Raw genomic sequence first — 121,829 nt, 5'->3', positions numbered from 1 at the left:
GGATTACACTTTATAGCCATGTTTATTATACATTATGAATTGTTAATATAATGCATTATAAATATTGTTAATAACATGTTTTACTGTCAGTGCCAAGGAAGTCAGTCCCAGCTTGGAGAGCGTAAAGACAAACACCAAGCTAACGTTGGTGAACATTACCTTTCCCACATTGGGTAAAACACTGATGGCAGCACTAGTTTAAACTCTGACATTTGAAGCCTGTAATGTGCTTTATTGTGTATGTTTTAGTGTTTCAGTAAATCCTTCAGTAAATACTTCAACTTGAATTCCTTGCACAATATTCTGCCTGCAGACTTGCTATTGTAATACTGACGCCAAGTGTGCTGTTTTTTTATATTTGATACTAAACGTTTTCCATAAGGGTGGAGTGTGTCTAGACGTCTAGACTTTTTTATGATCTAATCAAGCCACTTTCGGTATGTACTAATTCACCAGGGGTGTGACTAGAGGTTCCTGGCTGGGAGGCTAGGCCTGACCTGGGGAGGGGTCTGGGTGCATCATCCAAGAGAATTCTTTTAATGGCCCCAAAATGTCTGTTCAGCATGTTTATGTTAGAGGAACAACAGCCAGCAAATGGATTAAAAATGGCTGTTTGGTCAAATTAGCACACAGGAGATCTGTCTATATATCTAATATGTCTATGTGTCTAATATGACTTTAATACTGTATCCATCCACGTACTGCAGGCACAGATCAAGAGTGTTCAACACACCACTGGTTCTGTGTAAACAGATGTTTTGTGACGTTGTGTTGTGTCTGTTTAATCAAACAGATTAGACCAGGGTTTCTCAACCTGTGGGACATGGATCACCGGTGGGCCACAAAGCACCCTCTAGTGGTCCTCGGGCCTGTACTCAGGGGGAAGCAGTAATTCGTAGTGGGCCAGTAACGACACTTTAAGTCATTAAAACATAAGTGGAAAAAAGATTAACTTAGGCCTAATAATTAAAAATCGAAGAATCAAACATTTTCAAATTATAACCATTATATATATATATATATATATATATATATATATATATATATATAATGGTTATAATAGTCATGTAACTCAAGTCATATAAAAACTTCAAAAACCTCAATTGAAACAAAGCAAGCGAATAGTTCAGATGAACAAAAGCAATATTTTACACCAGTTCCAATCTCGCAAACACTTTGAATCAACATACGTCTTGTTCCTTTTTATATTGCATGTATCTTTCTGACATAGTAAAGATTTTATGTGTTTAAAATTTAATGTGTGTCATTTGTAAGGCCAGTATGCAACAAATAAATAAATATTTAGACCTTAGATATTTACAAGAATTATATGATCTAGTTAAACCCAAGGCATTCACTGAGATATTAATAAGCTATTTATACACAATTCATCATCTATAGGGTGGCTGTCTAATAGTTAAAGTGTTTTATGTAAAGATGTTTCGGTTGAAAGATTTACATTTATTATGAGTTTTAAATGCTGCTGTTTTCATATCACTACTGAACAGAGTTTTAGTTCATAGGTGGAGTACTTTTCTATCTCTCCATAGGAGTCACTGGTGTTACTGATCCTCATTGGTGTTACACATAATAAAGGAAACACCAAAGACATTTTTAATGAAAAATGCATTTTACAGAATGCTGCTACAGAGCATCAAACCACATGTTGTCAATCATGGAATATCCACTAAAATATGGAATTTAATCTATTTGTATTCTGTTTTTTTTCACAATTACCTCAGAATAAAGTCGGTCACACCAGTGACTTCAGCTAAAAGCTTCATATGAAATCATGAGCTAAATGAGAAAATCTCTGATAACTGAAAGACACGGTGGATTCACCATGTGCTTTTCTTCATAGATCCTCAGAAAACAGGTAAAAGTCAAGTGATGTCATCAGTGTGACTTTTATTTCAAAATAAGAGATTTTTTGTTACGCGGTAACACCAGTAACACGACTCCTGGGAACAACAACTTTATTATATATTTTATAATATTTATTTGGCATTTGTTTTCTTTATGCATTTAATTCACATAATCCATAGTCATGTATAGATTATTGTAGTTAAAACTGCAGAAAAATGTTTTTACTTCAAAATAACTTCAAAATATGAGTACAACAAAATAGTCACTACCGAAACAGTCACTACTGAAACAGTCACTACTGGAACATTTGGTAAAGTTTCTGTTGTGTCATGATTGTTTTGTTAGTGACAAAATGGAATGTTCAATCATTTGTTTTGATAAATAACATTATTAAGGTACAGAGTCACTCAAAGCCAAAGGAGTCATTTAAAAGTCTGAAACTCTGACTCTGAACTACTTTGGCCGAATGGTCTGTAAACAGTAAATTCCCTTTAAATACTGATGAAACTACTTCCAACTGTAACCTGTCAGCAAGGTTCAGATGCGGGCAGATAAAAGTGAAAGTACAGGCTTTATTAACACTAGGCAAAGTCGTAGTTGAAGTACAGGCGTGGGTCAAAACCAAAAGGCGATAGATGATCACGAAGGTGATCATCACCACAGGCAAACAAGTTCAGAGGGCGAGACAAAAGGCAGAGTCAAAAAGGCAGGCAAAAAGGTCAAAATCATGAATCCAATAAACAAGCAACGGTACAAAAGGAGCAGGCAAAAACATAGTCAAACAAAACGAGATCAGGGTCAAAACAGAGTATAGCAAACCAGAGAAAACGCTCAGTAAGTTCAAGAGAGAAACAATACCTCGCAAAGATCCTAAGCTAAAGCCCGGGCTAATATATTAAACTACACTAGTCATATGACTCAAAAACAGGTGAAAATATTCAGAATTCAGGTGATTGTTAACGCTGATAGGTGCGAGGCAGATCGTCACTGGTCACATCAGGGTAATGGAGTCCACGAGGGATTCCGACTCCATAGGGAAGTCTGCCGTCACGTGATCTCCCAGGTTATGCTGGGAAATGTAGTCTGTCACCCTAGACGAGTCTCTAGCAGGCATGACACCAACAAGAATGGGTCTGGGAGTGTGAGCTTAATGGTAGTAATGGCAGTGTCGTGGACAGATGTAGGTCATACACTCTTCTTCCACCTGACACCCCAGCACAGCATTTCCAGCCTGGACACACTCAGACAGGTTCCCCACTGAAACACATCATCATAAGACATAAACCACAACCATTATATGACATGATGCTGGTAGATGAGTCTCTGCACAACAGTTTGCTTAGAACTGTCGACACTTAATATAACAGGGATAATGACTAAAATACACCGATCAGGCATAACATTATGACCACCTCCTTGTTTCTACACTCATTGTCCATTTTATCAGCTCCACTTACTATATAGGTGCACTTTGTAGTTCTACAGTTACAGACTGTAGTCCATCTGTTTCTCTGCATACTTTGTTAGCCCCCTTTTACCCTGTTCTTCAGTGGTCAGGACCCCCATGGACCCTCACAGAGCAGGTACTATTTGGGTGGTGGATCATTCTAAGCACTGCAGTAACACTGACGTGGTGGTGGTGTGTTAGTGTGTGTTGTGCTGGTGTGAGTGGATCAGACATAAACACTGTGTCCACTTACTGACTACTCTATTAGACACTCCTACCTCGTCAGTCCACCTTGTAGATGTAAAGTCAGAGACGATAGCTCATCTGCTGCTGCACAGTTTGTGTTGGTCATCCTCTAGTCCTTCATCAGTGGTCACAGGACGCTGCCCACAGGATGCTGTTGGCTGGATATTTTTGGTTGGTGGACTATTCTCAGTCCAGCAGTGACACTGAGGTGTTTAAAAACTCCAGCAGCACTGCTGTGTCTGATCCACTCAGACCAGCGCAACACACACTAACACACCACCACCACTGAAGAACAGGGTAAAAGGGGGCTAACAAAGTATGCAGAGAAACAGATGGACTACAGTCTGTAACTGTAGAACTACAAAGTGCACCTATATAGTAAGTGGAGCTGATAAAATGGACAATGAGTGTAGAAACAAGGAGGTGGTCATAATGTTATGCCTGATCGGTGTATTCTATGCTGTGTTTATTGATGATGTTTTCTGACCTTTCTGAGAACGGATCCAGGATGTGGCCTTCATGGCAATAAACTTCCACTCTTCCTGTTCAGCCGTCCTGAAGCCGTAAAGCCAGATCAGAGCCAGAACTGTGGCCCACATTGCACTGTCCACCTGCACATCACCATCAAAAACACATATCTATCATTTCAATTCAACAGTCATGATCAATAGTCAAGGCTTTTACAAATGCTGATGAAACTCTTCTGTTGTTTTGGTGAAACTTTTTTTTTTTGTCATTTGACATTTTATTGCATTCAGTGAAGTGAAGGACTTTCGTTACAGTTGTTTGCAGTCACACTACAGTAACCTCATTTTATTGGCTCAACATATAACACAATGACAATGAAATAAAAAAAGTCAGTCCTTTTCCCCCATTTTTTCACCTTAGCTCCACCCCCCTTGTTATCCCTCACCTGCATTAAGTTCGTAACCCCTCCCATACTCTCAAAAACGATGCACTGAAACCTCAGAAATCTTTGTTTTCTATCCAAGTAGGTTCATCTTGTTCTTGTGAGCACAGAGCATATATATCGCTTTTGTTGGAAGAAAACCTTGTATCTCCAAATTGATGACTTTATAGGAGAAGGAAAAAACCTCCTTTACTTTTAATGTGAGTCAATGGAACCAGACTTCATTTTGAACTGTTTCTTTTGGTCCATTCACCACGAAATTTACATACAATGTAAAAGGAAACAGGTTTTTCAAATTATGTCAAAAACTGAAAAAAACAACAAAAAAAAAGAGATACAAGGTTTTCTTCCGACAGCAGCGATATACACAGTATGAATAACTTTTACATTATTACAAATCAATTATTACAAATCAAAGGCAGAAACAACTCATTGAGTTACAAAAAATAAGTAAGTCTCAGGTTAACACAAGTCTTAAGTCAAGCCCTGAGTCACCGGTGAAAATGGATGATTGGTTCCACATTGGCACAACCATCTAAATGTGTTGATCATCAGGACATCACAAGTTTGATCCACAGTGATACCACAGCCCTCCAGGGTGGGAGTCCTCGCTCCCTCTGGATGGGCAGGATGGTTATCATCTCCCCAATCGTTTAGCATGATGGTAGCTAATATGAACGTCTGTTAGTTAATGTAATACAATTGGCTGTTAATGTTCTCCTCCAAGTGTTTGAGCTGTTTAATGATGCATTACTGCCAATTCAAATGAGGAAACAGGTGCTAGCCTTCACCCTCCTAGCTGTGGTAGTATCATGAACCTGGGGGAGACTTAGCAAGCAGGTGGGGTTGGACATGACTAAACTGGGGGAAAGTGCCAAGAAATAAAATAATTATCAAAGGAAAGCTTTGATGTTTCATTTAAGGTGTAAAACTAAGCTCTTTATTCTTTACAGTTTTATTAAATACATCAATAAATCTGTTGTGTGCCTGGACTTCAGCAGCATCCATGGCTCCAAGAAATAAACTGTTCACATGCATCAGGTCACAACTGACAAAATCTGAGGTGCACATGATCAGGTATATCTATATAACAGATATAGGCCTGGTGTTCTGGCCTATTTCCACCACTGGTCATAGAACCCTTTATGACGTCACTATGTTGCCATGGTAATAAATAGAATAGAATCCCAGCAGCACCAAATGACCAAAATCTAAGCTGCAGAGTCGAAGTGAGGACAGTTTTGTAGTGCGTTAAAACAAACTAAATTAATAACGTTTAGTACGTTCTGCACTGAAAAATGATTCCAGTCGTTCACCTGCATCAGGTCGACTGTCCAGGTATGTATGTACGCACTAAAATGTTTGAACTGGGAGTGACTGACCATGGGGTTGAGCGTTGGTGACTTATGTAAGCAGGAATTGGGCCAATTATACAAACACTGTTAGATGTGTTAATGTGGTAAACTAGTTCATAACTGTTTGTTTATTAATATGAATGTTAAATGTTAATTCATTATCTTTCAGTTGCAAACATACTTGACATACTTTTGTGATATGTTAGTCAAGGAATGTGAACTGTTAATTCAATAAATGTGAATTCATAATGGTTAAACATGGTAGAAAATTCTAGTAAGCAAATGCTTACAAACCACCTGGAAATAACTTCCCAAAGATCTTTATTAATGAATTTGCAAGACCATAAATGAGTGAAACATTCATTCTTAGTATCCACCCAGTAAGTGCTAAAAAATAATATTTCCATGTTAGAAAGAATTGACTTTACAGCTAAATACAGCGAAATACCGTAATTTAAGAAAACTGCTTTTTAAGTTACTGTAAAATTAGTGTTCAAGCATAAATGTGACTACTTGCATTTACTACCATGTTTAGTCTCTGTAAATTCAGATAATTATTACTTGTTCACCTTTCACTAATATAGTTTCAGGTCTACTAATCTACTATTTGGGTCTACTAATAGTTTGTAACTAAGTTAGAGAAGCTCTTATTAAAGCATCACATAAATCCATTTATACCACATTTCAAAGCTTACAAACAAATGATATGTTTTTATTTACTATGGCATTGATAGATTTCTTGCTAAAAGTTCTTAAACTGTTAAGAAGGAGACCTTAAAGTGATGTTTTTTGAGATTCTGTTGAGCTCTTTGAGAGGGAGCTGTTACTTGTGCTGTACAAGTTATTTAAGCACATAGCAGTTAGTTGGGGTACTGGTTAATACCAAAAACCCACATACTGAAGACTGGGGTTCAATTCCACTTTGGATAAATATGCCTGCATGCTATGCTTTGGGAAAGTGTCCTATGTTTGCTTTCCTCAGAAACTCTTCTGATAAAGGTGTTTACAATGTGCTGTAAATTAAATTCAGTTCCATTCCTGTCCTCTGTTTTCTCTCGAGCCCCTTACTCCCAAAAATCTGTGCACAGGCCAGCTGACTGCATTGTTCGACAGTCAGTGCGATCCAGGAATACTTTAGTTTAAAACAATCCAACCTGTGGTGTTGCTGGTCAGTCTGAAGTTTTGATTAACACCTTAAAATCCCAGTCGTGTTACATTTTAAGGCATATTATTATCTAGTACTACAGAGACTTTAATGCAAACTGGTTGAGCTCTTCTTAGGTTATAGAAGGGTGTAATAAGTATGTGGGCCTGCTGGTGAGCCCTGGCTATTTAAGGGGTGAAAGAAGCCTATTTGAAAAGTTACAGTAACTCATGTATCCTGTGTAACGACCTAAATAGCCAATAATAAAAGCTGACCTAAACCGAAGGTGCCTGATCAGCAACGGCTTTCTTAGTGTGTTAAAAAACATAATTTCCTACATTCTGTACTAACAATGCTTACAGTCATTTGCCTGCACTGGGTTCACTGCCCAAGTATGTTAAAAACATAAACCTAAATCAGGAAGATGCGATTTGCTCAACAGACAACTTCCAAATTAACAGTATGTTCTGCTTGGAGAAATAACAGTAAAGACTGAATGATATGTGATGATGTTTCATCTCTCTCCAGTCTGTAGACCTGGTCTGCATGAGAGCCTCCAGTGAGGCCCCCTGGCCCCAGTGCCTGAAGTGCAACTGGAGGAGGAGGACGAAAACTGTAGACCTCTTCCGCCTCCTGTCTTCATCAACCCTGAGAGAGAGGATGACCATCCACCTCTTTTGATCCCAGAACATCCGGATGAAGCTATGATTGGCACTGATGTGAGGGAAGATCAGAGGCTTGAGGAGGAACATTTTGGAGTTCTGATTGAGTATTTCGGTGAGGAGGAACAGGTGCATGAAGAGGAACATGTCGGTGAAGCTATGATTGGCTTTGATCTGAGGGAAGAACATGAGCATGTGGAGGAACAATTTGGAGTTCTGATTGAGTATTTCGGTGAGGAGGAACAGGTGCATGAAGAGGAACATGTCCGTGAAGCTGTGTTTGGCTTTGATCTGAGGGATGAACAGGGGCTTGAGGAGGAACATTTTGGAGTTCTGATTGAGTATTTCGGTGAGGAGGAACAGGTGCGCGAAGAAAGAAATGTGCTGGAAGATGCTGAGGATGATGGTGGCAACGGGAATCCGGACTACAGAAACGAGCACAGGAGGGTTTCCGTGGAGTTACCACACTCTTCTTCTGAAGCTGGGAACAGCTTTGTCATGAGCCATCATCAGGAAAGCCTGGGAAACCTCACAGACCCCTCCCAAGAGGCCATGCGAAGGACTTGGGAGAATCCAACTGATGCAGAGTCTGCAAGTCCCAGATTTTGCTGAAGCAGATGACGAACTAAGGAGACAAATGGCTGATGACCCCAGTGATCTCACCATCAGGCAGAGATCACCCCAGGCCTTTGCTTACCTTAACACGGAGTTTGGCAGGGATCAACCTCTGTCTGATATGCTGGCCTGGAAAGCCAATGGAAGTGGGGCCATTAATGCTGCAGGGGATTCCAGCAGACTTGGATGGCAGGGATGAGCAATATGACGGTATGCTATTGATATCATAACATCACAATACACATTTCTGAGTGTTGTAGGTACTTTAAGAATACTGATCAAGTAAAAACTGTAGATGACTCATCCTGTTAACAACAGGAACAACAACAACCAGTGGATAAAAACTGTACAAACAGTATAGTAATAAGTAGCAGACTGGATTTTTAATTACACTGTAATAGACCATTTTCACACCTCTGTGTTTCCAAGCTGCTCCTTTAACAGCCCTAAGATGGACGACAGCCCCAGCAAGAGGAGAAGCTCAGACAGTGATGAGGAGAGTGACTAGACACACAGCTGCAGGATCACCATGATGCTTCATTTTAGCAGACACTGTATTGTAGATTTTGTATTATATGTTTTATTAACTTTAAATAAAAGTCTTTTCTGGTTAGTCTGTTCTAGTGTGTGTTTTAGTACTGTTTTCATGTGCACAGCTACAACTAGCAAATGTTTTCAGAATGTACAAATGAGTATATTTTCTTTAGCAGTTTCCAATAACGACACAGGTTTATTATTAGAAAATCAAGTTTGTGACAATATGTGTGGCAGCACTAGCCTGAGAATGTAAAGCTCATGAATTCTATTCCCTTTGGTGTAAAGTCAGTACTATTTAGGACTTTAACCTCCCTTTGGCCTCAATGATTTTCAACATGTGCTTTTAACAAGTTTGGAGAAGAAAACTGTTAAATCTTTATTCAGGCAACACCTGCTCTTCATAATAAGGAAGTTACTTTGATGAACATGAAGCTGAATGTTGCAAAATATACCCAAATGTTCATAAATAGCTGTTTTGAGTTAACAGTTTTTCCTCACAGGTATTTTTCACACTTAACTGCGAGTAACAGTGATAAAATCAAGCCAGGAGAGGCTGTGATTTACCATGATTCAAGCACGAAGAAGATTTGGCCCTGAAAATTCTATGAAATCCACAAGAGTGTTCTAGAATTATTGGGTCTGAAGGCTTAACTGCAGAAGCTGATCAAATAGTTCAATTTTCACTTCTGTATTTTAGTGCTGGAGCTACGAGGCTCACATTTCTAACAAACACATCAAAACCTTTTCAGTAAATACATCCTCAAAACTTCTCTCAACGCTGCAGCCAGGTCTTCATTAAAGTGGTGCAGACTTGTGGATGTGGTTTAGGACACAGTATGACTTAATGTGAACTATAAAAATGAATATAATTTATTTATTTTTAAAATGAACTGTTCATGACTTTTTTCAAACTGAATATATACACCAATCAGCCATAACATTTAATCCTTGTTTTTATACTAATCGTCCATTTAATCGGTGTGTTGCGCTGGTACGAGTGGATAAGACACAGCAGTGAGTTTTCAAACAGGTGGACTGACAAGGTAGGTGTGTCTATTAGAGTGGACAGTGAGTGGACACAATGTTTAAAAACTCCAGCAGCACTGCTGTGTCTGATCCATTCGTACCAACACAACACACACTAGCACACCACCACCACGTCAGTGTTACTGCAGTGCTGAGAATGATCCACCACCCAAATAGCACCTGCTTTGTGAGGGTCCATGGGGGTCCTGACCACTGAAGAACAGGGTAAAAGGGGGCTAACAAAGTACGCAAAGAAACAGATGGACTACAGTCTGTAACTGTAGAACTACAAAGTGTTCCTATGTGGTCAGTGGAGCAGATAAAAGAGGTGGTTTTGTCGTTATGGCTGATTTGTTTATACTATCAATGCAGTTCTGTCGTATTTATGCTAATAAACAAATGCATTTATATGAAAAGTTGCTGACAGTAGAGAGTCCCATCTGCAGCCAGACATACTTCCACGTTTTATTCACTTTGAGCTCCGAGACTGAAATCAATAATTCGTGACTTAAGTCTGACTCGAGTCCAAATCATGTGACTCGAGTCCACACCTCTGTAAAAGCTGTTATAACACAGTAACACTGTCTGTGACAAACCTGTGGAGGCTTCTGCTTGGCCAGTTCCTCTTCTGTCTTGCCAACCACATCGAAGAGTTTGGCCTCCAAATCCCAGTTCCCTGCAGCTTTCTGAAGAGAAACCAGATCCAAGTAGGGGTCCTTCTGGGCGGAACGGTCTGATGTAAATACAAATACACAAACACATTTTATATTTAAGAACATCGTTTTCCCATAGCAATGTCATCAGCGAATGTTCACAGCAGTCAGACAGATATATTTTCAAGATGAAGATTATGTCAAAGAATTCACACTAATCTTATTTTAATCACCCTCTTGGTGCCTGAAATACAGCACTCACGTGAAGCACATAAATAAGAGCGAGCCAGGCTGAAGGACACAGTAAGATAAGTCCATACATTCTACTATAAATTTGAAACATGCTATTTTCTGGGAGTTTGAATGCATAGATTCATCAAAACCCATTCATCTTGATTTTCTAATTGAACATAATTCAACACATCCTCTACAGAGAACAGACTTTTGGACATTTTAATGCACAATTACCTTCATTCACTGAATTTAACATATTGGGAGAACATAAAACATAAAATATGGCCTGTGCAAAACTTATGGCAAATTTTATGGCTTATGGTTTATGTTTTTTCCAGAATGTTAAGCTCAGATGCAAATAAATAGAAATTGTGCACTAAGATTTGCTGTTATTTTCATTTAGAAAACGTCATTTGTTGGCAGTCGTACACAAAAGTATTCAGACTTCAATCTGCAAAGTATTCAAACTCTAGTATATGACAAAAATGTTTGAGGTACTCCAGTTATCAAATCATGCCTTAGTTTGATGTTCAATATGGACACAGGAAGTATCTCTGATATGAATACATGGAGAGAAAACTATGAATCTAGGAGACAAAACATGGCAAATAGCAGTGGTCAAAAACCTTTGTTCCTAACGTCAGACAGTACACGCTTAGAAAATTTGTATCTATTTCTAGATGGGAGCTACCAAAATAGCAGATCCAGACAGAAATAAAAGCATGGAGCAGCACCTATAAACACTAAAATTCACCCCAGTACCTACTTAAATTTACTTCCGTCCAAAACTGGGCTGGATAGAAACAGCGTCACTCATTTGTTTTAGACATTAACATTTGTGGTCATTTCCTAGAAAACTTAAACAGAAGACCAACAGCTGTACAACTGTAACAAGTAAGTGGACTGCAAACATCTGCCAGGGGTTATTACAGCTGCAGGCCCAAAGTCTTATTACACACTTCTATAACCTTAAACCATCTCAACTAGTTTGCATTGAAGTCCCTGTCTTTACTGAATTATAATATCTGTATATAATAAGCCTTGGATTTTAAGGGTTAATCCATTCTGAAACTTAATAGACTCCAGATTCACTCCAGAGATTCCAGACGAGGAGACTATCACCAGTAGTAGCTTCTTTCTCCATGACTATTTCCAAAAAGGCAACAATGACAATGACTTTCTAATCAATTTATTATTATTATTATTATTATTATTATTATTATCTCATTTATCATATATTTCATTTAATAATGCACCAAATATTATCAGTGGTGACAGGTCTGGACTGCAGACAGGCCAGTTTAGCACCCAGACTCTTTTAATGCTGTTGTAATACATGCAGAATGTGGTTTGACATTGTCTTGCAGAAATAATCAAGGCCGTCCCTGAAAAAGACGTTGTCTGGATGGCAGCATATGTTGACAAAACATGTATATATCGTTCAGCATTAATGGTGCCTTTACAGATGTTCCCATCACCCATACCATGCGCATTAATGCCCCCCTATACCATCATGAATACTGGCTTTTGAACTGTGCACGGATAACAAGCTGAGTGGTCTATAGCTTGGAGGACACAGTGTCCATGATTTAAAAAAATAATTTCTAATGCTGATTTGTCAGACCACTTTTCCACTTCCCCTCAGTCCATTTTAAATGAGTTTGGGCCCAGAGAAGGTGGTAGCATTTCTGGATCCTGTTTATATATGATTTCCTCTTTGCATTTTAGAGTTTAAACTTGCATTCAGCGAAATGTTTTTGGCCTTGTGCCTTAAGTACAGAGATTTCTCCAGATTCTCTGAATCTTTTAATGACATTATGTACCGTAGATGATGAAAAGCAAAGGTTCTTTGTTATTTTACATTATTCTCAAATTGTTGCACTATTTACTCATGCAGTCTTTCACAGAGTGGTGAACCCCTCCTCATCTTTACTTCTGAAAGACTCAGCCTCTCTGGGATGCTCTTTTATACCCAATCATGTTACTGACGTGTTGTCAATTAACCACCAGGTGTTTTTTATAGCATTACACAACTTTATCAGCCTTTTGTAGCCCCCGTCCCAACTTTTTTGGAATGTGTTATAGGCGTCTAATTCAAAATAAGCATATATTTTTCAAAAAATAAGAAAATTTCAGTTGCAGTTTTAATATTTGTGTTGTCTTTGTTATATTTCCAAATATAAATATAGGGTTTAAATGATTCGTACATCACTGCATTTTGTTTTTGGTTATGTTTTGCACAGCGTCCCAACTTTTTTGGAAATGGGGTTATAATTAGAGGACAGTTGCTCTGAGCTCTGACTTGTTTAAAAGAGGATGCTGTGACTTACGTGGTGAAGCTGATGCCCTGATTGAATATTCACATTCAGGGGAATGGTATCTTGATGGTCTGTGGGAAGAGGAGGAGAAGGAGGCTCATGACCCCTGTCTGAAAAAAACTATGATCACAATAAAAAGATATTTTACAGAGATTTTCAGGAGGTGTCGCCCAAGTAAGCCTACAGCCCCCCTGTGCATTTCTTCAGAGAGGAAAGTGCTTCACTCTCTTTGAATGTGATTAAGTCCTATTAAGTCCTGTTTAAGTCTTTATGGGCCCTTTTCATAGGGAGTCACGATTACTTCTGGTTTAAGCATTAGCAGCGTAAAACTAACTTCTGCTCCATACAACTACGGCAGAAGTGATGACAAAATGTTATAGTAGTGTACAATAATGCTCAAACACTGAGCTACAACAGACATATTTTAGTTTTCCTGCACTGTCGTGACAAACAGCGAGAATAAGAAGTGGATGGAAGCACTGATTTAACTGTAAACAGAGCTAAAAGGTGTGGGACAGCCTTGTCTTGACTGCAGTCTGCTGCAGCTTCTTACATCAAGCAGTCTCTGTATCTTTGTACAAAATGCCAGCGATTTCTGTAATATTTCTGTTTTCAAAAAAAGAAGAACTTTTATATGTAGCATGACTTTGATGGACTCTGTTTAAATTAAGCTAGCTAAGCTGGCTAGAAGCTACTGCTAACAGTAGCTATTATCCCAAACTAGATTACCCGGCTCACATAAAGCAGCTTTCTTTTGTACCCATCTTTAAAAAGCTAATGAGGCAATAAACCGTCAACAAAATAATTCCTACATGATCAGCTCGGTACAAACAGCTAACGTTAGCTGGCCCATTATGTCAGAGACATATGTTAGTTTTTGTGCACTGTCATGACAAATTGTGAAAATAGAAAGTGAATGGAAGCACTGATTTAACTATAAACAGAGCTAAAATGTGTGCATCTGTATTTGGCGTAGCCCTGTTTACTGCTGCTGCAGCTGCTTACATCAAGCAGTCTCTCTGTCTTTGTACAACATGCCAGCGATTTCTGTAATATTTCTGTTTTTGAATGAAGTTTTATATGTAGTATGAATTTGAAAGACTTTATTTAGCTGTAGCTAGCTAGCTACGCTGGAGGCCATTGCTAACTGTATCTGTATTCCCAAACAAGGAAGCTAGTTTTCATTAGCTGCTGGCTGCAGCTGGCTAACGTGGAGCAGGTTCTGTGACACATTTACAGCATAGCAGCGATTTCTCTATTATAAACACAAACTAAAACTTTAAAATGTGAATTTCTATTTTACAGACCTCGTTTAAACTCTCCTTTAGCTTATGGTAGGCTAGCAGGCTACAGGTGCTAATTAGCTAGTCTACCATTAGCAGTTTAAGGAACTCCAGCTTCATATGAGTAGCAAACTTTAAATCTAGCTGGCTAGCTATGTTAGCGATCTGCCAAACAGCATCTTTATTTTAGTTTCATGGCGATTTTTGAAGCAGCACTACAGAAAACATCCACCTTTCACTGCTCAATCAAAAACACCACTCCTAGCTAACTCGTATCTTAGCATCGCGGTTATGCTGCGGCGTCTTGATTTCCATTTTCTGGCACTGCTAGATTAGCTAGTTGTTTGTGATCTGAGAAGAGCCATGTAAGATTTCTGACATAATGGGCCAGCTAACGTTAGCTGTTTGTACCGAGCTGATCATGTAGGAATTATTTCGTTGACGGTTTATTGCCTCATTACCTTTTTAAAGATGGGTACAAAAGAAAGCTGCTTTATGTGAGCCGGGTAATCTAGTTTGGGATAATAGCTACTGTTAGCAGTAGCTTCTAGCCAGCTTAGCTAGCTTAATTTAAACGGAGTCCATCAAATTCATGCTACATATAAAAGTTCTTCTTTCTTTTAAAAACAGAATTATTACAGAAATCGCTGGCATGTTGTACAAAGACACAGAGACTGCTTGATGTAAGAAGCTGCAGCAGACTGCAGTCAAGACAAGGCTGTCCCACACATTATAGCTCTGTTTACAGTTAAATCAGTGCTTCCATCCACTTCTTATTCTCGCTGTTTGTCATGGCAGTGCAGGAATATATGCATTATAGTACACTACTATAACATTTTGTCATCACTTCTGCAGTAGATATATTGAGCGGACGTGAGTTTTACCCTGCTAACGCTTAAAGAAGTAATCACGACTATCTGTGAAAAGGGCCCATTGAGGTTTATTCAGATGAGTCCTCATTTAGAACATGACCTCCCTTTCAAACTAAGGCCTGCTCGTTAAGGCAATTGTGTAGCCACCTTTATTACAAAGTTGGAAGCACAGAATTGTTTCAGCAGACCAATTACCTTGGTCTGCTGAAGCATTAAGATTTCCCTTCACTGGAACTAAGGGGCTTAAACCAACCACTGAAAAACACCCCTGTAGCCACTTTTGACAGATTTGTTTCTTAGGGTGCGTTCAGAACTGGCAGATTTGGTACAATTAAAACGAAGCCTGGTGCGATTGCTCTGTTACTGCGGTTCATTACAGCAAGTGAGAAAACTGCCATCCAAACGCTGGTGCTCACCAAACAAGCATGCCAAGACCCCCTGAGAAGGGGTGCCTTTGCCAAAACAACTACAAAGAATAAACGATAGAGGCACTATCATTCTGAACACTGTCTCTCCACGGTTACCACAGTGGTCTCTCATCGACGCTTTTGGGAAACGCAGTCCAGGTCAGTGTTGGTTCACTTCGACACGAACTCTGGAGCGATTCATTTGAAGTGTGAGCACAATACGGACCAAAGAACCATCGTATGTGTAAAAGACGAGTCTAATCTTGTTTTGACACTTACTTGTGTTTATCATCTCTTCATAAACTCTGACTCGGTAACAACTTGTATTATGTATTACGTATTAAGGCACCAACGTTTCTCAGTTTTGTAAAAGCAGTAAGACACTCGAGGCTGTTACAGGGATGTCACCCTGCCTGGCATCATGCAAAACAGCAGTAACACTGGGAGTCTCAGGGCTCATTGCTCTAATATCACAAGACAGACAAAACAAGACATAAATAAAACTTACAGGCCCAGATAGAACACAGAACAGCATGATTTATAAAGTCCAGTGGACATTATCACAGTTAATGTACATCATAAAATCCACCCAATCATTTACAACTTTTTACTTCCATGACTTTTGTTTAAATATTTTGGTTTGTAGTTAAATAAGTCAGTGTGAATGCTAAATGAATCAGAACTAAAATGATACAGTGAATCATTTTCTGCTTTGGTCCAGACCAGCGGGAACTGTACAAGTACTAACACACCCTTATTTCCATTTGGTAGAATATTCTTAGTGCTGAATTTAACTGCATTATTGAATGATGTGTAAACCGTGTGGCTTTTAAACTTACATGAAGAGTTCATGGGGCTTTCCTGAAGAGACAGAAAAAATAGTACTATATAAAATAATGAAGCAGTATAAATGTGCCAGTGTAAGCGCTGGTATCATTTCGTACGTGAGTTCAACAGCTGAGGGAATCTACCTTGGTGTCTGGGATGTGAATCATACTCTTCATCTAAAAGAAATGCATAGCACAGGAATTAATACTCATAATGGTGTGGAGACAGATGCCAATGTGTTAGCTGATAATCATAACAACAACAAAAATCAATAACAACAATTACAACACTGCCAAAATTTTACCAAATGTTTCGGTAGTGACAATTTAAGCTTATTTTCAGTAGAAATAAAAAACACTAGCCAGTACCTGACTAGCAAACACAGCGTTGAACAACTGAACACACAATAAATCAGAATATTTTTCATTTAAGCACAAAAAATTACTTAACTACAGAAAATGAGTGTGTATATATATATATAGGGGTCATGTGAGTTTAATTTAACAGTCACTTAGTTTTTGTGCACAGCTTGTTCTTGGCAGATTCAATGAATGAATATTTATCTGTACTCTGTGGAATACTGAGTGACTTGGAAAAGCTATCATATCCCCTGACTTGTGCTTTTCAGGCACCTTGTCATAGAGTGTTCTGTTCTCTTTCTAGTGTAGGGCAGGGGTCTTCAACTCTGGCCCTAGAGGACCAGTATCCAGCACAGTTGGTGATTTCCCTGCTGACAATTGCCACGTTTATTAGGTGTTTTTAAGTAGGACAATGCAGACACCAGGCTTCCAGGACCAGAGTTGAATACTACTGGTGAAGGTTATGCCACAACACTGACTCACAAGAACCTGGACTTTTCAGATACGTGTGTATTTATACTACAACCACTGGCAACCCCTTGACTGCATACAGGTGTTCTCCATTTAACTAATTAAGTGACACCAACCGGCTGCACCAGTGATGATTTAAGACAGCCATATTAAAGAATAAGACTAATACTACCACAGAACCATACGTACCATATTCTAGATATGATGCTGGTATTGCATCCCTCACCAGTGGTCCTTTCACTGGCTGTCCGCTGCCCTTGTGGACGGTGAGGAAAGCAGTGAAAGAGCTGCTCACTCCCGTCTGCACACTGAGCTCCACCACCTTTTCTCTTAAGCTCTCGTCCTTCATTTCCTTCACCTCCATTTCCAGAGATCGGATCAAGGAACGAGCAGCCAGCCTATGAAATCCCAGCCTTCACAGAATATCAACAGTGACAATGGCATTATATTATATTACATTTAAGCTACAGAACCATAAAGCTTGTATGTAATCACAAATAACATCACAGCTGTGAATCGGTTGCACGGACCCGAAAGACGAATAGTGATGTTGTGTCGTCACTTGTGAGGTTACCTGTGATAACACACAACCTCAAGTGTACTATTGCTTTAATACAACAGTTTGGCAAAACAAATAAAATGTAAAGCAAAGAAGCCCAGAATATTATATTAAATTTGCTGTTTTTATAGTGGGCATTCAGTGGACATTTGATTTTTTCTCCTCCATTTCTCATTAAATAAATGTCCAAAAATGACCAAACCTACTTTTTGTCACTGTTCAAAGACAAAGAACAAACACCATCCAAATATATACCAAAAATGTCTGTTGTAAATTTCGCTAAACATAATGTACAAAGTCTAACTCCAGGGCCAAATGTGGCCGCAGGCAGATTTTAACTGGCCTTTGACGTCTTTTTAAGTGTGTGTTATAAGTGGCTCGTCAGCTGATATGTAGCAGTTTTTCCTTTCACCTGATGGTGGCAGTAGTACCATAAAATTATAGTGCAAAGTGCCAGGTTGTGGTAATAAAGTTAGAGTTTAAGAGCCTTTCTTCTCTGACTAGACCTGCAGCTTGATTTACTGAATGGCATTTAGTCAAGACTAAAGCCATAAAGCACAAACTTAACATTGAGAACTGGTGATTTTGAATTGAATATTTTTTTCATTGAGAGCCAAAGCAAATGCACGTGCCTCATATGTCAAAAGACTATAATAAATTTAATATCAACCGACATGAAACAAAGCAAGGACATTACAATAAAGAGAAGCTAAAGCAACTACAAGCTAACCGAGTCTTACAGCACAAACTTCTTATCAGAGTAAATTCAGCAGCTCAGTAAACATCAACCCTTTAAAGCTAAACAAAAACCTGGCTATTAATGCTGTTTAATCTGCTCTTCTTGTTTAGTTGATTTCTGAATGTTGTTGCTGCAGTTGTTTGATATGTAAAGAACATCTAACAAAACCAAAAACGTATAGATTTTTGCTTAGTTTGTCTCACAAATTATATTTTTAACAAGTAAAAACTTCAATAGGAATATATGTTTTATTGTTACTCTTAAACAATTTAATTATTTGTTGTTTTACCCTGTTCTTCAGTGGTCAGGACCCCCATGTACCCTCACTCTTACAGAGCAGATACTATTTGGGTGGTGGATCATTCTCAGCACTGCAGTAACACTGACGCAGTGATGGTGCGTTAGTGTTTGTTGTGCTGGTCTGAGTGGATCAGACATAGAAGTGCTGCTGGAGTTTTTAAACACTGTGTCCACTCACTGTCGACTCAATTAGACACTCCTACCTCGTCAGTCCACCTTGTAGATGTAAAGTCAGAGACGATAGCTCATCTGCTGCTGCAGTTTGTGTTGGTTATCCTCTAGTCCTTCATCAGTGCTCGCAGGACGCTGCCCACAGGACGCTGTTGGCTGGATGTTTTTGGTTGGTGGACTATTCTCAGTCCAGCAGTGACACTGAGGTGTTTAAAAACTCCAGCAGCACTGCTGTGTCTGATCCACTCATACCAGCGCAACACACACTAACACACCACCACCACGTCAGTGTTACTGCAGTGCTGAGAATGACCCACCACCCAAATAGTATCTGCTCTGTGAGGGTCCATGGGGGTCCTGGCCACTGAAGAACAGGGTAAAAGGGGGCTAACAAAGTATGCAGAGAAACAGATGGACTACAGTCTGTAAGTGTAGAACTACAAAGTGCACCTATATAGTAAGTGGAGCTGATAAAATGGACAATGAGCGTAGAAACAAGAGATGGTCATAATGTTATGCCTGATCAGTGTATATTCACACAATCACACCTAGGGGCAATTTAGCATCTCCAGTTAGCCTGACGGCACTTGTGCAAATTTTGTGAGGGAGGCTGGAAACCGGTGACCCTCCATTGCAGGCAGAAGAGCAGGCAGAAGTAAATACTAGGTCATCGCTACTATTTATGGCCAGATGTGACGATGCAGTGACTGTAAGAAAGGTCTATTGCAGTTTTAAACAGTTTTCGTAATGTTCCACTGATTATCCAGTGTGTGTGTGTATCTGTGTGTGTGCGCATATGTGTGTTACCCTGAGTCCTCAGCAGCTTTAAGGCAGAAAGTAAACTGGTTTGTCACTGGTTGTCCTTCCAGACTGTAGTGCACAGTCACAGTTCCTTCATCGTTCTCAGAGCTCTAAGACAGTTACACAGACAAAACCTGATTAGGTTAGTAAATATGAAAGAAAAGCTTTTTAGTTAAAGGTGCAGTACATTTGTTTTTGTGGTCCAATTCAGTGAATGTCTTCTTCTAGAGCTATGTACAAACCAGCAGCACTGCTGTGTCTGATCCACTCAATCTACTGATTGGTGTAAATATTAACAGAGATGTAAATTGTAACAGTTTTGTTCATGTGTACTATATTACACTTTGCTAGTACAAAGCATGAGTGCCTTAATGTAAGCATGTTGCCAAGGATGCATGATTAAGAATGTATCTGCGAAGGCAGAGAGTGCAGAGTGTGAAACTCTCCATGCTATAGAAACCCATCAACTCAGATTTCTTTACAGTAGTGATGATGGGAGGCCAGGGGTCATGATGTCTACAATGCAAATATAAACATTTTAACTGCTATCCACAGTGGCCACTGAACCTAGATGTTAGTTTTTAGGCAATGCTCATAATGGTAAAACAGTGATAAATCCTTTCATGTACTAACGTTCTGCATTAAATGCTTCAGACACCTGGTTCCTATCACCACCACTGTGAACAATTCTGATTTGTTAAGTTTCTTTACCATGGAACATTTCACACCAAACCACAAACCACTGACTTTGTTTGCATCTTTACTGTTTAATTATGCAGAAAGTTTAAAGAATTTTATGGAATTCCCCTTTTAAGAAACAAAAATAGTAAAATCTCTTGGACCAATATGTTTTCAGTTATATAAAGAATGGATATTTTCAATCTACACTTAAAGAAACTGAGAAATATAAACAGTTTTTGAGTTCTAAATCTTAGCTTTCTCACCTCTCCTGTGAGCTGGGCGTACAGCAGTGCCCTCTGACCCTGAAAGAGAACATTGAGGGGAGGAGACAAAGCAGTGATGGACACGCCCTCTGGAAGGGTCCATTTCACAGAGATGTCAACAACAGAGGGCTGCAGGGCGAAGCTGAGGGACTGCATCACCTGCAGAAAAGAGGAGACGGATCAGAATTACAGAGAAAGAAGGACAGATGATCTTCACTCTGCGCTTGTCTTTGTTTATATTCTACTAACAGTGTAAGCACACAGAGCCACGCCCAGTCTTACTTTGAGCTGCAGTCGGTCATTGCTTGTGATGAACTGGGCAAAGCCACGTCCTTCTCTGGCCATTCCAGTGATCAGCGCAGTGCCGGCAAACTGCCCGATGCCGAAGGTGAAGCACCTGGAAGTGAACAAGTCTAATGTATCAGTTCAACCAACCATTTATCTAAAACAACAGACTGTGGTCTCATGTGTGCATAAGAGAATAAACTGACCTGTGGGATCTAGAGTGAGTTCTGACCAGGTCCAGGATCTCTTTGGTATTCGGTACATCTCCATCAGTGAAAAGAAACACCTTGTAAAAAGAGAAAATTTCCATTGTTGAGCACAAAACAAGCCTCCAAATATAAACAAGCCATGATTTATTAAAGGGCCCATATCACAGATGTCTAAATTTTCTCCCCTTTTTTGAAATAAACAGGTAACACTTTACTGTAGGGTACTGTTCATAAGGCTACATGACACCTGCATAAGCTTGTCATGATACCTGACATAACCATACATAACTGTTAATGCTTATTCCAACATGCGTCATTTGCTATAAATGTTAAATGCGCCAATTTTGATTAACGTCAGCTAAAGTAGCCTTTTTGACAGATGATACCTGTTGTACCTGTTGACCTGCTGATGGCACAAACACCAGTGCAACTGCATGTATCTGCCCATTCAGCCTACCATTGGTTAGTCCCACCCATTCACGCTGAATGGAGTGTTTCCGTTCAGACCGCTTTTTTGAATAATACAGGGCAGCCAATCAGAACAAAGCTTGTGTAAATACACAGTCAAGTCACATTATTATGACCACTTCATGGCCACAAGCTGGTGGAAGGCACTCTCAACTGGTATGAATCCATCCTTGCAGATCACGAACACCCATACATGCTGATTGTCTTCCCTGGGGCAGATGGGATCTTCCAGCAAGACAATGCAACATGTCACATGGCTAGAAATGTCCGACATTGGTTGGAAGAGCATGACCAAGACTTCCAAGTACTAGCCTGGCCCCCTAATTCCCCAGACTTGAACCCAATCGAGCGTCTGTGGGACCACCTCGATTGCCGTGTTCACTCTATGGATCCTCCCCTACGCCCCCTCCAGCAGCTGTGGGATGCACTGCTGTCAACCTGGCTCCAGATACCTGTGACAACCTACCAGGACCTTATTGAGTCACTCCCAGCCCGTCTAGCTGCTGTCCGTGCTGCAGATGGTGGTTACTCTGGATATTAGCTGGTCATAATTATGTGACTGGACTGTGTATATTAATGGGTGGGGCTAAACTGCTGTAGGCTGAATAGGTGGATAAATGTAAATGTGTTGTTTTTTGTTACTTTACAGAAACAGTTCATTTAAAACAGGCTGTTTTTGCAGCCCATACATGGACTATATATACTGGGGAGCAAATGGTATGTTTCTAAATTTTAGCAGTGTTTACATACTACATCAGACTCTTCTCATTTTCCATGATATAAGCCCTTTAACTCGGATCAAACGTTTCTGTGTTCTTGAATTGAGGAGCACTGTACCTGTTTGGGTTGATCTGGAAGATGATCTCGCTTATAGATGTGCTCCAATGGTCTCAGAATATCTGTACCAACCCTGTCTGCCTTCATAGCCTCCACTTTCTTTACAGCCAGTTCCACTGTCTTCTGAGTATATTCCACACTCTTACTGGAAACATTAAATGGACACATGAATCAGCAAAGCTGAAACTACCATAAGTTAAAAACAACAGTTTTCATGCTAAATCTGCTCTACCCAGCTACAGCAGTGCTGTGAATAAATAATAATGAGAGCAGCTCAGAGATGATCTCATAGATGACCAGTTGAACTGAGGTCCATGATGACCTAAGTGACCACCGAGCACTCACGGGAAAAAGGACTTGAAGTCAGAGCCAAAGCCATAGATGTTGAAGTAGCAGCCCAGGGGAAGACTCTTCAGCAGCAGGAGAAGAGTTTCCTGCAGAATGGCACGAGAAATTAATTAATTAAATAACAAAATATTAAATAAAAAAATGTGTTTCTTATGGCTCTATATAGAACCAAAAAGTGTTCTATTGTTCTGTTGTAAGCTTGACAATAGAAGAACCTTTTTTTGTTGCTCTTCTAAGATTGTAATTACGGTATGTACAGCAGAGTTATTTCAGCTCATCATTGATTCCATCCACATGTATCTACATACTGTACGTCTGGTAAGAGTAACTGAGTAACCAAATATCACATCTGTATTTATTAGCCTCTATATCAGTGGCACATCAGTGGTTGTGTTTATCGTTTGTGGAGGGGGGGGCGTAGTTGCATATCGCAAGGTTCTATATAGAACATTTACAGCACACTCTCCATTAATCTGAAGAACCATTTAACAATGCAAAGAACCCTTTAATCACGCAAAGCGTTCTTTGTAGAACCGTTTTCTTTACTAAAAAACCCTTGAAGAACCATCTTTTTCAAGAGTGTAGTTCTGGGCAGAATGCCCCTTTAATTGATGAGTTTGGCACATATTCATTTTATTCAATAACTCAACATATTGATAACTTTAATCTGTAATGCAACACATTTACCATCATATATAAAACCATATAAATACATTGTTTTCAACGAACGCTATTACCTTGGCACTTCTCATTAAAGACCCCGCCATGCTGCCAGACTGATCCATCACTAAAATAAACTCTCCACGTTTTCCAAAAGAAGATACCACCTCTGCAGGGAATTCTGGGAATAGACTAAGCATGACCAAAGAGTCGCCCATCAGAGAACCTGCAAAACAAAGAGTTTTCTGTAATGATCAAGGTTCTATCTGGGCAGAAAGTAACAGCATTCACTGACTTAGTCCACTGTGAGATCTCTGCAGAGAGGATATATGGTCGTGTGCCTAGATGACCTCTCTATGGTGCACAAATGGGCTATGAGGATGGCTGATCTCTCTCCTACTGATCTTCAACTTCATATATGGACTATTCAACTCACTAAAAAACATATTTAAAGTATTCGGACATTAGATATTTGCAAGGATTATGATTAGGATGAAGGATATTTAAACCCAAAGCATTAACTGAGATAGCAGTAAGCTAAGTATACCACTGTTGTTGGAACAAAACCTCGTATCTCCAAAATGGTAACTTTGCAGGAGAAGGAAAAAACTTTGGTAACACTTTCTATGAATGTCGCATTTGTAAGCATCTATAAACACATTTATAACATGTTATAATGTATTCATAAGGCATTATAAACATGGTTATAAATATTTATAAAAAAGAATTACACTGAATTACACTTTATAGCCATGTTTATTATACATTATGAATTGTTAATATAATGCATTATAAATAGTGTTAATAACATGTTATAATGTCAGTGCCAAAGAAGTCAGTCCCAGCTTGGAGAGCGTAAAGTAAAGACAAATACCAAACTAACGGTGGTGTACATTGACTTTCCCACATTGTGTACAACACTGATGGCAGCACTAGTTTAAACTCTGACATTTGAAGCCTATAATGTGCTTTACTGTGTATGTTTTAGTGTTTCAGTAAATCCTTCAGTAAATACTTCAACTTGAAGCCTCACTCTTAACACTGGAGGAGGCTTTAGTACAGTACACTTCACTTTACTTAGAGCGGACAAATACAACTTATGAGCTCTTATAATTTGTTATGATCAGTACTTATAATGTATTATATTAGCAATTCATAATGTATAATAAACATGGCTATAACGTATAATGCATTTTTATAAATATTTATAGCTATGTTTATAATGTCTTATGAATGCATTATAACATGTAATGAATGTGTTTATAGATGCTTACAAAGGTGACTTTCATAGAAAGTGTTACCAAAACTTTCTTTACTTTCAATGTAAGTCAATGGAACCAGATTTTTTTTGCAAGTAATTTTGGATCATTTCTGTTGGTCCATTCATCACGAACTTTACACACAATCTAAAAGACAATAGGCATTTTCAAATTATGACAGAAACTGAAAAATGACAAAATTGGAGATACAAGGTTTTGTTCCGACAACAGCGATATACAAAATCGTCAATTGTAGGATACTTAATCATTGTATTTTAAATATCTTTTTGATTTCTCTTTAAGAGAAGTTGATAGCTTCCAGTTAACAACATTATCTTACCATCATTACATGAAAGTGGAAAGATTAACTAATTACAGGGCTGGGATCAAACTAGGTACGTCTTGGATTAAAGTGGACCACTGTCACATAAAAACATTAAAAAGATGATCTAAAAACTCCTACCTGGTTTGGCGTTAGAAAGTCCTGCCTCTACTATGGCAGTGGGCTGATGGGCATCCTGGTAATAAAGCAATATCTCCACATCCCTGTCGAACTTGTGTCCTGGAGAGAGACTCACCTGAGACAATTAGACAATGAAAGACACTATGAAACATCTGCTCACCTAAATAGACGCCTTGGATTTCCCCTTTTTTAGTGCACACTCACCTTTGCCTGAGTCTGAGCTGTGTTGAGGTAGATCAGTGGCTCCAGAGAGCAGCTGGACTCTACTCTAGAAACGGGGATGGATGAGGTGATGTGGACGCCAAGGGACAAAGTATAAGGCACCTTACTTGCACAAGCAACTGCCATCCAGGGCACAGGAGTGAGAGAGACGGATCAAAACAAACCACAATAAACAAACAAACAGGACTAGAAAAAGGGAAAGAACAATGATCACAGAAAACTGGTCATAGGTGCTATAAATGATAAAGTATTATAGCTTGCCGATGTTGCTGGGCGCATATCGTGGGTTGAGCACTGCTGGCAGACAGAAGCGCAGACCATCATCCACCTGCACAGCCAGCTCAGTCACGTAGATGAGAGTCACAGCAGCACTTTCTTTAGGAGGCAGGTTCCCCACAGCCAGCCGGAAGACACCTGGGCTCTCTTCCGTCTCCCCCCAAAAAAATGTCTGCTGTCCCGAACTTAAGGCGTCATCGTACATCTCCTGGGCCTGACGGAGAAAATGCTTCACATTTAAATGGGAATGACATTGAGACGTTCTGATCCTAAGACCTAACTAATGTCTGCAATTCCCCAGCTATGATCCTTCTTTGGCCACATGAACCATCACTGTGCGTGGGGTCAATATAGATACGTCCGCTTCCCGGCAGATTCTTAACCTTTTTAACCTCTTAAACTCCTTGGGACCACCAGTGGTTCCAAAACGCACTTCGCCATATTCTTCATAACTTTCATATTTCATAAGCTACATTCTAAAGGTGGGGGTCGTATGAGAGCTGTAACTGTCTTCTTTCCAGTCAAATAGATGGGTGATGTAATTTTAAACCCTTATAATAAAAGAAGCTGAACCCTCAATTTTTTTGTCTACTGAAAGTCGACCCATTTTTCCACAAATCTGGGCTATGAACTATAAGCAGATGGCGTCTCCTCAGTGATCTGCTCTGTAAAAATTATTTTTATAAAAAAATACAAAGAGCGTCCAAGATTTATGGCTTTCAGCAGTAAATTGTAAGCATATGGCAATATGTGTATGATCATAAAACACATGTTCTGTTAATTTGAGGGGAGCTTTTATAAAAAAATAAATAAATATAATAAAAATGTATGTTTATTTCATGCAGTTACTGAATAATTTGCCTTACGATTTGGTCATGTAAATTCAGATGGACAAACCAAAATATACGCTGGAGCATAAGAGGTTAATTATTGCTGGAAATGGCCATTTTCAACACTTCTATTTTCTTCTAGCCATTTCCTGATTTGTGCCGCTCAACAACCTTGTCATACATCATGACTAAGAGAATTTGGAGAATCTTTATACCCCAGTGAAACAAGAAGCCATGGCTGACCATTTAAGTGTTCCTAATTGCTCAGGTGAACTTTCAGGCGAAATTTCAAGGGGTGTCAACAACTGTGGCACAAATAGATTTGAGACAAATATTTCTTACATGATAAGAATTGGTTTTTTTTTTCTTTCAGTCAGGAAATCAAATAAAGGGTCAATTTTTGATCATATTGTGAAAAAAGGATGATCAATAAAGAATGATTTTTACAGCCCACTTTTGCTCATATTTACCAGGGGTGCTAATATTTGTTGAGGGCACGATACATGTGTGAGAATTGAGAAAATATTAATCTAGACCATATTAAAGCAAAAAGTATTCTTAAAAAAAAAACACAATAACATTAATCACATAGCCGCACTGGACGTCACTGAGCTCTTCGGTACAACACAGTCTACTGTCAATGTTTGTCTATGTTATGCCTAGTTTTATGCACCTGTTTGCAACAGGTGTGGCTGAAATAGCCAATTCTACTAATTAGAGGAGGTGTTCATACACATTTATCCATGTACTGTACGTAACTGTCTTTACTGAGCTAATCAAAGAGATCTTAGTCTCTGAACTTTCACACTCACCTTCTGTTTCTCATGCACCTCGGCCACCAGCTCCTGGTCAGCAATCTTGGTGCTGAAGTGACAGAGAGCTGCTTCTGCAGGTAACGGGAACACAAACAGGGCCTCCACTGGAAGTTCCTCCTCATTCACATACTGCAGGGTGGACGTTACCGTGGCAACATACCCCTTCACTTGCACCTCCACCTCCACACTCTTCAGGTGAACTTGGGGGAAAAGAGGAAGCAGAAATAAGGCTTAAAATGATTATGAAGGACAAAACAGCTTTATCATGCATTAAAGCTTCCAAACCACAACCACAGCACGTTTCACAATAACTATGTTTGTGCCACAGTATAGATACACTATAAAGACAAAGCACTGAGACACCTATACATCACACCTACAGGAGCTTTTATGAATCCCATTCTAAATCCGTAAGCATTAATATGGAGTCGGTCCCCCTTTGAAGCTCTCACAGCTTCCAATCTTCTGGGAAGCTTTCTACAAGATGTTGGAGAGTGTCTGTGAATTTTTGTCTATTTATCCAGAAGAGCATTTGTGAGGTCAGACACTGATGTTGAACGTTCTAGTTCATCCCAAAGGTGTTGGATGGGGTTCAGGTCAGGACTCTGTGAGGGCCAGTCAAGTTCCTCCACACCAAACTCACCCAGTCAGGCCTTTATGGAGCTGCTATATGCACTGGGGCTCAGTCAGTAAAGGTTCTTTTCCAAACTGTTCCCACAAAGTTGGAAGTGTACAATTGTCCAAAATGTCTTGGTGCTGAAGCATTAAGATATCCCCTTCACTGGAGCTAAGGGTTCTAGACCAACCCTCTGAAAAACAACCCCATTTCATCATCCCTCCTCCACCAAACTTTACAGCTGGCACAGTGCAGTCAGGCAGGTAACGTTCTCCTGGCATTCACCAAACCCAGACTCATTCATCAGACTGACAGATAGAGAAGCTTCATTCATCACTACACAGAATACGTTTCCACTGCTCCAGAGTCCAGTGGCGGCACTTTACATGACTCCATCCAACACTCGGTATTGTGCATTTTAATTGTAGGCTTGTGTGCAGCTGCTCTGCCATGGAAACCCATTTCGTGAAGCTCCTAACATGCAGTTCTTTTGCTGATGTTGCTTCCAGAGGCAGTTTGGTACTCATTAGTCAGAGATTCAACAGAGGATAGACACTGTGTGCTTCAGCACTCGGCGGCCCCACTCTGTGAGTAGCTAAGCTGTTGTTGCTTCTAGGTGCTTCCATTTCATTTCCATTTCTTATAGCTGACAGGCAGATCTAGCAGGACAGAAATTTTACAAACTGACTTGTGGCAGTTTCATGTTTAAAGTCACTGAGCTCATCAGTACGACTTTCTACAGCCAGTGTTTGTCTGTCGAGACTGCAAGACTATGTGCTTAATTTTATCCACCTGTTAGAAATGAATGTGGCTAAAACACCTGATATATATGTATTGTACCCATATATGTATATATATGTTGTATTAAATTCAGCAAATATACTTATTTTCACATAGAAAATCAACAAAAAATGTAATTGAGAAGGGGTGTCCAAACTTTTGCATACCACTGTACAGTCATTGGCTCTTTTTTCCAGGTTAATACTATTATTTAGTGCCATCAGGTTGCACTGAAGGACTGAAGAACTAATAACTTTACCCATATGGAAAAAAATATGGACATGTATTTTATATATTTGAAATGTCAAAATATACTCAAAACACTAAAATGTATTTCAGTACACACTGCCATATTAACCAAATACATTTTAAAATGCATTTATTTATTTACTTATTTATTTATTTATTTATTTATTCATTTTTTGTATGAAAATCGCCAAATACTCGTCTAATGCATTTTTCTGTTTGGATACCTTTTGAAATGAATTTGTATTACACTAATTCAAAACTTAATTTTAATTATTAGCAAATAAACCTTTAACATGACGAAAGTGAGTGTTGTAGGTATTGATACTCTATGAAAATGCAGTTATGATTTGATATCTTTTTTATTAGAAATACATTGTGTGTGAGTGTCTTACTGCATACGTACACAATTAAGGCAAAGTACAATGCAAAACACAGAAGTCAGTATCGTTCATTCAGTTCATGTATGTTTAGTTTTTTCTGTGACCTTTGTTAAAAAAACAAATACAAATAAATGCATTTTTAAAATATATTTAACAAAAAATATATATATATATATTTTGGCCATTTTCAGACATTGCATAAATATATTTGGTAAATATGTTGGAAAATACTTTTAAATTGGATTTTAAAAATCTAGTTAACAAATACATTTTTGAACATTTTCATACATTACAAAATATTTGTTGATTTATGCTGATCCATTTAAGCTGAAGTTATAAGAGGTGTCTAAAGTGCTACAAACATCTGATTACATTGCCAATGAGTGTACATGGTATGTAATAAACCTACTAAACTGTCTGTGCACCAAAGAGTTAAATGAAGAACATCAATCCCAAATAAACGTACAAATAAAGCAGATCAAGTTCAGAAATTAGTCTCACATTAGAAACTGCACATGTTCAAATTCCAGTAGACGTCAACTACTAATGAGAAGAGTAAACAAAGAGCATCTAACAGTAATATTTGCTGAATAGGAAATACCTCGCTGGGCTTTCTCCATTATTAGGCCGCAGCTGTTCCTGTCTACGATAACCTGTTGAGTAAAAACAGCTGATTAACTGCACGTCACTAGAAACATACTGAGACCACAGCACCATAGCTAAGGCTGGGTATTCAGTACTTTTATGGTGACGATCGTAAACTGAGGAAGCTGTGAGGCATTGGAGAGTGGGAGAGCGCTATCTTTCCAGGCTAGCTGTTTTTAGCAGCTGGCTAACTTGAAGCAGCGCTCTGTCACTCACACAACACGGAGAACTGATGATACTGTAGATCAAACATGACACAAAAGCACCGCTTTCAGTTTAAACGTACCTAAAAAGAGGACTCTGTTTGTCTGGTGTTGATTTATTGCGGTTCACCCCTCAAACTACTACGATAGAACAGAGAAACCCAGTCGTCGCTAGCTGGTGTTTGAATACTGTGAAATGTTCTGACATGGATGTGGTAGGAGTGATGGCAGTTCTAGCACTGTTGTTGGCTACTTGTTTAGCATTTGTAACGGGATATCCGAGCGCTCGTCAAATTAAATTATGACTATTACAAAAATTGCGGCCGTACTTTTCCATCTGATAAAAACAGCTAATCAGACACTTTCTCCCACTCTCCCATGACAGATTTGTGAAATGTTCCACTGGTTGGTGAGTGTTTGTCGTGTTCCGACCATAAAAGATAGTTTAAAATTGACGATTAACCACTCAGGACCAAAAATCAGCCTTCAAACTTGACAGAAATAATGATTTGACATTTATCGCGATATGTATCGATATCGAACGATATGAATTTTGTTTATCGTGATAATATTTTTTGGCCATATCGCCCAGCTCTAGGTTAGAGTGAACGAAATAATGGTTAAATTACATGTTTTGACATTTTCTACTCTTCTTTGGAGTGAAGGCGGTGCATACGTAGCCACTCCCGTCTCTGTTATCACCTTGAGGGTTCTAATCCCATGCGAATCTGTCATAAACATTATAGACGTCCTCTGGTAAACTGGTATTACCCCACCTCCTCATGGAAAAACAAATCCCGTCTGAACAGGGCTTAAGCAGGTTCTCTATATGGGAAAAAAATGTGAAAATCTGTCTTTTGTGAAATCACTGCTATTGTGCTCTGTGGTACACAAAATGTTTCAAATCTGGGGCTGTATTAGAGAAAATTCTTATCTTTTTGTCTTTTTCCATCAAGCTGAAGAACCTGTTCACGATGCAAAGAACCCTTTAATCAAAGGGTTCTTTGAGTGTTCATGGTTCTATCTAAGACCATTTTCTTTACTAAAGAACCCTTGAAGAACCTTTTTGAAGTGTGTACACGGTGGATAGGAACCAGATGTCTGAAGGGTTTAAGGCCTCTTAAGGTTGCCTCACAGAAAGGATATACAGGAAATGGTTATGCATTAATTTTGGCCTAAAATGTCTGTTTTAGATCCATGTAGAGAGGTACGGAGGTACATGCAGGGTGTTGTGAGGCAAAATAGACCCCAAAGAAAACTGATTTTTCAGATTTACCACTATTTTACCATCATCAACATTACATACAAAAACCCAAAAGGCACTGGTTTACTGGTGGTTTTGTATAATAAATAAAATGGTTACATTTATGGTGTAGACATTGTGACCCTGGTTCCTTTTATCACTACTGTAAAGAAATCCAATTTCACATCATACCACTCTGAATGACTGTATACATCTCAACCAGTTTGAAAGTATTACCCTTTAAGAGTGCAACAGGCATTAATCTACTTAAACAATGTAAAGAATTGCACATTTTTTTTCTAAATTTTTGCTTAATGATTCACATATAAACAGAGTCATTCTGAGTGGTCTGATGGGAAATGGTGCACCGTAGAAATACTATTAGAGGGCTTCGGACATCTGGTTCCCATCATCACTGTTGTAAACAATTCTGACTCTGTTACAGAACGTATACGTTTATCTAGAATGGAGAGTTTCCAACCCTGTCACTGTGAATGAGGTTGACCCATCTTAACCACTGGATTATGGAGAAATAAAAAAAATAATAATAATGCAATACCCCTTTAAAAGGAAACTCCACCAATTTTCCTAAATTTACACCTAATTGAACGGTTAACGTGTGAACAAGACCATTCAGATTGGTTCGATGTGAAAAGCTTTGTCCTAGAGCAACTTGCAGTGTTGTTCACAGTGGTGGTGATAGGATCTAGACGTCCATCTCTAAAAGCTCCCTCACAGAAAGTTACTACAGGAAATGCTCATGAATATACTGCCTGTGTTAAAGTAGTTTTGTGATAAAGGTTTGGTCTAAAATGTATTATATAATTAATTTACTTTAATCTATTCATCGAAGAGGGATACATGAGGGGCGTTCTGAGGCAACATGGTCCCCAAAGAGGACTTTTTTTTTTATTATTATTTTACCATCATCAACATTGCATAAAAGCTCAGAAGTGTGGTTCACTGGTGGTTTTGGATAGTAAATAAAATGGCAATATTTGCACTGTAGACATGGGGACCCCTGGTTCCCATCACCACCACTGTAAATAAATCAGAGTCTGCAAGTTTCTCTGCAAATGAACCTCTTTACATCAAACCACTCTGAATGACTTTGTTTATATCTCAGCCTCTGAATCATACAGGAATTTTGAAAAATCGGTGGAGTTCCCCTTTAAGTTAATGCTAGCGGACTGACTCTCAACATTTGAATATCGCTGCATTACTAAAGCTAACCAGCTAACAAAAACAGCGTGGTGGTAAATTACAGTAGACATTCTACCACAGAAACAGAAAGTAAGCCATATTAACCGTAACAGTAAGTTCGTTAAAGCCTGGTTTAAGGGCGGTGTTTTTGGTTACATAAGCAGTTAAAAATCTTGCTCTTGAAGCCGGTAAACAGTCCGAACGTCGTTCAAAATGTGTTCATATGCGTCGGAGCAGAGGGGCGTGCCGGCCGTGCAGGCCGTGCGATTGTCGGCTATTAGGTACTTAGCGGTAAGAATAAGAACGCACTCAAGAGAAAAACAGGTCCTTTATTCATGTAAAAGAAAGTTATCGCGGTTTAAACTGGGTTCAAGCACGCCGTAGTACCACGGTAAAATGCTCCTGTTTTCAGAGAGAGAGGCCGGTTTTATATAGCAGGTTTAAGTTTTTCGTGTTGACGTAGAGGAAGACCGAAAATGTATAATAGCTGCGCACTTAAAAAACTGGATTAACCACGCTTTAATGAATGAATAATTCATCCTCAAATATAAAGGCTATTTATTAAGCTACTCCACAACTCACCTCACAAGTTCACAAAACAAAAGGAAACAACATAATGAGCTTTTTTTTCGCTGTCACCAAGTTAGATATATTTGATGATAAAGTAAATACTGGGATTTCTTACATATCCTGGGCTACGGCGACGTGCCTGGCTTCTGGATTCTTGTGGTTGAGAACAGTCAGACCCCATCTCTTCAGCAGCTGGGTCTGTCGGTTCTAACCGGAGCTTTTTTCCTTGTTGTCATGTAAGAGGGCGGTCCTGCCAGACCTTAACTGGGAATTCAGCCAAAAGTATGGAGAGATGGGAAGAGCAAGTAACAAAAACATCTCAGTCTTAGTACAATTAAATAATGAGTCAGGTAGAAATAAAAGGAACAGTGGATTTTTCGCTTTGTGGATCCTCTAGACAGGCTATATTAAAAAAAGAGGCAGTCCGGAATTTGATTAAAGGGTCAATTTTACGGAAACCTTTTTTTTAAATGTAGTTTGATGTAGTATGTAAACTTTGTTCACATTTTAAAACATACCATTCACTACATGTACTAAATATACACAATACATTTACATGTATCCAGCTACAGTACTGCATACAGCAGTTTAACCCTGCCCATTAACACTGATGTTATAAGGAGAGTTTAGCTGGGCTGCTTTCTGAATTAGTCACAATACAGGGCAGCCAATCAGGACAAAGCTTATTAACATACAGGACACAGCAACAAAAATAGCCTGTTTAATTCTATGGGGTGAACAGATGTTGGAAAATGGTCAGGATACATCAGGGACATAGGCAGAACTTTACAATAGGGTGGACAGGTTGGACCCAGTGATTTCATTGGGTTGGCTGAACAGGACCTGTGATACTGGGTCAAATCCTCTGTCATGTGATCCACACAACACATGAGAGCAAAACAAAAGTATGTATATCAATATAAACCTTTATTTAAATGCTTTTACCTGTATTTTTCTAATGTAGAAAAACAATATTTGCCACCTCTTTAAGTGATATGAACAAGACCAGCGTTAAGGTTGTGACCAGTGTTTTGGCCACTGAGTTTATGCTGACTGAGTGCCTTAGTGATAGAGTTTCACTGTAAATGCAAATTACTCCCCTGAGATAAGCCAAAGTTAAGTTTCACATAATCACACAACTCACTGAATGGACACGCTATATGGCCAACAGTATGTTAATTATTCCAATAATTGTGTTCAGGTGTTTCAGTTTTCATGGCCGAGCAGCTGCACACAAGCTTAAGATCACTATGTGCAATGCCAAGTGTCGGCTGGAGTGGTGTGAAGCATGCTACAACTGAACGTGTGTTCATTTAGTTTATTTTATAGACATAGTTGTTTACTCCATATATAGTTTTGCTAAATAGTTTTAACTTCTTTAATCCAAAATAATAAGATTGGGGATGTAGGGGTCACCCAAAGTAGGATGTCATTTAGGGCCCAAATGGGATTGATTGTAGAAACCTGTAGAAACAACAGCTGGTCTGTCAAATTAAGCAAATAAACACAAGATGTGCAGACGTATGTTCCCTATAGAAGATATAACTAAATATATATAATTATATATAAGATATAACTAATTTCCACATAGAAAATCAACAAAACCTAATTTAAAAAAGGCTGCCCAAACTCATGCATATTACTGTATGTATGAGCCATCTAGCCGGTCCAGTAACTAGTAGGTCTTATATGCTCAGATACTGAGTCATAGTCTCAGTCCAGCCACTGCTTTATTCTCCAGTCCTATTGTCGCTCTGTTCTATCCTGGTCCATTCACGTTTTTCTATTGAAATCCCCCACATTAGCTTTCATTCTCAACCCTCTACTCACTCTTTACTCACACCGTCACCCCTTCCCCCTAAACACACACCACACACACACACACAAGCACCCAAAGACATTTAATGTTTGAACTAATTAACATTGTTTATATGTTTATTCTACATTTGATGCCTGCAACATGTTTCAAAAAAGTTGGGACACACTCTCAGAAATAAAGGCACTAAACTGTCACTGGGTCAGTGCACCTCTTGTCACTGGGGTGGAACCCTCAAGGGTCCATCTCAGTACCTTTAGTCAGGGAACATAACTGAACCATAATCCACTGAATGATATGTTCTAAGCTGTACTGACTCCACACACCCCGTCTCGTCTCCAGGCTTTTATTTCACTGTTCTGTTTTAAAACATTCGGTTATGAAAAAGGTACAAATATGAACTTTTCACCTGGAAAAACTTATTTAAGGTTCACAATCAGACCTTAACACCACTGTTGAACCTTTGAGAGAACATTTACACTATTTGTACCTTGATGAATGAAAAATGTACCTGCACAGAACCTTTATTTCTGACAGTTCAGGGGCATTTTAACCACTGTTTTCTTTATAAAAACATTCAGTTATCATTAAAGAATGGAGGATGCTAATTGTTATAGTTGGAAAGTGGAATTGTTTCCAGTCTTGCTTGCTGTAACATTTCAGCTGCTCCACGGTCTGGGGTCTCTGTTCTTGTACACTGAACATCATAATGTGCCACATTTATGTATTTTCTTACTCCTTATATTATGTGTGTGGGTTTGTATACCAAAACATCATAATTCATTTTTCTATGACCATTTTCCAACCTCTTCTATATCCCAAAATGGGCTGATTTTGTTAATTATCTTGGAGACTGATATATAGGGAAGTCCAGAGAGGTCATGAGGTAGTTAGAATTTTCTGGATTGTTATTTCGAGATAACGGGTTAATTATCTTGTGGTCTAATAACATTTATTTTGTGATCACAAGACAACAAAATTGTTATCTTTGAAATAACGAGTTACTTATTTTGTTATATCCAGGTAACAAAATTGTTATTGTGAAATAACGTTACTTATCTTGTTATCTCAAGATAATCAAAGTTGTTATTTTAAGATAACGAGTTTATTATCTTGTTATCTCAAGATATCTTGAAGTTATCTTGAAGTAACAAGTTAATTATATTGTTACTTTGAGATAAGCAAAGTTGTTATCTTGAAATAACAAGTTACTTATTTTGTTATATCAAGGTAACAAAATTGTTATCTTGAAATAACATGTTACTTATCTCGTTATCTCAAGATAACCATTTTTTTGTTACCTTGATATAATAAGTAACGTGTTATTTCAAGGTAACGATTTTGTTATATCAAGGTAACAAAATTGTTATCTTGAAATAACAAGTTACTTATCTTGTTATCTTGAGATAACAAGTTGTTATCTTAAGATAACGAGTTAATTATCTTGTGGTTTCAAGATCACAAAGTTGTAATGAGTTACTTATCTTGTTTTCTCAAGATAACAAATTTGTTATCTTGAAATAACATGTTACTTGTCTTGTTATCTCAAGATAACAAATTTATTATCTTGAAATAACAAGTTAGTTATTTTGTTATATAAAGATAACAATCCAGAAAACTATAGCAACAGCTCATAGCCTCTCCAGACTTCTGTAGTACATTTTGTTTACATTCCACATCACACATCTAAAAAGAATTTGAGCCCTATAAAAATGGGTTGGCTGCCAGAGACCTTTGCACAGTAATGTTTGTTTTTAAAGTTTTAAGATCCTCTACATAATGCGATGCTTCTAAATAAATGAAAGTATTTTCCCATAAGCATAGACACCCATTGGTACCTTTACTTTAAAGAATATACAGATAAAGGTCTGTAATGAAACACCATTTAACTCCTCCACAACTATATATGCACTCTAATGCTGATGAGTCGGGTTGGATAGCAACCTCCCATGATTCTTTGAAAAAGAAGCCACCAGAGAACTGCTTGTGTGCTTCTTTTTTCTTAGAGAAGAAAAGGATAAGATTGAAAGGCAGGGAGGCCTCGGCCTATACACACTGACCCTTAATGAATTCAGGCCTATTGTAGGGAACAAGTGTACCATGCTATAATGGGGCAAGAAGAACAGAGGGGGAGAAAGAGAAGGGAGAGAGGCTTTGGGGACTTCCATGTGGTCTTCCATCTTCCAGCCAGACGCAACCTACACCCATCCCAGCGCCTTGCCTTCACGACTGTGGCGCTTCTCCTGATGTTTCAGAGCTCTAGAGAGCTCAACTGAGCTGCAGACACTACGGAACAGTGTCAAAAGTGATGAGACAATCAAAACACAATCTGTGGCTATGAAAAAAACCAAGAAGACTTCACATGCATGCTTTTGGTTTCCTGAGCAGTCTTGTGACAAAAGCCCCAGCCGATCACTGACTGGAACAGATAGAATAAAGAAGTGAACGCAGAATGAAAGGTAAGGCGAATCTATCAATTACAGCATGTTTTATGAAGTGCAGGTGTGACTGCAAGTAACAGGTTTGTTTGTACATGCACTATATGTGTATTTCGGCTTGTGTTTGAAGAACTGTTTCTTATGAATCTGCTACAGGAAATTGCATATGAACTCATTTCATCCCATTCAATCAAATAGCTGTAAAACAACACTATGGAAGACCACATCCAACCCAGTGTGGTACAATAAAAATCAGAAAGTAGATATCAATGGGGTGGGGAGGGTGGGTCATGGGGTTGGGGGGAACAGGGCTAGATGGTTACAAGGTAATGTGGAATTGACATTGTTATAATTGTCACTGTTTTCTTTGAAGTTGTGGAATAAAAAGGAAAAAAAAAGGAGCCCTAGGCTTGTGTGCATATTAAAGAATATACAGAACTGTTGTCTGTCCCTGCTGATTTTCATTACTGCTATGAAGAAATAAATGCATTAGAGGCCACTTAGTCACTGCTAGTATGAGAAATAAACATGTTTTGCTTACCCCGTTATAGCGTTCATTAGCATCTAATTTCACTTAAACCAATTTCTTCAAATTATTAAAGGGCTGGTTCACTCGTGTGCATTTCTAAAACTATCTCTAAGACCTTCTGGCTGCTTGTAGATACTTTAGACTGTGTCAGTAATGTTGTTTGAACAAAGACATCATGTACAGTACAGACGTGAAATTAATTTGTCTCAAATTTCAAAGAAAGTAGACATGGTGTTATATGCACCAATTAAATGAATAAAGCTAAAGCTAGTAAGTCTCTGACTTTACAACAAATGGATTATGTTGGGATTTAAGCCAAAAAATTAAAACATACTTTGTATTCATTTATAATATATAAATCAATACAGTTTAATTGACACCTTCAGCTAAATCCACTGAGTCATTTTTAGACCCTTTATCATTTATTTATGTATTTTTTTTACTTATTCACTTGATTTAATGTAAAAAACCCCTGTGTGCACACACACACATATACGCACACACACAAATATACACACACAACACACACACACGATACAAACACACATGACACAAATGCACAAACACACACACACACACACACACATAGAGAGACACATGCAATCACGCACATATACACATGCACACACACACACACACATAAATATACACACACAACACACACACAAACATACAGACACATGCATGCACACACACATACACAAGCACACAAAAATATGCACACATACATGACACGAATACATTCACACAACAGAAACATGCAAACACACACACATACACACTCACACAAACACACACACACACACGCGCACGCACGCACACACACAGCGAGCTCTGGCATGACTGATAAGCCCAGCAGTGGCTCTAGATAAGACCATGGTGAAGAGCTACAGCCAGTTCCCTTCAGTTTCTCCTCTGTTCTCCCTTGCAGACGCTCACAGTCTGACCGCAGCCTGTGCAGACATGAACTGAAAGAGAGCTCGGCTGGCTAAACCGCAGGTTAGCACTCAGCTAGACTGGCACCTTCTTGTGGGGAACGATTGCCTCAACCTGACTAGCACAGTTTCATTTATTTGTAATCCTTTTAGAACAGTTTAAAGTGAACGGATGTATGGCTAACCTAAATATACAAGACAAAAAATAAACAAACAAAAAATACCTTTTGTGTAGAATTTTTGGTAACAAGTTCTATTAAGTCTGTATTCATATGCCATTAAATTTGTGTTTATTGGTAACAATGCTTTGTAAACTTGAACAATGCTTCATATGCACAAACAGCGAACATTAATTCATTATATGGCTCATTCTACAGAAACGTCCACTTTTGTATCTATCTATAGGAGTCACTGGTGTTACTGATCCTCATTGGTGTTACACATAAGAAAGGTAACACCAGAGACATTTTTAATGAACAATGCATTTTACAAAATTTGTTGGTTTGATACAGAGTTTCAAACCACATGTGGTCAGTCATGGAATATCCACTAAAATATGTAATTTAATCCATTTGTATTCTATTTTTTCACAATTACCTCAGAATAAAGTCGGTGACACCAGTGACTTCAGCTAAAAGCTTCATATGAAATCATGAGCTAAATGAGAAAATCTCTGATAACTGAAAGACACAGTGGACTCACCATGTGCTTTTCTTCATAGATCCTCAGAAAACAGGTATAAGGAAGTCAAGTGATGTCATCAGTGTGACTTTTATTTCAAAATAAGAGATTTTTTGTTACGCAGTAACACCAGTGACACGACTCCTGGGGACAACTTTCATTACATATTTTATAATATTTATTTGGTATTTGTTTTCTTTATGCTATTTAATTTATATTTCATAGTCATGTATGGATTATTGCAGTTAAAAATGCAGAAAAATATGATTTTTACCTCAAAATATGGCCTCAGCCTTTACACATGGCTGTGAGGACGAGCTCTTCTGTGGTGCTTGGAATTCTATATGATTGGTTTAAAAACCAATATTGCTAAATTGATGACTGAAGAAGGTCTAATTGTTAAAATAATGTATTGTTTTATTTTAAAATATAAATAAATTGTAACCCTAACATGTTTTCAAGTGTAATATATCTGTAAATGCTAGGGACACAAAAATGGATGTTTCTGTAGAATGACCCATTTGGTGAGTTACAAACAAGGGTCACTATGCAATATAATACCTTTTAAACTGAAAATGATCTGTGCATAATTATATAATACATAGTAATACATTATAAACATTTTAAATGCCATCACTGCTTCAAGTGATTGATGTTTTATCTACTGTATCTTTGTTATGAATAAATTATAAGGTGCTATATTGTTTTTGTTTTATACAGTAAGTAGTATAGTATAGTATAGTAACTATTTTGAATATTTGTTTATCCTACAATGTTCAAACATGGCCAGAATACATAAGTGGCACCTAATAAACCTTAGAACCTTGCAGCTGTTTCTGCAATAATAAATGATGTACAGTACATTATAGAGGTCCCACTGACAAACACACACACAGTACACGTCACATTTAACATTTGAATTTGAATAACCTAAAACTTTTATCAATTAACATGAATCAAGTAAACCACTGCTTTCAGAACAAAAAATGTGTATCTCCAAAAAGATAACTTTACAGGAGAAGGAAAAAACATACTCTATTTTCAATGTAAGTCTATGGAACCAGACTTTTTTCCACATCATTTTGGATCATTTCTGTTGGTCCATTCCATATGAAATTTACAAACAATGTAAAGAACCATGGCCACGTTCAAATTATGTCAAAAACTGAAAAATGACAAAAAAAGAGATACAGCGTTTTGTTCCAACAGCAGCAAAATGTTTATAATTTATAAGGGTTAATAAATATTATCAGTGCTTTATAATTATGTGCTGCTCATTATCTTTTCAAAAGACATTACAATGGATAGTGATGCTTGTGTTACGACATGTTTCTAAGTCATCAAAGAATTAATTATAGTACATTATTACATCTTTATAAGGCATTAGTATTCATAGAGTCATTCATAAAGTGTGCTTAGAAAGCATTGTTACCAAGCTACAAAAAGTTATAAGCACTTTTATAACTATGAACTATGAATACTACCTGTATTTCTATGAATACAGGCTTCATAGAAAGTGTTACTACATTTTTGTAAAGCTGTAGGTAGAGTAGCCCAAAATCAATCTCAGGTCAAATATGTTATTATTATACTTTATTATATACTCCAGTTCCGAGTTGCCTGTTGGACTGCAGTGAAACTTCCAGCATCTATCAGCATAGAAACTAAAGTTTATAAGGAGCATTTTTCCTCTTTTTTGATCATTTTAGTCTAAAATAAAAAGATAAAACTTGAAAGTAAAAGGTGTGAGCAAAAGCAAAGCAGTCCAAGTGATGAGCCAGCTAAACAGTATGACATTAAAGCCAGGAATAAAGCTAAGGGGAAAAGTAGACTCTTAAGTGTGCTCAAATATGAGTATCAGAATCTTAAAATAGTCTGTACTCAATTACATGGCACTGGGTAAATGTACCTATTTACTACTCACCTCTACACATAACTTACCTACACTGTTACGAGGATTGTTTGGGGTTTTTCAAGTTTGGTTCTCTAAAGAACATTTTGATGGTTGGCTCAATACCAGTGAAAAGTTTCCCAGAACCAAACGTCCAAGTTAAGAACCTTTATTTTTTAGAGTGTATAGATCCTTTACATTATGTGGAGTTTCATTAAAAAGATTAACAAAAGTTCGTTACACTTAAACATCTCCTTTACAAGCAAATGGTTCTTTAAGGAACAAAGGGAACAATAAATGGTTCATTTATGGCTCAAGAAACATGTTTGGCACCTTTATTTTAGTGTACATTGCATGTATAGACATTTATGAATGCTTATGGGTAAATGCAGGCACTGTTTTGATAAGTAGGGTTCTTATGCATAGGGACTTTGAATTACAGTGTTCCCTGTTTTTGGTGCCTTCCTGATGATGGTACCTCTCCTTTAGTTACAGATGTGACACGTGATAAACTGGCTGAGTCACAGTGAGTGTGGAGCGATGGGTAAAGGTCGTGCAGAGGTCATCCTCTTCATTCTTCTGATTCACTGTGCGTCAATTTGCTGGGCCTTCCTGCCTAACTTCTGGTCTCGAGTGCTGACCCTATCTTGGGACTCATACACACACCAGTACATGACCGAGCAGGCCCTGGTCAATGTTACTATGGAGACACTGAGTAGGATGGATGGATTCCAGCAGGACACCACCAGTCAGGTAGGTGAAGCAGCACAATGGAACTTATACTTTGTTTCATTGGCCTTGAAGAGGAATTTCACAGATTTTCCAAAATGTCCACATAATTTAATCACTAGAATATGAGTAGTCATTCAGAGTGATTAGATGTGGAATGATCCATTCTAGAAATGTACCAAATCAGAGTTTTTCATAGTGGTGGTGAAAGGAACTTGGGGCTGTATTACAAAACATTCTTATCTTTTTGTCTTAACTTAAGATCTGACCGGTCAAGATAAGATTTTTCGCAAATTCATATTACAGAAGCAAATCTGATCTTAATTTAAAAAACTTACCTTACAGCATCTTTTCTTATCTCAAATTAGGAAATCTTAACTTACTTGATTGAAGTTGACAATCAACTGTCACGGCTGTTACCTAGCAACCGACCATACACACACAGCAGAAACGTAAACACGTAATCAAGTTAGTTAGCCAGACAGCTAACGTTAGCTACAGTTACTGAGGTAAAAAAAGGTCAAATAAAACTAAAGCGCGATAAACTGAAAGTTAAGAATAAGAAAAGCTGTTTATCAGAGCGTTGCCGATCTTCAGTTTCAGTCTCCATTTCCCAAACGCTTTAGCCGAGCACGCTAACGTTACTCCTCCTAATAAACAGACACACGTTCAGCTCCGTCTCCTCATTATTCACCACCATCACTGTAATATTTCATCATCTACATTAACACACGAAGGTAATAAGAGGGACGGTGGAGATCGAGTCTGCAGCGTCTGGGGTTATTAAAATGCTGTTAGAAAAAACTCACAAGTCAAAGCACCGTTTTCAGGGTAGATAAATGTAGCGTCATTATTCTAGTTATAGTGAACTGTGCTGCCCATCACTGCATAAAACAATAGAAACAGACAGTTAAAACAGAAGTTAAGACGCTCTGGGGTTTATCTTAAAGTTAAAAAAATATTTAGGATATTTTGGCAACTTAGGATGTTTCTGTAACACCGTTTTCTTATCTGGAAATAAGATTATAGACTCAAGAACTGTTGTTCTGTAATGGCTTCTGTCCTAAATTCAGTCTTAACTGAAGTTGCCTTGACAACAAAGCAGATCTCAGACTTAAGAATTTTCTGTAATACGGCGCCAGATGTCTAAAGAGTGTAACACTTCTAAAAACCAACTCACAGGAAGTCATTACATATAATAGTTTTAAAAACACTGCCACAATCACAACAACTCAAATTCTACTTTATTTAGCTGCTTACTGTACCAAAACCGCCCATCATCCTCCTCAAAATTCTTTATTGAACAAAATGACAGATGTAAAGCTTCCACTGATGAATTAGCTAAACTGTGATTCAATGTATCAAGTAGGCTTGATATGCTGACTCACTCACCTGTACCTGTGGCCCACAGGCAGGCTTGGGCAGGGCCTTCTGGCAGGCTGTGGGTGAGGTGGTCAGTGCCAACGCTGCCATGGACTTCCTGAGCTCCACTCGATCTGATCCGGTGTACCACTTTGACTCAGAGAGAGTAGAAGAAGCCACGCAGATGCTGCGGGACTTCTGGAAGCAGACCGTTTTGTTGATCCAGAAGAAGGAGTACGAGGCAGCAAGACACAGCCTGGGACAGCTTTTTCACTCCTTACAGGTGCAGTAATATCCAGCTGCAGCCCCACAAACCAAGCCCCAAGCTGGGCAAAGCTTCGGCTTGTGCAGAAGAGGCTCCAGACTGGGTGAATGGTTCCAAACCATTTATCTATCTAAAGGGTCATCCCTATGTTCCCAGGGTCCAATGTTTACAGGGTCCTATGTTCTCCGGGCCCATTATTTTCCCATTGAAATGTCTAGAAAACAGCCTTTTGTTTCCAGGGCCCTACGTTTAACAGGCACTGTGTTCCCTCTTTGTAGTTTGGAAAGATCCCTTATTTCCAGGATCCTGAACTTCCAGGGTCGCACTCATTGACATTTCCTAGGAAACAACTCTGTTCCCATGGTGCCGTGTGTCAGCCCCATGTTGTTCAGGTGCAGAACTTGCCTACACACTTAAAAATTATGGTATTTTACACTATGTTTTTTGCACCATGAAATGGTTCTTCAGATTGATGTAGAATGTGCTGTAGATGGTTCTATATAGAGACTCTTTGAAAAGGGTTCTATATAGCATCAAAAAGGTACTTCTATTGTAACAAGGCTTTGACATATTGTATAAAGAGCTGAAGGAAAATAGGACCCTGGGAATATAGTACCCTGGGAACATAGGACCCCAAGAACAACAAGGCCTTGGGAAACTAGGTTTGCTGCCCTAGCTAGTGTTAGTGAGGTAGGATACATTAAGGTTATGGTTATAGTTAGGTGCATCCCCAACCTCATAGCTACTGTAAATTACTATTGTCCTTTCAAAATAAAAGAGTTAGGTTTAGGGTTGTTGTTGAGATAAGATTAGCTACAATCCTTACCACGTTAGCTACTTAGGTAGCTAAGAAAACAAAAAGAGTCATATTATCCATCCTTACTTAATCATGCAACTAGAGTGTGCCTTCTTTGACACAGTTTGTGCTAACAAACATTTACCTAGTGGTATGGTGAGCTACCTCACCAGTGCCTTAGCTAGGTAGATAGCTTAGGTAGCTTGTTAGCTAATTGCCTAGCTTCTGCCCAGCCTGGGTCTTGTTCGGCATGGCTGCAACTAGATGTCATTCATGTAAAGTAACATTTCAACCAGGACGATGTTGCAAAACACGAAAGACAACTTATTGAGGTGGTTTATTGCGCTAAATAAATATAATAATCTTTCTCAATCAAAAGAAAGAACAAGAATTATAAATTAAACAGTGCTTTACACTAATGTTACACACAATGCCTTGTTTTTTCTAAATGGCAAGTTTATACACTTCTTAAACTAATCATAAAACCAGTGGTTGGAAATGTCTATTTATTTTATGTGTATGTAGGACTTTTATAGCCACAGTAACTGGGTGGAAATGGGACAATATTCTGAGTACCTTCACCTGCTGCACCCCAAGGAGCCTGCAGTGCCTGTGGCACCAGGTGAGCTATGCTACATGTGAAATGACTTGATTTGTACGACAGTTCAAAGACATGCATGCATAACAGTAATGGCTTTAGATGAACAGTTTAGATGAGCAGTTGTATATGTATACAGTAGTTGAAACAGCATGTGAGTTTGAAGACCTCTCTGGTGGAAATATGTAATTGCAAGCACCTTGCATTGGGGCATTTTTGTAACATCAACTGTGCTCCACACAAGCAGATTAATCATTGCAAGGTGGGATTCCCATTTGTCAGTGTCCTCTATGTTTAGTGAGTGACTTACAACAATAGGGTAATGTAGCTTTAGGTGTATAGCACAAGGAGTCAGAATGGTATAGAGGTATCACGGCTGCCAGGACAGGGAATCGAATCTTCCGTCTTCTGTGTGAGATGTTATGGTGTTATCCACTTTGCTACCACTACCTGCACTATAAGGTATTCTACAGTGCTCTGGTGTCCAGACAGACCTCTATATATAAGGCAAACAAATCCAACCCAGCAATGTCCATTTATTTTGACTCTCAACAGGACAAAGATGCCATGTTTTAGCTTTTTTTTATCACCGACTGACTCGATAATGCTGCTTTTTTATTTTTAGCAACCAAAACGTATGTAGCATGGCCTTAACCGATGCTGAACTTGTTGGTTTCAGAGGACACGCCTACCTGTGCTGGATGCCACCGTTTCAGCTGTTATAACAATCTTCTGGAAGAGCTAGTCAGGGGTCCATCACAGCCTCTACTGACCACTGGCTACTTCAGCGATTACCCAGCCAAACCCAAAGGTACATTTACTCACTGATGGCCAAGCCCAAAGCTGTAGGCACATACATAGCTTAAAAGAGCTACAAACCTACATGTTAACTTATCAAACAATGGCAACACCATATTGTCTTTAATAACCTTCAACCTGGCACTCCTTACAAACTTATTTTAAAGTAATGCTTTGGCCAAAAAAACATACTGTTATCTAAAAAAAAGACTAATAATATAATAAATAATAACAGTAATAGCAGTCCATTTTTTTTAGATATCAGGATGTCGTATACCATAAAGCCATTATATACAATGAAACCATATATGTAAGAAACTATGAAAGCATATCTGTAGAGGTCCAGCCTGTGCTGCTGGCCGCCAACAGAGGGAACTCCAATTCCCAGAAGCCCTTGGGCTGATGAGGCCCAACCTGGCACACCTGTGGACTTATGTCACACCTTTGTAGAGGGGTGACCAGTACGGTACTTAGCCCAGGTGGGTATTTAAACAAAACGAAAAGAAAACAAAAAAAAGAAAAGAGGGCAGGAAAAAACAAAAGAGAGAAATTGCCCCAAAACTACTTAAAAGCACAAAAAGAAGGCTTAAACAAGAAACGGCTCCAAGTCATACAAAAAGTGTTTGTTCCACAAAGAGCAAACAGGTGAAACATAGAGCTGACCTTCCTCTCAGAATCACAGAGGAATTGTAGTTTTTTTGGTTTTCTGATTGTCTTTTATTTCACTTTTTCTATCTCAACCTTTGTTTGAGCACGCTGCTTTCAGCGTCCCCTTTGTTTACCTTTTCCCGCCGGTCTTCCCGGTGGTGCAGCGGTAACTTCTCGGACCGCCAATCAGTGCATCGGCCGTTCAAGCCTGGTTCTGAACCACCCCAACGTGCTCAAGCACTCAATTCACACTCCTTCACCTCGTTAAATTCATTTAAGACCCTTTCTCACGGGTTTTCCTCTCTGCACTTGGGTCTGCCTCCCTGCCGTCCCGTAACACATCAATTTAACATTACTTAACAACACTATTGGATGCAATTTTATGATGCTTTAGGCCTGTATTTGCTACCAATTAACAAGGTGGCTACACTGCTAAAAATGAAAGTCACCTCAACTTCAAATTATTAGTTAATTGATTGCACAGCTGTTCTTGAGTTAACTCAACTTGAGGATACCAGAGTTCACCCAACTCACCCAATTCTTAGTCAAAAGTTCTGCAAACTGCAAACTTTTGTTACTTATGCTTCTCAGTTAGTTAAACCATATAGAATCTGATTTTACTCTCCGATTTTTTAGTTTTATCAGACTTTTTCTCCCAAGTTGAGTTAATTCGCAAAAGCTGTATAATAATATAATAGTTGTTGAACTGCCTTCTCATTTTTTATGGTGTAGTTTGAGACATATGAGCTTTCAGGATGTTGGTGTCTCACAGGAAAGTGCAGTCATGGTGGTGTTCTGGACAGCAGTCGTCACCAAGGAGCTGAGGGTGGCATTAATAAGGACAGCACCTCCCCACTCTTCTCCCCCCACCACTACCTCCATAAAGAGGCCGCCCAGCTCGCAACCACGGCAACCCTCAGCGTCCTCCGAGACCTCCGAGACGAGGTGGGGCCCAAGAGTTTCCTCAGGTCAGAGGTCACAAACACATCTACTTTCTAAAGACTTCTGAGTATTCCAAGGTTGAAAACTTTTCTTTTAATTTGTAATAGATACGAACAAGACAACATGCAGTACACAGGATTAAATCTAGAAAAAATACTATAATAAGTATAATAAAAACTATAAAGGTGAATGAAAGATAAAATAAAGTGCTTTGTAGCGCAACACCAAAACAAACAGCAGCTATTCTAAGTCAATACAGGGTCAAGAAAGATCACACCACTGAATACCAAATACCTAGAAAAAGGCCAACTTTGGGCAGGACCAAAATTTATGATCTAAGGCAGAGGTCCACATTTTGGCTCCCCACACATAGGGACAGTCTGGGGATCCCCGAGGAGCAGCTTGGGAACTACTTGTCTAAGGATCCATCAAAAAAACACCAATCTATTGTATAAGATAAAAAAGCAATACATTTTATTTAATGCAATTATTGCATATTTTTGAATTGAACTTATTATAGTCTGCTGTGTCTGTCCCACTCAGACCAGCGCAACACACACTAACACACCACCACCACATCAGTGTTACTGCAGTGCTGAGAATGACCCACCACCCAAATAGTACCTGCTCTGTGGGGGTCCATGGGGGTCCTGACCACTGAAGAACAGGGTAAAAGGGGGCTAACAAAGTATGCAGAGAAACAGATGGACTACAGTCTGTAACTGTAGAACTACAAAGTGCACCTATATAGTAAGTGGAGCTGATAAAATGGACAATGAGCGTAGAAACAAGGAGGTGGTCATAATGTTATGCCTGATTGATGTAGCATTAAATGAAAGCATGCCATAAAGTCCACAACACACTATGACAGAATGAACATGGGCCTAGTTATGGAATGTTAAAATATCTTAGCTTACAGTAATCTTACCTCAGTAAAACCAAATCTTCGGCAGGTTTAAGATAAACCTTATTTAAAACTAGACACAGTGTCATCTAGTGGCAGATATGTGACATTTAAATGACAGCAATGAGCTTGAGAACCCACATGACTCATCCAGGTTTAAACTCAGATTGAACTCTAAACCACAGTTAAGCCAATGACAGTGCAGTTGTCCATTAGTATTTTCGTAGTGACATGAAAATGTCGGACAGCATAAAAAGACTTTACTTTAAAAGAAATCAAAAAGATATTTAAAAAAGTGAAAAATATGCAAAAAGGTAAGCACTATAATAATAATAATAATAATAATAATAATAATAAGTTATTTTTTTTATCAATATCAGCTGGTACAAATGACCAATACATACAAATAATAGGACAGAGCAATCAAACATCAGCCACTTTGAAAAAACAAATTTTAACCCAAATAAATTCTATGAGTAACCAATATTATGGATCATGGTTCCTTTTGTACCCTAGCACATGTGTGTGTTCTCCATAAGCCTTGAGTCGTAAGCTTCCTGGTTCCATTTTAACTTAAGACTGTGCATTGAATTCCAAACGGAAAAGCTTTGGTCTAAAATAATGCATAATTGCATTGACCTGACAGTGTCCTGGATTTAATTGGATTTGACCGGCCATAACTAGATTTAACATAATCAAATCAAATTCAGCTGAAATGTTTTGAGCTGTTGCTGTTGCTGTAGCACTGCATCATGTGTGCTTCTTCCAGGCTCTTCAGTGTCCAGCAGCCGCCAGCGTTGGTGTTCGTCATAGACACCACGGGCAGCATGTTTGAGGAAATCACAGCTGCACGCATGCGTGTCCTGTCCATCGTTCAGGCCCGGGCCAGTATTCAAGCTCCTGGCCTGCCCGGCACATTCCTTTTGGTCCCTTTCCACGACCCAAGTAAGAGCCCCCCTCGACACAAAATGTTTTCTGGAATGCACGGCTGACTTGAGTGTCGACTTTCAGTACCAATACTGGGTTGACACTTTTACATAAACAGCCTTTTTTATATGGTTTGTGCACATTAGCTTTGTGAATAGCCACCTGTCTCACAAAGCATGTTAAACTAGGAAGAGTTTTAGCTTCAAAAACCTAGCAAATGCAACTGAGGTTAACTCGTTCTATGTAGGCAGTTTAACAGGGGTTTCACCAATTTTTCAATATCACTAAATAACTAAATAGTTAAGATGTAAACAAAGTCATTCAGAGAGCCAGAGTTGATCACAGTGGTGGTGACAGGAACCAGACGTCTGAAGAGTTTAAGGCCACAGAAAGCTCCCTTACAGAAAGTTATTCCACAAAATGGTTACAAATACAATGTCTTAAGCCTGAGACACTGTTTTACGCTAGTTTTAAGAGAAGCCTTTAGCCAAAGACATGTTTTTTAACCCCATTATTGGTGTAGGCGTGCATGCAGGGTGTTGTTCAGATGTCTGGTTCCTATCACTACCACTGTGAACATTTCTGGCTCAGCATTTTCTCTACAATGCACCATTTCACATCAAACCACTCTGAGTGACTTTGTTAACGTCACCAGTTGAATTCTGCAGAAAATTTCAACTTATGGCAAACAGCCATAGTTGGTTATTGGTTCTTGATATGTTACACGCTTAGTAGTAATAGCTGTCCAAGTGAAGGTCAGCGCAGTTGTGTTCAAACAGCAACAATTAATCAAGATTAATTTGCCTTATCATGTAGCACATATAATGAGTGTGCTTTTTTTAGATGTAGGTCCAGTGTTGGAGACTGATGACCCTGATGAGTTCCAGCGCTTCATGGAGGATTTAATGGCTCTCGGTGGAGGAGATGAACCAGAGATGTGCCTCACTGCCATTCAGGTAACCATGGAAACAGAGAAATTGAGCAAGATGTACAGTCGTATGCAAAAGTCTAAATACCCCTGGTCAAATGACATGTTTAGTTGATTTTCTAAGTGAAAAATAAAATGATGTGTATGTTAAATCCTAGTGTGCAATTTGTATTTATTTTTAACAAATTTGGAAAAACTAAAACTTAAAATATATAAGCCATGTTTGATGTTTTATTTGTTTGCCCCAATATGTTAAATGGTTTATGGAAATAATGGATGTCATGTCCTCATTGATTGTTACCAGTGTAAAGTTCCAAAGCCAGGGTCTGTCATGGGATGGAGGGGTATTAGTGGGTAACCTGCACATCTGTGAAAGCACCATTAATGCTGAACACACTTTGGAACAACATATGCTGCCTTTTAGACAACGTCTTTTTCAGAGATGTCTGTGCTTATTTCAACATGACATCACCAAGCCACATTCTGCGTGTTACAGCAGCATGGCTGAATAATCATAGAATGTGGGTGCTAGACTAGCCTGTCTGTCTCCCATTGAAAACCTGTCTTATTAACCCCTTAAAATCTCAGGCTTTTTACATACTAAAACTTATTATTCTGTAACTACAGATTTTAATGCAAAGTAGCTGGGCTATTCTTAAGTTCTAAAAATAAAACTTTGGGCCTGCTAGTGGGTACTGGCCATTTAAGGGGTTAAGCTTAAAGTATGACAGCGAATTCTCTGTACAATTGCACAGTTGAAGTTCTGTATAACAGTAGAAAAACTGTTTGTCTCTTCAGTCCCCAAATGTCTCTTCAGTCTCTTCAGTCCCCAAATGATTATTACGTTTGCCATTCCTTGGGATTTGCTAACCTTTTAGGATATGTTTAACTGTACTAATGGTTCAGACTTGCAGTCTCATCACTCTTTTTGTCCGTGCTTATTTATTTCAGCTGGCGCTCATCCATAGCCCACCGCTGTCGGAGATTTTTGTTTTCACTGATGCCTCTCCTAAAGACCGCTACCTCTACAACACTGTAAAGGCCCTCATCTTAGAAAAGAAGAGCAAGGTAATGTACACACACATGTATACACACACACTCATATACAAACCCAATTCTAAAAGAGTTGGGTCAGTTTGTGAAATGCAAATAAAAACTGAAAGCAGTGATCAGTGAATCGACTTTCAAATGAAAGCAGTACAAAGACAAAATATTTCCCTCTTTATTCAATACCTAATCTACTGATTAATTAGATATTAACTGAAATCAGCCACCACACCTGGGAACAATAACTGGTTGTGGTTATAAACAAGACACAGGTGAACAGGATAACATGAAGCTGGACCTACACTCTTTTCTTACAAAAGGTGCTACAAAGAGTTCTTTCAGCGATGCCATAGAAAAACAATGTTTGTGTCTATAAAAGAATCATGCTTGATAAAGACATTTGTGAACATGAAGAACCTTTCAAAGGTTCAAAAACCTTCACATAATCAAAAGGGTTGTTTTCTAATTTAAGTTCTTCCCAGAACCTTTCAGTTATGTGGATGTTCCTTAAACCTCACACTCCCACATCTCATTTACACAAACGGTTATTCCAAAAAACCCTTTAAAGGTTTTATATGGCATCATCTATTTTTCAGAGTGTATGAGGAACAGGAGAAAAGGCAGGAACACTTTGCTCTAAAATGCTGGTTTGTTGTAAATGTACTGCTTTGACTATTCTTTGTACTTTTGTACACCATCACCAACACCATTAGTCATTTTGGGATGGAATTAGGTGGACAAGGAGACTAATACTTCTCTCCTCAGCTCTTCGCTTCTGATCAGTGACCATCAATTGCATCTCCCTTACCTGCCTCAGGTGACCTTCCTGTTGACTGAAGATCCGAGTCACGGAGTGAAAGAGAGCGACAAGATAAGGAGGAAGAGGAGAGAGACGTTGTCTCCTGACAGGTTCTCTGTCTACTCTTCTCTGTCCTCTCTGTCTGGAGGGATGACCATTTTCACCACCAACAGAGACATCCACAAAGCTTCAGCCATTGTAGAAGACAGCACTGCTTCCAGCAAGGTATGAACAGAGCACAGGTCATTCAGTTCCAGTTACAAGTTTGGACACAATTGAATGGATGAATACCTTTCTTAATCCTAACAAATGGGCCAGATTTTAGCAAATTTGACAAAAGTACTGTGGCCAACAAGACCCAGCACTCATTACAATGAAACACACTTTGCAAACTCATAAATGTGATGCAAATTCAGGGCCTCAAAGAGCTCTCTAGCTCAGTAGCTGGGGTTCTCCTCAGGAAATCAGTTATTTTCTGGAGTGTCTCACTGTCAAAATCATTCCACAGTTCCAACTGTTGACAGTGAAGTTTTAAGATGGAGGACGAAACCTATATGTTATCTCACAAGTATTAAATGTGTATTTTTCACAAAAACTACCAACAATAAGGGCTTTGCTTTAGCAACCCGGCTGAAAGAACAGCACAGACAGACATGCACTCCATATATAATGCATTCTATAGAATCATGATTCATTTTGATTGCGTTTTTTGTCATATACTGTAATCCCGCATTTTGTTTTAACTCAAATAAATTAAGCCTGTTATACATAAAACTCAGTATGTCCCACACATTGCTCAACAATTTTAAGTTAAGGGAACGTTTTTGATGATTTTGCGCTCTCAAATGGCATTTTTGAGTTGAATTAACTTATTGCTATAGTCTGTTGCTATGGCAACTTTGAAACCCCACATTCAAAAAATGTCATTTCTGTTGGTTTTAATTGTTTTTCTCATTAAAGTTGCTGAACAAATGTGTGAAACTAAGTAAACTGTGAAATACAGTTACATTTTGTTTTGTTAACACGATCTTGTTAGATTAAACATATATTTCTTTCCCATTGGCTCCTGGCTCCATCTATTTGCATATTGAGTGTTTCTTTCTATTTGTTTTACTCACCGTCAGTGTGCTTTCATTCCACCCAGGCTGCCTTTCCTCAGGCGTATGTGTTTTATATATGCTTTACTCAGCTTTCTGATATTGTATTGTTGGCTAAGAGTGAAGGTTATCGTTTCTTTCTTGATGAGTGGGCATTTGTGTTGGTCAGTGACCATGTTCACAGTAAAGGCTGACCCATCAGTGCTTAGCAAACTGGTCAATATCACTTAATTGCAAAAAATTCTCAATTTCCTAATGAAACACACAGTTAAATTGCAATTTCACGTCATTAAATTAAAATAATTAGAATTTATGAGTTGCATAAACATGTGTTTATGTTAGCCTAACACAGAAAATTATAGTTATTCTAACTCAAGTTTTCATTACACATTACTTTAAGTTAATTCAACTTATCCAGGCTTACAGTGTAGTTTCAGTGTCCCAGCTATTGTTGTAAATTGTTGAAAACAGTACAAAATAAAAATAAAACTTCTTTGAGTAGGTGAACTGGTTTCAACAGCCTGTTTGCATATCACGTCACATCACAGCATTGCTGCGGTGCCAACTGCAAATGTAGGGCAGGAATTGATTGATGAATTGAATTGAATTGAAGTTCTGTCACAAGCTCTCAGAAATGCCAATGATATGTGTTGTTTACAGTTGCTCAAATCGATCTAACTGAGAAACCATGAGGAGCTTTTATCATGCACACTTAAAAATGATAGTTCTTCAGCAAAGAAAATGGTTGAACCATGAACATTTAAAGAACCCTCTGTATTATTAAAGGGTTTCTTTGCCTCATGAAAGTCTTCTTTAGATTGATGGAGAATGTTCTGTATGTGGTTCTATTTAGAACCTTTTTGAAAAGGGCTCTATATGGTACCAAAAAGGGTTCTTGTATTGGTACAAGCTTGTATTTGTGTTTTATTTGCTTTTGTTCTAATATTATGTGTTGTTTTTATGAACACAAGCACACGTGCTTAAGTGCTGTTATGGATTTCAGCACAGTACAACAAATGTGTTATGATGATTAATGTTATTAATGTTTATATTTCTATTTTTTCAGGTCACTCTGTTTCATGCAGAAAGTAAAGCCGATTCATCCCACTCTTTCACAGTTGACCGTGGAGTGAGCGCTGTTACGCTGCATGTTGCAGGAAAACTCACGCAGTGTGTTCTCAGCAACCCTACAGGTACACACACACACACACACACACACACAGGCAGAATTTTAAAAAAATGCAGAATTAAAAAAATGAATAAATGAACGTAATTTTACAGATTTTTACCATCATTGAGAAAACATTCTTTTACTGTTAATTAACATGTTTTGTCTGGCACTCCTGGACTTCTTTTTATCTATTTTTTTTACAGTGTACCCATTTCACTGTAGTTATTTTAGACAGAAACAGACATTTTTTATTTACTTTTGAGCAGAAATCCAAGAAAGTTGCGCGGACGTGAAGCCCCCTTGGTTGGTTGCTATTTCCTGTTTGGGATTAAAAATCAAAATCAAAGCTTGATTTAGTGCACAGCTTACTTGTATAAGTATTCTGTGCATGCAAGTGCCCAAAATTGTGAATTCTGAATATTTATTATCTTTTACACTGTCTCATGCATAGACTTACGCACTGATATACCCATACACACCCACCAGCCATTTTATTAGAAACCCCTTGTAGCTCCACCTTGCTGGTGTATTCTCAGAGAGTGTAGCCCATCTGTAGATGCACAGTTTGTGTTATCCTGTGTCTCTTCATCTGTGGTCAGTTTCTGATTACAGATCCACTCTTAGCTGGATATGATTGGCTGGTGGACCACCTTCAATCTGGTAATGACACTGACGTGTGTACAAACCCCAGCAGCACTGCTGTACCAGTGCCACAAACACTACAATATCACTACCACTGCAGTGTCACTACAGCACTGAGAAGGGTCCTCCACCCAAATCTGGTTAACACTGATTAAACTGACCAATGATGAATGAGGGGGGCTACACGTGTTACACCAGTGACCAATGAGTGGAGGTACAAGGTACATATTAATGCATGTAAACACAGTCCCCCCCCCTCTCTCTCTCTATCCAACAGGTGCTCATCAGTCACTTTTCAGTGCAGCTGGTCCTCTGGCTGAAATGGATCAGTCTGAAGGTCTCTACAGAGTCGCTCTCCTGCCGCCCATAGAGCCTGGCCAATGGCAGCTCAATGTTACAGCCCGTGGGCCAATCACTTTCAATGTCTTAGGTAAGCAGGCCTGCCCACTTGTCTTTAAACAAAGACCAGAGCATTCATATCTCACCATATTAGGCCAGACTTCAATACTGCATGAATACGGCCATAAACTCTATATTAGTAGGTCACTAGTCTTTAGGTCTGTAAGCATCTGTAAGAGGCTTCTGCTTGTTCAGATGGTCTGTTTCCATTCATGTTCTGTTTGAACTTGGTCATGTTGTGAAAGATATGTCAGTGACCGTTAAGACTGGTGTAAGGCATAGTTATAAATGCAATTAGGTCAATGTCATCAGTGTTTACTATACACATGTTTATACAGTATTTATGACTGTGTGCTAACGTTTTAACGACCACATTAAACAGTCAGTTTTCTCATGCTGGCTATGACGCACTTAAAACAGATAATTCCCGGGTCTGTGCTACAGCGATAAATCAGACACCATCTGGATTCTGTCTCCTAGGTGAAAGCACATTGGACTTTCTCTATCACTTTGCAGTGGAGGTGAATGAGACTCACCCAGGGCTGAGGAGAGTGGAGGGCAGTCCTGTCGCAGGTGTGTTTAAGCCTGGGTTTTTGTTTTCCTTTGGTTTTAGTTGTTTTTGTATACACTCACATTCACTACTAGAAACACGTACCTTGTACTTCCACTCACTGGCCACTTTATTAGAAACATGTACCTTGTACTTCCACTTACTGGCCACTTTATTAGAAACATGTACCTTGTACTTCCACTCACTGGCCACTTTATTAGAAACACCTACCTTGTACTTCCACTCACTGGTCACTTTATTAGAAACATGTACCTTGTACTTCCACTCACTGGCCACTTTATTAGAAACACCTACCTTGTACTTCCACTCACTGGTCACTTTATTAGAAACATGTACCTTGTACTTCCACTCACCGGGCACTTATTAGAAACACGTACCTTGTATTAACTCTTCCTGGCCACTTTATTAGAAACACCTACATTGTGCTTCCACCCACTGGCCATTTTATTAGAAACACCTATCTTGTGCTACCCATCGTTGGCCAAATTAATTAGAAACACATACTTTGTGCTACCTCTCATTGGCCACTTTATTAGAAACATCTACCTTTTACTGCCCCTCACTGGCCACTTTCTTAGACACACCTGCCTTGTACTTTCTCACACTGGCTACTTTATTAGAAACACCTACCTTGTACAGCCCTTCACTGGCTACTTTATTAGAAACACCTACCTTGTACAGCCCTTCGCTGGAAACTTTATTAGAAACACCTACTTCAAAGGATTCACGAGGATATAGAAGCACAGTTACAGAATATAGCTCCTCTGTTATGCTATACATTTGTCAACCACTCTGTCCTCCATTCATTATTGGTCAGGTTAACATACATTGTTCCATATACATACTGTATTAGTCATATATAGTACTGTGCAAATGTCAATCAAAATGGCAATTAAGTACAAGTTATTCAAGGAACACTTGGATAGTCCATTGCAGACATTTTGTAGATGCTTACTTTACATATAACTTGTACTCAACAAACAACAGGCCCCAGGTTAAGAAAAGCTCCATGAGTTTGCATTGAAGTCCTTGTGGTTACTAAATAATAATAAGCTAATAATAAGTATGTCATAAGCCCTCACCTGGTCAAAACATTAACTGTAACATTGTTGAGAATCAACTGAGTGTCACCAGATAGATTATCTATATCTGCAGATAATCTACGGGGGGATATCCAAATAATGTGGGATCATTATCAATTTTTCAGAAAACTTGTGTTTTACATTCAATCTAAAGTGTAAAAGTGTAAAAAAGCATTCGTGCACTGTTTTTTTTTAAACAATGTTCAGTGAGCCTATGCATTATCACACTCAGACAGTTCTGTTTATGTTATAAACATGTACACACGTAGCTATTTTGAGTCGATATTTTTTACAGAGATGCTAATTGTTTGACCTATGTTATCTGTTTTGGAAAATTAAGTCTATTTAGAATGACTTCCATGAAGTATGATTCAGAGTTTCATTTCCTTAAACATTGTTACCTGTTTGCCCCCCAACAGGTGTACCAACATTTCTGGTGGTGTCTATAACAGGCCTGTCCAGCAGTGATGAAGCTACCTTCAGTCATGTGACCTTGCTAGGGACCAATGGGGAAAGCTTGCAGAAGGTTTTGCTGAATTCCTCCAGCTGGTCCGGTGAGGAGCTGGTGGGCCGCATGGACTCAGTTCCCAGAATGCCTTACAGCATGCGTCTCTCTGGCAAAGACAGGAATGGGAACAAGCTCGAGAGAGTTTCTGCTGAGACAGTCCAGCCCACACATGTACAGATACTGGTACGAGTTCAGGAGACTCAAATCACACCAACATCAATCTCACATTAACATACATAGAGGAACCACTTTTCATGCCTAAAGAACTATTTGACTGATCATAAAGAACCAATTTTTATAAGTTTTTAAAGAACATTTGGTAACAATTTCTGTGAATGTCACATTTGTAAGCATCTATAACACATTCATAACATTTTACAATGCATTCATAAGGCGTCATAAACATGGCTGTAAATAATAATGCATTATAAGTAGTGTTCATAACAAATTATAAGAGCTCATAAGTTGTATGTGTCTGCTCTAAGTAAAGTGAAGCTTACTGTACTAAACTAAAGCCTCCTCCAGTGTTAAAAGTGAGGCTTCAGGTTGAAGTATTTACTGAGGAATTTACTGAAACACTAAAACATACATAATAAGCTCATTACAGGCTTCAAATGTCAGAGTTTAAACTAGTGCTGCCATCAGTGTTTTACTGATATCCAATAGAATGCTAGCAGAAATTAGCATTACTGATGTTACAGAGTGAAGGTTTCTAGTGCTTGACGTTGGTCAAGGTGAGGGGCTGATGGGTGCTTGGTTTGCTGTGATGTAATGTAACATTTAAAGTGAGAGCGCTGGGTAAGAAAAGCACAGTGTCCAGCCTAGAATTACTGCCACAGCCTGTTTAGAGCATCTGAATATTCAGGACTGAAGCCCCGAAGATGCAGCCCTAACAGCACCAGCACTGAGAAATAAAATGTTGGAAATCCTGTAAAAATAAACTTTGTATTTGTCTTTACTTTAGTCTCTCCAAGCTGGGACTGACTTCTTTGGCGCTGACAGTATAACATGTTATTAACACTACTTATAGTTCATTATATTAACAATTCATAATGTATAATGAACATGGCTATAAAGTGTAATTCAGTGTAATTCATTTTTATAAATATTTATAACTGTGTTTAAAATGCCTTATAAAAGCATTATAACATGAATGTTGTTACAGATGCTTATAAACATGACATTCATAGAAAGTGTTACCGAACATTTTTCAAAGTTTAAAGAACCTCCACATGATGTGAAGGTTCTATTCCAATTAGCAGTGTTTCCTAGAACCATACTTCCAAGACAAGAACCATTTAGTAACCTTTACTGATATGACTGTATATTGATTAAATCTCTGTCCGCCAGGTGCTCTCAGCTCCTCACCTCCTCTCAGGTCATCACTCCATGGTTTTGATTGAGGTGTTTAACCATGGCCCTGTCCGTTCGTTCACACTGACTGCTGAAGATGACCGTGGCTACCTCTCTGATGTCAAACACCACAGGTAAGGCCAAACGGTGGTGGTGGTTAACTGAACACTGTTAAGATTAATCTTAAGATCAGCACTGACTTTTTCATCTTGCATGTTGTCACCGATGGAACAAATACATGTATCTCCAGTTTACAGGAGAAAAACTTGGAAGTTAATGTAAAGAAATGATTTTGGACTATTTTTTTCACACATTGTAAAGGCCTTTGTTTTTAAATGATGTAAAAAAAAACTCCATGAAAACAATAAGAATGGAGATATATGCAATACAAGGTTCACAACCATAAGAAAACCTCATCACTCCATTTTTCTCTTTCTTTTTTCTTTACACTGTTTGAAAATTCTAGCTGTGCTTTACATAGTTTATGCCTTCCATGGAAAATGAACCAGTACAAATCTTGAAAATTAAATCTTTCCATTTTTTTAAAAGCCAACATAAAATCAAAATTGATCATTTAATAGAAAACCCTTGATTTTCTATAGTCTTCCATGAAGACGTAATGACTTTTGCTCACCACACAAAAACGTCTCCTGACATTTTTACACCACTGTGAACCAGAGGGAGGGAAAAAATAATATAAAAAAAAACCTCATGTTTCACCTCCACTTCACCACCTGGCATTGAAAGGTAACTTGGGGAACACTGCATATGAATCCTGTATTTATAAATATATTGGTAACACTTTCTATGAATGTCACCTTTGTAAGCATCTATAAACACATTCATAGTGCATTCATAAGACATTATAAACATAGCTATAAATATTTATAAAAATGCATTATGAATTGTTAACATAATACATTATAAGTACTGATCATAACACATTATAAGAGCTCATAACACGTATTTGTCCGCTCTAAGTAAAGTGAAGCGTACTGTACTAAAGCCTCCTCCAGTGTTAAGAGTGAGGCTTCAAGTTGAAATATTACTGAAGGATTATAATACTTATACACTGCTTATAATGCATTATATTAACAATTCCTAATGTATAATATACATGGCTATAAAGCATAATTCAGTGTAATTCATTTTTATAAGTGTTTATAATCATGTTTATAATGCCGTATTGCTTACAAACGTGACATTCATAGAAAGTGTTACCAATATATTTATACAACATTATATATGGCATGCATAATACCTTATAATGCATAGCATAACACTTTCTATGAATGTGAAATTTGTAAGCATCTATAAACACATTCATAACATGTTATAATGCATTCATAAGGCATTATAAACATGATTATAAATATTTCTAAAAATAAATTACACTAAATTACACTTTATAGCCATGTTTATCATACATTATATATTGTTAATGCATTATAAATAGTGTTAATAACATGTTATACTGTCAGTGCCAAAGAAGTCAGTCCCAACTTGGAGAGCATAAAGTAAAGACAAATACAAAGTTTATTTACACCCTGAGATTTCCGATATTTTATTTCTCGTTATTGGTGCTGTTAAAGCTGAATCTTCAGTCCTGAATATTCAGATGCTCCACAGGCTGTCCAGCCTTGAATTACTGCTACAATGTGCTTTTCTTACCTCTCACTTTAAATGTTACATTACATCACAGCAAACCAAGTACCCATTAGCCCCTCCCCTGAACCCCCTCTGACATCACACTGAGCGTAAGGTTACTGTGGAGTAAAGGCCTGGAGAGGGAGAGGCGAGATAGTGAAGTGCTATCATTGTAATTGGTTCCCTCACTGGTTCTAACGTCAAGCACTAGAACCCTTCACTAACACCACTACAGTACAGTAATGCTAATTTCTGCTAGCATTCTATTGGATATGCAGTGTTAAGTTAGCACCAAGCTAACGGTGGTGTACATTGACTTTCCCACATTGGGTAAAACACTGATGGCAGCTCTAGTTTAAACTCTGACATTTGAAGCCTGTAATGTGCTTTATTATGTATGTTTTAGTGTTTCAGTAAATCCTTCAGTAAATACTTCAACTTGAAGCCTCACTCTTAACACTGGAGGAGGCTTTAGTACAGTAAGCTTCACTTTACTTAGAGCAGACACATACAACTTATTATAATTTGTTATGAACACTACTTATGAATACTACTTATATTTTTCAGTTTTTGACAATTTAAAAATGCCTGTTGCTCTTTACATTATACGTAAATTTCATGAAGAATGGACCAAAACAAATGGCCCAAAATGATGTGGAAAAACATTCCTTCTCCTGTAAAGTTAGCATTTTTGAGCTATGAGGTTTTCTTCCAACAACAGCAATATGAAGGATCACAGCCCTCTTAATAACTAGTTTAATACTTAAATCAGTCACTTATAACAAAAGCCTTGTGACAACACTGGCGATAACAAAACCTCTGACTTGGTATTGTACCACCTTTAGAGGGCAGCAGGGAGTAATGTTTGTTTATTTGAGCTTGAGCTGAATATCTTGAGCTCTTGAGAGCTAATATGTATGAACAGCTAGGAAGCAAGACAGCTAATCAGCCTATTTGGCCACTGTAGGAAATTAACCATAATGGTCATGAAAGGATATGAGTTTTTCTCACAACGACAACAATATAAAAAATGAAGAGAGAATTTTTCATAGTTAGATCTTCAGGTACATTAATTCAGGTGATAGGCTTTCATTAAAAGCATCAAAGTATTTCACATCAAGATGTTCTCCAACCATCCATAACCCAACAGTACATTCTTCTACCACAGGTTCTCTATAGGAGAGAGAGGTTCAGTGAGGAGGGAGGTGGAGCTGAGGACTCCTCACTCTACCCAGGCAGGCCAAACAGTCACACTGACACTCACTGTCCAGGCACAGGACTCACCTGACTCAAACTATGCTGTGGTCCATCTGACAGTTTTGCCAGAGGTGAGAAGATCTAAACACACAAATGAAAGACTTTGACTTTTTAAAATAAAACTATTCTAAGCACTAATACACATTAAAGATTTGACATTATAGATGTACACGTCTTTCAGACATACACTGATCAGCTATAACAATGAATCTATCTTCTTCGTTTCTGCACTTATTGTCCATTTTATCAGCTCCACTTACTATATAGGTGCACTTTGTAGTTCTACAGTTACAGACTGTAGTCCATCTGTTTCTCTGCATACTTTGTTAGCTCCCTTATACCCTGTTCTTCAGTGGTCAGGACCCCCATGGACCCTCACAGAGCAGGTACTATTTGGGTGGTGGATCATTCTCAGCACTGCAGTAACACTGACGTGGTGGTGGTGTGTTAGTGTGTGTTGTGCTGGTCTGAGTGGATCAGACGCAGCAGTGCTGCAGGAGTTTTTAAGCACCTTAGTGTCACTGCTGGGCTGAGAATAGTCCACCAACCAAAAACATCCAGCCAACAGCGTCCTGTGGGCAGCCTCCTGTGACCACTGATGAAGGACTAGAGGATGACCAACACAAACTGTGCAGCAGCAGATGAGCTATCGTCTCTGACTTTACGTCTACAAGGTGGGCTGAGAAGGTAGGAGTGTCTAATAGAGTGGACAGTGAGTGGACACTGTCCACTCTATTAGATCCACTCGTACAAGCACAACACACACTAACACACCACCACCACGTCAGTGTTACTGCAGTGCTGAGAATGATCCACCACCCAAATAGTTCCTGCTCTGTGAGGGTCCGTGGGGGTCCTGACCACTGAAGAACAGGGTAAAAGGGGGCTAACAAAGTATGCAAACAGATGGACTACAGTCTGTAACTGTAGAACTACAAAGTGCACCTATATAGTAAGTGGAGCTGATCAAATGGACAGTGAGCGTAGAAACAAGGAGGTGGTCATAATCTTATGTCCGATCGGTGTGTATATATGTAAATAATCATTTCACTTTCAAGTCTTGGATATTTCTTTTTTTTCTCCCCAGGAGCCTGACATGTCCCCTCCCTCATGCTCTGCGATGCGTGTGGAGTCCACCTGCCCTCCTCAGTGCTCTCTGGGCAACTGGAGTGTCTCTCTGGCAGTCAAAGACCGTGGTCACTCTGGCCTGGCCTCTCTGCAACTTGCTGAAGGACAGGGCATCCTCACACTGCTCCATGATGAGACCACAGGGAGAAAAGAGAACCCTGTCACGCAGCTCCATGAGGATGCCACAGAAGGACATGCAAGCCCTCTCATGCAGCTCCAAGAGGAGACCACAGAGCACCAGCACTACAGACACAGAACAAGACTGGGCCATAGAGCTAACAGGCTGGAGAAAGCCAGGTTAGTGCAAGGCGAGCCTCCACTCAACATCAGCGAGTGGGCGAGGCGGAAGCCCATCACGGTGCAGTACACGTCAGGCTGCTGTGCCCCTCAGGCAGAGCTGCTAGTGTGGGACAGAGCAGCAATATGAGGCGCTGCCATCTGATCGCCAGCCAGCAGAGGGCGCTAAGAGAAAAAGAGAAGAATACTGCTCCAAATAGGACTGTTCATACGCTTTTAACTCTTATAATGCTGATTTTCTTGGGAGTTTGAATTTTTATTTTGCTTAAAAAGCACCAGAATAAGTGATGATGGAATAAACTGGAAAAAGAGAAATGACTGGAACTGTCTGTAGAAATGGTGTTTAATATTTGTGACATTTGTAACTAGAAAATATCGGTAACACTTTCTATGAATGTCACCTTTGTAAGCATCTATAAACACATTCATAACATGTTATAATGCATTCATAATGCATTATAAACATGGCTATAAATATTTATAAAAATGCATTACACGTTATAGCCATGCTTATTATGCATTATGAATTGTTAACATAATACATTATAAGTACTGATCATAACAAATTATAAGAGCTCATAAGTCATATTTGTCCGCTCTAAGTAAAGTGAAGCGTACTGTACTAAAGCCTCCTCCAGTGTTAAGAGTGAGGCTACAAGTTGAAGTATTTACTGAAGGATTTACTGAAACACTAAAACATTCACAATAAAGCACATTACAGGCTTCAAATGTCAGAGTTTAAACTAGTGCTGCCATCAGTGTTTTACCCAATGTGGGAAAGTCAATGTACACCACCGTTAGCTTGGTATTTGTCTTTACTTTACGCTCTCCAAGCTGGGACTGACTTCTTTGGCACTGACAGTATAACGTTATCGGCACTACTTATAATGCATTATATCAACAATTTATAATGTATAATAAACATGGCTATAAAGTGTAATTCATTTTTATAAATGTTTATAATCATGTTTATAATGCCATATGAATGCATTATAACATGTTATAAATGTGTTTATAGATGCTTACAAATGTGACATTCATAGAAAGTGTTACCAAAATATCTTTCTTTATGTCTAACTTTTTAAATGACTGATGCTCTATACTTAATGCACTGGAATTAAACTCCCTCTGAGAAGATATTGATATTTCGCCTTTCACTTTTCATTTAAGGGTGATCAAATATGGGTAGTAATACCTAATAATATATGAACTTGATAAGACACACGGGAAAAAACTCAGCTGTTGTCATTTTGCCTTTATTCACATTTCTTTCCTCATAGGCAGTGTGTAATTTTTATGTATTTCTAACATGTTTCATAAAAAAACTTTAGTTAATGGCATATATGTAACATTATCAGTCCACTACACCACTGATACTTATCACTCATAAACATGTCCACTACTGAACAGACTCTTCAGTTCAATCATCGCTCAAAAGAGCAAAATAATTCACTCATCACATTGATTTATCAGTCCACTCAGTCTTTAGCAGAAACTGCATTGTTTGCCACCATGGGTTTAATTTTGAATAAATAACTGTATTCAAAAGACTTAAATCATGAGTTAGTTGTTCAAGTCTACTATTAGTCATTGGTATCATTAGTTAAGTAAACTTAAACTGCATAAAGGTGATTTAAATCAGAGTTTTAGACATTAGTAAAGATATTACAGAATATTTAGCGTTATTGCCTGGGAAAATGTGTCTGCAATGCTCTTGTGTGTGTGTTTTTGGGGCCAACTGTAAAGAGAGAGCAATATTTTTCTACATATTATTCAGAATCTGCACTTTATCATTTAAACCAACTGCATCAGCTCTTAATAACCCCACAGAGCGCATGCAACACAGCCTGTGCAGTTAACAAAGTGTGGATGATAATACTAGGCAGAACAGTGGAAAGTGGAAATCTTTAAATAAAAGACAGTTAACCCTTGTGGGGTGTTGGGGTCTGTGGGACCTTTGTGTTTTCAATGTTTACCAAAAGAAAAAAAGATGCAATCTTTTATTATTTTAACCTCAAGCTTCTTGGCCTTGGCTTCTTTTTCTGTGAAGAACATACAAACAAATACATCTTAAGTGACTTCACACTGTACCCCCCCCACACATTTATATTACTCATGTGGTGTTCGGGTCCTCTGGACCCACAGGGAATAAAAGTGCAAAGGTGCTGTGTCCCTTCACTCTGTCCTCCTCCTATTTGGGCTGCTGGTGAGACCTCAAATCCAGAGAAGACAATGTTTCCCAAGAAGCCCAGCTTCTGCAGCCAGAGCTGGATTCAGGAGGAGGAGGCCGGAGTCCCTTCAGCCCACAGAACCACAGAGCAACCATCTGCAGAAGCAGAAGTACATCTGAGATGCTGTTGGAAAAGTTATGTCTGACTTTCTTACCTTGACCAACTATAATGTGTGTGTGTGTGTGTGTGTGTGTGTGTGTGTGTGTGTGTGTGTGTGAGAGAGAGAGAGAGAGAGAAAGAGAGAAAGAGAAAGAGACAGACAGAGAGAGAGAGAGAGAGAGAGAGAGAGAGAATGAGAGAGAAAGATGTGAGAAAAATGCCCGATCAAAGTATTTTCATTATTCTAGGTTGTGGCCAGTAGCAACAAACAGAAGCGTTGTGAGGTGTTTGGACCCAAGATGGACAGAAGGACACAGCATACATGCATCATGTGCAAGAAACACATATGTAACACACACACAGTAAAACTCTGCCTTTAAAACTTGTTTACCCTGTTCTTCAGTGGTCAGGACCCCCATGGACCCTCACAGAGCAGGTACTATTTGGGTGGTGGATCATTCTCAGCACTGCAGTAACACTGACGTGGTGGTGGTGGTGTGTTAGTGTGTGTTGCGCTGGTCTGAGTGGATCAGACGCAGCAGTGCCAAAATAGTACCTGCTCTGTGAGGGTCCATGGGGGTCCTGACCACTGAAGAACAGGGTAAAAGTGCACCTATATAGTAAGCGCAGCTGATAAAATGGACAATAAGCGTAGAAACAAGGTCATAATGTTATGCCTGATCGGTGTAAGAATGTGTTTTTCATTAAACATCAGCTGTTTTTCTTTTCAAGAACTCATTATATCCAAAACTGCTATAAATGTTGTTATAATATCTTGTTCTCGCCAAATTTAGGCTCTGGCCTCAGCCGAAACCAACTACTGTTTAAAAAAACATTACATTTGTATCTTCTCTGAATTAACTGTCACCAAAGAATACTCACTCATTCACAAATGCAAATTAGTGCATTTGTTTGTGTTTTACTTATCTAATTAGCATTGATTGGAATAATTCAGAGTGGGCACTGAATACCAAGAAACTCAGGGTGTTAATGCATGTACTGTTTTCTAAAACAGACAACTCCACATCTGACAAATTTAGAAATTGACTGTTGGAGCCATTTACTGGTGACATTTTATTATAGTCTGACATCAAAACGAACAGAAGACCATAAGAAATACAGTGTCTACTGAGCTTTTCTGAAGCAAAGAATGTTCAAAACTAATGCTGGCAGATGAAAACACCTATTAAATACTGTTTAAAAAACGCAGTATAATCAAAGGCACCTACTTTCAATGAGATGAACACCTTTCAGCTTGGTACTGAGCTACTGAGGACCCACGTTTCTTGCGTGCAGCCTCGTTTTGTGTTTTGCATTTATCTTGTTTTGCCAACACAAGATCCGTCCCCTTCTAACACCTCTTAACTGGTTTCGGATTGTTACTCCTCTCTCTTGTAACTCTTCCCACTGGTGTCTTGTTTCTAGTAGGCCTCTTTATACAAAAATGTCTCTGGTGTTACCTTTCTTATGTGTAACACCAATGAGGATCGGTAACACCAGTGACACCTATGGATAGATAGAAAAGTGGACGTTTCTGTAGAATGACCCAGCGGTCCTTTCATATTGTGTGAAAATGTAATGATAAATGAACCCATAGAAATAGTCTGAAATTGCTTGGAGTACAAGTTCTTCACCTTAACCTACATTAAAAATAAAGACTGTTTTTGTCTTTTATTTTTTATATACTTTTTATAGCAAATGTTACAACACCTGGTCATAATAGCTTTTCTGTAAGTCTGTTGGCCACCATTTTGTTTGTGTTCCCTCTTGTATGGTGCAGGTCTGTGATTGGCCACAAGGGTTGTTTTATGTAGAAAAGTTAGGGTAGTTTGTTTTTTGTTTTTTGTTTCGTGTTTTTTCAGGTTAGTTTTGTCATCTTTAGTTGTGTTTGTTATTGTTAGCACATTCTCATCCCTGATTTCATCCCACATTCAACTTCATCTCTTGTCATAACAATAAACATATTGAGCCAGTTTACTGGTTAAAACGTGTCCGGTGTTTGGTTTGGAAACAAGTCTGGGAAGAGAATCTCTCATTTTTATCTCATCAATAGATAAATTAAAATGTTTGACACCATTTTATTATAACTGACCTCATTAAAACACTGCTATAGTACCTAATATCACACTGGAAGAATCAAACGAAGAAGAAAAAACAAAACAAAACAAAACACAAAACCTACTCTGAAAAAGTACTTAGTTAAACTATAAAATGAAAGAAAAGCTAACTACACTAAACTTCCCTGGCTAGTATCTGGGACAGTGTCCACCCTCTGATCTAGGGAACTACACAGAGTAGCCTCAGACATAGTGCAAATGTATAGATGTGTCCCTCTTACCTGTTTGAAACCCCAGATGGTGCAAATAATTAAGCAGCTCTTGTATGCCTAAGATGGGGTGTGTGGTGGGCAGTGTGCTTCTCTGTGGTCCTTATGGTTCAGCTCCCTCTTCACCACTGCAGTCCAATACAGCGACCACATTACTGCTCTTTCCATCACTTGTGAACAACACCCTGAGATACTTAAACTCCTCCACTTAGGTTCTCTTCCCTTACCTGGAGGGGGGCATGCCATCCTTTTCTGGGAGAGGACCATGGACTCAGATTTGGAAGTGCTGATCCACATGCCAACTGTTTCACACTCGTCTTCAAACTCCTCCAGTGCGCCATGCAATGGAGCCAAAAGGACATCATCTGCAAAAAGCTGAGACGCCATGGTCTGGCCTTCACACATAATGACCTCCTAATGCCTTGACACCTTGTCCATGAATATTACCAACAGGGGTGGAGACAAGGTGCAACCTTGATGGAGTCCAACACCCACACTGAACAAGCTTGAGTTAATGGTGAGTTTATTCCTCCAACACAAGAGATTAAAAGCTGATGTCAACTAACTTGAACGAAATACTGGTAAATTACCTAAAACACAAGCTCACTCCTAACACAAGACATTATATCACAAATTAAAACACATCACACATGTGGTAGTAATGTGTCAATTTCAGCCATATTGAAGGCTACCTTTTAAGGCTTAAGATCCTCCCCCAATTACGCCAGCTGGGATTCTGATTGGTCGGAGGCCCCATGGCAGAGAGCAACTTGTGAAGGGTGAAACCTGGGCTTTATTCAGCCCTGTCAAAACATAGCAAAACATTTATTTAAACGGACACGCTCTGTGTTGAACAGTCTGTTGTGTTATGCAAGTGTTGCAGCTAAGAAGGTCATTTTTGGCATTCTTTTTGAAGAATTTTAGGAGCCTGATTTAAAAAGACTTAAAAATACTTAAGACAAACGTCTTCTAACTTCTCCAATTGTTGTGCGCATCAAGCTGCAGCAGCTGCATTTGTAGAGGCCTTTATTAAAATCCATTCTGTGCACTGCTTTTTGAATACGGTGGGGTTTATATACTTGGAGCTGCTGACTGGGTAACACCTCTGATGAGACACTAAATGCACCTCAAAGCCAGTTGCACACCGGTTTGCATTGTTTTTGAGAAAACATGTCATTCAACCTGGAAACCATAGCAAAACAGTGCACAATGTTTTGACATTGAACGTATCCCAGGAAAGAGAGAGAGAGAGAGAGAGAGAGAGAGAGAGAGAGAGAAAGTGAGTGAGAGAGAGAGAGAGAGAGAGAGAGAGAGAGAGAGAGAGAGAGACAGAGAGAGAGAGTGAGAGAGTGAGAGAGAGATAGAGAGAGAGAAAATATGTGCTTGCATGTAACACGCCCACCCAAAAGAAAGCAACTCTATTTGTGTTTCAAGAACTTAAAAAAGTGGGAGTGAAATGTGTAATGAGCCCCCAAATGTTACGACCCCATGTTGTGTCTAGGGTGCTGTGGGATCTCTCCCCAGATCTGTCGCCAAACAAAACACCAGACCTTTTAACCGGTAAACCAGCTCATGTTTATTGTTATGACAAGGGGCTAAGTTGAATGGGGGGATGACTTCATGGATGCGCATAAGCCTAAAATAACAAACAAACACAGCTATAGATAACAAAACTAACTGACCTGAAAAGAAACAAAACAAAACATCAAACTTCCCAAGCGCCTATAAAAACAGGAGAAAAGGGATAATCAGAACCAAAAATGTTCAGAGTCTATTAAAGCTCTCACAAATTCAACAATCAAAGCAAAAAGAAGCAGAGTGGCATAAAGAGAGCCCGGCTGGTGTGGACAGGTGTACTTCCAGGTCACGCCAGAAGGAAGAGAGCCCTGAACATCTCTTAAGACGGTGGCTTGACAACCTCCTATACCCCCCCAGCAACCCAGAAGGATAAGCAGTTTAGAAAATGTGTGTGTGCGTGTGTGTGTGTGTGTGTGCACTCGCGTGTGTGTGTGTATGACAAAGACAAGGCAAGCACCTTTTCATTCACTGCGGTCTTTCAAAGTACTTTGCAAATAAGAAAACACAAACGTAATTCAAATTAAAATTTAAAAAGATGTAGCAAAATAGAAATTAAAAACATCAATATAAACAATAGGTTTAAAAAGAGAGGAAATAAACATTTAATGAAAAATCTGATTAAAAAATTAAAATATGGTAATAAAGTGCCATTATAGTATGGAACAACAGTAGAGCTATCAGGCTTTTAAATTGAGCTGAAAGCTGCTCAAATAGGAACGTTTTTTAGCCTGGATTTAAAAGTGTTCAGTGTCAGGGCTCTTCTAATGCTCTCTGTCAGCTGGTTCAATTTAAGAGCAGCATAGTACCTTCTCCGTGTTTAGTCTTCACCTTCGGCAGGGCTAACTGACTCCTAATGACCTGAGAGTTCTGCATGGCTCATATCACTAAAGCAAATCGGATAAATATGAACCAGTAATAGTACCTTTTTGAAGAAGGACCCTTTGAGATCACATCCAGAGCATGACCAAGGCAGTTTGTGCTCCCAGTCACATGGTGAGAGTCCAAAAGAGTCCGATATGGCACAGATGTCCCTGTAGTTATTGAATAATAAGTATGTAATAAGCTTTAATGGGTTAACTAAGCCATTTTAACAAAGTAAGATCCAGTTGACGGAGAGCATTAGCAGAGCCCCGACACTGGGCACTCATCCAGGCTCAAAACATTCTATATGAGCAGTTTCAGCACAGTTTAAAGCACTGTTAGCATTTCTAGCCCCTTTTCCTCTGTAACGGCACTTTAAAAAAAAATTCTAACTTTTAATTTTTTTATTTGATTATTTAACTATCCTAATTTAATTCCTAATTTGATTTTAAATTTAATGATTTTCTCTCTTAAATGAACGAATCAGATGTCATCATGCAGACAGAAGTCATGATGATGGTAAGCGTGTTGGTTGGTTGGCTTGAGAGTTCTTTGCGCAGAGGAAGACACAAATCGTGAGTCTCATGCCAATACTGTGCAAGTTAGCAACACTGTTGTAGATCAGCTTAGAAATGTAAAAAAACCCAATGTTGATTCGTTTTTACATAAATGATTTATTTCTTCAAAGGCTTTCTGATTAAGGTGTAAAAATGTCCCTAAAAGTTCCAACTTAGTTTTCATGTGAATTGAATGCCTTTTAAAGGGAACGTATCCCAGGATGTGTAGGGTGCATTGATGCAAATGGAAGCCCAAGCACGACACACCAATATGAAGCCTAATGAACCAGCACAGGCCTTTTAGCAGACAGAACACAACGAATGGCCAGTCAGAGATTTTAGAATAGCCTCTATTTAAAATTGTGATTGATAAACTTGTCACCTTTTTCAGTTCTCAAGAGTGTACATGTCTATACTCAAACCATTTATACTGTACAATTTTGTCATTTTTATGTTTGTAATATTTCTATATGTTGCTTTGGCCATTTCACTAAATGTGACTTTAGTGACCACTGGTTTGAGGCACAATATTAGCTGTTCCACACCTTATTTGAATGCCTGATTTTCAAATGTAGATGCATATAGCACACATAGACAGCATGGACAAATATATACATTTTTAAAGCAAGCTTCCCAACACTAGTCATAAGAGACTTACTCATCTGTTTAACCAAAACATTCACCTCCTATAGAGTCTAGCAGTTTAAACCAGTTCTACTGTTTACATTGTAGGGGATTGGTTTAGAGAGAAAAGCCTGGAGAAGGAAGGAGGAGTGTATTGGAAGATAGAAAGAACATTAAACGATCAGGTGGAACAGAAGAAGTACAGGTAGAGCAGAAGAAGCACTTAATGAAGAGATGGCGAGGAAAATTGAAGAGAGGGGTCACTGGAAAAGTAAAAGAGAGTTCCTTCTGGCTGTGGCTGGGAATGTGGTGGGCATGGGGCAATGTGTGGAGGTTCCCCTACCTCTGCTACAGGAATGGGGGAGGTAAGTGCGTATATGCATATTAGGTCTATTTACAATTTCTGTTTTACTTTAATTAAACTCTTCTATAATTTTGGGGTGATATACTCAATACAGCATCAAGGGACCTACAGTTAACCCCTTGCATGGCCATGGGCCAAAGTTTTATTACACACTTCTATAACCTATGAATAGCTCCACCTGTTTGCATTGAAGCATTTGTAGTTACTGAATAATAAACCCTAGGATGTAATAAGTCTAAAATTTTAAGAGGTTAAGGGATTCTAGACATACAAATTCATCAGCATGTTGCTTTACTAATACAAAATGCTGTGATTGTGATTCATTCATATAAGCCCAAAGACATGTATGCCATGTCACTGGTGTGTTCTCAGGGGTGTTCCTGGTGCCCTACCTGATGTTTGTGGTGACATGTGGAATACCCCTTTTCCTTCTGGAGACAGCTATGGGACAGTACACACAAGAGGGGGGCATCACATGCTGGCGTCGTGTCTGCCCATTGGTGGAAGGTCAGTGATACACATTGGATGGAAACTTTACTTGAGTCTTATCACAACTTATCACAATATCAAATTTCAAGAGGTTGAGTTAGAGTTTTTTGTTGCTGCAGGTATTTTTTCCATCTCATTTTTAAAAATATCGTCACTGTGCAATGAAAAACATGTATCTCCATTTTTTTGCGATTTTTACTTTTCTGCATCATTTGAGCTCAGCAGCTGTCCTTTACATTGTGTGAAAATTTCATGATGATTGGACCAATAGAAATGCTCCAAAATTGCTTAGAATAAAAACTTTTTCCATTAACTTACATTGAAAGTAAAGAACGTTTTTGCCTTCTCCTGTAAAGTTACTATTGTGGAGATGCTTGTTTTTCATTGGACAGTGACGATATGCTATATACACACCACTTAAAAAAATTTAAAAGACTTGAAAAACTTCCTATTGAAATAAGAAACATAAATTTTAATGTAAAAGTGAAATATTTGCTCATTACAGATTACATTGATTTATATATCACATTTACTCCCCCTGGCTATTCTCAGAAGGGAATTTACCTTGTATGACAAAAGGTACACTTTTTACATATAAATGGTGGTGGGCGTGGGCAGATGGTGGGAAAACACAGCAGTGTTGTGCCTGTGTAAGTGTAGCTGGCCGTTCTGCTTCTGCTACACCCACGTTGTGTGTTGCAACAAAACTATATTTACGCTAAAAGTTCACCTGAATGGATCTGGCCTGGAAATAAAGGCACATTTTAATGTTAGTATGGAAGAGTGGCTTAGTGTGAGATGAACTTTCAGTATAAATAAAGTCAAAAGTCAAAGTCAAGGTCACCTTATTATCAGTATTGTAGTTTCTCCTGAATGTGGTGCTACATTTAACACAGAACAGCAGGAGACCACAGTGCAGGCAGAGAATAAGTACAATAACCACAGATAAACTATACAAATACTGTACAATAAACTCTACTGTATTATATTATTATACAGTAACTATACAAGCCTGATGTTGGTCCACAGCAGCAATAACAACTGTGCTTGTATTTTTATCAGTGCACTATCACTATCACTCAATAATAATCTTTTATTATATGACCACAAAAACTGATAAAACTGCAATGTACAGATCAAAGTAACTGCCCATGCATGTAAAATGACTGAGGTTAAAACTTCACATTAAAGACTAAATATAGTATTACTATATCAGTAATATACAGTGTACATATAGTCAGTGTATTTGCCCTGCAATAAAGGCAAATTTAAATATTTAATTATACTATTGAGATTGAGATTCATCAGACCAGGTTATTATTTTCTAGTCTTCAACTGTTCACTATTGGTGAGCCTGGGCTCACTGCAGCCTCAGCTTTCTGTTCTTGGCTGACAGAAGTGGAACCTGACCTGTCTTCTGCTGTTGTAGCCCATCTGCTTCAAGGGTCGACATGTTGTGCATTCTGAGATGCTTTTCTGCTAATCACAATTGTACAGAATGGCTATCTGAGTTACCGCAGCCTTTCTGTCAGCTGTAACTAGTCCGGCCATTCTCCGTTGACTTCTCTTATCAACAATGGGTTTCCACTCACTTTTTTTTGTCTATTTGCACCCATTCTGGGTAAACTCTAGAGACTGCTGTGTGTGAAAATCCCAGGAGATCAGCTATTTTAGAAATACTCAAATCAGCCTGTCAGCATCTACACTCATGCCACGGTCAAAATCAGTGGGATCACATGTTTTCCTCATTCTGATGGTTGATGTGAACATTACCTGAAACTGCTGCATAAAATCATGCAGATATGGGTCAGCAGTTCCATGTATTGTTCATATCAGCCATTAGAATAGGGAAAATGCGATATCAGTGTTTCTCATATATATATATATTATATATATATATATATATATATATATATATACTGTAGGACCACCTGCACATTGCACCCATATGAACTTACTGGACACTCCATTCCAAAACCATGGGGAATAATATGGAGTTGCCCCCCCATTTGCCATTATAACAACTGCCACTATTTTTGGATACTTGGATGGTTTTCTGCAACCTGCAATGTTGAAATGTGTGTCTTTTGGTATTTGAGCCCATTTAGTCAAAAGAACATTTGTGTGGTCAGGCACTGATGTTGGAAGAGAAAGCCTGACTCACAACTGACGAGGGGTTGAGGTCTGAACTCTGAGCCACTGAAGTACCTCCACACCAAACTCATCAAACTATGTCTTCGAGCTATGGAGCTCAAATTCTGCACAGGGACACAGTCATGCTGGAACAGGAAAGGGCCTTCCCCAAACTGTTGCCACAAAGCTGAAGGTTAAAAAATGTCTTAGTATGCTGTAGCATTAATGATACCATTCACTGAAACCAAGGGGCTGAGCTTAATTCCTGAACAACAGTCCCAAATCATTATCCTTCCTCCACCAAGCTTTAGTGTTGCAACTATGCGTTTTGATAGGTTGCGTTCTCCAGGCATCTGCCAAATCTGTGATTTATAACTTGAGAGAACGTGTTTCTGCTTCTCCAGAGTCCAGTGGTGGCAAGCTTTACACAACTACCCTTCAGCGCTTGGCATTGCACATTTTGATCTCAGGCTTGTGTGCAGCTGCTCAGTCATGGAAACCCATTTAATGACCCATTTAATTTCAGTATGACCTATTCTACTGCCAGTGTTTGTCTAAGGAGATTGCAAGGCTATGTGCTTGATTTTGTCCACCTGTTAGCAATGGGTGTTGCAGAAACACTTGAACTTAATAATTAGCAGGGGTGGCCACATACTTACCACATACCATAGAGTGCATATATATTATTTATATACATGTGTATATTTATATACAGAACACTGAAGTGACCTTATTTTCAGTTGTCCTACACAATATTTTCCTACACAGTTCTAAATGGTCACAACAGCCAAAAACTGCAAGACAAGACATCCTAGATGAGCCCCTATACATCACGTTTCTTGGCTGAGTCAAGGGGGTTTGTAGGTTGTAAACATGAGGCAGGTGTGGATAGTGTTGTGGAAGAAGGGGTGACTAAAGACAGGAGAGACTGCTTTCCATGAACTGCCAGGTACAACATTACATAAAATAAACAGTTCCAAGCATATCAGGTTCTTCAGTCAGTATTTATACTGTACAAAGCTATAGCTAGCCTAGGGAGTATAGCCATAGATGGCACTAATACTACCTAAACCTAACCCTAGTGTTAAATGAAAACAAATACCTGTTCTACCTCACTGAAAACCAAATAAAATGCAGTGACCACCCTTTTATCCAGTGTATTTAACATTGGAACTTCCTACATGCCCTGTTATGTACAGGTGCTCCTATGATAGCCTGCACTTTTCCCTAGGTTTAAAAGCTGCCAAAACATGACAGAAAAGTCACTTACAGTCACTCAATTAAAATAACCGTTTCATGAGCAGTGCTTCTTAATAAGGTTTTAAACCAGGAGCAACAAAACCCAACACAAGCACCAAGCCTGAACTGCTGCCAGGCCTAGGGTTTGCACATTGCATATCTCAACTCAGAGTAGAAATGTGCTATATGGCTAAAAGTATGTGGACACCAGAGTTCAGGTGTTTCAGCCATACCCATAGCTAACTGGTGTATAAAATAAAGCACATACCCATACAATCTCCATAGACATACATTGGCTGTAGAATGGGGCGTACTGATGAGCTCAGTGACTTTAAATGTGGCACTGTCTTAGGATTGCACTTGTGCCAGTTTGTGTCAGTTCATGAAATTTCCGCCCTGCTAGATCTGCCCTGGTCAACTGTAAGTTCTATTATTGTGAGACAGAAGTGTCTAAGAGCAACGGCAGTTCAGCCACAAAGGCGGTAGACCATGCAAACTTGGTTGGATGCTGAGTACCAAAGAGCTTCCTCTGTTGCATCACTTACTAGTTCCAAACTGCATCTTAAAGCAACATCAGCACAAGAACTGTGTATTGGCTGCTTCATGAAATGGGTTTTCATGGCTAAGCAGTGGCACACAAGCCTAGGATGAGCTGGAGTGGTGTAAAGCACCACTGAAATGATGAATCACACTTCACTATCTGGCAGTCTGATGGATAAATCTGGCTTTGGAGGTTGCCAGGAAAACACTACCTACTGAAATGCATACTGCCACCAGTAAAGTTTGGTGGAGGGGGTATAATGGTCTGTTTTCCAGGGACTGGGCTCCTTAGTTCCAGTGAAGGGTAATGTTAATGCTTCAGTAAAGACTTTTTAGACAATTACATGCTTCCAACTTTGTGGCAACCGTTAAGGGAAGGCCCTTTCCTGTTCCGACATTTTGTGCACAAAACGAGGTCCATAAAGACTTGATTTGATGAGTTTGGAGCGGCACCTCCATCCCAGCAAACACCTTTGGGATTAACTGCAACATTGACTAAAATGAATGCCTTCTCAACCAACATCAGTGCTGAACTTCACAAATACTTTTTTTTGACTGAATGGGCACAAATTCTCACAGGCATGCTCCAAAACCTTGTGGAAAGCCTTCCTAGAAGAGTAGAGGCTGTTTAAGCAATAGAACATGAGAGGGAGTGTATTAAATAACGTTATTAGCGATAACACACTCCTCGAGTGCTCTATTGCTTTTATACAACAGTTAAATAAATAAAGTAATAAATTAATAAACTGGGTCGTGAACGCGGTGGTTAATATGTTTTAATGTTCGCAGTTCCTTCACCAAATTATAGTTCCTTAACAAGCAGCGTCACAGTAACGAGCTCCGCCCACTTGCTGCACAGCCAGGAGTTCATTCCCCAGCTCAAACACTAAATTCCGAAACTGTCATCACCACTGAGCAGCTTTTTTGTTTATTACGGCAGTTTTATGGCTCAGTCTGATTTGGTCAGACTCTAAAGATCAGACTACACATTTGGCGAATGGTATGGGGTTCATTTCTGGCTGATTCCAGGTTGTTTAGCTGTTCTTCAGTCTCAGCTGCCAACTGAAAAGCTGCTCAGTGGTGATGACAGTTTGGGAATTTAGTGTCGTCTCATCTTCAGACTCTGACTGGCTGTTGTCAAATGTGATCTTAAAAGTGTCCATTTTTCTGTTTGTGCGCAAAGTAAGAAGTACAAACTCGTCAAACTCGTTGCTTAACAACAGTGTCTTAGCGGAGTGATACAGTGATGTTATGGCGAAATATCAGCGCGGTTAAAACGCCTCTCAACCAATCAGCTTGCGTGGCCAGAACTGACTGTTGTATAATACAGCTATAAAGGGCTGTAGGGCTTTCTAAGACTACTCCTTGCTCTGGGCAAAAGCCTGGCGGACTGTTTCCTCTCCACACTGCTCGCATAGTGTCCCGAACTGAGCGTGCAGCCTTGGCCAATTACTAGCCTGAGATTTCTTTGCGTAGCATGAGAGCTTGTGAAAATTGTGAGTCTCGTGCCAAAACCATGAAAGAAAGAACACATGGCTACGTGATTGTACAAATTACATGTGTGTGTCATCATTAAGAACAAAGCAGACAGCTATAGGCATGAATAGATTCTCCATAAAATGCGCAATGGGGAAAAACACACAAGGGGAAAAAGAACAGAAGCCAAGTGCCAACTACTGCTTGTTAGAGCTATTAGCCTATAAACTGGAATATAGCTTTGCTTGATAATCATTTTAAAGCCCAAAGACATTACTTGAAACTGTGTAGTATAACGCTGCTGTCGGAAGAAAACCTTGTATCTCAATGTTTGTCGTTTTTCAGTTTCTGACATAATTTGAAAATGCCTGTTGCTCTTTACATTGTGTGTAACTTTCATGATGAATGGACCAAAAGAAATGGCTGCATTAATGGACCAAAAGAAATGGCTGCATTAATGGTACCAAAGGGGAATATTCCACTCTTATAATCACAGTATTAAACACTCAAATGAGTAAATAAAGCAGAGCACTACACAAACCTATCTATCCCAGTAAAGTTCAGTGCAGACACATATTCAAAACATAACTGAAATAATACTTATGAAAATCACTATTATCTCTGCTGTATTCATCTCCCTTGAATTTCATTGAAATCCCAAATCTATATGCATTACTATAAAATTCATCACAGAACGGCATGAGAGTAAAACACCATTCAACTTGGTCCAAGTTATCTCAAAAGGAATAGTCTTAGTTACATCATATCAGGCTTTGTGAAAGAACAGAAGCTGATCAGGCTTCAGCTCCTTCTTGGGTAATATAATGTCATATGTGACTTGCCTCCGACTACGAAGCACCCTTTTTATCAAACACACAGCTTACCCAGCTTCTAAAATAAACCAGTTAATACATCACTACTTTGTCCTCCTCTGTTATTTATCCTAAAACAGGGAAAATGAAGACTGTGACCTTCTGTTATGTTTGTCTGTAAAAGTATTTGAGTGCTGCTTCCTGATCATAGACTTTCTGTTTAAGCATGAGTGCTCTAGTACGACCTTGAGGGACCAGCTGTGTCATGCAAACTAGACAAAGCCTTTTTCTTCTGACTTTTAGGAAGTATGTACTGAAACCTTTTCTGCCTACTAGTTGGGTCCCACGGTCACCCCAAAGTGCACACCACTGTGCATATAAAGCTTGACTCACTGCTTTAAGTGGATCATAATGGTAGAACGTTGTTTGCTCCTCTCTCATCACGGTGGTTTATTTTCTGCTCTATGAAGGGAAGATCCTCTGAGATAATGCAATCTTTGATAGCATAGGTGTTGGTATGGTGTAATGGGTAACACCTCTGCCTTCTACGCTGTAGACTGGGGTTCAAGGCCCATACACTGTACACTAACACTAACCTCACCTACCTGTGTAAAATGATGAAAAACTGTTGCTCTGGATAAGAGCATCTGCCAAGAGCATTAAATGTTTATGTAAATCTTGCTCCTGACATGTCTGCATGTCTCAGAGTTATCCGTAGACATCAAGGTGGGGTTTTGTCACAGTATACATGAATGGATTGTTGTCTGTTCAGAGGAGGAATGGATGGCCTATCAACCAACAGTCGAGCTTGTTGCAGACATTCCAATTCAATGCCAAGAATTTAAGCTAAAAGGCAGGATTTTACCAGCAAACGTAGCTGGAATCTGAGACAATACAGCCCAAAGGGAGTTCCCTGAAGGTCCCTGTGTTTTGTTCAGGTTAATAGCTGTTCTCCTTGTCTCTGGCCAGCCATGAAGCAAGGCAGAGCAGGTTTATTTACATAGCACCGTTCATGAAGTGCAGTCATTCAAAGTGCTTTACAAATGATAAAATACAAACATAATTCAAATTATACATTATTTATAATATACATAAGTCAATAATTCAAAACATATTCAAATATGAAAGTGACATTACAAGGGAAGAGAGCTGTAGAGCCACCAGTGTTTTAAACTGAGCTGAAAGTCTGCTCAAATATGCTTTAGCGACAGAGCAGGTACTATTTGGGTGGTGGATCATTCTCAGCACTGCACATTCTCTAACACTGATGTGGTGGTGATGTGGTAGTGCGTGTTGCACTGGTACGAGTGGATCAGACACAGCAGTGCTGCTGGAGTTTTTAAACACTGCGTCCACTCACTGTCCACTCTATTAGACACTCCTACCTTGTCAGTCCACCTTGTAGATGTAAAGTCAGAGACGATAGCTCAACTGCTGCTGCACAGTTTGTGTTGGTCATCCTCTAGTCCTTCATCAGTGGTCACAGGACGCTGCCCATCGGACGCTGTTGGCTGGATATTTTTGTTTGGTGGACTATTCTCAGTCCAGCAGTGACACTGAGGTGTTTAAAAACTTCAGCAGCACTGCTGTGTCTGATCCACTCAGACCAGCACAGCACACACTAACACACCACCACCATGTCAGTGTTACTGCAGTGCTGAGAATGATCCACCACCCAAACAGTACCTGCTCTGTGAGGGTTCATGGGGGTCCTGACCACTGAAGAACAGGGTAAAAGGGGGCTAACAAAGTATGCAGAGAAACAGATGGACTACAGTCTGTAACTGTAGAACTACAAAGTGCACCTATATGGTAAGTGGAGCTGATAAAATGGACAATGAGCGTAGAAACAAGGAGGTGGTCATAATGTTATGCCTGATCAGTGTGTATCAACCAAAGCTTTGTCAAAAAAGTAGCTTAGCGTGATTTCATGTCAGTGTGACTTCTTGAGCCTCTTCTTTAGGTCAACCATTCTAGCAGTTTCATCAAGGACAAAGCCACAAGGAGCAAAATTTTGGTTGGTGCTCTGCTTAATGTGCACATTAAGCATGTTGACGGTGGCATAACAAGACATTCCCTGGCCCGTATGCAAAGTTTTTGGACAGGGCCCCCTTAATATAAGACACAAACAATAGCAAGGTGAGCCAATGTCACTGTGATAATGGTAGAAATTATTAAACATGTGTAAACATGTTTGATCATGTTTCATCATGGATACATTACACATGAGTGGACATTTCAGTTTAATATTAGCCTCTGTGAAGAGGAACACATACTACATAAACTCAGCCCCACACATAGTCACCACAGTGCTGAAAACATTTTTGAAAGTGACTTTATGCATCAGGTGAAGAGAACAGATCTAAATCAGTGGCCCAAAAATATTCAACCTAGTTTGGTTTAATGAAGAAAGTTCAATATAGTTGAAACTTTTTATGACTGAAAGCATGAATAAAAACAGGTCTCTGCACCACCAGCCTCAATCGTAGGCTGATGTTCAATTTCTCTAAACACCACTGAGCACCACTCAGTGTTTTGCCGTTGCTGCTCTAAATTAAACCCACAACCTGACCACAAAAATCCATTTATTGTCTGGTACATCCACTAACATACTAGCCTACTCAGAAGTTTGTGAGCGCTTAGTTAGCTGATACCAAATTTGATACATTCACTAAATGATGTCAAAAGTTTTATTCTATTCAGTCTATATGAGCAGAGTCTAAAATAAGGTTAAGCTTGGTGTTAATCTGTGCTTTCCCTATGTGGAATAGCTGTGTGGCCTGGCACAGCCAGTGTGTGGGTCTTAAAATTGCTAAATTACAAATTAGTAATTCAAGAAGCAGTAGTGATTGACAGGCCTCCTAAAACACTGGGCCTGTAAGCAAGTGCGTATGTCTGCATAGCAACAACTATGGCATGTCATCCATATTTGTTTCAACCAGCTTAACTGTTCCATCCTAACACAAAAGCAAGCAACAGAAAAAAAGCTGGAGAATCCCTTAGAATTATTTCAGGCCTTAAAGACTGTTGAATTATGTCTGTGAAGAAGGGCCAGAACCATAATTGTTTGACCCGTGTGTAATTCCTCACCAGGTCTTGGCTATGCAGGTCAGATTATTCAACTCTATGGCATGTGCTACATGATGATCCTAGCCTGGGCATTGTTCTACCTGTCCTTTTCCTTCAGCTCTGAGCTACCCTGGGCCAGTTGTGGCAACACCTGGAACACAGGTATGTAACGAGGCCATGGTTCATTTGACGATCAAGGTTTAGATACTATCACAGTCAGACAATATTGAATCATTTCAATAGTGGTACCAGTGTGTGTGGATATGTGTGATTCTGCTTTTCTTTAGATGACTGTAATGTTGTTGGAAAGAACCAGACTTTCAACTGGACACAGCAAACCAACTCAACATCAGCTGCCACTGAATTCTGGGAGTAAGTGGAATAGTTGGTGAAATCCACTGAGATGACAGTTTATCATGTACATCTACCATGCAGGTACACTTTGTTGGTACTGTTGGACTGTAGTCCATCTGTTCCTATGCTCAATTTGTCAGCCATCCTCTAACCCCTCCATCAATTGAAAGCGACCACTACAGGACAACTGCCAACTAGGTATTGTTTCCTTGGTGGAACACAGGAGTGTAATAGGCCCAGCAGTGTTGCTGGGGTTTTAATCACAGTGTGCACTTTATTAGACAGACATTATTAGACTTTATTAAATAATATGTCTCGTTGATACACCTTGAAAGTCTACAGTAAGTGACTAAAGCTAAAGTTTCTCCATGCAGAATTTGTTTTAGGCATCATCTTAACACAGGACCACTGTAGGATACAATCTTTTTTAAGCTAAAAAAAGTCTTTGCTTTAAAAGACTAGTTCTTTCACATTTGAAATCCTGTCTGCCTGTTACACTGGACCCACACCAGTTTGCCTACCACTGCAACAGGTCAACAGAGGACGTCATTTCCATGGTGCTCCACACTATACTGACCCATCTGGCCTGTCAAAACTCATCCGTCAGAATGCTGTTCATTGACTTCAGTTCAGCATTTAACACAGTGATCCCCTCCAAGCTGATCTTAAAGCTTAGCCAGCTTGGTATCAGCTCATCTCTGTGCAGTTGGATTCTGGACTTCCTGACTGACCTCAGTCTGTTAAGTTAGACAAACTCTTCTCCTCCCCCATCACCCTGAACACTGGCGTGCCACAAGGCTGTGTGCTGAGCCCTCTTCTGTTTTCCCTGTTCACCCATGACTGTGTTCCTGTTTATGGCTCTAACTCCATAATCACGTTCGCGGATGACACCACGGTGATAAGTCTGATCAGAGGTGACGATGAGATGGCCTACAGGGATGAGGTGCAGCACCCGGCGGCATGGTGTGAGGATAACAACCTGGCGCTCAACACCCAGAAAACCAAGGAGACCATAGTGGACTTTAGGAGGGGCAGGAGCCAGGCACACCCCCCATGTACATCAGCGGAGCTGAGGTAGAGCATGTCTGACTTCAAGTTCCTTAGTATCCACATCTCTGATGATCTCACCTGGTCCCTAAACTCCTCCATCATGGTCAAAAAGGCAAAACAGTGTCTTTACTTCCTACAGAGCCTCAAGAAAGCTCACCTGTGTCCTGGGATACTGGTGAACTTTTACCACTGTACCATTGAGAGCATCCTCACAAACTGCATCTCAGGGCGGTTCGGCAACTACTCTGCATCTGACTGCAAAGCATTCTAGCAGGTGGTGAAAACTGCCCAAGGCATCACAGGTGCCCAGTTACCCTCCATTGAGAACATGCTGCCTGGGCAGGGCGAGGAACATCATCAAAGATGTTGCTCATCCTATCCATGGACTTTTCACCCTCCTCCCATCTGGCAGGCATTACAGAAGCCTCTGCTCCTGCACCAGCAGGCTCAGGAAGAACTTCTTCCCTGAGGCTGTGACCCTGCTAAACTCCTCACCGCCATTTTAAGTATTATTGCACTATTTATATTTGCACCAACAATTACTGTACAAGTTTACTCTGCATACTTATCTTTTACATATGCTGCTCTCACAAGACATACTACCTCATTGTATGCTCTCCACTCACTCTGTATATATGTATATTATATTTATACTTGAATATCTATTTTTTTTTTAATCACTACATTGTCCTTCTGCACTTTATATGTAAATAATACTGTATTGCACTTCTGGTTAGATGCTAATTGCATTTCATTGGCTCTGTACCTGTACTCTGCACAATGACAATAAATTTGAATCTGATCTAATATGATTGAACAATGCTGCTGCACCTGATAGACACTGGCATATCATTAACATGCTAGAGTTACTGTTAAATGATTCACAATCCTAATAATATTTGGTCAGCAGTCATATTACGGTTTTGTGGCTGACAAATTGTGCCTACTAACACATGAGCTACAGCCAGTAATTGTACACCTTCAGAGTGCCCCTATATGGTAAGTGTAGCTGCTACAGGGGTCAACGTGTAGGTGTAGCTAATAAATGGGCAACTTAGTGTGTGTGTATCCATGTCATCAAGAAGGAGCATTTTAAGTGGAACACTAAATATAGGCCTAAAAACAAAATGTGATTGTAAATCTAGAAGTTTAGACCTTCAAGTTGTTAATGTGCATGATTCCCTACCATAAGAGAGACTAACTGCTCCTTGCAAGAACACGCTGGTTTACCTGACTCTATTCAAAAATACAAACCAGGCCAAAACTTGTCTTTTGCATTGAGTTACACTTTGATTACAGCTTTAAGCTCTCTCTTGTCAGGCGCAGAGTCCTGTCTATCTCTAGTGGCATTGAAGAGGTGGGCAAGATCCACTGGGAAATTCTCCTGTGTCTGGGCGCAGTGTGGATTATTTGTTATTTTTGCATCTGGAAAGGAATCAAGTCAACTGGCAAGGTGTGTGTGTGTGGATGTTTCTCAAGACTGATCAAGAACTTACTTTGCCAACATTCTCCATTCTTAAATATCTGTGATGCATTCACTATGCATACATAAATGAGGTTTAGAACATTTACATATGTCCTGACTACATTTTTCAGGTGGTGTACTTCACAGCCACATTCCCCTACGTGATGCTAATGGTGTTGCTGGTTCGAGGGCTGACTCTGCCTGGAGCGCTGCAGGGAGTTGTGTTCTACCTTTATCCTGACCCCTGAGCGACTGTTGGATCCACAGGTACACTTTCATTCATTGCAACTAGACAAGGAGCTCATACAGAACACTGCTGCAGGCTAAGGCACTGGCATATGATTAACACTGGGCAAAAAATAGAAATAGACAACAAAGGCAAGGAAATATTTATAAGCAATATTCATGATGCACCTGTCATATACCACCAATTCAAAGAGCTTTACAAATGAGAAAAAGATTATTCAAATTAAAATTTTGAATCATGTAGGAGAATAAAATCCCAGGCCTACTTCATGCTAAGGCTTATTATACAGTAACTACAGGGACTTCAGGGCAAACTGACTCGGTTATTCTTGGGTGATAGAAGTGTGGAATCAAACTTTGGGCCTGCCAGTGGACCCTGGCTATTTAAGAGGTTAAAAGAGAATAAATCAAACATCATCATCATCATCACCATCTTAAACCCCTTAATCCAGATAGGGTCACAGTAACAGTTGGGAGAGAAAAGAATCCCAGATGACCAAATCCGGGGCACCCCAACCCACTACCAGGCAAACTGGGAGATATAATCCCTTCTGTCCTGGGATGACCTCAGAGTCTCATCCCCATAGGCTCTGTCTGGTAAGTCTCCACCGGGAGGCAGCCAGGGAGCATCCTAATCAGATTCCTGAACCACCTCAACTGGCTCCTCTCAATGCAGAGGAGTAGTGGCTCTGCTTTGAGCACCCCTGGATGACCAAGCTCCTCACCCTATCAAGTAGCCACCCACCCTGCAAAGATTGTATTTGCGATCTCATTGTTTCAGTCATGACCATAGATGAGGGTTGGGATGTAGCCCGACTGGTAAACAGAGAGCTTTGCCTTATGGCTCAGCTCCTTCTTTACCACTACAGTCCAATACAGAGAACACGTTACTGCTGCCCCCTGTCCCACCCTGTGGCTGATCTCACAATCCCTCTTCTCATCGCTCGTGAACAAGCCCCCGAAATACTTAAACTCCTCCACCTGGGGCAGATTCTTTCACGTTACCTAGAGTGAGCATGCCATCCTTTTCTGGGCTAGGACCATGGACTTGGAGGTGCTGATCTGCACACCAACTGCTTTACTCTTGCTGCAAACTGCTCCACACATAACACCCTCCTGACCTCGTCAACGCCTTTACACCCTGTCCATGAATATCACAAACAGGAGTGGAGAAAAGGCACAACTTTGGGGAAGTCCAACACTTCACATTGAAATAGCTTGACTTAAAGCTGAGTACACAGACACAATTCTTTCTACGGGAGTAGCAGCCCTGGCACCCCATACTCTCGGAGTACCTCTCACAGTATATTTCAGGGCACACAGTTGTAAGTCTTCTCCAAGTCTGCAAAACACATTTAGTCAGAGTTGGCAAACTCCCATTCCCCCTCAACAATCTGCATGAGGGTCAAAAGCTGTTCCATAGCCATGACTAAATGCTCATGGTTTCTCCTCAGTCCAGGTTCAATTATCAGTCGAAGTCTCCTTTCCAGCACCTTGGCATAAACTTTTCCAATACACTCTATTTGCTTGGGTCTACTAGGTCTAACCACCATTCTTCCCTGCCATCTGATTCAACTTACAACCAGATGGGGATTGGTTGACAGCTCAGCACCTCTTTTCACCCAAGTCTCCAGAACATATGGTCCCATGTCAGATGAAATGACAACAATGTCAATCATTCTCTTTGACCCAGGAAGCTCTGGTACCAAGTTCAGTTATGAATGTCCTTGTGTTCAAACTTGGTGTCCACAATCCATGACTAGCACAGTAATAATTCACTATTCCAGTTTAGATCAGGCAGGCTGTTCTTCCCAATCACCCCTCTCTAGGTTTCCCAGTAATTGCCAACATAAGCACTGAAGTCTCCCAGCAAGACTGTGGAGTCTGTAGGCAGGGCACCTTCCAGAACCCCACCCACTCACTCCAAGAAGGCCATCACCGGACATAATGGCATCAACAAGAAGGCTATCTATAACATTTTGAATCAACTACTAGTACACATTGTGGGTGGACTTCCTTCAGACATAAATACTTTACTAAAAAATTAAAGGTCACATTATATTTCTCTCAGATATACAGGTTTTGTGTTCTTAACAAAACCAGACAGTTGAAGAATAAGAAAAAGGAATTCATGCCAGGTTAAACGTCAATTTCAGGTGGCATTTCTGTTATTTTGTCCAATATCAGTAAATCACAGACAAGAATGCTTCTACAATATATTTAATATAAGGCGGTGTAATGCAATATAAGAAGTTGTAAGGTGTTAGCAACCAAATTTATCTGTGGCTTATGTGTAGGTGTGGATGGAGGCAGGTGCTCAGGTCTTCTTCTCCTACAGTACATGTGTTGGGATGCTGACTGTTTTGGGCAGCTATAACACATACAACAACAACTGCTACAGGTAATTCCTACTAGGGATGTTTGGCAATGTTTATTAATACTACAGAGAGATTCACTCGAAAGAGGCCCTGAATATTCTGCTGTAACTCCTGTTAGGATGAAGCAATCTGAACCAAAGAAATATGCTACATACCTTGACGTATATGTAATCGAATACATTACATGCAATGCTGGAAGTGATCTCTGTTTTCTGCCAAAAACGTGAAGGGGTATGGGGGTATGCCCCCGGAAGTTGCAAATGGGGGTTAAATGTTGTGATGACTGTCCGGTGCCTACCTCATCACTCTGACGCAGGGGAATCCCAGCTTGTTCGAAGCTCCATATACTGAGGAGCACATTGCACATTGTTTTGTTCAGACTGCTTCGTCCTACCGAGAGTTATTACAGAATATTCAGGGCCTCTTTCAAGTGAATCTCCCCATATAAATACTCCTAAGTAGTACTCCTAACAACTACTAATCATGTCTATGCCATATTGTAAGTTACCTCTGTTAAGTCACTGTGCATTTGTGTCTTTAGGGACTGCTTCATGCTGTGTCTGCTGAACAGCAGTACCAGTGTGATCGCAGGCTTTGCTGTATTCTCTGTTTTGGGCTTCATGGCTCATGAACTTGGCAAACCTATAGAGGAGGTGGCAGAATCAGGTACTGTAGCATTTAGGGCCGATTTCCCAGTCAGAGGTCTAGTGTAGTTCTGGACTACATTTTAATTTTGATAGAGAAGGTTCATTCAGAACACTGTGTAGTCCAGGACTAGGTTTCCAGTCCTGGAAACTGAGCCATAGTGTTTGGCACTATTTTGAACAAATATGAAAAAAGAGGGAACTAATTATTAATACTAAAAAGAAATCCTGTCTCCTTTTGTCTTTTCAGGACCTGGTCTAGCTTTCATAGCATATCCACAGGCAGTGGCTATGATACCTCTGCCTCAGTTGTGGGCCATTTGCTTCTTTATTATGGTCATTCTCCTGTGTGTGGACACACAGGTGCATAGACAAACCCCCACACACATAAACTTATACTCATACCCATTACCTGGTTCAGATTCTACTATGCTTCTGCTTTGTTTCTTGCCAGTTTATTGCAGTGGAAGGGATCGTTACTTCAGTGACCGATGTGTTTCCCCAAGTGCTGCGGGGGCCCAGACGCAGAGAGATCTTTCTCCTTCTCTTTTGCTTCTTCTGCTTTCTCTGCCAAATCACCATGGTCACAGAGGTCAGAGAAATAAAACAAATAAAAAAAAAAATTAAATAAAATAAAAAATAAGGGGAGAGTGGGAAAGTAGAGACTGCAAGTATTAAAATTGGTGAAATGTGTGTCAAATTAAGAAGATTAAATAGGTTCTTATTAAAATTTTCATAACCATGCCTTGAAATTATATGTAAAGCATGCTCCCAATATGTTATTCATATATATATGGTACTCTAGGTAAATGGGAGAACAGAGTGTGGGTGAAAATGAATCACTTGGTTGCAAAAAACAAGTGAGTCTTAAGTCTTAACTCAAGTCTCGAGTCTGCAGGCAGTTATGAGTCACTATAGACAAGTATCAAGTTGAGTCTTGAATCAGTATAGACATATTGTGTTCCAAGTCCTATGCTCTGACTGCTAAACAGGTCACTATGCATTCTTCAGCAAATGTAGTGCCATTTTAGTACAGACAAGTCCAGTGCTGAATCAATACAGGTGAGTCTCAAGTCAAATCCTGAGTCAATACAGGAAAGTCTCAAGTTGAGTTACGAGTCAGTCAATATAGGCAGATGTTGCTATCATTAATGTAGCCTATTTAGCAAAAGTAGTATATTGAATGGCAGTATATTACATTGTAATCCATTAAATCAAACAATCAAACGTTATTATTATTATCATTATTATTATTATTGTATTAGGGGTCTATACCAAATATATTACTTTCAGTAAAGTTCTGATGTGCCTAAGCCTGGAAACAAACCCATTTACACAAAAAGTAATTGACTGTAGAGAGTCCCGTCTGCAGCCAGATGTCCCTCTTGTTCTTCTCTGGGTCTCGAGTCTTTTCAAGGCTCAAGTCAAAGTCAAGGCCAGTGAGGTTTGAGTCAACATAATTTGAATCAGACTCGAGTCCACTCCCCTAGTGTGTTGTGTCCCTGATTCTGAGAAATGCTTGGACCCCAAGAATTGCCTTTTTAAGCTTATTTTTTCTGTCTATACTGTTGTGCTCTGTCCCAAAGGGTGGAGTGTACTGGTTTCAGCTGATTGATTACTATGCCTGTAGTGGAGCCTGCCTCTTGTTCCTTGCTATATTTCAGTCCCTCACCATTGGCTGGATCTTTGGTGGGTTACACATCATCCTCAGGCACAGATATTCCATGCACAAACACACTATTCACAAAAGGACATCCAGAGCCAAATGTCTGATCCACATATACTTTGACACATACTAAAACCGGAATATATGACAATAACAAGGTACAGTGTGATTCAAAAAGATTAATCCGATTTCAAAATGACTTATTTCACTTGTAAATCATTACAGAACAATGCAGTAAACTGTAAATGGTTAAAATGAGCATAAAGTTTATTATGTAATTTTCAAAGTGCTCAATATGAACCTCCTCCAGCTGTGCGGACAACTTCAACACCATAGTGTGTGGGGTGTCGCTGTACTCACGGCTCTTTCAGTGCGGTTTTGGGGATCGTCCAGTGTTGTTGGGAGTGGCACACAAACCGAACCCTTAATGTACCCCCTCAAAAAGAACTCACACAGCATGAGACCTGGTGATGCTGGGACCTTTTTTCTTGGACCTGTTGGTACCAAAGACGAATGCTCTGAGCTGTTGCAGGTTCACTGCCATACCAACAGTCAGAAACTCTATGACCCCCTCTTTCAGTTGGATTGTGATTGGTTCCTAGGTGCCTCACGGTTGTAAAAATATGATGCTTTGAAATTGGATGAATCTTTTTGAATCACCCTGTATTATAGCATAGTGCATAATGTCTTCACACATTAGCCTTTGTAAGTATCTATAATACTGTATATTTATTACTATGTTATAATCTCCACCGTCACGTTGTCTTGCCCTCCACAGGAGCAGAACGACTGTGTGAAGTCATTGAGGATATGACTGGGTCATACCCTAACTTCATCTTTAAACTGTGCTGGAAATTCCTCACCCCTTTTGCCTCCCTCGTGAGCCTTTACTTTTTTTTCTATTTTTAAGCAACTTCATATAGGAATGACAGCCTGAACAAACTAGCCAACTTTATTTAGCATCATAGAGCATGCTCAGTCTAACTCCCTCTTTCTGCTTCTCCTTCATTACTCCTCACTCTCTCCCCCTTTTGAGGTGATGTTCATCTACTATCTGGTGGAGTTACAGCCTCTGACGTACAACCGCTGGTACGTATATCCAGACTGGGCGTATGGGCTGGGTCGGCTGCTATCTCTCTCCTCTATCTTGATGGTGCCCGGCTGGGCGCTAATCCGCTTGGGAACAACGGAAAGGCAGCCTCAAACAGGTGAGGATGGACAAGCAAGAGGACAGATAATGATACAGTTTTTAATATAAAAAACTTAAGCTTGTTGTTGGTGTTGATACCAACTAGCATCTCCATAATGGCAACTTTACAGAAGAAATTTTCTTTGCTTTTTAATGTAGACAGATGCCACTTCAAGCAATTTTAGAGCATTTCTATTGGTTCATTGATCATGACGTTTTTTTTTGTTTTTTTTTTGAGATTCATGTAAGTTAAACGCAAGATAAGCTTATACAAATCATTTGCGGTGGACTATCCATGATTTGTGTACTTTGTCCACCACTGTGTTTAACAAAGAAAGTTGAAAGTCAGTTTATTCTCTCCATTGTTGGTAATAGGGTTAATCGTAGAACCAGGGTGAGGGTTATGTTTAAGTTTTTGGCTGAAGTCTAGGGTTAAGTTTGGTTAAGGTTTGAGGTTGGAAAAAGCTGAACAGTTGGGGTGGACTTAATAGATCATTAATAGAATGTAAGTCAAATGCAAGATAAGCATCAATGAAGCCATCACAGCGGGTTATACAACCAAAAGTTTATCAAAATACTGAAAAGCGAAAACACTGAAATACATCTAAGCTACTGATCTTAAAGGAGCACAGAATCAAGCAGCTCAGGAAGTGTTTATTTAAGTCTAAATATTTACAGGAAAGAGAATAACATAAACAAAACTTGCATTTTTTACAGCGCTGGATTCATCTATGCAGCCCCGACCAAAACCTCCCCCTGACCCGAAAACAGAGGAGCAAGACACAGGAAGTGACCTCAGCTACTGAGATGGAGAACTTGATGTAGTTTGTTTATCAACAGAATAAATTCTCAAAGCATCAGATCTTTCTGTTTTCATTATAACTCGGCAGCTTTTATCACATATTTTTATTTGACAGTAATATTATGATAGCATATTAAGATCATGCACCTCAAAATAGTCACAACAAATAACTATTCATAAGACATAGAAGGAGAAAGAAGCAGAAGAAAAGAAGACAGCACATTGAAGAGATGGACAATGAAGGAAAATAGAAGAAACTGAATATAAGTCTGGCTGGCACAACTTCTAAGTAGTGGTGGATACAGTGGACCTCGACAATGTGTGGAAGTTCTCGTAATTCTAACAGACTGAACAAACCTGGTGCCTTAATGTGGTGTAAACTGGGGTGCCCTGTTCCTTCTGGAGATGGCTATGGGAAAATATACATAAGATGGGGGCATCACACCATGATTGTCAATAAACACCATCTGTTGCTGCATCCACAAGTACAAGTTAAGACTGTACTGCACAGTGGAAGTCATATGTCAACAGCTTGCAGAAACACTGTTGAAGTCTTTAGGCTGTAGCTCATCTGAATTGGATGGATGCACAATGGAAATGTTTACTGTGGTCTGATGAGTCCACCTTTCAGACTGTTTATGAAAATAATGCATGTTGTGTTCTATGAAGAGGAATTTGTGTCATGTTGAAAAGCAATCACTACAGTGGAAAAATGCACACATGACATTACTTTTCCATAGCGACAAAATGAAGAAGAAGCCCTCTGTTACATTGTTTTCATTTCACTTGATCTCTTTTTCGTAGTTCAAATATATTTGACTCATTGAAATGTAGCCATAACGGTGAAATGCAGAGCTCACACAAGATTGCATTTAAACAGCAACATGTGGAAAACAGGCCAAAATTAAAAGATCCATAACACTGAATTAACATTGTTAGAAATATTCCACAGTGGAATCAATATAGTCATGCCTTTATTACATTTCAAGGCAGATTATATTCAATTCAGACATCAATTCAGCATTTCAATTTTAAAAAGCAAATCCTCATGCATTGTTTTTCAGTAAAGAGGTCAAATCACATGAAAACAATGTTATAGAGGGTTTGTTGTTCATTTTGACACATATTTTGCATGTAACCAAGGAAAAGTAATGTCATGTGTGCGTTGCCTTTCACATGTTCATGGTAATGATTGCTTTTCAAAGTGGCACCAGTGTTCTCAGGCCAAATAAGAAATGGACCATCCAGATTGCCACCAGTGTAAAGTTTAAAATCCAGGGCCTGTTATAATATGGAGGAGTAGTACATGTGGAGTATTATTAAGCTCAAAATATGAAGGTCCCATGTGGTTGCACAGCTGAAAGCTTCTGTAACTTTCTACATTTTGCTTTTAAAATTGGATCAGTATCAGTATCCAAACAATTGTTAAGTGATGTTAAAAATGAATGATGTAACACAGTGGTATGCTGGCATACTCCTGTCCCAACTTTTTTGTTATCTGTTACAGGCATCAAATTTATAATAAGCACATTTTTACATAAAGCAATTAAGTTTATAAAATATTACATCAAAAATTGTGCTTTTGTACCATTTTCAATGCAATACAGGCTAATCAGAGTTTACTAACCACTACTTTCTGTTTTTATTAACATTTTAAAAAAGCATCCCTAACTTTTCTGGAACTAGGTTTGTAGCAGGGTCACTGGCTGGGTCTGTAAATATGTGGGGCTTATCCCAGTTTACTGTGGAATGTTTTGGGATATCCTTCTCAACTATTTTTTTTAATGAGCTAGTAAAATGTGCAGTTGCCTCAGTTTTTTAATGTAGGAAATTATATTTAATTTATATTTATTTAATTATTATAATTTAACAATGCTTACTGGATCGTATGAGAGAAAATCATTAAAAATATGTTTGTACTTCAAATGAGAGTTAACTGAAAGTAACACACAATAGGCCTCATTCACTAATAGTTTTTTTTTTAATTTGTTCTTGAACAAGGTCTTAAGAAAAAGTCTATTTCAGATTCACATGCAACCACATAATTCGGCAACTTTGATCTCCTGAGTGTGCATAGATTCTAGTCGGTACCTAAGAACAAATCCCAGATTCGAAAACATTGGTGAATGTCAGAATCTTTTTGGATTTTGAGAAGAAATTTCGGTAACACTTTCTATGAATGTCACCTTTGTAAGCATCTATAAACACATTCATTACATGTTATAATGCATTCATAAGACATTATAAACATAGCTATAAATATGTATAAAAATGCATTATACGTTATAGCCATGTTTATTATACATTATGAATTGTTAACATAATACATTATAAGTACTGATCATAACAAATTATAAGAGCTCATAAGTCATATTTGTCCGCTCTAAGTAAAGTGAAGCTTACTGTACTAAAGCCTCCTCCAGTGTTAAGAGTGAGGCTACAAGTTGAAGTATTTACTGAAGGATTTACTGAAGCACTAAAACATACATAATAAAGCACATTACAGGCTTCAAATGTCAGAGTTTAAACTAGTGCTGCCATCAGTGTTTTACCCAATGTGGGAAAGTCAGTGTACACCACCGTTAGCTTGGTATTTGTCTTTACTTTACGCTCTCCAAGCTGGGACTGACTTCTTTGGCACTGACAGTATAACATGTTATTATCACTATTTATAATGCATTATATTAACAATTCATAATGTATAATAAACATGGCTATAAAGTATAATTCAGTGTAATTCTTTTTATTAAATATGTATAACCACATTAATAATGCCTTATGAATACATTATAACATGTTATAAATGTGTTTATAGATCCTTACAAGTGCAACATTCATAGAAAGTGTTACCGAAATTTCTTCTTAAGAACAGTTGGTGAACGAGGACTAGTGGTTCTGTTAACTGTTTAAATGGCCAAGGCCCACTATTTTTTTATCACACACTTCAATAACCTAAGAATAGCTCAACCAGTTCCCTGGAGTTACTGCATAATAAGCTTTAGTATGTAAAAAGCCTTGAATTTTAAGGGGTTAACTTACTATTACATGTTCAGCAAGCTTGACATTTTAAAACAGCCAGTTTACAAACATGTACAAATTCAAATGATGATTATTTTACCTTTCTTACAGAAATTTCAGGCACTCATTGATCTCACTGTTGCTATCTTTCTCTCTCACACAGCATATTTGCTTGCTAGCTCTCTGCTGCTTACACGGTCTCTCTCTCTGTCTCTTTATCGCAGTGTGCTGTCTCTCTCTCTTGCTCTCTTTTCGATCCACTCTCTGTTTCTTTCTCTCTCTCTGAATTAGAGGAGTGGGTGAATCTGCCAGGTTAACCCCTTAAATAGCCAGGGGCCAAAGTTTTATTACATAATTCTTTTACCTAAGAATAGTTCCGCCAGCTTTCATTGAAGTCCCTGCAGTTACTGTATAATAAGCCTGAGATCTTAAGGGGTTTAACACAGTGAATATTTCATGCAACTAGTTGCATGTTGCGAGTTGCCTGCAACATCATTTCTATGCAGCTGTAAAGTCATCCAAGTGTAATTTATACATTTGCAGCATTTTTGGAGATTTGATGTATTTTTTATAACATGAATACAATTAATGTTTGTTCTACTTTGCCACTTCCTTGCAGTTACTGATTGGATTGACTTTGATTTGAGCTGCTTTCAAATGATGCATCTGTTGAGTGTTGTTTAAAGTCTAGTTGTGGACCAAAAAATAAAAGACATATTGGTAGATGGACATTTAAAACCTATCAGTAAGGCTGTTCACCCCTTCCCTCAAATTATTCATCTCAAAGTATTCTCTGGAGTCTGAGCTTTAATAGTAAAACATTTAATAAGAAAAGAAATATAACATTAATGAAAAAAAGGTTCACTTATTCCTGACGGGAATGGTAATTCTGACTAAAACATAAATGTAAAGCCTACATTCTGAACATTCTGTCTTACCATCCCCAAATTTGATTGGTATACTTGCCCAATGCACAGTGCAGTAGCACCCCCTGGTGGTGAACTGTGTTTAAATTCTGTTGCACTCCAGTTTGTCTGAATTTTAAAGCATATTTTCTGAAACATGGTTGAAATCTACAAACAAAAGTACAATCACTTCACACGTTTATACTGAATAGGGAATAACATATTTTACCTGCATGAACCACTTAAAATGCTCTTGTTTCAAAATGAGCAAAATCCATCAATGAATACAGACAATGTCACCATGAAATGACCTTTTATTATTGCTTAAACCAAGATGGTCAAATTTGTTAAAGCAGGGTCAGTACGGCAGTCTTAAATATTTCTTCACCTCATTTCTCACTGATGCAGTAGCCTGCTATAAAATAAGATCTAATTTTCTCTGTAGCCAACCAATTAAAATCTGATCATTGTCAAATCAAATGCTACAAAAATGCCAATTTCTAAAAAAATCTATTCAGTCTTCAGTCTATTCAGTCTTCATAGTATGTACCTTCGGTATTTCTCTTACATGCATTCACATCCTCATACATTAACAAGATTAGAATCACTAACTGGCTACAAAAAGCGTCTGCAAGCTGTGATATCTGCTGAAGGGGTAAGTGACTTAGTAGGGTGCCCAAAATTTTGCACATGAGGCTATTATTATTACTGTTATTATTATACTATAATATTATATAATATACTATTAATACTATTTTTTTAGTTTAAATAAATTAATAATTAAGTATATATATACTTATATAAGGATGTGAATATAATCGGTGTGTGTATATGTATATATACATATATATATATATACACACACACACCGATCAGGCACAACATTATGACCAGATCCTTCTACACTCATTGTCCATTTTATCAGCTCCACTTACTATATAGGTGCACTTTGTAGTTCTACAGTTACAGACTGTAGTCCATCTGTTTCTCTGCATACTTTGTTAGCCCCCTTTTACCCTGTTCTTCAGTGGTCAGGACCCCCATGGACCCTCACAGAGCAGGTACTATTTGGGTGGTGGATCATTCTCAGCACTGCAGTAACACTGATGTGGTGGTGGTGTGTTAGTGTGTGTCGCGCTGCTCTGAGTGGATCAGACACAGCAGTGCTGCTGGAGTTTTCCTCTGTTTATTCTATATATATATATATATATATATATATATATATATATATATATATATCCATATATATGGTTCCATAGACTTACATTAAATGTAAAGTAGGTTTTTTCCTTCTCCTGTACAGTTACCATTTTGGAGATATGACACTTATACGACACTTTGCATACTCTGTCCCCCCCTTTTAACCCTTACTATTTGTAGGTACTATTGCAGATCATTCTCAGCACTGCACTAATACTGATGTGGTGGTGGTGTGTTAGTGTGTGTTGTGCTGGTACAAGTGGATCAGACACAGCAGTGCTGCTGGAGTTTTTAAACACCTCAGCATCGCTTAACATACATTCTATTTGCAAAGTATGCACCAAATATTGCTCATAAAGTCTATATATTTGCCATTCAATTTTTGTGTGTCTCAGAAAAACTGATTGTACTTGAAAATTTTAAACATGTTTTAGATAATTCTCTGAGAAAAATGTGTTTGCAAGTCTTAAGGTTTGTCTTTTTTCATTTTGTTTTGCATAACACATTACTGCAGTTTACGACTGTTGGCTGTTCTGTTTTGCATGTAAAGATTTACATAGTGAGAATACAAACAGATGCATGTGAGAGAAATAAAACTGTATCTTGGAAAGAGTGGTCTGGCACAACTTTACAGTCTGACAAGGTGCTGGGAAACAGTAAAAACTTTAGGAAAGAGTAAAACCAGCAACACTTGATGACTGAACAATTCCACACTTTATTTGTCAAGTCAAGTCAAGTCAAGCCAAGTCAGGCCTTACTGTCATTTCTGCTATATACAAGTACACAGTGAAATTAAACAACATTCCCGCAAGTGCAAGACAATACAATATACAGTGCAGACAATACAGTACAATACGTAAATATGAACAAATTACAATAAATACAATACAGAACACAGGCAGCACACAGTACTGAGAGTATGGGGAGCTGTGCAAAGGAGGATGTAACATACTTTGACATATTAGCAGCTTAGCAGAGAGCCTAGCATATATGAGCATAGCAGTCACTGAGGTAGCAACCAGAGCAGCAATATACAGTATACAGTATTCGCTTGATACAGTAATTCTTGCAGCTAACATTGCTAAAGTGAAGTAAAATGTGCAAAAATGCAAGAATGCAAATGTAACCAATGTGTTTCGACACCTAGGCCTTCATCAGGGTTGAAGAGAATAATGATTGCGTTGTTGTTTAACTACACAAAGAACAGGAAGTACAATTTAAAAACAAACAAAAAACAAACAAACAAGAAGCTCAAACGAATTTCATTAGTTTATTTACTCTAGTAACTTGTCCTTTTTTGTCCTTTGATTTCTTGATGATCTTAAAAGTCCCCCTTTTTATTTTATTATTTATTTATTTATTTTATTTATTATATTGTCTTGCTTGTTAGAACTAAGTGAATGCTAAAATGTTCATTTGAGATGTGTACGCTGCCTGTTGGTTGACGCTGTAACTTGGAACATGGGTGTTTCTTTCATTTTACTGATTCTTTTTTAAATTGTTCTGTCTGTTCTTCGTGTATTTAAACAACGCCTCTTCAACTCTGATGTGCTGAAATGCATTGGTCACAAATAAAGTGTGGCGTTGTCCAGTCATCGAGTGCTGCTGATTTTACTCCTTTCTAGAGAAATAAAATTTGACAGAAATTCAGTGTCGTCTGTGGGAGAGTTCAAGATTTTATCAAGGTCATTGGTTCTGAGATACTCTCATCAAAGCTGGAGAAGGAAGGAGGAGATTGGAGGATCAGCCAGAACAGTATAAGAGCAGGTAGAGCAGAAGAGCATCAGGTACGACAGAAGAAGCACTGCAGGAAGAGATGGAGGGGAAAATAGAGGACAGGGGTCATTGGGCTAGTAAAGCTGAGTTCCTTCTTGCAGTGGCAGGACATGTAGTGGGCATCGGCAATCTCTGGAGGTTCCCCTACCTCTGCTACAAGAATGGAGGGGGTAAGATCGGTCTCTTGCAGGTGGTGCTAGAGTGGTCTTCACTAATATAACATGGTCTGATTGATTTATATAAGCCTATGGATAAGTTTTACTGACATAGATGTCACTGGTGTGTTCTCAGGGGTGTTTCTGGTGCCGTATGTGGTGTTTGTGCTGACTTGTGGGATACCCCTTTTCCTTCTGGAGACGGCTATGGGACAGTACACACAACAGGGGGGCATCACATGCTGGCATCGCATCTGCCCACTGGCGCAAGGTGAGTGACATCGGGTCACTGGTGATTTAATGAAGTCACTTGATGTGTCTTTATGTCACAGTGTCAAGGGTGGATGAGAAATTGTACAATAACAGATGGGCTACAGTCAGTAATTGTATGTTGATATTGCACCTATATGGTAGGTGTTCTTGATAAAATTGCCAGTGAATGTGGGAGCAAGGCAGGTATGGCCCTCTACATCTTCAAATCGGAAATGTCTTAGAACACAATGGAACAATACAGGGTAAAAACAGGGTAAAGGGGGCTAACAAAGTATGTAGAGGAACAGATGGACTACAGTCTGTAAAATTTTCCAGGTATTTGAAGGTATTGAAAGTATAAGTGTCCAAATACTTGCACAAATACGCATCTGCAACCAGTTAACAACTCTGCTTTTCTAAGTATTATAGTTACGAGAGAGAAAAATATATTCTGTTTCATTTTGTGGGGTAGAGATGATTAAAATGGCTGAATGATTTACATTTTACAAATTACGTTAATTTCAATATCGCAGAAATCTCCCCTCAGCTATATTCACATGCAAAGTTGCGTGACTGAAAGGTACAGAAACTCTTTTACATACAAACAGTGGTGAGGATGGTGGGAAAACACATACAGTGGGGTCTACAAGTCAGAGACCGCACTGGAAAACTGGACTTCATTCAAGTCAAATCTGGAAATTTAGAATTTTTATATATTTTAAACCCTGGAAAGTTGTGAGAAGTAAATGTCAACTGACAAATATTCAGGATTCTGGGATGATGACCATGTTAAGGCCTTTGTGCAAATGGTAAGATTTTTTCCATTGAAACTCGTGTTCAGATGACTCTCTGAATTTCTACTAATCGGTCTACTCTTCAGAAGCTTTACCCAAACCTGTGAAGCCCATACCAGCTTGAGTGGACAATGTCATTAAAGCAAAAGGGGAGCACACTGTACTAAATACCAGGAAATTCTGAAATTTCTGTAAATATTTCAAAGATTCACTCACGCTGTTATACTTTGTAATCAAAAAGTGTGTATTAATGTAGAAAACAATGCAAAACAGAATAATTTTTGCTAACACTTTTTAAGAAGGCTGCATTCATAAGGTATTATAAATGCTCTTATAACTTGTTGTAAATGTGTAACAATGCTTTGTAAGCATACTTAAAAACTCCAAAAATAAAACATAAACATGAAAAAACCAAAATAATGCACTTTACTGTTTGAAATACCTGTTGAAATTAATTTGTATTCCAATATTTCAAAATGAACATTTAACATGGCAAAAGCAACTGTTGCAGGTATTGATACACTGAGAAAATGCAGTTTGATGATTTGATATCTTGTTTATTTGACATACATTTTGTGTGAGTGCTGTTTTACTATAAACACATTGGGAAAATACATGTAAAATGCATTTCAAAAAGCTATTTAAGAAATACATTAGGTAACACTTTCTATGAATGTCACGTTTGTAAGCATCTATAAGCACATTTATAACATGTTATAATGTATTCATAAGGCATTATTAACGTGGTTATAAATATTTATAAAAAGAATTATACTGAATTACACTTTACAGCCATATTTATTATACATTATGAATTGTTAATATTATGCATTATAAATAGTGTTAATAACATGTTATAATGTCAGTGCCAAAGAAGTCAGTCCCAGCTTGGAGAGCGTAAAGTAAAGACAAATACCAAGCTAACGGTGGTGTACATTGACTTTCCCACATTGGGTAAAACACTAATGGCAGCACTAGTTTAAACTCTCACATTTGAAGCCTGTAATGTGCTTTATTGTGTATGTTTTAGTGTTTCAGTAAATCCTTCAGTAATACTTCAACTTGAAGCCTCACTCTTAACACTGGAGGAGGCTTTAGTACAGTACGCTTCACTTTACTTAGAGCAGACAAATATGACTTATGAGCTCTTATAATTTGTTATGAACAGTACTTATAATGTATTATGTTAACAATTCATAATGCATAATAAACATGGCTATAACGTATAATGCATTTTTATAAATATTTATAGCTATGTTTATAATGTCTTATGAATGCATTATAACATGTTATGAATGTGTTTATGGATGCTTAAAAGGTGACATTCATAGAAAGTGTTACCATACATTTTCATATATTGTAAAAATATATTTGAGAAATATATTTGTAATATAAATATTTTTCCATATGGGTCATTTAAAATAAAGGCTTTTGCCAGTTTTCATTTTCTCACTAGCTAGCCACCTTGGTTATTTCAGTGTAGCATATAAATAATAAATGAGTATGGAATGACACTGTGTGTGTATGTGTAGCAAAAGAAATGCAGCTAGACTTTGGGATGGGTTGGTCTGCATCATGTAACTCAGTCTAAAAACAAATTCCTCTTCCTGGGTCTGTTGTGATGCAAAAAATATACCATAACTTTGTTACAGTGTGTTGCAGTGCATTTCAGCAGTCATGTTTATAATGTTCGATTAGGTATAACATTATGACCACCTCCTTGTTTTCAGCTCCACTTACTATATAGGTGCCCTTTGTAGTTCTACAGTTACAGACTGTAGTCCATCTGTTTCTCTGCATACTTTGTTAGCCCCCTTTTACATTGTTCTTCACTGGTCAGGTGGTGGTGTGTTCGTGTGTGTTGTGCTGGTGCGAGTGGATCAGACACAGCAGTGCTGCTGGAGTTTTTAAACACTGTGTCCACTCACTGTCCACTCAATTAGACACTCCTACCTCGTCAGTCCACCTTGCAGATGTAAAGTCAGAGATGATAGCTCATCTGCTGCTGCACAGTTTGTGTTGGTCATCCTCTAGTCTTTCATTAGTGGTCACAGGACGTTGCCCACAGGATGCTGCCCACAGGACGCTGCCCACAGGATGCTGTTGGCTGGATATTTTTGGTTGGTGGACTATTCTCAGTCCAGCAGTGACACTGAGGTGTTTAACAACTCCAGACACTTACCTAGTTATTACATATATCTTTAATACATATATCTGTAAAATCATTTATTTGTCATCCTCTTTCTGACCATAGGACCACTGCTTGCTTGTTATATTGGGCGAGCAATATTCAACCTGGCTGCATTGTTGCTGAGCAATCATATCAGTACAACACTCACAAACCCAACATTACCATCTTGATGTCATTGCTGTGCCTCTATAATATGAAGCACAATTATGTAGCTATTATCAGTCGAGTTTCTTAAACTCCAGTCCCTGAATGGGTAGAGCCAGAAAGAGGCAGAGCCGGATCAATAATGTCATGACAGCACTAAAGAAGAGGCTTAATCAATAATACTTCTGTCCTCTATCAGGTGTTGGCTATGCAGGTCAGATACTTCAAATATATGGCAGGTTTTATATAATGATCCTGGCCTGGGCGCTGTTCTACCTAGTCTTCTCCTTCAGCTCCCAGCTGCCCTGGGCCAGCTGTGACAACACCTGGAACACAGGTATGAAACAGGGCCATGGTTCATTTGAATGATTTGCTTTACACTAATTTGCCAAACATAAATCATAGTTAAGGTATTACAGTTAAATTGTAATTTGCATCTTATTTGAAATGAAGACATCATTCTCTACACATGAAACTGTGTGTTTATGTGATTTGACTCCTCCTCAGATGCTTGTAATGTTATTGGAGGGAACCTGACTCTCAACAGAACAGGACTAGCCAACTCAACATCAGCTGCCACTGAATTCTGGGAGTAAGTGAATTGCAGTTACAGTAGATGTGAATATAGTTTGGGTATATATGTATATATGTCCAGCATAAATGGTGCCTTCACAGATGTGCATGTCATCCTTCCTAAGAGTAAGAGGTAGAAACCTTAAGAGGAACCAAGACTCACTGGTCAACACACATAGCAAACAATAACAAAAGAGAATAAGGTTTGACCATTAGTATAAGTTGACAAGCCATGTCTTACAAGACATGCATACTAATCAGTAAGCAGCAGTCCCCTGTGCTGGCAAACATTGTGTATGCTACCATGAACTTAATGCCTCTTTTTATTCTCTCAAAATTCAGGCGCAGAGTGCTGTCTATCTCTACTGCATTGACGATGTGGGAAAGTTCAACTGGGAGCTTCTCCTCTGTCTGATTGCAGTGTGGATCATTTGCTATTTTTGCGTCTGGAAAGGAGTCAAATCATCTGGCAAGGTTTGTGTATGTGAAATCGTGAAATTGTCCACTTTGTCACTGTTCCTACATTTCGGGTAGGACTGCAACCATAAAAAAAAAAGAAACTCAACTCAAAATTTCAATGCAAGATGATGCATTAAGATGTTTGAGTTTTCTCAGCAGCTGCTTTTGTAGTCATCCTTACGAAAGTTCATTTGCTTAACCAACCTAGATTTCTTTGTTCACTCAACGTTTCGGCTGCTTTCAAAGGAAAAATGGCCTACACTACCTTTATGGACACTGGAAGACACCATCGTCCAGAATGTCTTAGTCTGGTCATTATACTGAGTGAACTCATATAGCATTAGGAGTGTTGCTTAAGGGCTCTTGGTTCTGTCTAGTGCAAAGAATCACAGCATAATCTGCTGGGTGGAGGGCAGTGGAATAACCCAATACATTGTACCAACTGTGAGCTAAAGACAAGAATTTGTGCATTAAATATTATTAAGTAGTATTTATTAAACATGTATTATAGAGATGGTATGTAATCAATAGTAGTTACAATAAAACCATCACCATTCTGGTCTTTAGCACAGCATATCAGGTAACACCTCCGCATTTCACCCAGGCAATCACATTATGCAGTACCACTTAGCATCCCCAAACAACTAATACTGCATTAGCTTACCAACCTGATTACAGTGCAAGCTTGGAGTGGTTGCCAGATGCCATAATATACGTTTTTTTCTGAAAAGTTTTATTTTTATTGCAAGCCTAATGTTGGATAAAAACATATGTTAATATTCAACCTTAAATTATATGCTCTCTCAAATTTCATACTCTGTCCACATTTCTAAGGTGGTGTACTTCACAGCCACGTTCCCCTACGTGATGCTGCTGGTGTTGCTGGTTCGAGGGCTAACTCTGCCTGGAGCTCTGCAGGGAGTTGTGTTCTATGTTTATCCTGATCTCCAGCGACTGTTGGATCCACAGGTGTGGCACTCACTTCTGCAGCCACACATTGGGCTCGTACTCAAAACTCAAAACTGTAGCAGGCTACTGGGCCACACACCTTATGTGGCACAGGCATGCGGTGAAGCAAATTACTAAATTAACATACTAAATACATTACTCAAGCAATAGAACATGAGAGGGAGTGTGTTATCGCAAAATAACATCATGGCTGTGATTTGCTCACCGTAGATCATCACATATGTGATGTTATTGGCGATAACACACTCCTCGAGTATTCTATTGCTTTTATACAACAGTTAAATAAATAAAGTAATAAATTAATAAACTGGGCCGTGAACGCGGCATTTAATATGTTTTAATGTTCGCAATTCCTTCACCAAATTATAGTTCCTTAACAAGCAGCTTGTTGCTACGTCAGAGTAACGAACTCCGCTCACTCGCTGCACAACCAGCAGCTGTGACACAAGAACACCTAAACAACGTAAAAATAGCCAGAAATGAACCCAATACCATTCGCCAAACGTGTAGTCTGATCTTCAGAGGCTGACCAAATCGGACTGAGCCATAAAACTGCCGCAATATCAAGTTCAGCTCAGTTTTGTCAGTTTTTGCTAGATCAGTATTAATGTTGTTTTGTTCCAGCCAGTCTGTAAAGCATCTTACAGCCCATTTAGTTTGGCAAATGGTATTCAGTTAATTTCTGGCTAATTACAGGTTGTTTAGGTATTCTTCTGTCACAGCAGCTGACTGAAAGCTGCTCAGTGGTGATGACAGTTTGGGAATTTAGTGTAGTCTCATCTTCAGAGTCTGACCAAATCAGCTTCTCAACCAATCAGCTTGTGTGTCCGGAACTAACTGTTGTATAAATTTTAATAAGAACAGTTTTGAGTTCTACTGATAATTTAATTTGGATGAGATTCATCCGGAAATGCTTAAGGCTCTGGATATTGTGGGGCTGATGTGGCTGACACGCCTCTACAATATTGCATGGACCTCGGGAACAGTACCCTTGGACCGGCAGACTGGGGTGGTGGTCCCTATTTTTAAGAAAGGGGACCAAAGGGTGTGTGCCAACTACCAGGGTATCACACTGATTAGCCTCTTAGGGAAAGTCTATGCCAAGGGGCTAGAAAGGAGACTTCAACCGATAGTTGAACCTCAGATTGAGGAGGAACAATGCAGATTCCGTCCCTGCCGTGGAACAATGGACCAGCTTTTCACCCTCTCACAGATTGTTGAAGGGGAATGGGAGTTTGCCAACCCAGTCTACATGTGTTTTGTGGACTTGGAGAAGGCTTACGAACATGTTTCACCAAGATATCTTGTGGGAGGTCCTCCGGGAGTTACTCCGGGCCATTCAATCTCTGTACTCCCAGAGTGAGAGCTATGTTCGTATACTCGGCATTAAGTCAGGCCCTTTAGTGTTAGCTGGTTTTCCAATGCAGGCCATCAAGCCTCTGCAACTCATCCAGAATGCAGCAGCATGGCTCGTCTTCAATCTCCCCAAGTTCAGCCACGTCACCCCACTGCTGTGCTCCCTTCACTGGCTTCCTGTAGCTGCACGAATCAGGTTTAAAACCCTTATGCTTGCCTACAAAACCAAAAATGGACCAGCGCCTTCCTACTTGATGACAATGGTGAAATCTCGAACTGTACCACGAGCCTTTCGAGTTTCAAGTACAGCTTGGCTTGACCCGCCATCCTTCAAGGCGCACTGAAGGCAAGCATCGAGACTGTTCTCTGTGCTGGCACCCAGGTGGTGGAACGAACTCCCACTGGCTGTCCGTACAGCAGAGTCTCTCGCGGTCTTCAAACCCAGACTGAAGAAAACTCATTTGTTCTATGTACCCCAAAACTTATAAAAGAAAGAATAAAAACTTATAAAAGAAAGAATAAAACATTCAGTGACCTTTAGATCAGGTGAATGGGGAGGCCATGGAAGATGTTTTGCTTATTGCTTGTGTATATAAAAAAGTGCTGAATTTATTTATTTATTTGTTTTGGGTTTTGTCTTCTTGGAAAATAGTTTACACGAATAGCTGACTTACCTGAACTGCTTCTGCAAATCTTACTTTCATAAGGATTTGATGACAAATTAAGAACTGGACTTTAGAGAATAGATTAATGATAAATTAAGATTAATGATGACTTTACAGGAAAAGGAAAAAACCTACTTTACTTTTAATGTAAGTCAATGGGAACCAGAGTTTTTTTCAAGCCATTTCTTTTGGTCCATTCTTCAAGAAATTTACATACAATGTAAAGATCAACAGGTATTTTCAAATTATGTCAAAAACAGAAAAAACAACAAAAAATGGAGATACGAGGTTTTCTTCCGACAGCAGCGATATGTTATTAATATTTGTCAAATGCATTTGCTTTCTGGGTGGGAAGTGGTGAGTTGGCAAGGAAGTCAACAGTAATCTTTGAATGTAGAATGTCTGTTCAAAGGAACACTTTGAATGGATTAATCATTTGCCTTCTCATAATCCTCATAGTACACTGTGTATATGTGTTTAACTAGTCATTCTGAGAGCTTTTTGCAGGCAAAGTTTGGTTCCCTGCTCAATCACCAGGTGTTAAGACTAGTACTTATGTAACAGGTCATCAGTAAATCCGCAAATTTCTCTGTGGTGTTTGTGTAGGTGTGGATGGAAGCTGGAACCCAGGTCTTCTACTCATACAGCACATGTGCGGGTGCACTGACTGTGCTGGGCAGCTACAACACATACAACAACAACTGCTACAGGTAATTCCTCTCAGGTGCATTTGGTAATAGCTCTAAATACTAAGAACGTTTACAAAAAACCAAACAATTTTTTAAATTAGTCATCTAATAATCAAGCACTATTGATCAAACAATTATTAAATGTTAAACAGTACTAAGGAGAGTAAAGTGGAGCTGGTTATGCTAAGGCTTAGTGAGCTGACAGCTCAAAAACACCATAGAACAGTTAACATTCACTCCAATACTCACCTTTGTACAATTTTGAGTGTCAGTGGTGCATTAGTGAGCCGAAACTAAAGAAATTGAACCTGTGCTGTGGCTTGTGAAGCTTTTTTGGCCTTACTACGCTAACGCTCTAGTGCTAATAAGGACAGTCTAGTGTAGCAAAAGTGGCTTAGTTAACAGCACCATACAGAACAGAATAGGTTCACTCCCTCAAATTTGAGGCCTAATCCTCTAAAATTGTGTTAGTCGAGCTTCAGTGAATCAAACCTGTGCTGTGTGAAGCTGTAGCTGTAGCTAAGCTACCACTACATGCTACTAGGACAGTGTTACATCCCATATTTGGCAGTTTATTAGATAGAAGTACTTATTTGTTATAATTTTAAATACCACCATAATGTATCTATTTAGGTAACAGCTAAATATTCTAAACAAGTTAGCTATGTTAGTGCAGGCATGCTCTGTAGCTATTCCTGCTGGCACACTGACACTCTCTTTAGCTTGTATTAATATACTTGACCATGGTGGGTTCAAGCTTCTTCATGATGTACAAAAATAAGCTGTTTCCTAAGTTCCTATTACTTATTTTTGGCTTTCAATGTAAAAATGTGAACTATTTACCATGGTAACACATGGTGATGTAAATACTGGTATATACAGGGAGCTTCACTCGAAAGAGGCCCCGAATATTCTGTAATAACTCTCTCTAGGATGAAGCAATCTGAATGAAACAACATGCAATGTGATCCTCAGCATAAGGAGCTTCAAACAAGCCGGGATGCCCCTGCGTCAGAGTGATGAGGTAGGTGCCAGACAGCCGTCGCGTTCGTTTAACCTCCGTTTACAACTTCCGGGTGCAGACCCCCGTACCCCTTCATGTGTCTGGCAGAAAACCAAGATCACTTCCAGCATCGCATGTAATGTAATTGATTACACATACATCAATGTATGTAGCGTATTTGTTTGGTTCAGATTGCTTCATCCTAATGGGAATTACAGCAGAATATTCGGGGCCTCTTTCGAGTGAATCTTCCTGTATAATCATAGTAAGAGTAGTTTAAAAAGCCATTTAAAACATGTTTTTGAGTATAGGAAATTTTTACATCTGTGTGTATGTGTGTGTGTGTGTGTGTGTGTGTGTGTGTGTGTGTGTGTGTGTGTGTGGCTTTAGGGATTGCTTCATGCTATGCCTGCTGAACAGTTGTACTAGTATAGTGGCAGGCTTTGCTGTGTTCTCAGTTTTGGGCTTCATGGCCCATGAATATGGCAGACCTATTCAGGATGTGGCAGAATCAGGTAATTGCCAGTTAATAACTAAAATAAACAAGGACAAACAGTACAGCAAAATATTACTAAGAATGACAATAAGAAACTCTTATATCTTTTGCCTTTCCCAGGACCTGGTCTAGGTTTCATAGCTTATCCACAGGCAGCAGCTATGATACCTGTGCCTCAGCTTTGGGCTGTATGCTTCTTTATTATGCTCATTCTCCTGTGCGTGGACACACAGGTTCGTGAACACATGCATATATACCATTGTGCTTATTCGTGTTATCTGGTGCAGATTTTATTGTGCTTTTGCTGTGTTTTTTCACCAGTTTGTTGCTCTGGAAGGGATCATTACATCCGTGACTGACGTGTTCCCCCATGTACTGCGCAAAACTGGACGCAGAGAACTCTTCCTCCTTTTCTTCTGCCTCCTTTGCTTCTTCAGTCAACTCATCTTGGTCACAGAGGTCAGAGAAAGAAAATAGAAAAGAGAGAGAGTTAAGGGGAAAATGGAATAATGACAAAAGGAGCTTAAAAGATACAACGATAAGCCAAAAGATTATGACCAATTGCATCCACGTTTTCGTCCCACATCCTGGTGCTATCACTTCCCTGGGTAAATGGTGCACATATATATGGCTGTCTATGTGATGGAAACGGAAATGGAGTTACCATCTAATATATCCCAGACCTTGACATGTGCCTTTGTTATAAGATAATCAACGCGATTCGCTTCATTTATAATGTTTTGGCTTATTGGTGCAGTTAAACTGTTATAAGGTGTATTAAATGGGCTGTTTAGAAATTGCTGTCCCTAAAAATCATGTCTCTAAATTATATGAAATGCATTTTGTCTGAGAATACTTCCAATATATAATCTAACCTAAGTATATGAGACAGCTTACTCCATGCACGGGCACACAGTGTGTAGTGACTTGTGTTTTGGATAAATGCTTGAACCCCAATAATTGCCTCTTTGAGCTAAAATTTGTTTTCCATAGGCAGGGATGTACTGGTTTCAGCTGATTGACTACTATGCCTGTAGTGGAGCCTGCCTCCTGTTCCTCGCTGTATTTCAGTCCCTGACCATTGGCTGGATCTTTGGTGGGTCACATGTCATCTTCAGGCACAGATATGCCATGCACAAACACACTCTTGAGACATTATATATATATAAATATATATATATAAATATATATATATATATATTCGTCTTGTCGGAAGAAAACTTTTTTCTTTTGTTGTTTTTCTGTTTTTGATATAATTTGAAAATACCTGTTGCCCCTTACATGGTTTGCAAGTTTCATGATGAATGACCTAAAAGAAACGGCCCAAAATGACTTGGAAAGATGTCTGGTTCCATTGACTTACATTAAAAGTAAAGTAGATTTTTTTATTCTCCTGTAAAGTTGTCATTTTGAAGATATGAGGTTTTGATTTGACAGCTACAAGTTCCGTGTGAAAGAGTTTATTAAATCTATCCCTACTCCTAACCCTAACTTATATATATATGTGTATATATATATAAAATTGCAGTTAAAAAGAAAATACAATACTACTGTGTCCCACTAGGGGGCCATCTCACACAGGCTGAAAACCTCTGATGTAGAGTACATGATCTTTGCATAATGACTTGAATCGGTACAATATCCTTGGCACCATCTTACATTCATTCCCTCTCTTTTCCTTAGGGGCTGAACGCATGTGTGATGTGATAGAAGATATGACTGGCTCGTACCCTAACTTCATCTTTAGGCTGTGCTGGAAATACATCACTCCTCTCATCTCCCTGGTGAGCCTCTAGTAGGGCTGAATAATTAATAGTTTTTGAGTAAAACTTGAAAGAAGTTCATATTTAAACCACCACTTGATAATATATAATTATTATGTGATAATTATAAAATAAAAATGTCATCTTAAGTTCTAAGAGTGGAGATTTAGCCCAATAACAATGACCTGCCTATAGACAAGGCAGCTAAATAAAGAATATGCTTGTCTTCCTGGCAAATACATATGAATAGTGTGTGTTGTGCTGGGACGAGTGGATCAGACACAGCAGTGCTGCTGGAGTTTTTAAACACCTCATGGTCACTGCTGGACTGAGAATAGTCCACCAAACAAAAATATCCAGTCAACAGCGTCCTGTGGGCAGCGTCCTGTGACCACTGACGAAGGATTAGAGGATGACCAACACAAACTATGCTGACACACATGAGTTGCTGTCTCTGACTTTACATCTACAAGGTAGACCAACAAGGTAATAGAGTGGACAGTGAGTGGACACAGTGTTTAAAAACTCCAGCAGCACTGCTGTGTCTGATCCACTCAGACCAGCACAACACACACTAACACACCACCACCACGTCAGTGTTAATGCAGCACTGAGAATGACCCACCACCCAAATAGTACCTGCTCTGTGAGGGTCCATGGGGTCCTGTCCACTGAAGAACAGGGTAAAAGGGGGCTAACAAAGTATGCAGAGAAACAGATGGACTACAGTCTGTAACTGTAGAACTACAAAGTGGGCCTATATAGTAAGTGGAGCTGATAAAATGGACAATGAGTGTAGAAACACGGAGGTGGTCATAATGTTATGCCTGATCGGTGTAAATGTGGAATATTTTTAGATTAGTCAGTTTTGCTTCACAGGAAAAATTTAAGGGCCCATATCATGGAAAGTTTGAGAGTTTAATACAGTCTATTCATGAAAACATGCAAACCTTACACCATCTCACAGCCTACATCATTTTAGCCCCACCCATTCATACTGAAGTTAGATAAGAAGTGTTTTAGCCTGGACTTGATTTTTGAAAGCAGGGCAGCCAGTCTGAAAGGATCTTGTTTACATACATCAGTCTTAAAGGCATGGTAATAAAAATTACAAGAAAGCACACAAACATTATAAGTAGACCTCAGAGAAAACAATAAAATACAAAAAAGTAGGATGTGGAACCCAGTTTATGAGAGCAGCCTATTTAAATAAGAATACATTTATTTCATCATTGACAGTTTCATTTGCCTGCTGTGTTGCATGTCTTCAAACTGCATGGGACTGGATGAGAGAGATACCATGCACCACCCAAAAAAGGGCTCATATTCCAACACTCAGAGGGTCCACTGGCTGATTACATGAGATCCACAAAGTGGAGTCCTTTGTATCCCCATATTTAAGCCCAGTGCTGTCCAGTGTGGCTACTCCACATGGTTCCCAGTGGACTTTCTAAGGACCAACATCGGCTGGTTTGTTGTGTAGGAAATTGCACATGCAATCAAATTTAGAAGGCATGACAGGCTATTGTGGAATAAATTTGTTTTCTTTTGAAAGACCTTGAAATGTTTCACCGATGACAATAATGGCATGCAAAGTTTGAAATTATGAGTAACTAATGTGAAATAAGAAGATATAAGATCTTATATATAATTAAAGTTTCTGTAGTGTCACTACTTTTTTTTTCTCCTTTCCAAGGTCACATTCATATATTATCTGGTGGACCTCAAGCCTCTGAGGTATAACCGCTGGTACGTGTATCCAGCTTGGGCGTATGGGCTGGGCTGGCTGCTGGCTCTCTCCTCCGTCTTGATGGTGCCTGGTTGGGCAATTGGTGGCTTGTGGACGGTAAAAGGGAGCCTCAAACAGGTGAGGATGGAGGTACAGGTAGGAAGTTAATGACCACATGATGGTAGTATGAGGGAAGATTGATCGAAAGAGGGGGGAGAACTCTGAGAGCTTGGGCTGGAGTCCTGGGCAGATTCTGCCTGTATCTAGAAGACCAGATCCCTCTCATAGCTGCAGCAGCACTGATGCAGGATTGATTATGAACACTTTGTCATGGGAACGGAAGGTGGGGCTGTGAATTTATAGGGCGTTATATTGGAAAAGGGTGGGGTTTCAGCCATGCTCCTCCCCACAAAACTTTGGTTATTATATAAAAACATACACTGTAAGATTAAAGTGGGGAACTAGGCTGATTTCCCTGCTCTAGCAGACTAACTAAGGCTGGCAGTTGACTGATGAGTTGAATCAGGTGGGTCATTCTACAGACACGTCCATTTTTGTGTCACTAGCATTTACGGATATATTACACTTGAGAAACATGTTTGGGTTACAATTTATTTATATTTTAAAATAAAACAATGTTATTTTAACAATTACATCTTCTTGAGCCTCAATTTAGCAATATTGGTTTTTAAATCAATCATATAGAATTCCAAGCACCACAGAAGAGCTCGTCCTCACAGTCATGTGTGAAGGCTGAGGCCATATTTTAGTTAAAAAAACATTTTTTTCTGCAATTTTAACTACAATAGTCTATACAGGACTATGAAATATAAATTAAATGACATAAAGAAAACAAATGCCAAATAAATATTATAAAATATATAATGAGAGTTGTGGTTCCCAGGAGTCATCTCACTGGTGTTACTGTGTAACAAAAAATCTCTTATTTTGAAATAAAAGCAACACTGATGACATCACTCGACTTCCTTTTACCTGTTTTCTGAGGATCTATGAAGAAAAGCACATGGTCCACTGTGTCTTTCAGTTATCAGAGATTTTCTCATTTAGCTCATGATTTCATATGAAGCTTTTAGCTGAAGTCACTGGTGTGACCAACTTTATTCTGAGGTAATTGTGAAAAAATAGAATACAAATGGATTAAATTACATATTTTAGTAGATATTCCATGATTGACAACATGTGGTTTGATGCTCTGTAGCAGACAATTTTGTTAAATGCATTGTTCATTAAAATGTCTCTGGTGTTACCTTTCTTATGTGTAACACCAATGAGGATCGGTAACACCGGTGACTCCTATGGATAGATAGAAAAGCAGACATTTCTGTAGAGTGACCCAGGTGCGTTTGAGCAGAAAACCCCCCAAACTTGGCTGGGCTCCTGCCCAATTTTTTCCAATTCTGTGGTAAGATTACACAAGTGATGTTACTCTTGATACTGAAGCTCCAGGCCATTTATCAAGACACCAACACACTTTACTTTGAAGCATAATGCTTTGTTTGTTTTCCAATAAGATCAATGATGTCTGAAGCTTCAGTCAGCACAGAACCACGCGACTGCTTTGGAAGCTGATTCAAAAGTATCAAACCCCTGTGTGGGTTTCAGTGGTTTTAAGCCAATATTATTCACATCTTGATTCAAGTAGCCCATACCTTTACTATGGGAAACATAAATGGACCAGGGCTAGGTTAAATGTAATTAAGGATATGTATACCAAGAAGTGTAATATAAATACCATTGGCAACCTATTCCCATAGTAGCCTCTAACCCCACGCCCACAATAGGAGGCGACATGTCGCTAATATCTGGATGAAGCGGTTAATGATGATGATGATGATGATGATGTATTATATATGTATTGCCGTTTTGTTTAAAATATGAACCACAGTAGTGCGTTTACAGGTTAAGAAGTTTTTATTTCATATTTTTGCACGATAGTTTTGGGAATATGAATGAAATGCTGGTTTCAAAGAGCAGAAGCTGGGGACCTTGGACCCTCCTGTCTACAACTGGTCCTAGGACTTTGTTTGAGCCATTCAGTTAGATAGTTGCTTCACTGAATCATAGTTCATTTGAATAAAGTTTTTTGAATAAAAAATAAAGAGAAAATTTCAATTCTGCTTGTTACTCTGCTGCCGTGTCACTTGCTGCTTGTTGCTTAATCGCTAAATCGCACCTGCAAAATTATGTAACCCCATTGAAAATGACTGGACGTACAGTAAAGCAGGATACCAAACTGAGTTCCATCCAGGGCACAGCTCTGTAGAATTTAGCATTCTGCCACAATAAACTCACTTGTTTAATTTGATCAGTTGAAGAGGGAAAAAAAACTTATTTCTGCAGAGCTGTGGCTTGGAAGGAACCCAGCCTTTTTGTTATTATCTTTTTTGATTTAAAAGCACATAACACTTTTTCAAAATCACTAGAAGGGATATATTTGGACCATTTTGCCAAAAGCTCAGCTGCTGAATCCCCTTGAATAGTGCAGATTTATGGCTTCTGTTTGTCCTTTTGTCCATCAAGTGTAACTAATGTACAGTGGTTTAAAAACCTTGAATGAGCTCTTTTATGATACAGTTTACAAAAAAAGCTTCACTGCTTCACAAAGCCTTGCAAGCACTGATCCAGAACTGATCCAGTTCATGAAGGGCTTGGATCATTAATTAGCTGGATCAGGTATTTTAGAAAATGCAAATGCTGAAACAGTGGATTCCCAGGAGAAAGAATAAGGAACCTGCTGTTTCTGCCTGTCTTATATCAATATCACACCTTGTTATATAGACAAGAAAATACACTGATCAGGCATAACATTCTGACCACCTCCTTGTTTCTACACTCATTCTCCATTTTATCAGCTCCACTTACTATATAGGTGCACTTTATAGTTCTACAGTTACAGACTGTAGTCCATCTGTTTCTCTGATACTTTGTTAGCCCCCTTTTACCCTGTTCCTCAGTGGTCAGGACCCCCATGGACCCCCACAGAGCAGGTACTGTTTGGGTGGTGGATCATTCTCAGCACTGCAGTAACCCTGACGTGGTGGTGGTGTGTTAGTGTGTGTTGCGCTGGTACGAGTGGATCAGACACAGCAGTGCTGCTGGAGGTTTTAAACACTGTGTCCACTCACTGTCCACTCTATTAGACACTCCTACCTTGTCAGTCCAGCTTGTAGATGTAAAGTCAGAGACGATAGCTCATCTGCTGCTGCACAGTTTGTGTTGGTCATCCTCTAGTCCTTCATCAGTGGTCACAGGACGCTGTTGCCTGGACATGTTTCTTCGCTCATTGTCCATTTTATCAGCTCCACTTACTATATAGGTGCACGTTGTAATTCTACAGTTACAGACTGTAGTCCATCTGTTTCTCTGCATACTTTGTTAGCCCCCTTTTACCCTGTTCTTCAGTGGTGGTGGTGTGTTAGTGTGTGTTGCACTGGTCTGAGTGGATCAGACACAGCAGTGCTGCTGGAGTTTTTAAACACCTCAGTGTCACTGCTGGACTGAGAATAGTCCACCAACCAGTAACATCCAGCCAACAGATTCTTGTGGGCAGCATCCTGTGACCACTAATGAAGGACTAGAGGATGACCAACACAAACTGTGCAGCAGCAGATGAGCTACCGTCTCTGACTTTACATCTACAAGGTGGACTGACAAGGTAAAAGCGTCTAATAAAGTGGACAGTGAGTGGACACAGTGTTAAAAACTCCAGCAGCACTGCTGTGTGTGATCCACTCAGACCAGCACAACACACACTAACACACCACCACCACGTCAGTGTTACTGCAGTGCTGAGAATGATCCACCACCCAAATAGTACCTGCTCTGTGAGGGTCCATGGGGGTCCTGACCACTGAAGAACAGGGTAAAAGGGGGCTAACAAAGTATCAGAGAAACAGATGGACTACAGTCTGTAACTTACACTAATTGTCTATAATTCAGAAAGGAGAATTTCATATAAAAAATCTAATTTGTGTGTTTTTTACAGCGCTGGCTTCACCTGTGCAGCCCTGACGAAAACCTCCCTCTAACTCAAAAACAGAGGGCCAAAATACAGGACATGACCTCAGCTACAGAGATGGAGGAACTGATGGTCAATGCCAATGCAGAGAATCACATATAAAGCCACTGATAAACATTGTAATGCTAAATAACAATTATATCTGTAATTTCTGCATTACAAGGGTATATTGAATGTAGTTTCTGGTACTGGATTTTGCAGTCACTGTATATTATAACTGAATCTCACTAAGTCCTCAGTATGACACAGGTTCCTAACCCTGTTCATGAAGCACCGTCCTCCTGCGTTATTTTGTGTCCTCCCTGATCTTCCCTGATTCCAGAGTTAAAATCTGGAAAGGTTCGGTTTTATTTAGTTATGTTTTTTAGGTGGGCTCAGATGTGTTCAGTTGAGTATAGTTGGGAACAGAATGTGCATATGATAGATGTCATCTGACAGCATAGGACAAGCGCACATGCACGTCATACACACACATAGATCACATTTTCCTCATACATTCCAGGAATAGAAGATGCCGGAATTTAACTTAAGGTTGGCTAACTTGAGACATGCTAAATTAATTATCCTATGTGTGTGTGCTACACATACACACAAATGGGTCATTCTACAGAAAAGTCCATTTTTGTGTCCCTAGCATTTACAGGTATATTATGCTTAAAAAACATGATAAGGTTACAATTTATTTATAATTTAAAATAAAATCTTCAGCTGTCTATTTAGCAATATTGGTTTTTAAATCAGTTATCTAGAATTCCAAGCACCACAGAAGAGCTCGTCCCCACAGTCTTGTGTAAAGGCTGAGGTCATACTTTGAAAAAAAAAACATGTTTTTCTGCAATTTTAACTGCAATAGTTTATACATGACTATGGAATATATAAATTAAATGACGTAAAGAAAACAAACGCCAAATAAATATTATAAAATATATAATAAAGTTGTTGTCCCCAGGAGTCGTGTCACTGGTGTTACTGCGTAACAAAAAATCTCTTATTTTGAAATAAAAATCACACTGATGACATCACTTGACTTCCTTTTACCTGTTTTCTGAGTATCTATGAAGAAAAGCACATGGTGAGTCCACTGTGTCTTTCAGTTATCAGAGATTTTCTCATTCAGCTCATGATTTCATATGAAGCTTTGGTGTGACCGACTTTATTCTGAGGTAATTGTGAAAAATAGAATACAAATGGATTAAATGACATATTTTAGTGGAAATTCCATGATTGACAACATGGGGTTTGATGCTCTGTAGCTGTTATTTTATGAAATGCATTTTTCCTTAAAAAAAAGTCTCTGGTGTTACCTTTCTAATGTGTAACACCAATGAGGATCAGTAACACCAGTGACACCTATGGAGAGATAGAAAAGTGGACGTTTCTGTAGAATGACCCATATGCCAGCAGCGAGAACTTTCTGGACCAAATGATCATATATGGTAAACACACACACACACACATACAGACACACATTCTGCATAGCAACAGGGACTTTTTGGGACTTATATGTAGTTTTGTGTACATACCAGGTATATAAGTCTCTGTATCAGGAAAGTGCCAGGTATTCTGGTGTACTTGACAACTTCAGATTACTCTATATTAACTTTTATTGTCATATGTGCTGCTCATTACTAAACAAGATCCTGCTTATTGTAGGTTGGAGAGCAATAATTACTCTCCCATCAGAAACTACTGCACTGTGACATGGATTAACTACCAGTGATCAGAAAATTCAGCACTTTGAATTAGAATCAATGTCTGCTTTGTTGCCTTTTCACACCCCCAACCACAGGTGGGACCCTTTACAATTGAACATTATAATAGTTATGGATTATTCTCTGGCCCATGTATGTATTCATTCTCTGGAGGTTTTGGTATAAGATATAAAGTCCTTTTTGTCCTTTTTGCCTTGTAAGAAGTCCTACATGTTTCTTCTGCAACACTAAGGCTGTTGATCCCCACATCTTCCTTCTTTCTTCTCCTTTGTCATCTCTCTCTGCCACAGAAATCCTGGGTGGGACACAGTAAACTCTAGGGGCAGCAGTCAACTCATCAATGAAACTACACACAAATCTGATCCAAACACAAACACACTCCATCAATGACATCACAAATTCACCTGGTTATACAGCTTTGCATTACAAATCCAAAGTTATCTAGCAGTAACATCTACCATTGTGGTCTGCAAATATACATCCAAACAACATATCAGAGCAGGGAAACATGCTTTCCAGGCTTTAGGAATGACACGCCTTGTAAAAATGCAGAATGACTCACCGTGACGTTCCCTGCTTGAAAAGAAAAGATGTACGATGATCTTTCATCTGGGCAAACTTGTCAAAACTTTTCTCTGAAAGTCACCAATCCATGAATGAATTCAAGGGCAGGCGAAGAAAGCAGAAGAGTGTTTTTAGCTACACTCACAGTTAGCCATGTTTTTCTCTTGAACCTCTCTGGACTGAAGGAGCAGTTTTTGTCCTTTCCACACTGAATGATGTTGAAATACTCTGGCTGGTGTGTCCCAAACATTTAATCTCTAATTTCTGCTCTAATGTCTGGTACCAAATGTAACTTTTATTTTCGACTTGACTCATTATACTGCCTTGCTATTATGAGTGGCTACCACAACTGATGACGAACTATGGCTAGCTACCTAACCAACTTAGATTATTCAAACCATGCAATACTAGCAAGCCAGCGCATTAAAAAAAAATAAAATAAAAATAAAAATTCTTGGCAAATGCTTAATAAAAAATGTATGATTTGTATGATTTTGCAGTTGATCCATGCACACTTTATGACCAAAATCATGGTTACCTATTTAACATCCAATTAAGAACACTCTTTTTCAAAAATTGAACTAAAAAGGCAGAGCACATAATGGATTTGAAGAAAGTCCTTTACAAATGTGGCCTCTGCAGTTGTGTACGCAACAGTTAAAGATATTAGAAGACATATTTGTCAAATTTAAACCTGATTTCATCAGGCTCTGAAAAATATTGGAAAAGAATGCCAAGAATGGCCTTCAAAGCTGTCATTGTTGCAACGCTTGCATAACACAAAGAATCATTATTAACGCTTGTCTACATATGAACTGTTTTAAAATCAGCACACAGCATGTAAACACTTACTCTAAAGACAAGACGGCTTCTTTTCAAAAATGAGCCTGAGTGGACTCGCACTCCATGCCAAGTTACATACACATCATTGACTGAAGCAGACAAAGAGTCAAAATAATGTTTCATTTAAAGAATTAATTTTTAAAGAAATATACCATCAGAAGACTTGCACTGAACAAAAGTGTCAAACAGCAACAAAGTGGAACAGTGTGAATTAAAAGTTTTCCCAAGGACGTTATCAATATGTGTTTTAAATACATTCTGAATACATTACTTTTTTATACATTCAATAATGTCATGAAATACATTGCTGAAACAGGAAGTCATAGCAGACCATGTAAGTGTTCCTAAATGCTCAAGTGAACACTGGAGGTACCATGGAATGAAAAACTGTATAAACAGTGGCGTAGATGAATAAGCAGAGCTCGGTACATGGACCTCACTTACTGTGAACCTCAAGAATCTTCTCCCTAAATGGAAATCCATACACAAAAGAGGGCAGTAAAATGGACAAATTCCAAAATCCTAAACAGTCACACAGTGTTATGTAACAGCCTTGACTCATTAATATTTACATCCCCAACATTTACATATAGCAGCCCACTTTCCAGTTCACCAGGTATTGTGAAGCATTTCACCCTTCCCAAAGAGCAAAACTCTAAATGGGCATGGCTGAGGTTTGTCTTTAAACATGGCTAAAGTTGGCTTCCTTTTTTGGCTTTTTAATCAAATGTTCCGTTCCACCTTAAATGCACAAGCTTGTACAGGAACCAGAATGTAACTGTGCCACCATTTAAGGTGGAATGAAAAATTCTTAAAACAAGCTGGCAAACAGGACACCAGTTTCAGCTCCCACATGTTTAACAGGACAACTTTAATTCTGAGTTATTAGATTTGCTCTGCATATTTCACTCCGGACAGTTTCAGACATTATTTTGCAGCTTCGCTCAGCATTTCACACTGAAGAGAGGGGAAGTTCCAACTTTGTTAGCATCACAACCCCAAGAGAAACCTGTGGGTAGCTAAGAATACTATACAATTTTAGCCACTCTTGAATGGTTGAAGCCAGATCACCTTCCATTGAAAGTTTTATAGTGAGCTAACAACTTTACTTTGTGTTGTTGCCAAGATTGATGGCAAGTAGCTAGTATACGTAACTAGCATAGCTGACTAAACAGCATGATAACCTAGCTTATTTACATAGAGGTTCATTTTATTTTCCTGCCTGTGTCTATTTGGACATGTTGCTTCTGTATGAGCCATCGTGGTGCCTCACGGTAAACCAGCAAATCTGAGCAGAACCCACCAAATCATTCTTTAGTTCCCCAAAAAGGGGAAAACACTTTGTTTCAGTCTAGGGCCGAATCATAGGGTTGTAAATGGGCGTGTAAAACCACATATGGGCATTTTTTGCCCTGACCAAAGTCACAAACCTTCTATTTAGACAGCTGAGAACAATTTAAAATACTGAATAAATGCATTCTATCACACTTAAAATGCAAAATATAACATAGAATATGAGTGGGAATATACTTTGGTTGGATTGGACTTTGTAGGGGTGCCAACAGTGGTGAAAAATAGATTTTTTTCATGATAAGATTTAGTTTGTTTTTTTTTCTTTTTTTTTTCCCAACCACTACACTTCTAATAAATATTAGATTTTATGTTCATATTTTGAATGAGGGACTCATTGTTTCTTACAAGGATAAGAAACAAATAATGTTTTTGCAGCTTGTTTTGCTCATGTTTACCAGGGGTGCCAATATTTTTGCAATGGACTGCATAGTCTATAAATCTGTTTTTCCTGTTTACCGTGTTAAGTTACATTCATATTGAAAAGTCTTGTTTGTTTTGTTTTTCTGTTGTCTTTATTTAATTATGATTGTAAAAAGATTTGAGAAATGAAAGAAATGAAAAGTAATCAAATTATAATTACTTTACTGGGCTATCACAGTCCTATGGATTAGGTTACAGATTACATCATTCATACTTAGATATCTATAGCAAAGTCCCTTTAAAGTAAGCCTCCCACAACTTTTCATAACTTGTCTATTTGACCTAAAATTTACTTCCAGAGGTAAAGCCATTTAAACCAAACCTCAAAAACAGTGTAACCCCGCTGTAATTTAATCAGCCTTAGTGATGTTCATTAATGATGTTACGTTCATAAAGTCCTAATTGAGAGCTGTTGTTTTTACCGTTTCACTGCCTGCCCTGAATCCACTTCACTCCCCATGTGAACAGCAAGAACCAACCAGTCACAGAGACAGACAATGTATGTTTGGCTCCTTAAAGGCAGAATGAGCAGGATTTATGAGTTACTGTTTAAGTTGGGCCCTCTGGCTCAGTGAGCAAATGAGAGAGAGAAAGAGAGAGAGATGGAGCAGTGTTAGTCTCTCTTCCTTTGGTTTGTTCAAAATCAAAGAGGTGTCCTTCAAAATGATTCACAGATATGAAACAGTAAATGTTTTACATCAAGATTTAACTCTCTTATTCTCCTGGGTATATTTTGGTTTTTCCATCTGATATTCCATGCCCAAATCGTAAGGCAAATTATTGAGTAACTCCATGAAATAAATGTCATTTTTTTTTTACACATAATGCTATATGCTTACAATTTACTGCTGAAAGCCATCTGAGATCCAGTTTGTAGCTCAGATTTGTGGAAAAATGGGTCAACTTTCAGTAGAAAAAAAAAAATTGTGAGTTCAGCTTCTTATTCTAAAGCTTTAAAATTACATTACCATCTATTTGCCTGGAAAGAAGACAGTTACAGCTCTCATACGACACACACCTTTTAAATGTAGCTTATGAAATATGAAAGTTATGAAGAATATGATACAGCACGTTTT

At 38.9% G+C, this 121,829-nt stretch overlaps 2 protein-coding genes and 2 pseudogenes across 3 annotated transcripts; 3 read left to right on the top strand and 1 right to left on the bottom strand.

Moving 5' to 3' along the window:
• Window positions 1-2,199: 2,199 nt before the first annotated feature.
• LOC118817992 (von Willebrand factor A domain-containing protein 5A-like) lies at window positions 2,200-33,567 on the bottom strand. Of its 2 annotated transcripts, XM_036585068.1 has the most exons (20): window positions 33,424-33,567; window positions 30,046-30,097; window positions 27,417-27,619; window positions 25,760-25,988; window positions 25,481-25,617; window positions 25,277-25,391; window positions 23,632-23,780; window positions 22,892-22,980; window positions 22,547-22,691; window positions 21,239-21,318; window positions 21,030-21,144; window positions 20,748-20,906; window positions 19,810-19,913; window positions 17,423-17,646; window positions 16,547-16,579; window positions 16,415-16,436; window positions 13,026-13,084; window positions 10,405-10,541; window positions 4,047-4,170; window positions 2,200-3,123 (listed from the first exon to the last, which is right to left on the bottom strand). In XM_036585068.1, the coding sequence occupies exons 1-20, from the start codon at window positions 33,487-33,489 to the stop codon at window positions 3,014-3,016; spliced, it is 2,352 nt and encodes a 783-aa protein (XP_036440961.1). In that variant the 5' UTR covers window positions 33,490-33,567; the 3' UTR covers window positions 2,200-3,013. The 2 variants fall into 2 exon arrangements, 1 of the variants encoding a protein (XP_036440961.1); XR_005008057.1 differs by lacking the exon at window positions 13,026-13,084 and having other exon boundaries at window positions 2,926-3,123.
• Window positions 33,568-37,442: 3,875 nt separating this feature from the next.
• LOC118817991 (von Willebrand factor A domain-containing protein 7-like) lies at window positions 37,443-63,907 on the top strand. The gene is given in 19 exon segments (XM_036585066.1): window positions 37,443-37,583; window positions 39,023-39,090; window positions 42,088-42,351; window positions 43,739-43,972; window positions 45,276-45,372; window positions 46,028-46,159; window positions 47,567-47,762; window positions 49,410-49,585; window positions 50,411-50,523; window positions 51,447-51,563; window positions 52,360-52,566; window positions 54,505-54,631; window positions 55,529-55,681; window positions 56,131-56,223; window positions 57,723-57,994; window positions 59,162-59,298; window positions 61,980-62,139; window positions 63,156-63,612; window positions 63,615-63,907. Coding segments are annotated over 17 exon segments (3,015 nt in total). The 5' UTR covers window positions 37,443-37,583; window positions 39,023-39,090; window positions 42,088-42,138; the 3' UTR covers window positions 63,746-63,907.
• Window positions 63,908-71,891: 7,984 nt separating this feature from the next.
• LOC118818055 lies at window positions 71,892-91,743 on the top strand (annotated as a pseudogene).
• Window positions 91,744-98,547: 6,804 nt separating this feature from the next.
• Window positions 98,548-116,527, top strand: LOC118817748 (annotated as a pseudogene).
• The last annotated feature ends 5,302 nt before the right edge of the window (window positions 116,528-121,829 follow it).

This window comes from Colossoma macropomum, unplaced genomic scaffold, assembly GCF_904425465.1.
Source record: "Colossoma macropomum unplaced genomic scaffold, Colossoma_macropomum, whole genome shotgun sequence".
Lineage (NCBI taxonomy): Eukaryota > Metazoa > Chordata > Actinopteri > Characiformes > Serrasalmidae > Colossoma > Colossoma macropomum.
This window is presented reverse-complemented; position numbering and strand designations above follow the sequence as displayed.

Bases quoted from the DNA above. Each gene is read 5' to 3' on its own strand.
- LOC118817992 (XM_036585068.1), bottom strand. From the start codon at position 33,489: ATGGGGTCTGACTGTTCTCAACCACAAGAATCCAGAAGCCAGGCACGT. The intron at 30,098-33,423 runs GTAAGAAATCCC...TTTACTCAACAG, and splicing joins GTCGCCGTAGCCCAGGATAT to GTTATCGTAGACAGGAACAG. The intron at 3,124-4,046 runs GTCAGAAAACAT...GATGTGTTTCAG, and splicing joins CTGGATCCGTTCTCAGAAAG to TGGGGAACCTGTCTGAGTGT.